Source organism: Sylvia atricapilla, chromosome 28 (genome assembly GCF_009819655.1).
Source record: "Sylvia atricapilla isolate bSylAtr1 chromosome 28, bSylAtr1.pri, whole genome shotgun sequence".
In the NCBI taxonomy this organism is placed as follows: Eukaryota; Metazoa; Chordata; class Aves; order Passeriformes; family Sylviidae; genus Sylvia; species Sylvia atricapilla.
This window is the reverse complement of record NC_089167.1, coordinates 963,960-1,097,947: the sequence shown is the minus strand read 5'-3', so window position 1 is coordinate 1,097,947 and position 133,988 is coordinate 963,960. Positions and strand designations below refer to the sequence as shown.

At 55.5% G+C, this 133,988-nt stretch overlaps 9 protein-coding genes and 2 long non-coding RNA genes across 13 annotated transcripts in view; 6 read left to right on the top strand and 5 right to left on the bottom strand.

The window, feature by feature from the left end:
- The window catches only part of SEMA4C (semaphorin 4C), a 10,152-nt gene extending 4,094 nt beyond the window's left edge, over positions 1-6,058 (top strand). Inside the window, exons 6-14 of the mRNA XM_066337034.1 lie at positions 54-170; positions 604-755; positions 1,407-1,582; positions 2,191-2,335; positions 3,186-3,408; positions 4,015-4,130; positions 4,208-4,365; positions 4,952-5,022; positions 5,120-6,058. Coding sequence (XP_066193131.1) covers positions 54-170; positions 604-755; positions 1,407-1,582; positions 2,191-2,335; positions 3,186-3,408; positions 4,015-4,130; positions 4,208-4,365; positions 4,952-5,022; positions 5,120-5,961 — 2,000 coding nt within the window. The 3' untranslated portion in view covers positions 5,962-6,058. The remainder of the gene's footprint in view (positions 1-53; positions 171-603; positions 756-1,406; positions 1,583-2,190; positions 2,336-3,185; positions 3,409-4,014; positions 4,131-4,207; positions 4,366-4,951; positions 5,023-5,119) is intronic.
- LOC136372449 (uncharacterized) lies at positions 5,956-6,982 on the bottom strand. The gene is made up of 3 exons (XR_010745490.1): positions 6,588-6,982; positions 6,139-6,517; positions 5,956-6,060 (listed from the first exon to the last, which is right to left on the bottom strand). It is a non-coding gene; the product is annotated as an uncharacterized lncRNA (long non-coding RNA).
- An 854-nt stretch (positions 6,983-7,836) lies between these two features.
- On the top strand, positions 7,837-9,897 carry ANKRD39 (ankyrin repeat domain 39). Of its 2 annotated transcripts, none has more exons than XM_066337097.1 (4): positions 7,837-8,214; positions 8,372-8,475; positions 8,740-8,943; positions 9,132-9,897. In XM_066337097.1, exons 1-4 carry the CDS (start codon positions 8,082-8,084, stop codon positions 9,267-9,269), a joined length of 579 nt encoding a protein of 192 aa, XP_066193194.1. In that variant the 5' UTR covers positions 7,837-8,081; the 3' UTR covers positions 9,270-9,897. The 2 variants fall into 2 exon arrangements, with proteins under 2 accessions (XP_066193194.1, XP_066193193.1); XM_066337096.1 differs by having other exon boundaries at positions 8,372-8,574.
- Positions 9,898-10,615: 718 nt separating this feature from the next.
- Positions 10,616-19,004, bottom strand: CNNM4 (cyclin and CBS domain divalent metal cation transport mediator 4). Its single transcript, XM_066337383.1, has 7 exons — positions 17,469-19,004; positions 14,155-14,298; positions 13,933-14,070; positions 13,136-13,305; positions 12,957-13,056; positions 11,999-12,168; positions 10,616-11,177 (listed from the first exon to the last, which is right to left on the bottom strand). The coding sequence occupies exons 1-7, from the start codon at positions 18,886-18,888 to the stop codon at positions 10,977-10,979; spliced, it is 2,343 nt and encodes a 780-aa protein (XP_066193480.1). The 5' UTR covers positions 18,889-19,004; the 3' UTR covers positions 10,616-10,976.
- Positions 19,005-19,564: 560 nt separating this feature from the next.
- Positions 19,565-27,292, top strand: LMAN2L (lectin, mannose binding 2 like). Of its 2 annotated transcripts, XM_066337023.1 has the most exons (9): positions 19,565-20,279; positions 20,366-20,484; positions 21,409-21,526; positions 22,202-22,284; positions 22,705-22,737; positions 23,722-23,883; positions 24,721-24,835; positions 25,447-25,566; positions 26,253-27,292. In XM_066337023.1, the coding sequence occupies exons 1-9, from the start codon at positions 20,150-20,152 to the stop codon at positions 26,393-26,395; spliced, it is 1,023 nt and encodes a 340-aa protein (XP_066193120.1). In that variant the 5' UTR covers positions 19,565-20,149; the 3' UTR covers positions 26,396-27,292. The 2 variants fall into 2 exon arrangements, with proteins under 2 accessions (XP_066193120.1, XP_066193122.1); XM_066337025.1 differs by lacking the exon at positions 22,705-22,737 and having other exon boundaries at positions 19,567-20,279.
- A 2,677-nt stretch (positions 27,293-29,969) lies between these two features.
- Positions 29,970-39,707, top strand: MTHFD2 (methylenetetrahydrofolate dehydrogenase (NADP+ dependent) 2, methenyltetrahydrofolate cyclohydrolase). Its single transcript, XM_066337297.1, has 8 exons — positions 29,970-30,129; positions 31,028-31,212; positions 31,870-31,992; positions 33,379-33,531; positions 34,541-34,648; positions 35,515-35,607; positions 37,366-37,491; positions 38,495-39,707. Exons 1-8 carry the CDS (start codon positions 30,044-30,046, stop codon positions 38,632-38,634), a joined length of 1,014 nt encoding a protein of 337 aa, XP_066193394.1. The 5' UTR covers positions 29,970-30,043; the 3' UTR covers positions 38,635-39,707.
- A 3,002-nt stretch (positions 39,708-42,709) lies between these two features.
- Positions 42,710-66,873, bottom strand: SLC4A5 (solute carrier family 4 member 5). Its single transcript, XM_066337029.1, has 23 exons — positions 66,806-66,873; positions 65,266-65,426; positions 64,081-64,236; positions 60,477-60,572; positions 59,747-59,802; positions 57,775-57,932; positions 57,601-57,688; positions 57,318-57,472; positions 55,943-56,083; positions 55,041-55,215; positions 54,717-54,850; positions 54,340-54,611; positions 51,835-51,896; positions 51,008-51,208; positions 50,321-50,434; positions 48,934-49,095; positions 48,221-48,399; positions 47,577-47,649; positions 47,366-47,434; positions 46,826-46,999; positions 46,025-46,186; positions 44,405-44,472; positions 42,710-42,878 (listed from the first exon to the last, which is right to left on the bottom strand). Exons 1-23 carry the CDS (start codon positions 66,856-66,858, stop codon positions 42,710-42,712), a joined length of 3,078 nt encoding a protein of 1,025 aa, XP_066193126.1. The 5' UTR covers positions 66,859-66,873.
- A 10,183-nt stretch (positions 66,874-77,056) lies between these two features.
- Positions 77,057-92,206, bottom strand: LOC136372657 (tetraspanin-15-like). The gene is made up of 8 exons (XM_066337382.1): positions 92,048-92,206; positions 90,076-90,261; positions 87,575-87,649; positions 85,784-85,879; positions 83,357-83,470; positions 81,337-81,390; positions 80,749-80,865; positions 77,057-77,263 (listed from the first exon to the last, which is right to left on the bottom strand). Exons 1-8 carry the CDS (start codon positions 92,126-92,128, stop codon positions 77,066-77,068), a joined length of 921 nt encoding a protein of 306 aa, XP_066193479.1. The 5' UTR covers positions 92,129-92,206; the 3' UTR covers positions 77,057-77,065.
- A 5,816-nt stretch (positions 92,207-98,022) lies between these two features.
- On the top strand, positions 98,023-108,722 carry TACR1 (tachykinin receptor 1). The gene is made up of 5 exons (XM_066337241.1): positions 98,023-98,437; positions 101,730-101,924; positions 105,708-105,858; positions 106,820-107,016; positions 108,428-108,722. Exons 1-5 carry the CDS (start codon positions 98,046-98,048, stop codon positions 108,720-108,722), a joined length of 1,230 nt encoding a protein of 409 aa, XP_066193338.1. The 5' UTR covers positions 98,023-98,045.
- A 7,168-nt stretch (positions 108,723-115,890) lies between these two features.
- On the bottom strand, positions 115,891-116,102 carry LOC136372612 (uncharacterized). The gene is made up of 3 exons (XR_010745518.1): positions 116,079-116,102; positions 115,984-116,046; positions 115,891-115,951 (listed from the first exon to the last, which is right to left on the bottom strand). It is a non-coding gene; the product is annotated as an uncharacterized lncRNA (long non-coding RNA).
- A 521-nt stretch (positions 116,103-116,623) lies between these two features.
- On the top strand, positions 116,624-130,366 carry NCAPH (non-SMC condensin I complex subunit H). Its single transcript, XM_066337240.1, has 17 exons — positions 116,624-116,822; positions 117,639-117,729; positions 118,468-118,560; positions 119,300-119,438; positions 119,893-120,011; positions 120,836-121,031; positions 121,938-122,029; positions 122,224-122,429; positions 122,582-122,721; positions 123,546-123,664; positions 123,837-123,959; positions 124,196-124,303; positions 125,006-125,161; positions 125,920-126,027; positions 126,633-126,715; positions 127,938-128,013; positions 129,922-130,366. The coding sequence occupies exons 1-17, from the start codon at positions 116,626-116,628 to the stop codon at positions 129,979-129,981; spliced, it is 2,106 nt and encodes a 701-aa protein (XP_066193337.1). The 5' UTR covers positions 116,624-116,625; the 3' UTR covers positions 129,982-130,366.
- Positions 130,367-133,988: the final 3,622 nt, after the last annotated feature.

The following is a 133,988-nucleotide window of genomic DNA, read 5'->3' as shown; positions in this document are numbered from 1 at the left end:
TCCTGGGGGGTGCCCCCCGTGCCCAGCACTGCCCCTAAACCCCTCCCTCACAGACGGGGAGCTCTACTCGGCCACCTTCAACAACTTCCTGGGCACGGAGCCCGTCATCCTGCGCAACCTGGGCCCGCACTACTCCATGAAGACTGAGTACCTCACCTCCTGGCTCAACGGTGGGGACAGACAGGGGACAGACAGGGGACAGGGGACAGCGAGGGGACAGGGGACAGCGAGGGGACAGGGAGCATGGGAAGGGGATGGGGCGTGGGAGGAGACGGGCATGGTGAGGGGACAGGGAGGGGATGGGGACATGGCAGGGGGCCTGGGAGGGGACAGGGGCCATGGCAGGGGACAGCGGTACAGTGAGGGGACAGGGGGCCTGGGGAGGGGACAAGGGACATTGCAGGGGACAGGGGTACGGTGAGGGGACAGGTGACGTGGGGAGAGGATAGGTGGCACAGCAGGGGACGGGCACAGTGAGGGGGCAGGGACACGGGAGGGGACGGGGGGCACAGGGAGGGCACAGGGGACACGGCAGGGGCCAGGGGACACTGCAGGGGACACGGTGAGGGGCCAGGGCACGGCAGTGACCCCGCGGTTTGGCAGAGCCCCACTTCGTGGCGTCGGCGTTCGTGCCGGAGAGCGCGGGCAGCGGCAGCGGCGACGACGACAAGGTTTACTTCTTCTTCAGCGAGCGCGCCGTCGAGTACGACTGCTACGCCGAGCAGGTGGTGGCACGTGTGGCACGGGTCTGCAAGGTACGGGGACACGCCTGGGGACACCTGGGGACACACCCTGAGCTCTCTCAGGGCTGGGAGGTGGGCATTGTGTGGGCAGTGCAGGCATGGCAGGGGATGTTTTTGTTGTTATTGTCATCGTTTCTGGTAATGTTTTCATTATTATCATCGTGGCATTAATGTAGTTCTAATATTTTCATTATTGTCACTGTGAAACTAATATATTTCTAATATTTTCATTATTATAATTTTCATGAAATTAATGCATTTCTATTAATCATTTCATTATTCTATTGATAATTATTTCATTAATTTGTTCTATTAATTATTCCATTATTCACGCTTATCATTAATTTTTTCATATGTAACACGTAACAATCATCATCACTAAACCAATGCATTTTTACTAATTCCCTTATAATAATGATGCCGTGGTGGCCCGGGTGACAGTGCTGTCCCTGTCACGGTGCCTGCGGTGCCCATGGTGGCTGTGCCCCGATGCCCAGGGTGCCCATGGTGGCCCGGGTGACAGCAGTGTCCCTGTCCTGCTGTCCTGGTATCCGTGGTGGCTGTGTCCCAGTGTCCAGGGTGGCCATGTCCTGCTGCCTGCAGTGCCCATGGCGGCTGTGCCGTGGTGGCCCGGGTGACAGCGCTGTCCCTGTCCCCGCACAGGGGGACGTGGGCGGCGCGCGGACGCTGCAGAAGAAGTGGACGTCGTTCCTGAAGGCACGCCTGGTGTGCTCTGCGCCCGAGCAGCAGCTGCACTTCAACCGCCTGCAGGCCGTGTTCACCCTGCCCGGGGCGCGCTGGCAGGACACCGCCTTCTTCGGCGTCTTCCAGGCCCGCTGGTCAGTGCCCGCCCCGCCCGTGCCCTCTGCGCTGCCCGCCCTGTGCCCGTGGTGGCCTTGTCCCTGTGCCCGTGGTGGCCTTGTCCCTGTGCACCTGCCGGCCCTGTCCTGGGCTGTGGTGGCCTTGTCCCTGTGCCCATGGTGGCCTTGTCCCTGTGCCCATGGAGATCATGGTGGCCTTGTCCCTGTGCACCTGCCCGCCCTGTCCTGAGGCTGTGGTGGCCTTGTCCTGGTGTCCATGGTGCCCATGGTGGCCTTGTCCCTGTGCCCATGGTGGCCTTGTCCCTGTGCCCATGGTGGTCTTGTCCCTGTGCACCTGCCCGCCCTGTCCTGGAACCCTGCTGGCTTTTTCCCTGTTCTCATGGTCATCATGGTCCCTGTGTCCCTGTGCACGTGGTGGCCCTGTCCTGATGCCTGTGGTGCCCATGGTGGCTATGTCCTGCTGCCCATAGTGGCCCTGTCCTGGTGTCCATAGTGCACATGGTCACCCTCTCCCTGTGCCCATGGTGGCTGTGTCCTGGTACCTATGGTGCCCCTGTCATGGTGCCCATGGTGCCCACGGTGGCCCTGTCCCTGTGCCCATGGTGTCCCTGTCCCGGTGCCCACAGGGGTGATGTGGACGTCTCTGCCATCTGCCGCTACCACATCCTGGAGGTGAAGAAGGCCTTTGAGGGGCCCTACAAGGAATACCGGGAGCAGGCGCAGAAATGGGGCCGCTACTCGGGAGAGGTGCCAAGCCCCCGGCCCGGCGCGGTGAGTGCGGCACAGCGGGGGCCTCTGGGGGGGCTGGGGTCTGTCTGTGGGGCTGGGGGTGTCCCCTGAGGGACTGGGGTCTGTCTGTGGGGCTGGGGGTGTCCCCTGAGGGGTCTGGGGTCTGTCTGTGGGGCTGGGGGTGTCCCCTGAGGGACTGGGGTCTGTCTGTGGGGCTGGGGGTGTCCCCTGAGGGGTTGGGGTGTGTCTGCTCCTGATGGTGCCCCCTGAGAGGTTGGGATCCATCTCTGTTATCCTGAGAGGGATTGGGGATCCCCTGTGCCGTCCTGAGCAGGATTTGGGTCCCCCTGTGCCCCCTGAGCAGGATTGGGGTCCCCCTGTGCCCCCTGAGCAGGATTGGGGTCCCCCGTGCCCCCTGAGCAGGATTGGGGTCCCCTGTGCCCCCTGAGCAGGATTGGGGTCCCCCGTGCCCCCTGAGCAGGATTTGGGTCCCCCTGTGCCCCCTGAGCAGGATTGGGGTCCCCTGTGCCCCCTGAGCAGGATTTGGGTCCCCCTGTGCCCCCTGAGCAGGATTTGGGTCCCCCTGTGCCCCCTGAGCAGGATTTGGGTCCCCCTGTGCCCTCCTGAGCAGGATTTGGGATCCCCCGGTGCCCCCCGAGCAGGATTGGGGTCCCCCTGTGCCCCCTGAGCAGGATTTGGGATCCCCTGTGCCCCCTGAGCAGGATTTGGGATCCCCTGTGCCCTCCTGAGCAGGATTTGGGATCCCCTGTGACCCCTGAGCGGGATTTGGGATCCCCTGTGCCCCCTGAGCAGGATTGGGGTCCCCCGTGCCCTGCTGAGGCCGCGGGTCCCTCCCCGGTGGCCGTGGCTGACGCTGGCCCGTGCCCCGCAGTGCATCACGGACTGGCACCGGCAGAACGGCTTCGGCAGCTCCCTGGAGCTGCCCGACAACACGCTCAACTTCGCCAAGAAGCACCCGCTGATGGACGAGGCCGTGCCCCCGCAGCGCGGCCGCCCGCTGCTGCTCAAGAGGGACGCCAACTTCACCCAGCTGGCCGTGCACCGCGTCACCGCGCTGGACGGGGCCACCTACGAGGTGCTCTTCATCGGCACAGGTGACAGCTGGGGACACGGGGGGCTATGGGGACAGGGCCCTGAGGGGACAGGGTGCCATGGGGACCGGGTACCGTGCACTGTGTCACTGGGCTGGACGGGGCCACCTACGAGGTGCTCTTCATCGGCACAGGTGACAGCTGGGGACACGGGGAACGTGGGGCTATGGGGACAGGGTGCCATGTACTGCATGGCCAGGCTGGATGGGGGCACCTGCGAGGTGCTCTTCATTGGCACAGGTGACACCAGAGGACACAGGGGCAGGGGGCACCGAGGACAGGACATTGAGGTGACAGGGCACAGAGAGGACAGGACACTGAGGGACAGGGCATTGAGGGGACAGGGGAAAAGGAGACAGGGCACCATGGGGACAGGGCACCATGGGGACAGGGCACCAAGGGACAGGGCACCAAGGGACAGGGCTCTGAGGGGACAGGGCCCTGAGGGGACAGGGCCCTGATGGGACAGGGCCCTGATGGGACAGGGCTCTGAGGGGACAGGGCCCTGAGGGGACAGGGCCCTGAGGGGACAGGGCTCTGAGGGGACAGGGCACCCTGGGGACAGCCCCCAGGGTTCCCATCGCTGAGTGCCCCCCGTGCTCACCGCAGGTGACGGGTGGGTGCACAAGGCGCTGGATTTGGGCTCCCGCATCCACCTGGTGGAGGAGCTGCAGGTGTTCGAGCCGGCCCAGCCCGTGGAGAGCCTGGTGCTGGCGGGCACCAAGGTGAGCGTGGTGTGGGGGTGGCAGTGTCACCACGGTGTCACCCGGGGCGTCACCTCACCTCTGTCCCCTCCCTGCAGAAGCTGCTGTTCGCCGGGTCCCGCTTGCAGGTGGCCCAGCTGCCGCTGGCAGACTGCGGGCGCTACCAGTCCTGCACCGACTGCGTGCTGGCACGGGACCCCTACTGCGCCTGGAGCCGCAACGGCAGCGCCTGCGTGCACACCGACGGCCACAACGGGTACGGGGACACCGGGGACACCGGGGACATGGGGACACCGGGACAGCCCCGGGGACACCGGGGACATGGGGACACTGGGACAGCACCGGGGACACCGGGATGGCACAGGGACATGGGGACACTGGGACACTGGGACAGCCCCGGGGACACCGGGATGGCACAGGGACATGGGGACACCGGGGACATGGGGACACTGGGACAGCACCAGGGACACCGGGGACATGGGGACACTGGGACAGCACCGGGGACACCGGGATGGCACAGGGACATGGGGACGGCACCAGGGATATGGTGATGGCACCCAGGGCAGGCTCAGGGTGGGTTTGGGGAAAGGTTCTTTCCCCAGAAGGTGCTGGGCACTGCCCAGGGAATGGGCACAGCCCCGAGGCTGCCAGAGCTCCAGGAGCCTTTGGACAGCACTGCCAGGGCCCAGGGTGGGATTTGGGGTGTCTGCAGGGCCCCAGGGTGGGATTTGGGGTGTGTGTGCAGGGACAGGGATGGGGTCAGTGATCCCTGGGGGTCTCTAGGGTGGGGACACCACAAGGACCCGCCCTCACGGTGCCCTCACTGTGCCCTCCTCCCCCAGGTCCCACCTGGTGCAGGACCTGCTGAGCTCCGACACTGGTGCCTGCTCCGTGCCTCAGGTGGCCAAGCAAGGTGAGACCCTGATTGTGCCACACAGCTGTCCCCATCCCACTGATCCCATCCCACCCCCGGATCCCCCCCGTCCCCGCTGACCGCCCTGTCCCCTCAGGGCCCCTCACTCCCAAGAACGTGACGGTGGTGGCGGGCACGGACCTGGTGCTGACGTGCCGCCTGGGCTCCAACCTGGCGCGGGCTCTGTGGACCTTCGAGGGCCGGGCGCTGGCGGCCGAGCAGGTGCTGGTGCTGGGGCAGGCGCGGCTGCGGGCGCTGGTGGTGCCGGGCGCGGGGGCGCAGCACAGCGGCATGTACCGCTGCCTGGCCGAGGAGCAGGGCGCCCGCCTGCCCGCCCAGGAGTACCGCGTGGCCGTGCTGGCCGGCCCCGGGGCGCCGCTGGAGACGCGGGCGCCGCCGGAGAGCCTGGGCGCGGTGTGGGTGCTGGCCGTGTGCCTGGGCGCGCTCTGCCTGCTGCTGCTGCTGGCCGTGCTGTCGCTGTGGCGCCGCCTGCGCCACGAGCTGGGCAAGGGCGCCAAGGCCATCGAGAGCACGCTGGTGTACCCCATCGAGCTGCCCAAGGAGCCGCCCAGCCCGCGCTTCGTCTCCAGCGCCGCCTCCGACTCGGACGAGAAGCTCTGGGACCCGTCCAGTTATTACTACTCGGACGGCTCGCTCAAGATCGTGCCCGGCCACGCCGGCACGGCCGGCGGCGGCTGCTGCCGCAACGGCGGCCCCGGGCCCGGCTCGCCGCCCGCCGCCATCCCCGGGCAGCCGCTGCACTCGCCCACCCGCATCCACCTGGGCCCGCTGCGCGGCTCGGCCTCCAACGGCTACATCCGCCTGGCGCTGGGCAGCGAGGAGCGCCCGGCCTGCGCCGACCTGGCCGAGGAGCTGCGGCGCAAGCTGCAGCAGCGCCAGCCCCTGCCCGACTCCAACCCCGAGGAGTCGTCCGTGTGAGCAGCCTACCTCAGCTCCGGCCGCCGGCACGGGCACCGCGGGGCGGGCACGGCGCTGCCGGCACCGGGACACGGCTGGGGACACTGCTGGCCTTGGCACCTGGAGCCGGACAGGCACCTGGCACTGGGACACGGCTGGGGACACTGCTGGCCTTGGCACCTGGAGCTGGATGGGCACCCGGCACCGGGACACGGCTGGGGACACTGCTGGCCTTGGCACCTGGAGCCAGACGGGCACCTGGCACCGGGACACGGCTGGAGATGGACACCTGGGAGCAGCACCCAGCTTGGGGACAGGATTGTCACACCGGTACCTGCCCCGGGCACAGCAGTGTCACCCCCCAGTACCCATCTTGGGGACAGCAGTGTCACCACAGCATCCGCCCTGAGGACAGGATTGTCACCCCAGCGCCAGTGTCCACTTTGGGGTCCGACATGCTGGCAGTGGTGCCCACCTTGGGGACAGGATGGTCACCCTAGCACCCACATTGGTGGCAGCAGTGTCACCCCAATAGGCACCCTGGAAACGGGAGTGTCACCCCAGTGCCAGTGTCCACCTTGGGGACAGCAGTGTCACCCCAGCCACTGCCCTGAGGATAGAATGGTCACCCCAGTGCCAGTGTCCACCTTGGGGACCGACACGCTGGCACTGGTGCCCGCCGTGGGGACAGCAGTGTCACCCTGACACCAGTATCTGCCTTGGGGTGGGGCTCCCACCCTGGCACCCACCCTTGGGTTCAGGATTGTCACTTTGGCACCCGCCCCGGGGACAGGGGTGTCACCCTGGCACCGTGGGGACACCGCTGTCCCCCAGCCGTGCCACCGTGTCACTCCGGGCTCCCGGTGCCCGCAGCTGCTCCCGGTCACCGCCCCGCCTTCGGTACCGTGTCCCCCTGGAGGGACAGACTTGGGGACACCCCCGGGCCCTGGGCCCGCCCGGGGCGGTGGCCGCGGGACGTTGTTTTTTTGGGCCGATTTCGGGTTTTTCTTCCTGACAATTTTTCTATCTCCACCCCCTTCCCTCCGTGTCCCCGTCCCAGGGCTCTGTCCCCACCCTGCCCTGGCTGTTTGTCCCCTCCTTTCCCCGCCTGTCGCCTCCCCTGCACGCCCCCCTCCCCTTTTGTATAACCCCCCACCCAGTGTAATTTATTTGTTACCGAAATATATTTATTTGCTGTAAATACGTGAGTATTTTTATATTAATAATAAAAGGACTTAAAAAAAAAAAAAAAAAAAAAACCAAAAAAAACCCCCCAAAAACAAATGGGGGATTTTTCTCTCTCTCTCTCTCCTTTGCAAAGCGCCGCCCGCGGGAGTTCCGGGGGGTTCTGGCCTCTCCCAGCCCCGGTGCTGAGCTCATGGAAAAAGCTGCAGCGGGGCTAAAAAAGGGCAAAGCGGAGCCGTTCCCAGGCGCGGGGCAGCGCCGGGCTCCCCCCGTCCGGTCCCCGGGGAGCCTCTGCTGGGAAAAGCCGCAGGAAACGGGCTCGGGGCCGTGGGAAACGGGCTCGGGGCAGCGGGGGGAACGGCAGCCCGGGCAGGGGGAGCCCAGGGACACCCCAGTACCGGGGTGGGGGGACCCCCACTGCTGCTGGGGGAGCCGCGGGACCCCCCATCTCTGAGCTTGGGGACCCCAGAGGTGTGTGGGGGTGATCCCTGGGAAGATGGGAGCCCTCCTCACGGGGACCCGGAGCCCCGTGACTGCCCTTGCTGATGGGGATGGGGCGTGGGGGCCCCGGAACTGGGCGGGTGGGGAGACACCAACCCCCGGTCCCCAAAAGGGGCTTTGTGCTGCCGCTGGCGCCCCCCGGCGGCGGCACCGGAGCTCTGCGGGGGCGGGATGTGGGGAGTGCGCATGCGCCGGAACCACCGCTCCTTCGGCTTCCTTCGGCTTCCTTCGGCATTTCCCGGCCCCTGTCATCCTCTTTCGGCCCTTTCCGTCCTCACTCGGCCTTTTCCGCCCACTTAGGCCCTTTCCGCCTCCCCTCGGCCCTTTCCGCCTCCCCTCGGCCCTTTCCGCCTCCCCTCGGCCCTTTCCGCCTCCCCTCGGCCCTTTCCGCCTCCCTTCGGCCCTTTCCGCCTCCCCTCGGCCCTCCCCGGCCCCGTCCCCTCAGTGTCGGCGCCATGGCCGGTGGTCGCCGCTCGCCGCCGGCCCCGTGCTGCCCCGGGCGGGGGGCGCTGCCCGCTCCGTGCTGCCCGGGCCGGGTGGCCGTGCCCAGCGTGCACCAGAGTCTGTCCGAGATGGACTTCGAGCGGGGTCCGGGGGGTCCGGGGGGCGGGCGGGAGGGCCGGGTTACCGGTACCGCCGGAGCTCGGGGGACTCCGGGTAGGGGTACCCGGTACCGGAGGGCCTCGGGCAGGGCCCGGGGGTCTCGGGGCTCGGTCCCTGTCTGAGCCCGGCCCGCTACCCGCAGGGATTTGGGCGGCGGCGCGGGACGGGGACGAGGCGCGAGTGCTGCAGCTGCTGGAGCGGCGCGGGGACCCCGCGGAGCCCGACCTGGCGGGGTACACGGCCCTGGTACGGGGGTCCCGGGGGTCCGGGGGTCCTCACCTGGCGGGGTACACGGCCCTGGTACGGGGGTCCGGGGGTCCTCACCTGGCGGGGTACACGGCCCTGGTACGGGGGTCCCGGGGGTCCTGACCTGGCGGCGTACACGGCCCTGGTACGGGGGTCCCGGGGGTCCTGACCTGGCGGGGTACACGGCCCCGGCACGGGGGTCTTTGGGGTCCCAGCCTGTCCCGGGGCTCCCGGGCAGCCTGACCCGCCTCCCGGTGCCCGCAGCACTACGCCAGCCGGAACGGGCACCTCGGGGTGTGCCGGCTGCTGCTGGAGCGGGGCGCTCCGTGCGACGCCCGCACCCCCGGCGGGGCCACCCCGCTGCACCGCGCCTGCTACTGCGGCCACCGCGCTGTCACCGAGCTGCTGCTGGCACACGGCGCCGACCCCGCGGCCACCGACAGCGACGGCAGGACCGGCCTGCACAAGGTGGGGACACGGGGAGACCCCGGTACCGGGTGGGGACACGGGGGAATCCCCGCTCGGGGTGGGAATGGCGGGCATGGAGGGACCCCCGGACAAGGTGGGGGGTACGGGGGGATCTCCCTGCCCGAATCGGGTGGGGCGCACGGGGGTCGCCGTGTCCCCCCGGGGGTGACATCGGTGCCCCCCCCCAGGCCGCTGAGCAGGGGCACCGCGAGCTCTGCGCCCTCCTCCTGCGCCACCGGCCGGCCCTGGCTGCCCTCCGCGATGCCCGGGGCCGCAGCCCGCGGGACGGGGCCCACCCGGCCGTGTGGGACCTGCTGGACACCTGAGGGGACACGGGAGAACCGAGCCCGGGCCCTGTCCCGGTACCGCCGCCTCACGCCGCTTCTATTTCCGTGTTCCGCCGCCCCGCCCACTGCCCTCCCTCCGGACCAATCACCGCCCGCCTTTCCCCCGTGGTCCCGCCCCGCCTCGGGCAGCGCAGCCAATCACCGCCCGCCTTTCCCCCGTGGTCCCGCCCCGCCTCTGGCAGCGCAGCCAATCACCGCCCGCACTGTCCCCCGGGGGCGGAGCCTCGCGGTGACCAATAACCCGGATGGGGGGGATTTAAAGTCCCCGCGTCCTTTAAAGCGCCCGCCGCCGGTAACGGGCACCGAGCACAGCCAGGTACAGATATAGAATTTTTATTAACCCATCTGGCAAAAAAACCCCTCAAAAAAACCCCATGAAATAAAAATTCCACGGTGGGTTTCACAGCCGGGGGAGGGGGGAGGGGAAGGGAGGGGGAGGGGCAGAACCGGGAGGGGGAGGCCCGGCCCCCCCCGCCCCTCCCCCCGGGGCCCGAGCTCCCCAAGAATACAAATCAAACCTGAACAATAAATAGGAATTCCCGAGGAGGGGAGGAAAAGGAGGAATTTGCATAGAGGAAGATTTAATAAAAAAGGTGGTTTTTTTGTTGTTCCTTTTTTTTTTTTTTTTTGCTTTTTTTTCCTGGCTTATTATTAATTATTAATTATTATTATTATTAATTATTATTATTATTTCTAAAATCTCCCCACGGAAGGACCTAGGAACTGATCGTCGAGATGTGATTAACAAAAATAATTAAACCTTCTCCCAATAACTTACAGGAGTTCACCCCAGGGGGAGGGAAACTTGTGCTTATTTTGTTTTTTGGGGTGGGGGGGGTCAGGGTCTCCCCCCTCAACCCGGGGGAGGTTTTGGGGGGACCCTCAGCCCCCTCCTGCCTGTACAACTTTGGTCACTAGCGCTGTGTCACCCCAAAATCCACACCCCAAAAAGTCCTGCCCCGAGACCCTGAGACGCCCCCCCGGGATTTGGGGTGTCCCCAGAAGTCTGGGACCCCCCCGGGGGTCCCCAAATTTGTCCCCACGGACCCCCCCCCCGGGCCAGCGGGGAAGGGGCTGGGCTTTCTCCTGGGGACCCCAAAACCACCCGAGAGGGGCCGGGATTCCCGTCCCAGGGGGATCCCCAAGCGGTGCAGGAGACCCCAAAGGGATGGAACTTCCATCCCACAATGATGTAGGAGCCCTGAGGGACCGGGATCCCCACCCCAGGGACCCCAACGGGACGGGGTGTCCACCCAGGAGTCCTGGCAGGGGTTGGGATGGACACCGCTGTCCTGGGTCCTGGCAGGGTCGGGGTGGACCCTGGAAGGATCAGGGTGTCCATCCCGGGGTTCCTGGCAGAATTGGGGTGTCCATCCCGGGGTTCCTGCAGGATTGGGGTGCCCATCCTGGGGGTCCTGAAAGGGTTTAGATGGACCCTGGAAGGATTGAGGTGTCCATCCCAGATCTCCTGGCAGGGTTGGGGTGCCCACCCCGGGGTCCCCAGGGTGGCAGACTGAGACCCGGAGCTCCCTGAGCCATCGGCGCCGCTCCGCGCCGCGTCCATCCGGCGATCCCACAGCGATCCCACAAGGAGCCAGCCCAGCAGAGCAGCGGCAGCTCCGTCCCAGCTCCTCCATCCCCAGCACGTGTCCTGGTGCGGCGCCGTTCCCACCGGCGCCGCCGGGGTCAGATGGAGTTCTCCAGCCCGCTGTGGTTGCTGCGCCGGCTCAGGCAGTTCCTCTCGTTCAGCAAACTCGTGGTCTCGTCGGCCGGCTCCGCCTTCTCCGGGAGGCCCGGCTCCGGTTTGGGGGCGTTGCTGTCGGGGGACTGGGGACAACTGTCCATGCGGGAGGCCAGCAGCCCGTTCTGGTACTCCTGCCGCGTGATCTGCGCCGGGACAGCAGCGGGGGGACGTCGGGGACAGCACAAAGTGCCCCGGACCCAGCCCAGAATGGTGGAGGAGAGCCCAAAGTGTCGGGATCTCCGTCTCAAAATGCTGTAGGAGCTCCCAAAGGGATGGGATTCCCAGCCCAGGATGGGTAGGAGAGCCCAAAGTGTCGGGATCTCCGTCCCAAAATGATGGAGGAGCTCTCAGAGTGTTGAAATTCCCATCCCAAAATGGTGACCCCAAAGGGATGGAATAGCCGTCCTAGGATGGGTAGGAGACCCCAAAGGAATGGAATTCCCATCCCAAAATGATGTAGGACTTCCCAAAGGGATGGGATCCCCACACCAGAATGCTGTAGGAGACCCCAAAGGGATGGAATTGCCATCCCAAAATGCTGTAGGAGCTCCCAAAGGGATGGGATTCCCAGCCCAGGATGGGTAGGAGAGCCCAAAGTGTCGGGATCTCCGTCCCAAAATGGTGCACGAGACCCCAGAGTGTTGGGATTTCCATCTCAGGACAGGTAGAATCCCCCAAAGGGATGGAATTCCCATCCCAAAATGGTGTAGGGGACCCCCAAAGGGATAGAATTCCCATTGCAGCACAGGTAGGATACCCCAAAGCGTGGGCATCCCCATCCCAAAACGCCGTAGGAGCTCCCAAAGTGATGGAATTCCCATCCCAAAACACCACAGGAGCTCCCAAAACCTCAGAATCCCCCCCTAGGACGGAGCAGGAGCCCCGAGTCACCAACCCCCCAAACCAGGAATCCCCGAGGGCTGGGTGACCCGCTCAGGACGGGTTTCCCCCCGGGAACACGGACCTTGACGAACTGCAGGTCGCTGAGGGCCCTGACGCTGAAGTCGGCCACGTACTGTGCGTTGAGCTGGTTGTTGCTGCCGCTGGCGGGCGACGAGCCCGACTCGGAGCGCTCGTGGTGGCTCAGCGACGCCGAGCGGTTCAGGCCGCTGACGTGCGACGGCGAGCGCGTCTCTGCGGGCCGTGGGGACGGGTTGGTGTGGTCCTCTGGGGCCGCCAGACCCTTCCCCAGCCGGGGTTTAGCCCCTCATGGGTCAGCCCTGAAGAGGCTGCCCAAAACTCCCCTGGAATTGTGCGGGTTCGGCCCGTTCTGAAGGTGGGAAGGGGGTTTTGGGATTGTCTCGTGGAGGGTTAGGGTTGGGTTTGGGTTTAGGGTGGGATTGTGAAATTTAAACTCTTCCTGACAGGCCAGGTTTAACAAGAATCCGTTTTTCCACCCCGTTCTAAGACCAGAAGGAATTCTGGAATTCCCTCGTGGAGGTTTAGGGTTAGGTTTAGGTTTAGGACTGCAAAATTGACTCTTCCTTACAAGGGAGGTTCCGCTCCATTCCAAAGCCAGAATGGATTTCTGGGATTGCCTTAGGTTTTTGGGATTATCTCAGGTTTCTGGGATTGCCTCATGGGAGATTTGGGTTTGGGTTTAGGGTGTGATTGTAAAATTTAAACTCTTCCTAACAGGGGAGGTTTAACAAGAACCCAAATAACCCCAAATCCTGAAACTGGCCACTTGGACACGGAGCTGCTGGTGCAGGGCACTGACAGGGCCCAGAACCGCTGGAATCTCCCATTTCTCATGGCAGCTGTGACCCAGGGACCCTGGAATTGTCCCCAAGGCCAAGCTGGAACCACCAGGAGCTAAGATCCATCCCACCCACCCCTGGGATGACTCTGGGGCTCAGAACCTCTGGAATGCCGCCGTTCCCAGGGCAGCTCCAGCCCGGGGGAGCCCTGGGGGTGCTCACCAGCTCCAGGAGGAGGGCTCAGCGCCATCACCCCGTAGTAGGAGAAGGCTCCCGCCTCGAACTTCATGCACTCCTTGCCAGCCTCCACCTCCACCTTGCCCTGCCGGGAGAAACACGGTGGGCCCGGGTCCAACGGCCACGCGGACGGGGATCCCGGGGGAATTCCCTGCTCCCAGCACCTGGAGGATGAGGATGAAGTAGTCGGCGGGTTTGTTCTTGCAGTACAGGAAGTGCCGTGGGGATTTCTTGTTCTCCTCGTCGAACTTCAGCTCCTGGATGACGTCCGAGTACTTGAGGAGCCGCAGCAGGATCTTCTCCGAGATGAAGTTGGGGGTGAAGAGGGTCACCTCTGGAGAGGGGGGGAAAGGGTCAGGCATAGTTTGGATCCCTCCAGGAAAAGGAATGTCCATCCTGGGATGGTCCAGCAGACCCTTGGGACTGGAATGTCCATTCTGGGATGGTCCAGGCGACCCCTGGGATGAGGATTCCCATCCTGGAATGGTCCAGGAGACCCCTGGGACTGGAATTCCCATCCTGGAATGGTCCAGGAGACCCCTGGGACTGGAATTCCCATCCTGGGATGGTCCAGGGGACCCCTGGGACTGGAATTCCCATCCTGGGATGGTCCAGGAGACCCCTGGGACTGGAATGTCCATTCTGGGATGGTCCAGGAGACCCCTGGGGCTGGAATTCCCACCCTGGGATGGTCCAGGAGACCCCTGGGACTGGAATGTCCACCCTGGAGGACTCCAAAGGGCTGGAATGTCCACCCTGCAGGTCCCCACAGCCCCAGCACGTCCATCCCAGCTGTCCCAAAGAAGCCATCCAGACCCAAGTGACCGTGACACCCATCCCCAGCCTCGTCCCCTCCCATCTCACATCAGGGGGACACAACGAAAAGCAGGACAGGAGTGACCTGGGGTGACCAGAGGGGGACACGGGGACCTGTGCAGGTGGCCCGAGGAGCCCAACTGACCGGTGGACAGGAAGCGGTGGGCGGCCAGCAGGAGCTGAGGGGACACCTTGACCTTCAGCTCGTTGTCGGGGTCCTTGAAGGCCGAGAAGTCCCTGCGGTTCTTCTGGTTGCAAACCCTCTTCCTGCTGCGGTTGTCGACTGTGGGGACAGCGGGGTCACCTCTGGGGACACCCCCAGGAGCCCCCCAGGTGGGGTTTGGGGCGGGGACAGCCCCCAACCTACTGTAGGTGTCGGACTCGTCCAGGATCTCCGACTTGATGATCTCCTCGATGACGTCCTCGAGTGTCACCAGCCCCAGCACCTCGTAGAAGGGGTCGCCCTCGCCCTCGTTGTTCACCTTCTGCACGATGGCCAGGTGGGATTTACCTGGGGGATGGATGGGGGGTTGGGCTGGGACATGCCCATGGCAGCCCTGGATGTCCCCAGGGTGTCCCAGCCCTCAGATGTCCCAGCCCTGGATGTCCCCAGAGTGTCCCAGCCATGGGATGTCCCCAGGGTGTCCCAGCTCTGGGATGTCCCCAGGGTGTCCCAGCTCTGGGATGTCCCAGCCCTGGATGTCCCCAGAGTGTCCCAGCCATGGGATGTCACCAGGGTGTCCCAGCCCTCAGATGTCCCAGCCCTGGATGTCCCCAGGGTGTCCCAGCCATGGGATGTCACCAGGGTGTCCCAGCCCTCAGATGTCCCAGCCCTGGATGTCCCCAGAGTGTCCCAGCCACGGGATGTCCCCAGGGTGTCCCAGCCCTGGATGTCCCCAGGGTGTCCCAGCCATGGGATGTCACCAGGGTGTCCCAGCCCTCAGATGTCCCAGCCCTGGATGTCCCCAGAGTGTCCCAGCCATGGGATGTCACCAGGGTGTCTCCCACCCCACGATGTCCCCTGCCCTGGATTTCCTCAGGGTGTCTCAGCCATGGGATGTCCCCAGACTGTCCCCTAGATGTCCCCAGTCCTGGGATGTCCCAGCCCATCCCGTCCCTCCCTGGAGCAATAAACTCATTAAAAGCCAAGGAGCCCTTGGGCTCACTCCCAGGGAAACGACACTAATTAACTGCCAGGGAAATGACACTCATTAGGCCCATTAGGGCCGGGCAGAGGCGCCAGGGAGGCTGAAGGCACCTTGGGGCTGTGGCATGGGCCTGGCACTCCCTGGGTGTCCCCGGGGGCTGTGCTGGGGACACCAGCAGCCATCGGGACTGTCCCACACGCCCTGTCCCTGAGCCAGGCTGATCCTGTCCCTGAGGGGACACTTGGGGACACCCGGGGCCAGGGCAGGGGGGGCAGGAGAACCTCCCAGCTCTGGATTCCTCTTCCCTCAAAATAAAACTCGTGGGATGAGGAGTTTTGCTCCAGGGAGTGGAGGCAGGTGGAAAAGGATACCCTTAGCCTGGGGGAAACTGAGGCACAAACCTGCCCTCACCCCAAAATAAACCCACTCTCCCTCCAGGAGGCTTTGACCCGAGGAAAGCTCCAGCCCAGAGCTGCCCTCCCTGACCCTCTGCACTCTTTAATTCCAGAGCCAGCAGCCAGGGACTCCTGGTCACTCGGGGAAAAGCTGATTTTGGGGACAGGCACCTCCCAGATGTCCCTTTTTCCTCCTCCCTCGGCCACAGCGCCGGCGCCTGAGGGGTGAAAAACTCGGGTTTTTTATCCCGGGGGTTGTTGTCAGGGCCACTCAGCCCCTTTGTGGGCGCCTGGGTGGGGTGTCTGGGGACAGGTGAGGCAGCCCAGGTGAGTCAGGAGCAGGATGAGCAGCACAGGGAGTGGCCGTGGCAGAGCAAACACGGCCCAAAGGGCACCCCAAAGGCTGCTCTGGGGTCACTGAGGGGGGAAAAACACCCCTGGGCCCCAAAGTGGGGACGGGGAGCAACACCCAGAGGGACAGGGAGGAACCCAGGAGGTGTTGGGAGGGATCTTAGGGCTCATCCTGGGGCAGGGACACCCCAGGGACAGGAGATTCCAGAGGTTGTCCTGGGGGACACCAGAGCTCCCCACAGAATCCTGGAGTGCTGGGGAAGGACCTCAGGGCTCATCCCACTCCCTAAAACCTGCCCCTGGCCCAGGTGGCTCCAGCCTGCCCTTGGGGACACTGCCAGGGACCCAGGGACAGCAAATCTGGGAATCCCATCCCAGTCCCTCACCACTCTCCCAGCCAGGAATTCCTTCCTAAAATCTATTTTAAACCCTCCCTTTTTCCATTTGAAGCCGTTCCGTGTGTCCTGTCCCTCCAGCCCTTGTCCCCAGTCCCCTTCTGCAGTTCTCCTGGAGCCCCTTCAGGGCTCTGAGCTCTCCCTGGAGCTCTCCCCTCTCCAGGTGAACATTCCCAGCTCTCCCAGCCCGGCTCCAGAGGGAAATTCCCTCACTCAAAGGCTCCTGCTGGGCACAGCCCAAACGGGAAAAGTCGGCAAGAGGCCGGATGTGGGAATTGTCACCCCCAAGGGCAGCACCTGTGACATCCCCGTGGCCCTGAACCCCGCAATTAGCACAGCCACTTAATGATTCCCTCTGCATGTATCTCCTGCTCCAGGTCCTGAAATCCGGGAGGGTTTTTGTGAGGCTCCAAAATCCAGCCCCAATTCCTGGCTCCTGAGCCGCTGGTGGAAAAATAACAGCGCCGAGGCTTTGTGCCCGGAAGGAAGGAGGGAGCTTAAATCCCTTAATCGGGCTCTGGGCAGGGAAAGCTGCTGCCAGCAGCCGGGAGAACTCCAGTCCTGGGCTTTGGGAACGCTCCCAAACCTTTCCCTGCACAGTTCCCGAGGCAGGACGGGCTTTGGGCATCCCGGAATGTCCCTGGGAATGTCCCTCCGAGCTCTGTGTGAGCCCTCCCGGGGGAGATTTCCCTCACCCCGGGGAAAGAAAACCTTCCCCCCGGAGAAAGAAAACTCCCGAGGCTGGAAAAGCTCGGGGAAAAAACAACAAATCCCACCTCGGAGCTTCCCCACAGCTCCTTGCTCCTGGTTTTTTGTTTTGGAGGGAAGCAGAGCGAGGATGGAGCCGGCTCTGAGCAGCTGCTCCCAGCTCCGGGGAAAAGCCCCGAGGAGGAGGGAGCCAAAGCCAACACCGAAACTTTCTCCAAAAAAACCTCCGAGGCTAAGAATTAAACACAAGGAGCCAGGAAACATTCCTGGCACGGGGAAAAGCTCCAAATCCAAGAAATCTGGGTTGGGACTAAAATTTGGTGACCCTCCTTGACTGTGGCACTCATTTCTTGGGGATCGTGGCCGCTCTGGGGACCCCCGGCACAGGCAGCTCCAGCTCTGGAGAGCAAAACTGGCTGGAATTTCTGATTCCAGCCGGGAATAAGCAGCACCTTCAGGAACCCTCCTCACCCTTCACTCCGGAGCTCCAGCTCTGGAGAGCAAAACCGGCTGGAATTTCTGATTCCAGCCAGGAATAAGCAGCACCTCCTCACCCTTCACTCTGCAGACCCCCAGCACAGGCAGCCCCAGCTCTGGAGAGCAAATCCCTCCTTTTTCCCAGCTGGAATTTTCGCTCCCAGCCAGAGAAGCCAGCAAGCAGCAGCTCCAGGAGCCCCTGCTCACCCTTTTTGAACTCCTCCAGCATGGCGTCCAGCTTGGTGTCGTGGAAGACGACGTGCACGGGGTGGTTGTAGAACTTGGTGATGGTCTTGAGGGGCGTGCAGTCGTCGGGGTCCACGAAGGCCAGGTCCTTGACGTAGAGGATGTCCATGATGTTGGACCTCTCGTCCTCGTAGACCGGGATGCGCGTGTAGCCGCTCTCCATGATCTCGGACATGGTGTTGAAGTCCAGGATGGCGTCGCTGTTGATCATGAAGCAGTTCTGCAGCGGGGTCATCACGTCCTCCACCGTCTTGGTGCGCAGCTCCAGCGCTCCCTGGATCATGTTGAGCTCCTCCCTCACCAGGTCGTTGTAGGGCTCCGTCACCTTCAGCATCTCCACCAGCTTCTCGCGGTTGTAGACGGTGCCGATCTCCTGGCCCAGCACGCAGTCCAGCAGCTTGCTGATGGGGTAGGACAGCGGGAAGGTCACCAGCATGAAGAACTTGGTGACCACGATGGTGTTGGCGCCCACGGCCAGCCCGTGCCGGGAGCAGAGCGCCTGCGGCACGATCTCCCCGAAGATGACGATGCCGATGGTGGAGGCCACCACGGCGCCGATGCCGGAGCCCGTCAGGTCGTCCAGCAGGATGGTGAGGGTGGTGTTCACCAGCACGTTGCCCAGCAGCAGCGAGCACAGCAGGTAGTTGCCTTTCCTGCGGATGGGCTCGATCCTGCGGGCGTAGCGCTTCTCCTTGTCGGTGCCGCAGTTCTGCACGATGCGCAGCTCCATGGGGTCCAGCGCCATCAGGCCCAGGTTGAGCCCGCTGAACATCCCCGACAGCACCAGCAGCCCGGCGATCAGGATCACCTGCAGCCACAGCGGCAGCAGCGACTTCTTCTCCTCCAGCACCACCACGTGCCCGTCGGGCCCTTGGTGCGGCAGCCAGGGCTGGCCGGGCCGCCGCTGCGAGCACAGCACGTAGGTCTTGGCCCGCTCGTCCTTGCGCAGCGGCTGCACCTCCACCCGCAGCAGCGCCGAGGTGTCGCGGGGCTCGGCGGGGCCCGGCCGCACCACCAGGTCCTGCGAGCGCTCGTGGCACGTGGCGTTGCCGCTCGAGGCGTTGCCGCCCGGCCGCAGCTCGGCGAAGGCCACCCGCTCGGCGGCCCGCGGGCCCAGCCCCAGCCCGTAGAGCCGCAGCAGGGCCTCGCTGCCCTCCGTCAGGCGGATGGGCCCGCGGGCCGCCCCCGCCGCCGCCGCCGCCGCGGGCTTCGTGCTCTCCTCCAGGCGCAGCCCCAGCACCACGGTGTCGGCCGCGGGCACGGCGCCGCCGGGCAGCGCCAGCAGCAGCAGCAGCGGCGGCAGGAAGGGGCCCGGCGAGAGCGGGGCGCCCCCGCAGCCCACAGCGGCGCTCCCGCCGCCGCCGCCGCCGCCGGCCGCCATGTTGGGCACTGGCGGGAGCGTCACGCACGGCGGACGCGCCCACGCGGTGACGTCACGGCCGTGGGGCACGCCCCCCGCACACGGCGGTCTCGCCCCCCCAGAGGCACGCGCTGGGCCACGCCCCCGGCGGTGACGTTACGTGGGCACGCCCTGGAGGGGGCAGTGCGGTCACGCCCACAGAACAACGCCACGCCCCAGAAGTGACAGGCCACGCCCTCCCAGGTGACGGCGCACGTCCCCACCCCGCGGGCCGAAGTAACCGTGACTCTTATAGGACCGCGCCCGATTTGTGACGTCACACACAGGACCACGCCCCGAGGTCTCTCCTCTGGCCGCACCCCCGCGGTTACAGCTTTGGGGTGACGTCACAGCGCCTGGGCTCCGCCTCGCAGCAGGGGGAAGCGATCTTGGGGACAACCCTGCTGTGACGTCACCCGGCAGACCACGCCCACGCCGAGAGAGTCACATGGCCGGCCACGCTCCCCCGCGGGGGGCACAGGCAGGGACACGCCCCCTGTGCCGTCACACGTATGGCCACGCCCCTTATTCTATTGCAGCTCCGCTCTCCGGGGGCGTCACCCCTTGGCCCCGCCCCCAGAACGCGCCTTAAAGGGGCGAATGGTGGCCTGGCCTTGGGCAGTGTCCCCTGGGGAACGGGACCCGGAGGGGACAGGAGGCGCTGGGGCCTGGTGGGGGGATGCGCAATCAGGGCAGAGGATCTGTGGGAACACCGGATCCACGGGCAGTCAGGGCCTGGGCGCCGGGAATGGGACACTGGGGTGCACGAGGAATTTGGAGTGGCGGGTACCAGGACCTGGGGTGGCACCAGAACCTGGGAGGGCCTCAGGGTCCTGAGGAGCACCAGGACCTGAGGAACATCAGGAGCTTGAGCAGCACCGGGACCTGAGGGATATCAGGATTTTGAGGAACACCAGGACTTGGGCGTGCACCAGGGAAGGGCATTAAGGCCAGCACTAGGATCCGGCGGAGCGGAGAATTGGACGCGGAGTGGCACTAGGACCTCAGATGGCACCAGGCTCTCGGGGGGTGGCACTAGGACCCGGGAGAAGGAGGTCACCCAGCTCAATGGCGGCTGCCATCACCTCGCACGGGAACTTCCTTACCCATCACCCCCCGCGCGCCCGCAGTTGACAGACAGCCTTGGTGACCAACCATCATTGGTCCCTCCGCCGGTGGGCGGGAACAGCGGTGAGGAGCAGCCAATGGGCGCGCGGGGCGGGCCGCGGGGCGGCGGGGGAAGATGGCGGCGGCGGGCCGGTGGCGGGCCGGTCTGGCCCTGCTGGCCGTGGCGCTGGGGCTCGGCGGGACGGGGGCCGAGCAGACCGAGGAGCACCTCAAACGAGAGCACTCGCTGTCCAAGCCGTACCAGGGTGAGCGGGGAGGGCGGGCGGTGGCGGCGGACGGCGCCCGGTGCCCGGTGTCGGTACCCGGTGCCGACGGTGCGTGTGGGCCGCAGGTGTGGGCTCGGCCAGCTCGGGGCTGTGGGACCTGCTGGGCAACGCCATGGTCATGACCCAGTTCATCCGCCTCACCCCCGACGTGCAGAGCAAGCAGGGAGCCGTGTGGAACCGAGTGGTGAGCGGGGGGAACCGGGCAGAGAGGGGCGGGAGCGGGGCGAACCGGGACGGGCCGGGAGAGAGCGTCGGGATGGGGACGGGAGCGGGGGGACACTGGGACGGGGACCATAGCATCCATGGGATGGGATGGGGGTCAAGGTCAGGATCAGGGCAAGAGGGAACGGGAAGTGAGGAGGGCACTGGGATGGGATCAATGGGAACGATGGGGACAATGGGATCGGTGGGAACATTGGGATCAGTGGGGTGGGATGGGATCAGTGGGAACGATGGGGACAATGGGATCGGTGAGGTGGGATGAGATCAATGGGGACAATGGGATGGGTGGGATGGGATCAATGGGAATGATGGGGATGATGGGATGGGTGGGATGGGATCAATGGGATGGGAATCGATGGAGTGGGATGAGCTGCAGAACAAGGTCAGGATTGGGACAAGAGGAAACTGGAGATGAGGAAGGCACTGGGATGGGATCAATGGGAATGCTGGGGACAGTGGGATCAGTGGGGTGGCATCAGTGGGATCACTGGGGTGGGATGAGATGGCTTTAGTGGGATCAGTGGGATAGCGTCAGGATGGGTTTGGGGGAGCTGGAGAAGGGGGTTGGGATTGGGAGCAGAAGTTTGGGATCAGAGTGGGAGAAGAGGGGATCAGGATCAGGAAAGGCCCCAGGATAAGGGGGTGGGGACCAGAGTGGGGCACATGACGGCAGGGGCTGAGCTGGGGGGTTTGGGGATGGTTGGGCTGGGGCACCATGAGGAGCTTCCAGCACTTCACCCCACAGCTGAGCCCCCGGGAATCTGGGGGGCCCTGAACTGGGTTTTTTTGGGGGGGGATTAATTAGCTGTCGTTCAGGATGGATGTGGATGAGGGAACAGGGAAATGAGGGGTTCTGGAATGTTCCTCTTGTCCTCCTCTGCCCCAGCCCTGTTACCTGCGGGACTGGGAGATGCAGGTGCACTTCAAAATCCACGGGCAAGGCAAGAAGAACCTGAACGGGGATGGGTTTGCCATCTGGTACACCAAGGACAGGATGCAGCCAGGTGGGTGCCTCGGGAGAGGGGCCTGGGGACACCGGGGACAGGGATGGGACATCTTAGACACCTGGGATGGGCCTGGGGACACCTGGGACAGGGCTGGGGAAACCTGGGACAGGGCTTGGGGACACTGGGGACACCTGGGACAGGGCTGGGGAAACCTGGGACAGGGCTTGGGGACACTGGGGACACCTGGGACAGGGATGGAGACACCTGGGACAGGGCTTGGGGACACCTTTAACAGAGCTGGGGACACCTGAGACACCTGGGACAGACCCTGGGGACACCTGGGACAGGGATGGGGACACCTGGGACAGAGCCTGGGGACACCTTTAACAGAGCTGGGGACACCTGAGACACCTGGGACAGACCCTGGGGACACCTGGGACAGGGCTGGAGACACTGGGGACACCTGGGACAGGCCAGGGGACACCTGGGACAGGGATGGAGACACCTGAGACAGGGCTTGGGGACACCTGGGACAGAGCCTGGGGACGCCTTTAACAGGGCCTGGGGACACCTGGGACAGAGCCTGGGGACACCTGGGACAGGGCCTGGGGCCACTGGACTCAGGGAAAATTCCCCCCTGGGTGGCCGTGGCTGCTCCTTGGGACATTGTCCCCTCTCCCGAAGGGTGACAAACGTCCCTCCTGTCCCTGCCCACCTCCTTTGCCCTGCCAGGACCCGTCTTTGGGAGCAAGGACAACTTCCTGGGGCTGGGCGTGTTCGTGGACACCTACCCCAACGAGGAGAAGCAGCAGGAGGTGAGACCCACGGGCTGGGTGACACTGCTGTCACCTCCCTGAGATGGGGGGGTCAGTGGTGTCATTTCTGTGGAAAACATCCAAAAATTGTCACTTTAGGGATTTGGATGGGGGGGGTTAGTGGTGCCAAGAGCTTTAAAAAAGACCAAAAAGGAGGAAAAAGCTCCAAAAAGGAGATTTGTGGCATTAACCCTTCACTGCCCTCGCTTCTCCTGGACTGCTCCAGGGGAAAATTCCCGGGATTTGGGGTCTGGAGACTCCAGGAGGAAAATTCCCAGGACTTTTGGCGTTAACCCCTCCCTCCCCGTGCCCTGGAGTGCTCCAGGGGGGAAATCCCCGGGAGTTTTGGCCCCGGGGCCCCGTGACCCTGTTGCTGTGTGTGCTCTGTCTCTCTTGCTTTGTGCTACCCGTGGAGCTCAGGCTCAGAAGAGGAGGTACAGCCCTGGGAACCAGGTACTGCCTCCTGCCCACCCTCCTCTTCCTCAGGAACTCCTGGATCCACGGCAGGCTGCGTGGGATGGGGGGCTGGGAGCCGGTTTTTGGGAGATGGAGGAATTTGGGGTCAGGGCTGGAGCCAGGGTCAGTCTGTGGGGGTTTGCCAGCAGATTTTTTAGGAGTTTGGGGATGGAACGGGATCGTCCCAGTGGGTTTTCTGGATTTTTGAGGTATGGGATCCACAGGGATGCAGCAGGTGTCTTGTGGAGATTTTGGAGTTAAAGGACTTTGGGGATCATTCCAGAATTGTTTTGAGCAGATCCCTGTGGGGTTAAAGGGCTTTGAGATCATTGCAGGTTTGTTTTAAGCAGATCTCTGTGGGGTTAAAGGATTTCAGGATCACTCCAGGACTGATTTGAGCAGATCCTCGTGGAGTTAGAAGATTTCAGGGTCACTCCAGGGTTGGTTTAAGCAGATCTCTGTGGGGTTAAAGGATTTCAGGATCACTCCAGGGTTGTTTTAAGGCAATCCCTGTGGGGTTAGAGGATCTCTCCAGGGTTGTTTTAAGCCAGTCCCTGTGGGGTTAAGGATTTCAGGATCACTGCAGGGTTGTGTTGAGCAGATCCCTGTGGGGTTAGAGTATCTCAGGATCTCTCCAGGGTTGTTTTAAGCCGATCCCTGTGGGGTTAGACTATCTCAGGATCACTCCAGGGTTGTGTTGAGCCGATCCCTGTGGGGTTGAAGGATCTCTCCAGGGTTGTTTTAAGACAGTCCCTGTGGGGTTAGAGTATCTCAGGATCACTTCAGGGTTGTGTTGAGCCGATCCCTGTGGGGTTAAGGATTTCAGGGTCACTCCAGGGTTGTTTTAAGCTGAGCCCTGTGGGGTTGAAGGATCTCTCCAGGGTTGTGTTGAGCCGATCCCTGTGGGGCTAAGGGGTCACTGCAGGGCTGTTTCACTGGGTCACACCCAGCTCCCCCTGACACCCTGCGTGGCCCCGGCAGCGCGTGTTCCCCTACATCTCTGCCATGGTGAACAACGGCTCCCTGAGCTACGACCACGAGCGCGACGGGCGGCCCACGGAGCTGGGCGGCTGCAGCGCCATGCTGCGCAACCTGCCGCACGACACCTTCCTGGTCATCCGCTACGTCAAGAGGAGGCTGACGGTGGGTGCCGGGGCTGGGGCTGGGAGGGGGCTGCTGGGGCACGGGGCAGGGCCACTGCAGATCCCTGGCAGATCCCTCAGACCCACGGTGGCACGGCTGGAGCAAGGGGCAGGGCCCTCAGACCCACAGCAGATCCCTCAGACCCACAGTGGGGCAGCTGGAGCACGGGGCAGGGCCACAGCAGATCCCTCAGACCCACAGCAGATCCCTCAGACCCACAGCAGATCCCTCAGATCCGTGGCAGATCCCTCAGACCCACAGTGGGGCAGCTGGAGCACGGGGCAGGGCCCTCAGATCCAGATCAGGTCCCTCAGATCCACAGCAGATCACGTAATTTATATTATATTGTATTGTATTGTATTATATTATATTAATAATATAATGTAATGTGGTATGGTATCACATAATATAGTATAGTATAATATAATACAATACAGACAATATAGTATAATGTATATATGTATGTATATATATGTATATATGTATATATATGTATTTATATGTATATATATAATGTAATGTTATGTATATTATGTATAATATATGTTTATTCATAATATCGTAATATAATATTCATTCATAATATAATGTTTCTAATCTATAACCTGTATATGTGATATATATATCTTTATTTCTAAAATTATAATATAATGTTTGTTTATTAATAAGAGAAATAATAATGTGGAGGGAGAGGGCTTTACATTCTCCATTCCAAGGGACACTCACCTTTTCCCTCTTCTCCCCTCCCCAGACCACAGCACATTCACTTTAATATCCCCCCAATTTTGCCTTTACATTGTAATTAAGTGGAGTAATTAATTCCCCGTGCCCGGGCAGGTGCTGATTGACATCGACGGCAAACATGAGTGGAGGGAGTGCATCGACGTGCCCGGGGTGCGCCTGCCCCGGGGCTACTACTTTGGGACCTCCTCTGTCACTGGGGACCTCTCAGGTACAGCCTGGGGGCTCCAGGGGGGTTTGGGGGCTGCAGGAGGGGTTTGGGGGGCTCCAGGAGGAATTCCCAGGAGGAATTTGGGGGCTCCAGGGGGGTTTGGGGGGCTGCAGGAGGGATTCTGGGGCTCCAGGTGGGATTCCTGAGTGGATTTGGGAGCTCTAGGAGGGATTTGGGGGCTCCAAGTTGGATTTCCTGCTGGATTTGCAGGCTTCAGTGGGATTTGAGGGCTCCAAGTGGGATTCCTTGGAATAAATAAATACATCAAACCACGATGAGCCTGGAATTAAACCTTGGGATGGGCATGGAATAAACAGGGATGGACATGGAATAAACATGTCCATCCTGGCCCCATTCCAGTTCTGCTCCCACAAAAAACTCATCCCTGGCCTCCAACAAAAGCTCCTTTTCCCCCTCCCACATCCCAGAGCCACGGGAGGCTGCTGGCAGCACATTCCCAGCACTTGGAACTCCAATAATCTCCCGAGTTTTGGCTTTTTGAGGCAGCTTGAAAGATTCCTGCTGGCCTTGGAGCCTCTCAGGAACCTTCCCAGGGCTGAGATCCCGCAGAATTCCCACCCCCAGGAGTCATTTTTGGTGCCTTTTCCCAGACAACCACGACATCATCTCTCTGAAGCTGTACCAGCTGACGGTGGAGAGGACACCAGAGGAGGAGAAGAGGGACAGGGAAGTGTTCCTGCCCGTGGTGGACAACCTGAAACTGCCAGGCAGTGAGTGGGAGATGGGCAGGGGGGGACCTGCAGGGATTTGCAGGAATAACAAACCTCGATTTGTGGGATTGTTTTGCACCGTGTGACTGCCAGGATCAAATGGGTGGGATTGGGGCTGTGGGAGGGAGGTGGATCATGTGGCATTCCCAAATCCCAAAGTGCCAGCCCAAAATCCCGCACTCCCAAAATCCCAGACTTCTATCCCAAAATCCTACACTCCCATACCAGAATTCCATGCTCCAAAAATCTCACACTCCAGTCCCAAAACCCCAACCTCCAAAATCCCAAACTCCAAAATTTCACACCCCATACTCCAAAATCCCAAACTCTAAAATTTCACGCGCAAAATCTCACACTCCAATCCCAAAATCCCACGCTCCCGTCCCAAAACACCAACCTCCAAAGTCTCACACCCCCATCCCAAACTCCTACCCCAAAATCCCACACTCCCATCCTAAACTCTCGTCCCAAACTCCCGTCCCAGAATCCCACATTCCCATCCCAAAATCCCAAAGTCCCACACTCCCACCCCAAAATCCCACACTCCCACCCCAAAATCCCACACTCCCACCCCAAAATCCCACGATCCCATCCCAAAATCCCCCACCCCGAGCCCTGAGCCCCGTCCTGCCCGTGGCTGCTCCATCCCCGGGCTCAGGGCTCTTTCCCCGGGCTCTGCCCCGCAGTGGAGGCGCCGCTGGAGCCCATGAGTGGCCTCGCCCTCTTCCTCATCGTCTTCTTCTCGCTGGTGGCCATCGTCTTTGCCATCGTCATCGGCATCATCGTCTACAACAAGTGGCAGGAGCAGAGCCGCAAACATTTCTACTGACTGGGGGACCCCCGGCTCGTGCCGGGCCTTTGCCGGACACATCCCGCCTGTCCCCCGGGCGGGGACCCCCCAAACCCCGGCGGGGACCCCCCAAACCCCAGCGGGGACACTCATACTGGGACTGCGGAGCCGGGTGACACTGGGAACGGGGCCGGGGTGTGCCAGGCACAGGGACAGTGCCAGCCCGGCTGAGGGGTCCCCTCGGGGAGGGGTCTCTGGGGGTCCCAGCCCCGTTCTTTGGGTGCCCAGGATCACAGGGAGGGGTCTCTGGGGGTCCCAGCCCCAGTTTTGGGGCTCCCGGCCCCACTTTGGGGTTGCTGTCCTTCCTCCTGTGACCGAGCCGGGCGCTGATGGTTCTCCCCAAAGACAGACGAGTTTTCCCGGCTAGATGAGCTGCACGAACCGCCCGTGGCTGCTGCCCCCTCCTCACTTTGAGGGTTCCCCATTCCCCCCCAGCATGTGGCTGCCCCTCCTGCATGCCGTGTCCTGGCTCCGGCCAGCGCTGTCCCCTCGGAGCCGCCGGGGACACCGCGGGGACAGCGCGGGGACGTGGCCGAGCCTCTGCCCGGAGCCGGGGCCATTCCTACCTCAGGGACTGCTGGGCACGGGGATGTCCCGGCCGCTCCTTCCCCCCTGGGGCTGTCCCCGTGTCCCCAGAGGGGACAGATATTCCCACCCAGGGTGTTCCCACTCCGCTGGGCCAGGGGAGGTTTTTCCGTGGGGTGCTGGGAGCCGTTTCCAAGTGCCCAAAGCGGGGCTTGTGGCACCCAAAGCAGAGTTGTGGGTTTTTTTTCCCGGTGTTCTGGCTCTTTTCTCGGCCTGATCCGCAGGATCCGAGGGCTCGTGCCTCTCCCCGGAGCTGTAAGCCGGTGTTTGGAATAAACACTGCGGGCCGTGCGTGGTGTGACCGCTCTGCTCCTTGTCACTCGGGCCCTTCCCCAATCCTGCTCCGTTCCCTGGAGCCGGTGGCCGTGTCCTGGTGGGGCGGGGATCCCCAGGATGGAAAGAATTTAAAGTCCATGCAGTGCCACCGGTGCTGTGCCACGGACACCTCCCGCTGTCCCGGGGTGCTCCAAGCCCCGTCCAGCCGCGGGGTCCCCCGGGGAGGGCTCTCTGGGGTTCCCGGTGCCGCTCTCTGGGTGCCCGGGCGCACCGGGAGCGGTCTCTGGAGGTCTCGGTGCCGTTCTCTGGGTGCCCGGGCGCACCGGGAGCGGTCTCTGGGGTCCCGGTGCCGTTCTCTGGGTGCCCGGGCGCACCGGGAGCGGTCTCTGGGGTCCCGGTGCCGTTCTCTGGGTGCCCGGGCGCACCGGGAGCGGTCTCTGGGGTCCCGGTGCCGCTCTCTGGGTGCCCGGGCGCACCGGGAGCGGTCTCTGGGGTCCCGGTGCCGTTCTCTGGCGCTCCCCGCGCTCTCTCCTCGGGCCGCCCCCACGTGGGTGTGGTCATCGCTCCAAGGCGGGGCCACGCCCCCTCACCTGGATTGCACCGCCCCGTTCACGGAGCTCTCGCGAGATTTGGCGGCCCCCTGGCCCGAGCTCCGCCGCTTTCCGAACGCTCCGCCTCTGGCCAATCAGATCGCTCGGGCACGTTCTGGGCACGCCCCCTCCGTGAGGTCACAATGTGGAACGTGCCTTGCTCCGCCCCTCCGGCTGATTCTCGACGCCCATTGGCTGTCGCCAAGGGCAGCGGGGCGGGGCCAGGGGCTGAAGCGGCCGTGAGCGGCGGCGGCGGAACGGAGCGGGCGGAGAGCCACGGAGCTGCGAGCGGCTGGGCCGGGCTCCTCCGGCTGCGCCTGCCCCTGCCTCTGCTCATCTCCGCAATGCCCCTCCCCTCTACTCCCCCGTCCTGAGGGGAGGAGGGTGGCCGTGGCCTGACCCGTGTCCCCTTGTCCCCACAGGAGCCTTGATCCTAGCCGAAGAGCTGCAGCCAAGGGTGCGGAGGCCCCAGCAGGGAAACTCCGCTCCACACCGTCCACCCTTCCCCTAGCCCAAGGTGAGCGGGGGCAGAACCCACCGGCCCCATCGCTGTGCGGGAGGAGGATGGACACGAGCCGATCCCCTCATTCCCACAGGAAAACGTGTTCCCGGGCGAGGAGCAGCAGCGAGGGCTGCGGAGAGCCCAGCGCAGCCTCGGCTCCACAGAGCCCAGCCTCAGCCCGCGGTGAGGTGTCAGTGCCCTGGGGCAATAACGTGTCTCCTTAGCGCAGCGTCTTATCAAAGAGCTCCCTGCATTGGAAATAAAGCTGCTGCTTTCTGCTGCCTCCTGCCTGGAGTCGAGCGTCTTTATTCCGTGTGCTCTTGTGACATCCCCCAGCGGTCCCGGGCTGAGGAGCGGGGCCGGCCCGGGGTTGTTTTCAATTGTTCAATTGTTCCATGGGTTGCGTCGCGACTGACTCGTTGGGCAAGCAAAGATCAGACCCAGCACTCGATGTGATTTTTATTTTTTTTTATTTTATTTTGTACTTACCTATTATACTTACCTGTTATACTTACCTTGCCTCGGTGGACGACCGGCTCCATCCTCCTCACCCGGGGGGGGATCCTGCATTGCGTCCACCGTCATCAGCGCCCGATCCCGGCACCGCCATCCTCGCCCCGGGGATGCCTCTCTCGGTGTCCGTCGTCGTCGCCCCGGGTGAAATCTCCGTCGTCGTTGCCCCCGGGGTGTCTCCGCCATCCTCGCCCCGGGGATGCCTCTCTCGATGTCCGTCGTCGTCGCCCCGGGTGAAATCTCCGTCGTCGTTGCCCCCGGGGTGTCTCCGCCATCCTCGCCCCGGGGATGCCTCTCTCGGTGTCCGTCGTCGTCGCCCCGGGGGATGCTCCGCCGGCGGCTGTCCACCCCTCCCGTCTCACATCTCGGGATGGGATCGGGCGCACAGGGGCGCTCCCTCCTCCCGCTCGCCGCCGGGCCGCTGCCATCGCGGTGCCGCCCGTCCCCGGAGCTCCGGCCGCCGCCGCCCCCGCAGGATCCCGCAGTGAGCGCTGAGGGCGGCCGCGCCCCTTTTATACCCCCCCAAAGCCCCGCCCTCTCACCGCCAGCCAATGGGAGCTTAGGAGGTACCCGAGCGCATCATCTCCGCCTTTATGGTGTCACAATGAGGGGGCGGAGCCAAGAGCACAGAGCGATGTGATTGGTCAGTGAGGGGCTCCAGTTCCTCTGGCCCCGCCCCGGCAGCTCCCCATGCTGCAGGTGGGCTCCCAGCTCCGCAGGTGGGGTCTCACCTGAGCGGGGCCCGGGGCCAGAATCCCCCCGGAGCTGCTGCCCACGCTGGGGATCAGCCCAGGGCCCCTTTGGCCTCATGTCCAGCCTCTCACCCACCCACACTGCCCGTTCCCAGAGCACCTCACTGTGGAGGTGACATCAATTATACCAAAATAACCAACCTTACAGTGTTTGCGTTATTTTTCACCCCGTTCGGAGCTGCCGCGGTCGCTGCCGGGTCAGAGAAAGGCCGATTTCAGCCCGGGACCAGCGGCCCTTCCGCCGCCGGCGGAGCCGCGCAGGTGCCGCCAAGGTAAAACTCGAGCGGATGCTTTTGGGCGCGGAAGCCCATTGGTTGCCGCGAGGGGCGGGGCTTCCCGGCGCTATATAAGGGCGGGGAGCGGCGTTCCCCTCAGAGCCGTTCCCGCCGTTTGTGAGGGGGATCTCGCCATGGCCGCCGCGCTCCGCTCCCTCCGCGCCCTCAGCCGCGCCGCGCTGGAGCCCCGCGCCCGCCGCCTGCACCTCAGCGCCGCCCGGTACGGCCCGGGACACCGGGAGGATGCGGGGATGGTGGGGAGCTGGCCCCTGGTGTTCTGGGGTGAGCGGGCGGGCCCCCAGCGGCCGCGCCGGGCGCTGCAGGCTGATGAAATCGCGTGTCCGCCTTGCGTGGGAGTGTGGGGCTGCCACGGGCACGGCGGGAGCCAGAGCGGCCCACGGCGGGACTGCCCCGGGGTCAGGGGACCGGGACACCGCGGGCTGAGGGGGATGGAGACAGCCCCGGTCATCCCCCGGAACGAGAGAGACACCGAGCGCTGTGGGGAGAGGGATGGAGCCCCCCTGAGCGAGAGGGAAGGAGACCATCCCCTCCTCTTGACTATTCCTTGGCGTGAGGGGGACAGGGCCCCCAGAGCGTTCCGTGGTGTGACAGGGGCAGAGGCCGCCCTGAGCTCTCCCTGGGCACTGGGGTGACAAGGGACAGAGACCCCTGAGCATCCCACCCTGCTCCAGACCCTTCTGAGCTCACTCCTGGCCCCGAGAGCCTCTGGTGTTTGTGTCCCTGGAGCCCAGCGCGGTCTCGGGGAAGTTTTGGAGCAGTCCCAAGGGACGGGCACAGCCCCGAGGCTGCCGGAGCTCAGGGAATGTTCTGACAGCGCTCCCAGGGCCGGATTTTGGGGTTTAGTGCCAGCATCAATGATCCCAGTGAGTCCCAGCTCGGGATATTGCGATTCTGCCTTGTTTTTTCCCGGTATTGATATAACCGAGCCCTCAAACACGCTGCTGGATGTGACAGAGCACAAAGATGCCAAAATCCCCGACAGAGCGCGAAGGATGGAGCCTTTTCCCCCGCTGGTTTTCCTGCTCCATCCAGCCCGGGGCTGGCAGCTGGTGGCCCCGGGGGCTGTGGTGACACTGTCCCCGCTGCTGGTGTCGCAGGGAGGACGCCGTGGTGATCTCGGGGAGGAAGCTGGCCCGGCAGATCCAGCAGGAAGCACGACACGAGGTGCAGCAGTGGGTGGCTGCGGGGAACAGGACGCCGCATCTGAGCGTGGTGCTGGTGGGGGAAAACCCGGCCAGCCACTCCTACGTCCTCAACAAAACCAAAGCGGCGGCTGATGTGGGTGAGTGGGAGGTTTCCTTCTTCCCCCTCCCCCAAAAAATGCCTTTTTTTTTTTTTTCGGGATGCACCCACCTGTTGGCTTCTCATTGTCACCTGGAATTTGGGTTCTTGTGCTGGGGTGGGATTCAGTGTGACCCGTGGGACTCTGTGTGCTTGGGGTTTTTCAGCTTTCCCAGAGCCATAAAAAGCACTGGAGAGGATGTGGGGTTTTTTTGCCTCCTTTTTCCGTCTGCCTGGGTCACACACAGCCCCTGTTCAGCAGCTTTGCTGCCCTCTGAGAACTTCTCATCCTGCAACCCGAGGTCCTGCCTGGGGTCAGGGGCTGTAAATGGTCTCGTTTAACCTGGGTCCTAAACAGCTGAAGCTGCTTTTGGAGATGGAGATTTTTAGGCAAACATCCCTTTTTTACTGTGTCCAGAGGCCTCTCGGGCTATTTGCTTGGGTTTCTCCCTGCTCTGGGAGGGTCCCAAACACCCTTTTCCCACCTAATCATCCTCAACAACAAATCCCAAGCCTTGTGCAGGTCTCTCCAGCCTGGAACTGCACAAACCCTCCCAGATTTAGCCAGGCAGCAAAACGGGGGGAGGAGAAAAAAAAAAAAATCTGGGAAAACAGGTGTTTTGTGCCTCACTGACACCGTGGGTTTGGCAATCCCCAGGGATCAGCAGCGAGACCATCTTGAGGCCGGCCTCCATCACCGAGGAGGAGCTGCTGGAGCTGATCAGCAAACTCAACAATGACACAGCCGTGGACGGGGTGCTGGTGCAGCTTCCCCTGCCTGGTGAGCAGCTCACTTCCCTGCCCTGCATTCCCAGGAGGCTCCCGAGGGTTGGAGGATGGGGCAGCACAGGGGGAAATCCCGCCCTGCTGCTCTCTCTCAGCACCAGCTGCCTGCAGAGAGTCAGGATCTATTCCTGTGGGGGAGTATCAGCTTCCCAAGCTGGGATTTTGGGCTGGGTGTGGCCTTGGGGCTGCCTGAAAATACCCTGAGTGTCAGCAGGGCTGGGATTGTAGAGTGCTTCCAGTGCCCTGTGCTGGAACTGGGAGTGCTGGGGAACTTTGCACCCCAAACTCTGAAAAGGCTTCAGGATCAGAATGGCACCCCGGGGTCAGAGCTCCAGTTTGGGGTTACAGTTCCAGCTTGGAGTTCAGGGTTCAAAGTCAGCTCCAGTTTGGGGTTACAGTTCCAGCTCAAGACTCAGGGTCAGAGCTCACGGGTCATGATTCCAGGTCATGGGTCATGATTCCAGCTCAGGGTTGCAATTGCAGCTCAGGGTTCAAGGTCAGAGCTCCAGCTTGGGGTCACAATTCCAGCTCAGGGCTTGGGGTCAATTTGGGCTCAGGGTCACAGTTCCAACTCAAGGCTTGGGATCAGAGTTCCAGTTTGGGGTCACAATTCCAGCTCAAGGCTCGGGGTCAGAGCTCCAGTTTGGGGTCAGAGCTCCAGTTTTGGGGTCACAATTCCAGCTCAAGGCTTGGGGTCAGAGTTCCAGTTTGGGGTCACAATTCCAGCTCCAGTGTGGGGTCAGAGTTCCAGTTTGGGGTCACAATTCCAGCTCAAGGCTTGGGGTCAGAGTTCCAGTTTGGGGTCACAATTCCAGCTCCAGTTTGGGGTCAGAGTTCCAGTTTGGGATCAGAGTTCCAGCTCAAGGCTCGGGGTCAGAGCTCCAGTTTGGGGTCAGAGCTCCAGTTTGGGGTCAGAGTTCCAGTTTGGGGTCAGAGTTCCAGTTTGGGGTCAGAGTTCCAGTTTGGGGTCAGAGTTCCAGTTTGGGGTCAGAGCTCCAGTTTGGGGTCACAGTTCCAGCTCAGGGCTCAGGGTCAGAGCTCCAGTTTTGGGGTCCCAATTCCAGCTCAAGGCTCGGGGTCAGAGCTCCAGTGTGGGGTCAGAGCTCCAGTGTGGGGTCACAATTCCGACTCAGGGCTCAGGGTCAGAGCTCCAGTTTGGGATCAGAGTTCCAGTTTGGGGTCACAATTCCAGCTCCAGTTTGGGGTCAGAGCTCCAGTTTGGGGTCAGAGCTCCAGTTTGGGGTCACAGTTCCAGCTCAGGGCTCAGGGTCAGAGCTCCAGTGTGGGTCAGAGCTGCAGCCTGGCCCTCGGGGTGCCCGCAGAGCTGCGGACCCGGGCTGGCAGCCGCGGGCTGGTCCCTGGGAGCTGCTGCCCTCTGCAGAGCACATCGACGAGCGCCGCGTCTGCAACGCCGTGAGCCCGCACAAGGACGTGGACGGCTTCCACGTGCTCAACGTGGGCCGCATGTGCCTGGACCAGGACTCCATGCTGCCTGCCACGCCCTGGGGCGTCTGGGAGATCATCCAGAGGACAGGTGAGAGCTGCTGCTGCTGCTGCTGCAGCCTTGGGCTGGTTCCTGGGCAATCCTGCCCGCCTTGGAGGATTCTCAGCTCGTGGGTCGGGCATGATGGGTGACAGGGGTGACATCAGGCTGGGGACAGAGCAGTGCTGGCTTCTCCATCCTGGGCTCCTCAGCATCCCCTGGGCTCCTCAGCATCCCCTGGGCTCAGGGCTGGGAGGAGCAGTAGCTGTGCTGGTGGCACTGAGCTGGGAGCAGCTGTCACTCCCTGCAGGGAGGGACAGTCCCCAAACTGGTGGGGTTTAACCAGGGAAGGGCTGGATTCTGCTGGGTGGGTGGGCTGCAAAGGAGAGGCTGGAGAGCAGCTGGGAAGGGCTGGGAGTGCTGGACCAGGGCCACTTAGAGCCCAGCCAGCTGTGCCCGGGGACATCCCTGTCCTGAGGACAGCAGGGACAGTGTGACCAGGGAGGGATTGTCCTGTCCTAGGGACAGTGTGACCAGGGAGGGATTGTCCTGTCCTGGGGACAGCAGGGACAGTGTGACCAGGGAGGGATTGTCCTGCTCTGCTCTGGGCTGGGGTGGCCTCAGCTCAAAACTCACCCAGTTTTGGGTGACACAATATAAAAAAAAAAAAGACAATAAATTATTGGAGAGAGCCCAAAGGAAGGCCACGAGGGTGGGGAGAGGTCTGGGAGGGCCACACGAGGAGTGGCTGAGGGCACTTGGGGGGTTCAGCTGGAGGGGCTGAGGGAGACTGATCCCAGTTCCAGCTTCCTTGGGAGGGGGAGAGGAGGGACAGACCCTGAGCTCCCTGTGACAGGAGCCGGGGAAGGGCTGGAGCTGTGCCAGGGCAGGCTCAGGCTGGGGTTGGCCAAAGTTTCTTTCCCCAGAGGGCGAAGAGCACGGCCCTGAGCTCCAGGAGTGTTCAGATTTTGGGATGCAGTGCCCAGGCTTGGCTCAGCCATCCCCGTGGGTCTCTCCCAGCTGAGAGAAGTCAGTGCCCGGTGTGATGTGTCCCCTGCAGGAATCCCAACGCTGGGCAGGAACGTGGTGGTGGCGGGCAGGTCCAAGAACGTGGGGATGCCCATCGCCATGCTGCTGCACACCGACGGACGCCACGAGCGCCCCGGAGGTACCACAGGGGTGGTCTCGGGGGGAGGACCCTCTCAAACAGCCCTCCAGCCTCCTGCCAGTGCAGGAACACAGAATCAGAGGGGTTATATGCTGCCTGGAGCTCTGGGAGTCAGGATACAGACCCAAACCCAGCTCCTACAAGGATACACTTTATACCCCCTTCGTTATATGACTCCGTGTTCATTATTTAGTTGTTTTGGGACTCCCAGGTCTGTGTTCTGTTGGTTACAGCCAAGCATGAATTTTTGGTGACTATCTTTCCTTGTGATTCTCCTGATTCTGGTTTAAGATAATAATCACATTCAGCTACCAACAACTGTTACGGGTGAACGTCACCATCGATCACAAGACTCCTCCCAGAGGAGAAATATGTCACCAACACACAGTTTACATGAGGTTTCGTGGGACTCTCCACTACAAAAATGCCAGCCCTCAAAATGCAGGAAAACTTAGGGTGACATCTCTGAGGTCATTAAATCCAGGCATCACTCAGCCCACGGCCTCCAGTGCCTCATCCACACGTGCTTTGAGCAGTTGTGGATGCCTGAGGAGCTCCCCCCTTCCCCTGGGCAGCCTCTTCCAATATTTTACAACCTTCCCATGATGAATTTTTCCCCCTTTACCCACCCTAAACCTGCCCTGGCACAACCTGAGGCCGTTTTGTCTCATCCTGTTCCCTGGCTGTCCCCTTTTGGAATCATGCAGAGCCACGAGTTCCCCCCTGAGCTTCCTTCAGCACCTCCTTGGCCCCAAACCCCGTGGGCTGGTGTTCACCAGCAGCCCCTGAGGTGCTCCTGAGGGACGCAGGGGGTGGCCTTGAGGGTGCAGAGCTGGGTGTGAGCTCCTGTCCCCCTGTCCTCGCAGGTGATGCCACGGTGACAATCTCGCACCGCCACACGCCCAAGGAGCAGCTGAAGCAGCACACGATCCGTGCAGACATCGTGGTGGCAGCTGCAGGTGAGGGGCCTCCTCTTTCCTTCTGCTAAAACCAGGATCTGAGGCTGGAGACTCAGGTGTTTGTGAGTTCTTGTCTGTGTTTTGCAGGCTCACGAGCTGTGAGCTCTAGGTAACAAAGGTGAAAAATGGCTCTGTCTGTGTCTGTTAAACACAGACTGTCCAGTTATGAAATGACACCTGAATTATTTTTACTTTTAACACAATGACCAACCACCCGTGGCCTGCCGTGCAGATTTTTCTCTCCAATTACAAAACACCACCCAGATCCGTGAAGTAGAAGGTGAAAAAGAAGAATTTAGCCCACACCCTAAATCCTCCATCTTGTTTTATATATATATTACTATATTCTAAACCCTTAAACTCTTTAAGTTTTGCACCCTGTGGTATCACACACTTCCATTCAAACCTCACACCCACAATTTCAGTTTTATCACTCAGTTTTGGGAGCCTTTTCCACGGCCTCAGGCCAAATGCAGTTTTCTGCAATTTCTGCACATTTCAGATTTATTTTCTCGGGAGGTCAGAGCCTGTCAGCACAGAAAGGCTGAAATCCTCAGTGCCCGGGGTTCCAACAGGCTGGGGGTGTTCCTGCTGGGAATCCTGGGCATGGAATGTCCTGGAGGGTCTCAGGGCTGAGGGTGGGGGGCTCTTGGAGTTGGGATCTCCTGTGGTTGAGCCGAAAAGCCGCAGTTTTGGTGTTCCCAGTTTGGGGTTGTGCCTTTGGAATGGGGAACAGCACCTGGTCACACCTGGACAGCCAGGGAGAGTCATGGAGGGGGTTTGGCTGGGAGGGAGTGCACCAGGATCATGGATCCAGCCCCTGGATCTGCACAGACACCCCAAATCCCCACCCTGGAGCCCCATAGACACCCCAAATCCCCACCCTGGAGCCCTGGGGTGAAGAACCTTTCCTCTGGGGCAAAAACCTTTCCCCAAACCCAGCCTGAGCCTGCCCTGGCACAGCTGGAAATGGGGTCTGGAGGGAAAGTTCTGGAAAGCTGAGGACAGAGTTGGGGTGGGAGTGGCCGTGGGAACTGTGAGCAGAGCAGGGTGACACTCCAGTGAGGGAGATAAAGCCGGGCTGGGAGTGGATCCCCTGATATCTGGCAGAAGCAGACAGGCTGGGTTAGCCCCGGGAAGTTTCTCCCAGTCCTTCCTGGCACGGCCAGAGCTGTGCCCAGCTGGGTTTGGGCCCTGCCCCAGCTCCTCCTGCCTCGGTGCAGGTGGAAAACGTGCAGCAAAGAGCTGCAGAGCTGAAATGTCTGAAGGTTCCCCCTTGCAGAGGGGGTGTGGTGCTGCCTGCTGTGCCAAAACTCCCTGGGGAGGATTCCTGGTCTGTGCTCAGAGATTATCAGGGAACACGGAGTCACGGAATTCAGGCTGCGAGGACCTTAAAGATCATCCTGTTCCAAACCCCTGGATGCTTTCCACCAGATCAGGTTGTCCCACACCCTGTCCAGCCTGGTTTTGGACACTTCCAGGGATGGGGCAGCCCTCCCACCCTGCCAGAGAGAGAGAGATTCTTTCCATAAATCCAGAATTTTCCCTCTTCCAGTTAAAATACCCGAGCTGAACACCAGCAGCTGGTTGTACCGCCCTGGGGGAGATTCACATTTCTTAGGGCGGGTTCAAGTTGGGGAAAAAAAACAAACCAACCTTGAGATTCTTGAAGCTGATTATTTTGAGAGGCAGGAAAGGCCCAGGTTGGGTTGGGAGCACCAGAGGAGCCACCCTGAGGGTGTGGTTGTGTTTTTCCAGGCATCCCCAACCTGATCACGGCCGACATGATCAAGGAGGGAGCGGCGGTGATCGACGTGGGCATCACCAGGGTGCAGGATCCTGTCACAGCCAAGCCCAGGCTGGTCGGGGACGTGGATTTTGAAGGTGAGGAAAAGCTCTGGATCAGCTTTTTTGGGCACTGAGGAGCCTGGTTTGTGTCACTGAGCTCGGGGTGTGTCCCGGGATATTCCGTGGGGATGCTCCAGAGGAGCCTCAGCAGCTGAGTCTCTACCTCTGCTCCAACTCTGCTCTTGGCTCGGACATTTCTGTGCTAGAAATCAGCTTTTAGGCCTGGCTTTTAGTGCTTTTAAGCCTTGGTGCTTTCTGGCCCAGCTTTTTGCTGCTTTTGGGGGTTATTTTTGGCGCTTGCACGTATTTGTACTTCTAGACCTGGCTTGGCATTTCTGGGCCTGGCTTTTTGGGACTCCAAGGTCTGGCTTTTTGCACTTTTAGACCTCACAACTTTGTGCTTTTAGGCCCAGCTTTTTGGTCCTTTATGCTCCAGCTTTTTTGCTGCTTTGGACCCTTGTGCTTCCAGGCTTTGCTTAGTGCTTTAAGACCTGGCTTGGTGCTTTTGTGGACCTGGCTTTTTGGTGCTTAAATATATCATTGTATATTCAGATACAAACCCACAGACTCTGCACAGCCAATGAGAACTGCTCTAAAGGCTACTTTTCTTTTAGAACTGCTCTATTGCCATATCATTCTGTATTCCAAACTCTAAAGGCTGCTTTTCTTATCTCCCTTTTCCCTGATACCTTTGGGGGCCACTCCCTGGAGCCCCTTTATTTGCTGTCACCCAACCCATCCCCAGCCACGCCTACATCTCAAAACCAGCTTTCATTTCTATTTAACTCACAGAGTTTATATTTTTATAGGATCTCTTAACCAATCCTATCTGTAAGCTTTTCCTGTCTCACCTTGGCAGTTCAGCTCCTTTCACACCCAGGCTGGACGCACCTGGCCGTGCCCCACCTTGGCTAAAACCACCTGGGCCCTGCTCCTAAAGCCTTAATCCTGACTGAACCTGGTGGCTTGAGGCTGGGAAGCCTCTCCTGGCCCTTAAGCTGAGCTTTTCTAGCCCTTAAGCCGAGCTTTTCCCCCTCAGGGGTGAGGAAGAAGGCGAGTTACATCACCCCCGTGCCCGGCGGCGTGGGGCCCATGACTGTGGCCATGCTGATGAAGAACACCATCATCGCTGCCAAGAAGCTGCTGAAACCCAAAGAGCTCGAGGCTCTGCCTGCCTAACCTGGGCTCCCTTTGGAGCTGGGCCTCTCCAGCCCACGACATTCCAGACTGACTCCCAAACAGGCCGATAGAAAATGCAATATTTTTTTTTTTTTTTAATTTATTGACTCGCACGTAGGGGGCTTTTTTTCCCCCCCTCCACTCAGAAGTCATAGGTATTTATTGGAAGCGTGGCTGAGCTGGGAATATCCACGCTCCTCCCTGGTATTTGAGTTGGGAATATCCACACTCCTCCTTGGTGTTTGAGTTGGGATTATCCACACTCCTCCCTGGTGTTTGAGTTGGGAATATCCACACTCCTCGCTGTTTGAGTTGGGATTATCCACACTCCTCGCTGTGTTTGAGTTGGGATTATCCACACTCCTCCCTGGTGTTTGAGCTGGGAATATCCACACTCCTCCCTGGTGTTTGAGTTGGGATTATCCACTCTCCTCCCTGTGTTTGAGTTGGGATTATCCACACTCCTCCTTGGTGTTTGAGTTGGGATTATCCACACTCCTCCCTGTGTTTGAGTTGGGATTATCCACACTCCTCCCTGGTGTTTGAGTTGGGATTATCCACACTCCTCCCTGGTGTTTGAGCTGGGATTATCCACACTCCTCCCTGGTGTTTGAGCTGGGAATATCCACGCTCCTGAGCCAGCCCTGCTGCTCCTGCAGGAGCTGTTTGGCAATTCCCATGGGATGCACACCTCCATGGCTCTGTTCTCCAAGTTCTCCAATCTCCATTCCAGGTTTACTCCTCAGTGCTGGAGGTTATAGTTTAAACTCTTCTGTAGAGGAATTACTTGAAAAAAATTAAAATTAAAGCCATATTTTGTGTCCTGGGCCTGTGCAGGCCCTGGGCTGGTGTAGCATGTTCTAGAGTGCAGCTAGGCTGGGCTTTTTTGCTCTTTGGATGGTGAATTTTTTAAAAGCCTTTTTTTTTTTTTTTTTTTTTTGTATGTAACCAAAGAACACCTTTGGGCTGGGGGGAAGGCTTCCTGGCGCTGTGTTGTAAAGTGTGAGTGCTCAGTGAGTAGTGCTGGCTGGCTAAATAAAGTGTGAGAAGACCAAAAAAAAAAAAACCAAAAACTTCCTCTTTGTGCCCTGGAATTATTACAGAGCAATTATTCCACTTCTGGAAAGGAGCACGGGGTGGTTTTTAAAAGTCTTTGTGAGCTCTCAACAGGGTTGAAAAGTGGGAAAAATCCCATTCTTTCCTGCCTGGACAAATCCTGTCCAGCTTCCTGAGTGTTCCCTGACTAAATCCACAGTGGATGATGAAGGGATTTGTTTGCAGGCTCTGATTTTCTCTATGAACCTTGGGAGAAGCTTCCTTGCAGGATTATCCAGGTGGATCTTGGGCTCTCCTCCTCCTGGAGCGGCTGGAGCGTTCTCAGAGCAGGAAAGGTTTGTTGTGATGCCAGACTCGATGATCTCGGAGGTTTTATTCTGATTTTTTTAGGGTTCTGACAGGCTGGAGGTGCTGCTGGTGCTGCAACCCCAGTGCTGACCCCCCTCCTGCCAAAACCCCTGGGGAGGGAAATTTGGGATCCCTGGATGTGCCCCAGAAACACACAGAGAGCTGGGAACTCGTGGAAACGAGGTTTTTATTAGGTTTTATCACCGAGAAATACAAAATGGTTCAAGTGGTGCCGTGCTGGAGGCGGCCGAGCTGAGACTGCTGCGCTTTGTACAAAACCCCCCCCCCCCAAAAAAACCCTCATGGGAAAACCTCGCCAAAAACGGGACAAACTGAGCCCAAAGCAGCCTGGGGTGGCTTCAGCTCTGCCCTACGGCCCAGCTCCCAGAGCCCACAAAGCCTGGGAAGCAGAGGAAGCGGATTAAACCTGCTCAATTAAAGCCTTAAAGCCTACCTGGAGCACGCTGCAGCTACCACTGGGTGGGGACAAAAAGCTACAAAAGGAGCCCTCGAGTTCTGGGTGTTCCTGGCAAAGGTTTAAACGCTGCCAGGGCGAGGCTGGGGCAGTGTCCCCAGGAGCTGCACCTGAACCAGAACGAGAAACTGCCATAAATAGGAAATATTTAGTTCAAGTCTTTGTCGCATTTGAGTATTTACAGGGATCATGCCGAGGGTCGGACCAGTTTGTAGTGTTTTAAGTGGTGTCCCAGTCTGCAGTGTTTAACTGGTGTCCCAGTTGCCTTGTGTCACTGGTGTCCCAGTTACAGTGTTTAACTGGTCTCCCAGCTGCCTTGTGTCACTGGTGTCCCAGTCTGCAGTATGTCACTGGTCTCCTAGTTTGCAGTGTGTCACTGGTGTCCTACTGCAGTGTTTACTGGTCTCCCAGTTGCCTTGTGTCACTGGTGTCCCAGTTTACAATGTGTTACTGGTCTCCCAGTTTGCAGTGTTTAACTGGTGTCCCAGTTACAGTGTGTCACTGGTGTCCCAGAAGAACCCCAGTGCTGCTGGTGTGAGTGTCAGGTCGGTTCTGCTCGCCAGAAGGGCCTGGGAGCTCTGGGAGGGAAAAAGAACTGAAGGATTCATCCGGGAAAAATAATGGAAAAAATCAGTTCCAGGGTTCGGCCCAGTGTTCCTAAACCACGGCTGGGCCTGGGCCGTGGGTGGAAAAAAATCCTTTAAAGCCTTGGCACTGCTGGAAAAAAAGGTGGAGGGATCCTGGCAGAGCCAGCACCAGCTCAGAGCCTGCCCAGACCCCGAGCTGCTCCCTTCCTGGGTGGGAAAGAGCCCCCTGGAGACCCCGAAATGCTGCTGGGAGGAGCTGCTGGGTGGAACTGGGAGCACTGGGGGTCGGGGGCTGCTCTCCCCTCCTGCTCCCAGTGCTGGGGATGGCTGGGGGTGAGGGGCTGGAGTGGGAGCGGAGCCTCTGGGCAGGGGAACCACAGGGAATCCTCGGAATCCTCCAGCCAGGGGATTCCTCCAGGGAGAATCCTCTGAATCCCCCAGACAGGGGATTCCTTCAGGGAGAATCCTCGGATTCCAGGGGTTCCTCCAGAGAGAGAAGGGCTGGAGGAGAGGTGAGGATGTTCCCAGGCCTGGGAGAGGTGATGGGTGAGGATGTGGAGTGGGCGACCAAACGGGTTCAGTGCAGCCCCTGTTCCCATTTCCCTGTGGAAACCAGCCTGGATTCCACCAGGAACCATTCCTGATTCCCTCAGGAACCATTCCTGACTCTCTGCACAAACCATTCCCAATTCCTTCAGGAACCATTCCTGATTCCCTTAGGAACCATTCCAAACTCCCTCAGGAACCATTCCTGACTCCCTGCAGGAGCCAGGGCCCTGTTCCTGGCCCCGTTGTCGCCCTTCTTTGCTCTCAAGTGGTAAAAACCTTCACCCTGAACTGCTCCTCCTCCTCCTTCCCTCCCTGGCACCGGCTTCTCTCTATCCTGCCAAAATCACCAATCCCACCTTTTTAGGGCTAAAAATCGCCAGTTCCACCTTTCTGGATCCAAAATCACCAATTCCACCTTTCTGGAGCTAAAATTTGGCTGAATTTCCCAAGCCAAGATTTGGCTTCTTATTTCTGGAGCCAAAATCACCGATTCCACCTTTCCAGGGCTAAAATCACCAATCCCACCTTTTTAGGGCTAAAAATCACCAATTCCACCTTTTTAGGGCTAAAAATCACCAATTCCACCTTTCTGGTGCTGAAATCACTGATTCCTCCTTTCTGGATCCAAAATCACCATTCCCACCTTTCCGGGGCCAAAATCACCGATCCCACCTTTTTTAGGCCTAAAAATCACCAATCCCCCCCACTTCTCCTAGATCAAAAAAATCAGGGATTCCACCCTTTTTCGGGCTAAAACAACAACAACAACAACAAAAAAAATCACCACTCCCCCACCTTTCCTGGGGCCAAAATCTCATATTCCTCCTTTTCCGTCCCCGTTCCGCCGCCCGCGGCGTTGCCTTGGCCCCGATGGGAAGGAGAAGGGAATTCCACAACCCTAAAAAAAAAAAAAAAATCTACCGGAGCTCGGGACCGCCGGGGCCTCCTGCGTCTCCAGCAGAGAGAAATCAACCCAATTTTCCTTTTTTGTATCTATCTATCTGTGAAAGCGGCGATGCGGATGTTATCTATATAAATTAACCGGTGGCTGAGGCGGGGGCTATAGCGTGGTCTCGCTGCCCATGTCCCGGGGAGCCTTTTCCGTGTCGGTGTCCTCATAGTCCGACTCCATCTCGATCTTCACCTGGGGCACGGCACAGATGGGGTTTCGGGAGGAGTAGTTAAAGGCGGGAGACGACGGGCACGAGATCTTCAGGTGAAGGGTGATACTGAGAGGTGGGAGGGGAAAAAAAGGGGGTGAGCAGCCAAGGTTGCTGCCCCCCACCCCAAACCCGCCCCGGGGGAGGGATGATGGTGCTTGAGGCATTTGTGCTTTTTAAGGGTTTTTTTTTTCTTATCATTGCTGTAGATTTTTTTCTCATGTTTTTAATCTATATTTTCCTCTTTTTTTTTTTTTAATCTATATTTTCCACATGCTTTTTAATTTTTTAATCTATATTTCCCCTCTTTTTTGTATTTTTTATCTATATTTTCCTTTGTTGTTGTTGTTTTTTAACCTATATTTCCCCCTTTTTTGTATTTTTTATCTATATTTTCCATATATTTTTTGGGGTTTTTTTTAATCTATATTTCCCCCTTTTTTGGTATTTTTTATCTATATTTTCCATATAATTTTTTGGGTTTTTTTTAATCTATATTTCCCCATTTTTTGGTATTTTTTATCTATATTTTCCATTTTTTTCCATTTTTTAATCTATATTTTCTAATATAGAATTGTATTTTTTAATTTATATTTTTTAATTTATATTTTCCTTTTTTGTTGTTGTTTTTTAATCTATATTTCCCCCTTTTTTTGTATTTTTTATCTATATTTTCCAATATTTTTTTTTTGTTTTTAATCTATATTTTCCCCTTTTTTGTATCTTTTAATCTATATTTTCCATATATTTTTTCATTTTTAATCTATATTTTCCCTTTTTTTGTATTTTTATCTATATTTTCCATGTATTTTCCATATATTTTTAATATATTTTTTTCATACATTCACATATTATTCCTATGTTTTTTTTATTTTCTTATATATTCCATATATTTCCCATATATTTTCCATATATTTTCTGTATATTTTCCATATATTTTCTGTATATTTTCCATATATTTTCTGTATATTTTCCATATATTTTTAATGTATCTTTTCCATATATTTTTCGTATATTTTTCGTATATTTTCATATATTATTCATATATGGTTGTATTTTTGGCCTTTTTTCCTACCCTTTCTCCCAGATTTTGAAATAATAAACGAACCCTTCTAATGCATGTTGGAATTCTGTTTAAGGAGAAGAAGAAGCTGGATGAGGATATTTTATTTTCTACCAGAACTCAAAATGCAAAGAGGCCCCAGCGGGGCTTCACCAGCTGCTCTTCTAATTGGACAATATTTGTTAGATTTATTATTTATAGATTTAAAGTTATTAATCGACCTCGTAAAAACGGTAGAAATTCTGTGCCCCTGAAAGCTTTCCTTTGAAGACTTTATTTTATGTCATCAGTTTAATGTTTGGAGAAGTTTTGCGGTTTATTCCAGGCCACCGCTGAGAAATTAATGACAATCTGACATTTTCCCGTCAATCCGCAGAATTTGCGGATTCAGAAATTCCGGGATTCAGAACCTGAACCAAAACCACCCCGAATCCCGAATGCGGAAAATCGGATTAGTTGGGAATTGCTCCGGGATGGTGGAGCCAGGAGGATCCCCAAATTTCCCCACCCAAGGGATGGGGATCCCGGTTACCTGCGATCCATGTCCGAGCCGTTCGGGGAGGAGTCAGAACGCAAAGCTCCAGGTGGAGGCCCTCTTTCCTGGGGGGACACGGAGCTGAAACACCCCCGGGTGACCCCCCCAAAAAACCCCACTCCCTGCTGCATCCTGGGGCAAAATTCCACCTTTCTGTGGAGCCAAAATCACCAATTCCATCTTTCCGGGGCCAAAATCACTAATTCCATCTTTCTGGATCCAAAATCACCAATTCCGTCTTTCCAGGGCCAAAATCACCAATTCCGTCTTTCCAGGGCCAAAATCACCAATTCCACCTTTTTGGGGCCAAAATCACCAATTCCATCTTTCTGGGGCCAAAATCATCAGTTCCATCTTTCTGGATCCAAAATCACCAGTTCCACCTTTTTGGGACTAAAATCACCAATTCCACCTTTTTGGGGCCAAAATCACCAATTCCACCTTTTTGGGACTAAAATCACCAATTCCACCTTTTTGGGGCCAAAATCACCAATTCCATCTTTCCTTGAGCTAAAATCACTCCTTCCATCTTTCTGGGGCCAAACTCACCGTTCCCACCTTTCTGTGGAGCCAAAATCACCAATTCCCCCTTTCCAGGGCTAAAGTCACCAATCCCATTTTTCTGGGACTGCAATCATCAATCCTTTTTTTTTTTTTTTTTTTTTTTTTTCCCCCAAATCACTGATCCCACTTTTCAGCCGTGCCAGCAGCAGTTCAGGAGTTGAAAACCGAGCTCAAACCCACTGGGATTGTGGGATGAACCCCCTCCCAAAATTTATCCCGAGGATTTTTGGTGAAGGCAGAGCCGAATCTGCCCTTTCCCAGCTGGAAATCTCCAACACTTTGCTTTGGGAGAGGCTCCAAACACCGATATTTTGACAAACCCCCATCAGCAGCAGCTCGAGCGGGCCACAAAACCCAGGCTATTCCCAGATTTTTTCTTTTTTTGAAGGGAGTTTTTGGAGATTTAAGGGAATCTCGGTGATCCCCAGGCCTCGGGATGAGCGGTGCTGTGGATTTCCGCTGATCCTGGTGATCCAGGAGGGATCCAGGAGCGTGTCCAGCGGGGTTAGTGCCGAGCGGAGGCCACGGGAGGGGTTAGGAGGGGCTCCTGGGCTCGGTACTTACGGCTGAGGCAATGGGGACCCCCGTTTCGGGGCCGCGCGGGCAGGGGCTCCATGGGGATCTTAATGACTGAGGGAGGTGGGAACTGGGGAAGAAACGGGGAAATTCCTGGTGAAGGCAGCGCCTGGTGGGGCTCTGAGACCGCCTGGAGCTCCCAAAAGGACCCAAAACCTCCAGAGGAGGAGGAGGAGGAGGAGGCTTTGCCTTCCTCTTCCCAAATCCCGGGGCTTTGAGCGATGTGTGCCGTGCCCTGAACCGAGGGGTTTGGGCTCTTCTCTCTGAGGATTTCCTTTTCTTTGCCGTGATTTTCCAGCTTTTTGGGACGTTCCCTGGAGCCTCCTGCCAGCCCCTGAGCCCCTCACTCAGGCAGAATCCCGGCGTTTGATCCCAGAGTTTCACCCCAAACCCGGAGGGTTCCAGCGGGAATTCTCCCTCCCCAGCTGTGGGATGTCCCCACCGCCCTCGGGAGCCCCCCGGTGACCCCGCGCCCACCTCCTCGTCGCTGCTGCTGTCGCCTTTGTTGCCTTTTTTCTTCTTCTTCTTGTCGTCCTCCTTCTTCTTCTCCTTCTCGGGGATGATGTTGTCGATCCAGGCCAGGTCGTGTTGGGAGAAGACGAAATCCAGGAGCCTCCTCACCAGGATCAGGGCCAAGATCTGGCAGGGGAGAGGTCCGAGAGCATCTCCACCATCAAGCCAAAAATCCCTTAAATCCCAAAAAGCCCTTGGGAGCCAGGATGGGATTAGCCCGTGGTGCAGAAGATGATGGCAGCCATGGTGGAACCATGCCAGAAATTCCATTAAATCCCCAAAAACCCCCTTTGGATCAAGGATGGGATTACCATGACAGGGAAGATGATGGTGGCCGCGGTAGGACCGTGCCAAAATCTCCTTAAATCGCAAAAAAACTCCAAAAAGGGGTGAGGTTGAATTTCCACGTCAGGGATGATGATGGTGGCCATGGTGGGACCACAACCCAGATTTCCTTTAATCCAAAAAAAAAACCCCTTTGGAGAGAGGATGGGATTACTGTGACAGGGAAGGTGATGGTGGCCATGGTGAGACCACGCCAAAAATCCCAAAAAAACCCCTTCCAAGTTGGATGGCATCACCATGACAAGGAAGATGACGGTGCCCATGGTGGGACGACACCAAAAATTCCATTAAATCCCAAAAAATCCCCTTTGTATCGAGGATGGGGTTACCATGACAGGGAAGATGACGGTGCCTGTGCTGGACAACACCAAAAATTCCATTAAATCCCAAAAAACCCCTTTGTATCGAGGATGGGGTTACCATGACAGGGAAGATGATGGCGGCCACGGTGGATTTGAGGATCCAGAGCACGGCCAGGCAGACGATCTGCACCAGGGTGAAGAGGTGGATGCGGCGCAGGGGGACGTGCCGCAGGAACACGTAATCGGGCTGGTGCTTGGCCGGCATCAGGAAGAGCTTACAGCGATCCCAAAACTGCCCGGGGAGGAAGGCTCCAGTTAATCCTCAGCCCCAAACCCACAGAAAAAAACTCCGTCTTTTAGTCCCCCCGAATGGAGGAAGAGTTTGGTGATCCCAGAACCACCAGGGAAGGAAAGCTTGGGGTTAATCCTCAGCCCCCACCCCACAGATTGCCCAGGAAAAACCTCTCTTGTTCTCCCCCAAATGGGGAATTGGTGTGGGGTTTGGTGTTTCTCGGAGGGTTTGGGGTATCTGTTGCGCCATGCATGGAAATTTTGGAGTGAAAATCCTTCTTTTGGAGCCAGTGGGGGACAGTCTGTGGCCAGGGAGGAGGAGGAGAGGAGGATGAGGAGGACAAAGATGAGGAAGAAGAACTCTCACCTGGATGCCATTCAGCGACGCCACGCCCATGTAGAGGAAGACCCCGTAGAGCACCGGCATGGGAATGTACTGGGAACAGGGAAAAACCACAGCCCTGACCCCAGGGAAGGCAGCAGCTCCTGCCCAGGGACACGAGGATGGGGCAGGATGCGGCTTCTTCATCCCCACGTCCCCAGATCTGTGCAGGGAGCGGGGAACGGGAATGTTTTACCTTCAGGATGGGGGCCAGGAACACTGAAATCCCCGTCAGCACGAAGACGATGATGCCGGTCACCCTCTGCTCCCTGGAGCGGGGACAGGAGCAGGATCAGCCCGTGCTGGGCTCCCCTCCAACCCCGAGGAACCACAGAATCAGGAGTGGGATGGGATTGAGCCGCGGGGATCATGGATCCAACCCCAGACACCCCAAAAATATCCCTGGGAGTGGTGTCCAAACCTGGGAACCCCAAACGTGGAGCTCCGTGCCCATTCCCTGGGCAGTGCCTGGCACCTTCTGGGGGAAGAACTTTTCCCAAAATCCAGCCTGGCCCTGCCCTGGGTGCTGTCCCTGTCACAGGGAGCAGGGATCAGAGCTGTCCCTCGGGAGGAGGTTGAAAACCTTCATGAGCCTCCCTCAGCCCTGCAGCTGAACACCCCAAGTGCGGCTCCCCCTGACCCTTCTCCACCCTCGCGCCCTTCCTTTGGGCTCCGATAACCCCACGTCCTCCTCACGCCGCGTCACCCAAAAACCGCTCACGACGTTTGAACCGAGGTCGCTGCAGAGCAGAGCGGGGCAGTCCCTCCCTGGCGTGTCCCCCCCAAGGACAGGGATGTCCCCCCAGCTCCAGGACACTGCTCAGACCCCCCCGGACCCACCTGACCCCCAGGAACTGGGGCTGCTCCCCCGGGGCGCTGGTCTCGGTCTCCATCTTGAGGCTGTCGATGTGGGCGATGGAGATGACGGTGGCGGCCACGTACCAGGGCAGCCCCATGAAGGAGCACACGGCCATCAGGATGCCCACCCAGAAGAGGTCCAGGTGGTACCCGGCTGCCTTCTGCAACACAGCACGGGGGGGCTCTGCATTGTGGGGTCCCCTCCCAGCCCTGCACCCCGAGGTGCCCCCCAGCCACGCCCCGAGGGCTCCAGCAGGGCCTCGGTGTGCCCTGAACAGCCTTGGGGCACCCTGTGTCACCCCTCTGTGCCCCACAGGGACATGGGGGCACCCTGTGTCATCCCACATCATCCTGTGCCACCCCACTGCACCCCAGATGGGGATGGGGCACCCTGTGTCACCCCAAAACACCGGCTGTCACCCTGATGTCCCCACAGGGACATGGGGCACCCTGTGTCACCCCGTATTTCCACACATCACCCCACATCCCCCTGTGTCACCCCGCTGCACCCCATTACCCACAGAACTTCACCCCACAGGCCCTGCAGCACCCCAAACCCACAGCTGGCCAAGGCCAGGGGCAGCCCCAGTTGGAGCCATCCCCATCCCAAACCTGGGTGCTGTGAGGGATCCGTGGGTGCCCTGGGTGTTATGGGGGGACCTCTGGGTGTTATGGGGGATCCCCAGGGGTCTCACCCTTAGCTTGTGCTCCTTCCTGTTGACGATGACAGCCGTGATCTGCTGGTCCATGAAGATGAGGATGGTGACGAGCAGGGCGGGCAGGGCGCTGGCCAGGTACACCCACCACGGGTTCTTCCCGAAGGGGAACACGAACCAGCCCCGGTCCACGCGGGTGGGCTGGGGAGGACAACGGGGTCAGAACCTCGGGAACGGGGCACGGATTGGGAAAACCCAAGGGCTGGCAGCTGAGGACAAGCCCATTGCCCCGTCCCGGATCCATCCTAAATCCTGTGCCCCAAACCGCCCCCAAATCCTCATTGGGATCCTCATTGGGATCTCCGTTGGGTTCTCCATTGGGATTCTCCATTGGGATCCCCATTGAATTCTCTGTTGGGGTCCTCATTGGGATCCCCTTTGGGATCCACTTTGGGGTCCTCATTGGGATTCTCCATTGGGATCCCATTGAATTCTCTGTTGGGGTCCTCATTGGGATCCCCTTTGGGATCCACTTTGGGGTCCTCATTGGGATCTCTATTGGGACCCCCATTGAGATCCCCATTGGGTTCTCCATTGGGATCCTCATCGGGATCCCCATCGGGATCGCCACGTCACCCCCTGGATAGGGGAGGAGAAATCCTTCCAGAACAGAATTTTTTCAGAGTTTTGGGTTTTTTTACCTTGAAATCGGTAGGCACTTGGAGCTTTGGGGTGTTGAGTCCGAAAAGCACATCCAGCCCCACAAACATTAATATGGACATAAAGATAGAGAAATCGCTAATGAGCTTACGGAGCTGCCGGGAGAGAGAGAGAGAGAACAGAGGGAAGGGAAACAGCAAAACAGGGAGGAAAAAGGGAAAAAAAGGGAGGAAAAAAAAAAAAAACCAACAAAAAAAAGGATGGAAAACAAAACAAAAACAAAAAAAAAAAAGGAGGGAAAAAAAAGGAAGAAAAAAGGGAGGAAAACAAATTTTAAAAAATTAAAAGCAAGAGAAAAATAGAGGGGATAAAAGGAGCAAAAGCAGTAGATAAAGGAGGAAATAAAAATAAAAAAGGCGAGGAAAACCAACAAAATAAAAGGAGGAGGAGAAAAAAAATGCGAGGGTAAACAAGAAAAAGGGAGGAAAATTACAAAAAAAGGGAGAACAAAGAACAAGATAGAGAGGGAAAACAACCAAAAAATGGAGGGGGGAAAAGGGAAGGAAAAACAACAACAAAAAGAAAAAAGGAGGAAAAACAACAAAAAGAGAGAGGAAAGAAAGTTAGAATATTAGAATATAGTTAGAAAAGGCAAAGTAGCTTTTCAGAAGGTGCCTGGAGCTGTGATATTCCCAAAAAAAACACCAAAAAACCTGGAGAGGAGCTGGAAAAAGAGCAGGAGAGAGGAGAGGAGAGGAGGCCGAACCTTGATGATACTGGGGATGTGGAGTTTGGGCGTGTCCAGTCCAAAACAGGCGTCCACTCCACAGAAGATCAGGATGGAGAAGACATTGGAAAAATCAGCAATGAAAGCCCTGACCTGGAGGCAAGACAGGGAAACCGGGTTGGAAGGGGCAATTAATGGGGTTGGAAAGGGGCAATTAATGGGGTTGGAAAGGGGGTAATTAGCAGGGTGGGAATTAATGGGGTGGGAAAGGGATTAATGGGTGAGAAGGGAATTATTGGGGTGGGAAGGGAAATTAACAGACTGTGAAGGGAATTAATGGGATGGGAAGCGGAATGGGGATGGAGAGGTTTGCTCCTGCTTTGGGATCTTTCCAGCTCCGCTCGGCCACAGATAACCTGGGAATAACCCCCAAAATCCACCCATCCCTCCTCCGTCATCCCACCGATTCGTATCCGTTAATTGCCCACTCTTTAATTGTCCGCACATTAACTCAGCTCCAGTTCCAAGAGTGATGGATGTCATCAAAAGCCTCACAGACTTCCAAAAATCAGGGCCTAAAACCTCGGGGAGGATCCTAAAACCTCCTAAAAACAGGGATTTATTTTCCTGGAGTTCTTTGCCTCCACCCCAAAACCCCCGTTTTCCCTCATTTTTGGGAAAGGGGCTGGCAGAACCTGGTTGGTTTTTTTTTTTTTTTTTCCTTACCTTGGTGGGGAAATAGCGGCTGAATTTGAATTTTTTCAGGGTCAGGGTCATGGAGTAGGTGCCGAAGAAGAGGATGAAGGACATGAGGGCCAGGTCGGGCACGAATTTGCAGGATTTCCCCACTAAGCTGCCGCCGTATTTGAGACATTCCTTCTTACTCAGCTGCGTCCAGTCCAGAGCTGTGAGGTTGATAGCATTGGACTGGCGAGAGACCCCCCCCAAAAAAGGCAAAATTAGCAACATTTGAAATTGTTGGGGTGTGCAGAGAAAGGGGAAGTTTCAGCCCAAACCGAGCAGAATTGGCATTTGTGAGGCGCAGCTTAGAAAGAAAGGGAAATTTCCTGTCCAAACCCCCAAATCCGTGCTTTAAGGGATTGCATTGTGCAAGAAAATGGAAATTTCCTGTCCAAACCCCCAAATTTTGTACTCTAAGGGATTACATTGTGTAAGAAAAGTGGAATCTCAAAGCAAAATCAGCGGTTTTAGCAACTGCAGCTTGCAAAAAAAAAAAAAAAAAGGGAAATTTCCTTGTCAACCCCCAAAAAGAGAAGTTTGAGCCTTTTCAGCATGCAGGAAAAGGCAAATTTCCAGAACTGCTGCCACTGGGGCACCCAAAGCCACAGGAAAACCGCAGAGCTGATATCAATTTTGGGGAGGAAAGCGTGGAATTGGTGCTGCTGATCCCCACCGGGAACACAAACCAGCCGAAATTTGAGTTTCCCTCTCTCCGAGCTGCCCCATCCCAACCCCCTGGGTGCTGAAATCCCTCAGATCTGCCCTCCCCGACCCCAAATTTCCCTCTGGGAAGAGCAGATCCCGTTCCTTACCAGAGAAACGTTAGTGGTGTTCGGTGCCACTGGAGCTGAAGCATCGAACAAGGTCGCGTTGGCTGCGGGAAAGGAGTCGGTTATTGAGGTTTTTTGGGGCTAAAAACCGAGATTTTGGCCGCTCACGACCGGCTGGACTTCACCTGCTGAGCCTGGCAGGGATCCGCAGCCCCCAAAATTTTGGGGGGAAATCCCCCTTTTCTAACCAGGATTAATCCCGTGTGCCGGGGAGGACGCGGCGGCTCCCGCGGCGGGGGCCAGGGCCAGAGGGGATTTTTTAGGACCTTCTCAATCCCTAAAATTTCCAGGAGCTTCTCAGGGAAGCCTCCAGGAATGGGGTGGACTTTTAAAACCTCAAGGGTGGAAGGCTGGGAAAGCAGCCTGGGGGTTTTTTGGGTGTTTTTGGGGTTTTTTTTTTTTGGAGAGGCGGCACCCAAATCACCCCCAATTTGCCTTTGTAAAAATGATTAATAATTTTTTTTGTTTGTGTTTTTGGTTTTTTTTAAATCGTTTTGGTGTCATCAGTGCGAAATTCCATCTTTTCGGGCCCCTGGCACCTTCTCCTCCTTCTTCTCCTCTTCAGGTGACGCGGCTCCGCAGCTCCGGGAGCGCCCCCGGAATTCTCTCGGGGTGCCCCTAAAAGAGGGAATTTCGGGAATTCCGGGGCCGCTTTGCCGCCCCCCTCTTCCATCCTCTTCGCCAAGCGGGAATTTCAGCCGCCGCCTCCATCCCCAGGGATTAATGAAGGAGAAGTTGGGTTAGGACAAAGACCCCGGAGCTGCCGGGACCCAACTCTGGGGGATAAACCCGGCCCTAAAAATAACAGTTTTGTTCTTTTTTTTTTTTTTTTTTTTTTTTCTCCTCCACAACCTTTTATTTTTTTTTTTCCACAAACCCTGTTTTAGGATTTCTACGCCTTTAAAGGGCAGCACGGCACCAGTGGGATTAGAGAGGAGCCCTAAGGGCTCTACGGAAACCTTTTCAGAGAGAGAGAAAAGTCAAATACATGGGGAAAAAAAAACCCAAACAAAAAACCTGGACCCCCCCGTGGGGGGGAGAGTATCAAATATTAAAATAATTTTAATATTTAGAAGGCGATACTCACTTGAGATTGAAATCAGCCCCAATTGATGTGTGCAGCAGAGACAAATACGGGACAAATCAGTTATAATAATCAAAAATCAGCATGGGTGGAAAAAAAAGGGAATTTAAAAAAAAAAAATAGGGGTGGAGGGGGGAATAAACACCATTTCTAGAGGGGTTTTAAATCCAGCGTGCTCGGGGTTTGCTCGGGATGGGGGCTTGGAGAAGGGGAGACCTCCCTGGAGGCTGAAGGCTCCTCCCGTGGGAGCTGCCGGGCGGATCCTGCGGGTGCTCGTGGTTCCATTCGGGAATTCCAGCCCTGGAGGTCCCGCGGGTCGGGTTTGGGGGGCTCGGCTTGGGAAGAATTGGGTCGGTTCCGGGTGCTGCTCTGGGATCCCAGCGGGATCGGGGCGCTCACGGCGGGGTGGATGAGCAGGAGTTGGGGGGAAAAGAAAAATTAAACCCGATGGCTGCAATTCCCGTGGGGTGAGAGCTCTCCTTGGAATGGCAGGTGGGTTGGGAATGCGCTGGGTGGAGGGTCTGGGATGCTTTTCTTGAAGGGAGGAGATGGGAGAACTTCACTATGACCTTCATCCACCATGACCTTCATCCATCATCATCTTCATCCACCATCATCTTCATCTGCCATCACCTTCATCCATTATCATCTTCATCCACCATGATCTTTATCCATCACCTTCATCCACCATGATCTTCATCCATCATCATCTTCATCCACTGTCACCTTCATCCACCATCATCTTCATCCACTGCTCAGTCTCCTCTGGCTGCAGCTGATGCTTCCCAAAATGTAAATTTTTGGCATAAATTCAGCTCCTGGGAGAGCAGGCGGTCACTGCCGGGAGCCCAAAGCCGTCTCCACTTCCTTCCAGGAGTGTCCGGGCTTCAGTCAGGATCTGGGATGATCCAGGGATCTATCCAAGAGCAAAACCATGGAAGGACCATCTCCTCAGAGCCTGATGGCCTCTTCTTTTGGGAGAGGAGTGGGAAAAAGAGGAGTAGAAGCAGTCCCTGGAGGTTTTCACATCCCAGACACCGGAGAGCACGAAACAACCACTCCTGGTGTTTTCTGGAGATTCCATTTCCATCGGCAGCAGGCTGGGACGACCTGAAATGTCCTTTTATTCCTTCTGTATTTCCTTCTAATCCATCCAGGTCCGGCTGCTCCAGGCTGAGATCCCGACTCTCCGTCCGCTGCGTCCCGGGAAGCACCGAGTCATTCATCCAAGGGGGGGACCAAGGCTCTTCCTCCATCTTCAAAACCCCCTCGGAGGAGGACAGTTGAGGGCGAGGTGTCTCCAGCCTCCTCCCACATCCTGGGCCAGCGATCCCGTGGGATTCATCCACGCCAGGACCCTCCCACCCCCGGCTGCTGCCCGGGCGGCCCCGGGGTGAACTCACCTGGGTCTGGGGCCACGCACTCGCACTTGTACATGGTCACGTAGTCGGGCTTGAAGTCGGAGTTGATGGGGTAGTACTTGAAGGCCCCGATCATCTTCTTGATGGCGTCGTAGATGAAGATGAAGCTGATGAGGGTGGAGAAGCCCTCCTCGGTGAAGCGCGTGATGTACTTTATAATGAAGCTGGCGTCGGTGGCCACCAGGATAAGGCACTGCAGGGCCGAGTGCAGCCCGATCCACAGGCGGAATTCCATGTAGTCGATCCCGTTGCCTCTGGAAGAGGGGACGCGCGGCCCCTGTGAGAGCGGCCAGGGGATGGGGGGTCCCACCAGCGCAGGGACAGGCCCTGGGCGTCCCCTGGGGTGGCCCAGCACTCACTTGCTGAAGTCGAAGAGCAGCTTCTCGAAGATGAGGATGGGCCCGGTGCTGCTGAGGATGATGAGGGGCTGCCCGGCGAAGAGGCAGAACATGGAGCCGGCCATGGCCGTGCCCAGGAAGCTCTCCATGACCCCCTGGGGACGGAGCAGAGCGTTACGGGGCTGCCGGGCCACTCCCTGTCCCCACAGACCCCCTGATGGAGCTGGGGGTGAGGGACCTCGGGTTGGACCCGCTGGAGACAGTTGGGACCATGTCCCGTTGCTCCTGGATCCCATCCCATCCCAGCCCTGCCTGACCCCGAGCCGGTGACACCCCGGGCCACACCTGGTAGTTGTCGGTGGCGTCCCCCAGCAGCCCCCCGAAGGTGATGGCGTTGGTGATGCAGCCCAGGTAGATGAAGAGGATGGCAGAGATGGACTGGATATGGAAACCTTCGTAGAAGTCGCTCGGGAACCAGGGCAGCTTCCTCTTGATATCCAGGTAGAGGCCACCACAAAACCTGCAGGGACACCACCCAGAGCCTGGTGACTCCCACCAAAACAGAGCCGTGGGTTCCTGGAGGAGTTTGGGTCGGGAGGGACCTTAAATCCCATCCCACCCCTGCCCATCCCTCCCGCTGTCCCAGGGTGCTCCAGCCAGGCCTTGGGCGCTCCCAGGGATTCCCTTCTCTGGGAATTCCGTCCCAGCCTTCCCCACCCTCACAGCCAGGAATTCCTTCCCAATCTCCCGTCCATCTCTGCCCTCCGGCAGTGGGAAGCCATTCCCTGTGTCCTGTTCCTCCATCCCTTGTCCCCAGTCCCCCTCTGCAGTTCTCCTGGAGTCCCTTCAGGGCTCTGAGCTCTCCCTGGAGCTCTCTCCTCTCCAGGTGAACATTCCCAGCTCTCCCAGCCCGGCTCCCGAGCAAAGAGGCTCAAGCATCCCAGAATCCTGGGATGGTTTGGGTTGGAAGGAGCCCTAAAGACCCCTCAGTCCCACCCAGGGACGTCTCTCCCTATCCCAGGCTGCTCCAAGCCCCATCCAACCCGGCCTTGGACCCTTCCAGGGATCCAGGAGGGGCAGCCACAGCTCCTCTGGCCAGCTGGGAGATGTATAAACACGGACAAACACAGAAATAGATCTGGTGCTGACAAAAACCCCTTCCCACCAGGATTTCCGTGCCCCAGGACACCCCAGGAGGAGCCCGCAGGAGACGGATTTGGGGTTTTTGGAGGTGGCTCCTCGCTCACCTGCCGGTCCAGGCCAGCTCCTCCCCGATCTCGTGGACTTCGGGCATCTCCCCATCGTCGCTGCTGCCGCCGCCCCCCGCGCCCGCCCCGCCAGCAGCGCCGTTCATCTGCCCCACCTCGTTCAGCGAGAACACCGACTTCCTGCGGGACAGCAAACGGGATGGCAGCTGTGCCGGCACCACTGGATCGGCACCGGATCAGCACCGCCGGGTCGGCACCAGATCAGCACCACCAGAGTGGCACTGCTGGATCAGCACCACCAGATCACTGAATTCACAGAATTCACAGAATTTACAGAATTCACAGAATTTTCAGAATTTACAGAATCCACAGAATCCACAGAATCCACAGAATTTTCAGAATTCACAGAATCCACAGAATTCACAGAATTTACAGAATTTAGAGAATCCACAGAATCCACAGAATTCACAGAATCCACAGAATTTTCAGAATTCACAGAATCCACAGAATTCACAGAATTTACAGAATTTAGAGAATCCACAGAATCCACAGAATTCACAGAATCCACAGAATTTTCAGAATTCACAGAATCCACAGAATTCACAGAATTCACAGAATCCACGCAATCACCAGGTTGGAAGTGACCTCCAAGGTTCATCAAGTCCAACCCAGCCCCAAACACCTCAACTAAACCCTGGCCCCAGTGCCACATCCAGTCTGTCCTTAAACACATCCAGGGGTGGTGACTCCACCTCCTCCCTGGGCAGGACATTCCAGTATTTAATCACTTTTTCCAAAGAAACGTCTTCCTGAAATCCAGCCTGAATTCCCCTTGGCACAGCTCGAGGCCGTGTCCTCTGTTCTGTCAGTGCTGCCTGGAGAAAGGGACCAGCCACAAACCCCTGAGACCCCTGGACCCTGAATCTCCTCCTTCAGGGGCTGTGGGGAGTGACAGGGTCACCTCTGAGAGTGACAGGGTCACCTCTGAGAGTGACAAGGCCACCCCTGAGTCTCCTTTTCGGTGCTGCTGAGCCTCTCATGGTGTGAGGACCACGGCCAAGGCCACGGTGCAGCTCTGAGCCTGCACTGAGCATTTTGGGGTGAATTTGGACACATCCAGAGCTGGGTTTGCTCAAGTCATGGAGCAATGGGTTGGGTTGGGAGGAACCTCAAGGATCACCCAGTTCAACTCCTGCCCTGGGCGGGGTCACCTCCCACTAAAAGCTGTTCCAGGAGAGTGGAAATGGCTCTGAGCCAAGCTGGGGACAAACCCTGCTGCAAACCCTCCAGCATTCCTGGAGAATCCAGAGGGGTTATTTCCAGGGATGAAGCCAAAGAAAGGCTCTTTCCCCCCAGAACTGGGCACACGGGAGCGGCCACAGGGTCGGGTCCAGCCCCACGACCCTCCACCCACCTCTTCTCAGCCGAGGGCACCTTCTTGGGGGGCTCGATGCGAATGTTGGGGTCCCACTCTCCGGGCGGGAGGACGATGACCTCGTCCAGGAACTCGTCGATGCCGGCGATCAGATCCTCCCTGTCCCGGGCTTTGTAGGCGACGTCGCTGAAGAGCTGGGGGTGGACACAGGACAGGGGTCAGTCCTCCTGAGGGGGGTTTAAATCTCAAGTTTTGGGGTGAGAAGGTGGAAACTGAGTGGTTTTTTTTGGCTCGGTTCTGAGCCGGGGGATCCCCAACTCACATCATCCACCATCAGAGTGGCGATGGCCCTGCCGATCTCGTTGTAGGACTTGGCTTTTCCCGCCGGGCCCAGGAGGATGAAGAGGAACCTGGGGAGGGGACAGCACCCGTGTTGGCCACCTCGGCACTCCGGTGGGCCACCAGGACTGCTCAGCCCCCAGGGGACAGCACCCACCTGGTGGGGACGGGCACCTCGGTGACCCCGCCCAGCATGGTGGCCTGGAGCAGCCTCACGAAGGCCACGAAGGGCTTCTCCAGGAACTCCACCTCCCCCACCAGCACGTTGGAGGCCTCGGCGTCCTTGGGGATCTTCTTGATGAACTTGTTCTTCAGCTGTTGGGGGAAGGAGAGACGGAGGAAAGGAGCGGCGGCCAAAATTTGGCTTCTCCCCTCTTTTTTTTTTTCTTTCCCCCACCAAAGTTGAAGTCTCAGGCTCCAAGATTTCACCTCTGGTCGTCCCAGGACTTCCAGAGGAGCCACAGCCAGGAATCAGCCAGGGAAAAATTCCCAAAGCCAAACTGCTTCAGAAACATGGCTGAGAAAGCTGAGGCTGGCTTTAAAGCCCTCCCAGGGCTCTGCAACCCGACCAGCAGCGTTTGGTTTTGCCTCTCCTGGGTTCTCCGCAGGGAAAACTCCCTGAAATCCCCGCTGTGGAAAATCCCCGGGGATGCAGGAGCGAGATAGGAACGTTTCTGGAGTTTATTTGCAGCCCCAAGGCCCTGCAGGGCACAGGAGCACCCTTCAAACCCTGCACGGGGGAGGTTTTTGTGCCTTGTTCCTCCCCAGCTCCATCCCCGGAGCTGGAACAAATAACGGGAACAGGAAAACCTCATTCATGGATTTGTTCCCCAGGTCTCTTCTCCCCCGCAGCTCTTTTCATTACAAGCCTAAAAAGGGTTCAATACCAATCCGGGCAGGGAGTTATGATAATCTATATGGCAGCATGAGGGGAGGCATGTGAGCTGGGCAGCCGCCTCTCCCCGTCCTAATCTTTTAAATCCAAATGGAAAAAAAAAATTTAAAAAAAAAAATCATAATAATAAAGCAACTCCTCCAGTGCTGCTCACAATAAGAGCAGGAGTTACCAGTGGCCACTAAGCTTCATGTAACACTTAAAAAGTCCCTTTGTAGTGGGCCTATTAGGGCGATTAAACCTAAATGCTTTGCATATTTTGGGATTAACCCTCCGAACCCCATTGCTGGAGGGGATGGTTGGGGTTCCTGAGTGGGCACCAGGGTGGATTCATTTCGGGAGGTGTCCCTGTCCCGTGGCTCCCAGCAGTGCGTGGATTTCCAGCCGTGAAATCCAAGGAAATAAAATGTTATTTGTTGTATTTGGGCTTGCCCTAAATTGCATCACCCCAGGTTAGCCCAGCGAGGACATCCCAGGGGAAAAGCAAGTCATTATCCCATTCCCTAAAAAACCAGGGCAAGTTGTTATTCCATCCCATTCCCTAAAATCCCAAAGCGAGTTGTTACCCCATCCCATTCCCCAAAAACCCATGGAGTCCGTGGTTCTGCCTTTGGTTTGGGGTGAAATCCCAAACAGAAGCAAAGCAAAGCTCACACAACCATTCCCAGGAAAAGAGTCTGGGATGGGAACGGGACAAAATCCCATGGATCCATCCCATCCCTGAGACAGGACCTCCCGGAGCTGGAGCTGCTTCCCAGCTCCCTCCTAAAAGCCACCCATGACCTCTCAGCTCAGCTTTGCCTGGAGAAACCTCGGGAAAAACAGATCCCACCCCAAATCCCAGCCCCTCATCTCCGGAGCTGAATCCCCGTGGGCAAACCCAAGAGCTCGGGTGGGATTTACGCCTCTCTCCCAGCCAATCCTTGAGGATTCCTACACTTCCAAGCACCTTTCCTGTCCTCCCTGAAGATCTGGAGGGAATTTTTGCCCCTCCCTGGTGGATCTGAGCAGCGCCAGCCTCCTGGCTCGTCCCTAATTCCATGTAGGTGTCACCTCTGGGGCAGCCTCCCTGCGGATCCACCGGGATCAATGCGGCCATTAACTCCCCTAATTAGGAATTTGCCCTGATGTCGGCCAAGCCAAGGCTCTCGTGGACCAGAACAACCCCAGAGCCCAGCAGGGATGGTGCCAGGACACCCCTCCCAGTGGGATTTTGGGATTTTGGGATGGGTACCTGGTCAGTGCTCGGTGTGTCCGAGATGTCGTTCATGCTCCGGCTCTGGGCGTGACCTGGCCGAGGGAAGGAAGGGAAATGGGAAAGGTGAGGAGAAGCCAGCCCTGGAGCCAGGAGAAAACCGGGTGGGGAGGATTTATGCGAAGGAGTAAAATGTTGTTTATGGTATTGGGGCTTGCAAAGCAGCAGCAGGGCCGTGAAACTCCAGGAATTACGAAAAATTCCTGCTCTAAGAGGAGGGAAAGGCTGGCACAGGGCAGTGATGGAGTCCCCGTCCCTGGAAGGGACCAGAAGCTGTCTGGATGTGGCACTTGGGGACATCGTGGTGGTGCTGGTGATCTCAGAGGGCTTTTCCAACCCTGATGATCCCAAAACCCCAAATAAACGGGAGAATTTTTCCACAATTCTCTGCACAACCCCAGCTCCCAGGCTCGGGTGGGATTTCCCACCTGCCCTCTCCCCGCCAAACAATCTTCGAGATTCCCTCCCTCTTCCAAGCCCCGTTCCTTCCCTCCCCTAAAGATTTCAAGGAATTTTTTCCCCCAGGATCCAGAGCGCCCTCACTCATCCCAAATTCCGTGCCGCGCTTCTGGGAACGGCGGCTGTGGTGGGACCTCATCCCAACCTCCCGCTCCGCCCCGGGGACTGGGAATGTTTTGGCTGGGAATTCGGGTGTCCCAGGGGGTGTCCCAGGGGATGTTTCGGGGTGTCCCGGGGTGTCCCCACTCACGCAGCCGGCCGTAGCTGGCGCTCTGCCGCATCCGCAGGTCCTCGGTGGAGCGATGGAAGGCGGCGCCAGCGGCCGGGCCCCGCACGGGGCTGCGGGCTGGGGACGGAGAGAGGGACCATGAGGGCAGGATCCCACCGGGAATGGGACAGGATCCATTGGGAATGGGGCAGGATCCCATTGGGAATGGGGCAGGATCCCACCGGGAATGGGGCAGGATTCCATTTGGAATGGGGCAGGATCCCGGTGGGAATGGGGGACAGGAGAGAGGGACTGTGAGGGCAGGATCCCGGTGGGAATGGGGCAGGGTCCCACCGGGAATGGGGCAGGATCCATTGGGAATGGGGCAGGATCCATTGGGAATGGGTGGAGCAGGGTCCTGTAGGGAACATCCTGTCGGGAACATTGGGAGCAGGATCCCATTGGGAACGTTGGGAGCAGGATCCCATTGGGAACGTTGGGAGCAGGATCCAATTGGGAATGTGGAGACAGGATCCCATTGGGAATGTGGGGAGCAGGATCCCATGGGGAACATCGGGGACAGATGGGAAAATCCATCTGCCCAGCACGGGAGACACCAGAAATTCGCTTTTCCCTCCCGTGCTCTTATTCCACCCCTGGGAATATTCCCGATGAAAAAGTCCCACCCCAAATCCATCCAGATGTTGATGCTGAATTACTTTGCTCTAAACATTTCCTTTTCCCTCCCCTATTTTCTGTCCTAAGCCCAACGTTTCCTCGGGAAACCTCCTAAATTCCCAAAATTCCTTTTGGAAAAACCCTGCGGACCACTTTTGCCGGGCAAGGCCCCAGCTGCCACCACTGGGAGTGTCTTCCAGTGTTGTTTTTTTTATCATTAAACCAAATCAAACCAGCGACAGAATTCCTGCCGGAATTATCCCAGAAAGCCGCCGCCGACATCACGAGAAAGGGAAGGGAACTTTCTCCACCATTCCCTCTTCGGAATGTCCCTCTCCGGGATCTTGGAGGAATCCAATCCCCTCCGTGCCATTTTTAGGGATTGAACCCAACGTTCCCGAGCCGGGTTTGCTCCCGGTGGATTCCGGGAACGGGAATGTGGGTCAGCGGTGGTCACTCCCAGGAGCCGCTGACCCCGTGAGCGGCCGGAGCCCGGCAAATCCCGGCCTCCACCGAGTGACCTCGCGCTGACCCGGGTGGATAATCGGGAAGAGAACCAAATCCCCTTTTGTAAGGGCTGGGAAAGGCGGGATCAGCCGCGGGCAGACGGGATTTGTCTGTGGTGGCCGCGCCAGGAAACCCCCGCGCCAAGCCGCGGTCCCCACACTGCGCCATTGTCCCCGTGTGACGTCATTGCACTGCGCCATTGTCCTCATGTGATGTCATCGTACTGCGCCATTGTCCTCGTGTGACGTCATCGTACTGCGCCATTGTCCTCGTGTGATGTCATCACACGGCACGATTGTTCTTGTGTGATGTCATCACATGGTGACATTGACCTCACACTGCACCATTGTCCCCACTGTGATGTCATCACACGGTGACATTGTCCTCATGTGATGTCATCACACAGTGACATTGACCCCACACGGTGACATTGTCCGCCTTGTGATGTCATGACACGGTGACATTGTCATCACACTGCGCCATTGTCCCCACTGTGATGTCATCACACAGTGACATTGTCCCCCCTGTGATGTCATCACATGGTGACACTGACCCCCACACAGTGACGCTGTGCCATCACACGGCGCCATTGTCCTCGCATGATGTCATCACACGGTGACATTGTCATCACACAATGACACTGTCCCCACAGTGACATCATCACACAGTGACATCATCATGATACATTGATGTGTGATAGTCCCCACTGTGATGTCATCACTCAGTGACATTGACCCTCACCATGATGTCATCGCAAAGTGACATCCTCACGTGGTGCCAGCGATCCAGGGTGACGTCATTGCACATTGCCACTGTCATCACACTGAGCCACTGAGCACAGTGATGTCATCACACTGTGACACTGTCCTCGTCACAAAGTGATGATGTCACTGCACAGTGACATTGTCCTCAGACAGCGCCATTATCGCCACAGTGACATCATCACCCAGCGCCATTGCACAGTGCCACTGTCCCCACAGTGATGCCGTCGCACAGTGATGTCATCACACGGTGCCACTCTCCCCATTATGACATCATCACACCGTGCCCGTGTCATCACACGGTGATGTCATCACACCGCCATTGTCCTCACACAGTGACATTGTCCCTGTGGTGACATCATCACACAATGACCGTGTCCTCACACAGCGCTGTTGTCCCCACTGTGATGTCATCACAGCGCCCCTGTCCCCTGATGTCATAACAGAATGGCATTGTCACCACAGTGTTGTCGTCACCGCACTATGACGTCACCACACAGTGCCATTGTCCTCACACGATGATGTCATCACACAATGATGTCATCACACAGTTATGTCATTAAGCAATTGTGTGCGTGATGTCACATGATGATGTCATAACGCAATTAGATTCTGCCTTGCACAATGATGTCATCACACAATGATGTCATCACACAATGATGTCATCACACAACGATGTCACCACACAGTGACCTTGTCATCACACCGCGGTCTTGTCCCTCACACAAAGATGTCATCACGCAATGACGTCACCAGATGGTGACCTTGTCCCTCCCACACCCCCTCACACACCATTGTCTCTGTCACACACCAGTGTCCTTGTCACTGTCACACACCAGTGTCCCTGTCACACAGCACTGCCCTGTCACTGTCCCTGTCCCACACCACTGTCCCTGTCCCTATCACACAGCACTGTCACACAGCGCTGTCCCTGTCCCTGTCACTGTCCCTGTCCCTGTCCCACACCGCTGTCCCTGTCCCTGTCACACAGCACTGTCCCTGTCCCTGTCCCTGTCCCTGTCCCTGTCACACACCTCTGTCCCTGTCCCTGTCACTGTCCCTGTCCCTGTCACACAGCACTGTCCCTGTCCCTGTCACACACTGCTGCCCCTGTCCCTATCACACAGCACTGTCACACAGCGCTGTCCCTGTCCCTGTCCCTGTCACATAGCACTGTCCCTGTCCCTGTCACACAACAGTGTCCCTGTCACACAGCACTGTCCCTGTCCCTGTCACTGTCACACAGTGCTGTCCCTGTCCCTGTCACACACCGCTGTCCCTGTCCCTGTCCCTGTCACACAACAGTGTCCCTGTCACTGTCCCTATCCCTGTCCCACAGCACTGTCCTGTCCCTGTCCCTGTCACATAGCACTGTCCCTGTCACTGTCCCTATCCCTGTCACACACCGCTGTCCCTGTCCCTGTCACACACCACTGCCCCTGTCCCTATCACACACCGCTGTCCCTGTCCCTGTCACACACCGCTGTCCCTGTCCCTGTCCCTGTCACACACCGCTGTCCCTGTCCCTGTCACACACCCCTGTCCCTGTCCCAAGCTGTCCCCCAGCTCCTGGTGACCCCTAAACCCCCCAGGGCAGAATTCCGAGTCCTTCCCAACGCCGAACGCGCCGCTGTCCCACCCCCTCGGGCTGCTCCTGTCCCCACCAGCGCCCGGGGTGCCACCAGGGCCCGGGGACTCACCGGTGTTGGAGGACACGGATTTGCCGATGTCAGCCAGGGATCGGTGGATGGGTTTCTTGGTCTGGTGCCGGTGTTTGCGCAGGAGCACGTAGCTGAGCTTCTCCCGCAGCTCCGGCTTCAGCAGCCCGTCCTCGATCTGCTTCTCGATGACATCGTCTGCGACACACGGCCGGGGTGAACCCCGGAACCCCCCAAATCTGCTCCTTCAGCAGCGACCCCTAAAGTCCCCCAAATCTGCTCCTTGAGCAGCCCGTCCTCGATCTCCTCCTCAATGACATCGTCTGCGACACGTGGCCGTGGGGACCCCGGGGTGAACCCCAAAATCTCCCCCAAATCTGCTCCTTGAGCAGCCTGTCCTCAATCTCCTCCTCAATATGGCTGTGGTGACCCTGGGTGAACCCCAAAATCTCCCCAAAATCTGCTCCTTTAGCACTGAACCCCAGAACCCCCAAAATCTGCTGCCTCAGCACTGACCCCTCAAGTCCCCAAAATCTGATCCTTGAGCAACCCATCCTCGATCTGTTTCTCGATGACACGTGGCCATGGGGACCCCGGGGTGAACCCCAAAATCCCCCCCAAATCTGCTCCTTGAGCAGCCTGTCCTCAATCTCCTCCTCAGCATGGTCATGGTGACCCAGGGGTGAACCCCAGAACCCCCCAAAAGCTGCTCCTTGAGCAGTGACTCCTAAAATCCCCAAATTGTGTGAGGGACAATTAATAAACATCAGTTTGGAGTCCAAACAGGACACACCGTTCTGGCTCGTTTAGTCCCGACTCTGGCCAAAAAAAATAAACAAGATGAACCCCCCCAAAAAACCCCAAAACCAATAACAGCCCCCCCAAACCAACCAAACAAAAAAACCCCCGAAAAAATCCAAACTAAAAAAAAAAAACTAAAAAACAACAAAAAAAAACAAACAAAAAAACAAACTCCCCAAAAACCAAACAAACAAACAAAAAACCACCAAAAAAACCAAAACCAAAAAAACACCAAAAAAAAAAAAAAAAGCCAAGTAGGGGAAAAAAAAGTGGCCCTTACCGATGATCAAAAACCTCCCAAAAAAGCCCAAACCAAAACAAAAATACCCCCCCAAAAAAACCCACAAAACAAAACAAAACCAAACCAAAACCAAAAAAAAAAACACCAAAAAAACCCAAATTAGAGGAAACAGAGGCGGCTCCCACCGATGATCTGGGGCAGGGAGTACCCGTCCAGGTCCAGGAGCACTGTCCCCGTCTGGAGACACGTCCTCAGCTCGAAGAGGCTGTGCAGGGACAGCGTGGACACGTGGGGCTTGCTCCACCTCTCACCACCTTCCTCCACCTTCTCCTCGAACTTGATCCACCTGGAACCAGAGCGGGATGAGGGTGGGTGGGAATGGCTTTTCCTGGTCCTTTTTTAACACCGTTATAAATATCTCTCATCCCCTGATTGCCCCTGTTCAAACCCTCCCCAAATCCCGTTTTTTTTTTTTTCCAGTGTTTCGTCCCGTGAAGTTCTCCCTCATTACCCCCGGGGTGGGAAGGGAGAATCTGCTGGAGTCGTTCCCAAAAGTGCTGCTTCCAGGGTGGTAGAGGGGAGGGAAAACTCCAGATCCCACCAGGAAACCCAGATCTATGGATTTCCTTGTCCTCAAATTGCTGCTGAGAGGTTTGGGAATTGTGGAGTGGAGGAAAAACTCCTAATCCCACCAGGAAACCCAAATCCATGGATTTCCCCATCCTCAAATCGCTCCTGTGGGATTTGGGAACTGTGGAGTGCAGGAAAACTTCCTAATCCTACTGGAAAACCCAAATCCATGGATTTCCCCATCCTCAAGTCACTCCTGTGGGATTTGGGAGCTTTTCCCATGGAGGTGACCTGGCGTGAGCGGCCTGTGGGAGAGCAGATCCCAGGGAATTCCCAGTGCCCCAATCCCTTAGGAATGCTCCGACCCCACCACGGGAGACGGGAGGATCCACAAAATCCTGGGAATTCAGCCCTTCCCTCCCTTGATTTTACAATGGAAACTCCAGAGAAACTTCCAGAATGGATTCTTCCCGAATTCCTTGGGAGCAGGGTTTGGGTGACTCCTGGAAGAGCAGCTCTTGGGTTTTGTTTTGTTTGGGTTTTTTTTTGAAAAAAAAGCTGCTTTTCTTCCATGGATTTTCCTTCCTGGACCCGTCTGAGTGGGCATCATTGGGATCCTGCCCCAGGTTGGGAGGACAGAGGAGGAGAAGGGATTTTGGGGACAGCTGGTGGCCCTGGAATCCCTGGAGAAGGGATTTTGGGGACAGCTGGTGGCCCTGGAATGCCGAGGAGGAACGACGAGGGAAATGATCCCGTCAGGGTGGGATCGGCTGCCGCAAAGGGAAAACTTCAGGTGCCTCCACTTAAATAAAAAACCCACCCCAAAATATCGATCCAGGAATGCTCCGACAGAACCCCAACGCTCGTCCCGCAGCTCCCTTGCCCCGATTCCTCTGGAGAATCCCTTTCTCCCGCCCTGGCATGGGAGGGATGGAATTCCACCTTCCCGCCGCTCTCCCCAAACTCCTCCTCTCCTTTTCTGCCCCGTTTCCTGGAGAATTTGTGTTATTAGGGAGCTCCTAATTAGGGTAATTATCCCTCTGTGCGGGACTCGAGGCACAATTCCTTTTGGCCGAGGTTCCAGCCAGTTCCAACCTGTTCCAGCATCCCGAATTCCCGGTATTTTCCCGCTCTCCTGGCGCGTTCCCGGCTCACCTGGCGGATTCCTTCCACTCCATCTCGTCGCCGTCGTGCTGCAGCGTGTCCATCTCCGTGAACAGCGTGGGGTTGGGGGGCTCATCGTCCTCCCCCAGGATGTACCGGAGCCGCTCGGCGGCCGGGGACACTGCCGGGGGGAAAAAGGGCTTTTGGTCCGTGGGGAAACAGGGAAAAATCCATGGAAAAACAAGGAAATTTCCATAGGAAAACCCCCAGGAAAATTTCATGGGGGAAAAAAAAACCCCAGGAAAATTTCATGGGGGAAAAAAAAACCCCAGGAAAATTCCATGGGAAACCAGGAAAATTCTATGTGGAAAAAAAACCCCAGAAAATTCCATGGAAAACCCAGGAAAATTCCATGGGAAGAAACCAAGAAAATTCTGTAGAAAAAACCCAGGAAAACTCAGTGAAAAAAACCCAGGAAAATTCCATGGCAAAAAACCAGAAATAATTCCATGGGAAAACAGGAAAATTCCATGGAAAACCAGAAAAAATCCACAGGAAAAAAACAGGAAAATTCCATGGAAAAAACCCAGGAAAATTCTATGGGGAAAAAACAGGAAAATCCCATAAAAAACCCAGAAAATTCCAAGAAAAACCAGGAAAATCCCATGCTCCCGCTCCATTCCCGCCGGGAAAAGCCCCTGGGGCTGCTTTGGGAATGGCAGAAAAGGGATTAAAAATGGACGGAAATTGGAGCAAAAAATCTTTGAGGGAACATCAAATGATCCCAGCCCGAATTCCCCGGGGGATGCTGAGGAATAAAGGGATAAAATCCAGGAAATTCCCACCAAATTCCCTTTTTCCAGGAGCTTCCTGGGTCATTTCCCACATTTTCCCCTCGCATGGATCCCGTTTTTCCCGGCTCCATCCGAAACGAACCTTTGGGATTTCCCACTTTTCAGGGTTTTGTGGTTTTTTTTTCCAGCCAAACTTCCCAGTTTTTGGTGGATTTGAGGAGGAATCCCAGCCCTGGGTGTGGCAGGGATGGGGATGGAAGAGGTGAAAAATCCACCTGGAATCCATGGAAATGGGATGTCTGGGATTAAATCCTGCATTTCCTAAGGATCCAGGCCTGGAAAATGCGATTTTTTAAATAAAAAAATCCTATTTTTCTCCAAGCTAGGAATAACAAAATTGGGAAATGCAGCTCCACAAAAATTAAGGAATTAAATTGCCATGGATAAATGGAAGGAAAAACGGGAATTTTGCACTTATCCATGGAAATGGTACATTTGAAATAAAATCCTGCACCTCCCAACAGGATTGATCCAGGCTTGGAAAATGTGATATGGTGGTTTTTTTTTGAAAAATCCTATTTTTCTCCAAGGCGGGTATAACAAAATCGGGAAATGCAGCTCTAGAGAAAATCAGGGAATTAAATTGCCATGGATAAATGGATGGAAAAATGGGAATTTTGCCTCTTTTCCTGCACACTCAGACGAGTCCAGGCCCAAGAGCAGAGGATGTCCCTTTAGGCTGAACCTGCTTAAACCACTTAAGCCCCTCTAAGCCGAGCCCAAAGCCTCAGGGTCCGGCCCTGCTGCCATTCCCATAAATCCCTTATTATGATTATTAATATTCCCGGGAATTTCGGTGCCTGGAGGGTTTCAGGCTCCCTTAAACCCGGGGTGGTTGTTCTCGGAAAAGGGATGAAATTCTGGTCAAGCCCCGAAATTCCAAACTAAAAAAAAAAAAAAATAAAATTGATGAGCTAAATTAAAAAGAAAGAGAATTAAAATGGGGATTTTGCTGGGCCGTCCCTGTCCTGGGTGGGATTTCTGGTGGAAAAAAAAAAAAAAAAAAAAGGAGGATTTGGAATTCTCGCTGCCCAAATTCCCTTTTTTGAGGGTTTAAAAATGGATCCCACCCTCCCCCAGGGCCTCGTTTTGGGGTCTCGGGGCTGTGTCACCCCTGAAAACCCCCAAACCCCAAAAGCTTCTGTTCCTTCTCCTCCCGGATTTTTGGGAATAAATCCAATTCCCAGCTCCTGATTTGTGGAGGTGTTGGACCAACCCCGCCGGGGCTGGGCCAGGCAGCCAAAATTCCCGGGATTTGTTCACAGGGAGAACATTTCCCAGCCCCAGCTCTCCCTCCTTTGGGGTTTTTTGGGGTTTTTTTTTTCATTCCTGGGAAATGAAAATCCCGGGAAGTGGCAGGAGTTTGTTGAGGAGTTTGTTGGAAAACCACCCCAAAAATCAGCCCTCGCTCCTTGAAAGGGAGGGATCCAGATCTCCCCGAACCGGATTTTCCAATGGGAAAACTCCGGGATTTCAGCCCCTGCGGGTTCCCAGGGAATATTTTTGGGATCATTTCCATGGGGAAAGAGGACAGGAAGGATTTTAAATCTCCTTTTCCTTCGAGGTGCGGCCCAGCACCAAAACCTCACCTCGGGATCCTTTTCCAAACCCACATTCCCGCTCTGGGTTTTGGGGGCAGAGGGAATAAAATGGGATTAAAAAAAAAAAATGGGATAAAACCGAGGGATGAGGGAACACGGCCGGGACTAAGCCTGGTTTAAGGTCCAGCATTTTCCAGGGGTTGTCGTGGATTCTGCTCGGCTTTTCCCTGGATTTTCCTGCCTCAGACCGCTCCTCACCTCCCCAAAATCCAGGAGACCGGGATGCACATCCCACAGGATCAAAAAACCCCCAGGTTTGGGTTATTTCTGACCCTTTAAAAAAAAAAAAATAAATCAACTTTTCCGCCGAGGAGCAGCGGGGAGCCGGGGGGTTCCCCTGATTATTTTGGGGGTGAGTTTGGGGTCTCCGTGCCCGGGGTTTATCTGGAGGCTTTTTCCGAGGGAAAAATGGGGGAAAAACCCAAAAACCAAAAAAAACCCACCAAAAACCAGGGGAAAAAACCCGCCAAAAAACCAAAACAACGGGGGGAAAGCCCCCCCAAAACAGGGGAAAAAATAGAAAAAACCCAGGGGAACCCCCCCCCCCAAAAAAAAAAGCAGGGGGGGAAACCCCAAAAAAGCCAGGGGAAAAAAACCCAAAAACAAAACAAAACAAAACAAAACAAAACAAAACAAAAAAAAAACAAAAAAAAAAAAAAAAAGGAGGGGGGGAAAAAACCTCCAAAAAACAAAAAAAAAAGGGGGAAAAACCACAAAACCCCCAAAAAACAGGAGAAAAAACCCAAACTCCCTCAAAAAAAAACGGGGAAAAAAACCCCCAAAAAAACCATAGGAAAAAACCTGTAAAAAAATACAGGGGGGAAAAAAAAACCCCAAAAAGCCAAACAAACAAAAAAAAAATGGAGCTTTTCCTCCTCCCACCGCGGCCGCCCTGGGGGGAATAAATCATCCCAAAACCCGAAACCACCCCAAATCTTACCTGGAGTCGTTTCCATTTCTTCCCCCATTTCTTAACCCCAAACCTTCTCCGCACGATCCCAAAAAAAAAAAACCCTCCAAAGGGCCGGAGTTCCTTTATCCTTTATCCTTTATCCACTGCGGCTCGCTAAACTCCCGCGGCTTAGGGAGCAGATTATCGGGAATAAAATAAAACCTTCCCTCTCCTTTGCCTCCCATGACGGGAAGTTACCAAACCGCCGGGAAGCGCCAAAAAAATTCCCAAATTTTGAGGTGGGGTCATTCCTTGTGGGATTTTCCTTTTCCCGCCGGCAGCGGGATGGGGAGAAAAAAAAACCCTAAAAGAATCGAGGCGTTATTTATAAAAACTCCACTGGAATGAGGGAGATTTCCTGGGATTTTTTTTTTGGTGGGGTTGAGGGGAGTTTGGGGTGGGTTGTTTTTGGGTTTTATTGGGTTTTTTTTTTTTCCCTCTCCAATAAATGGATTTTTCTGTCCCCAATTTTTTTTTCCTGAAGCAGCGCGGAATTGTCTGCGAGTGCCTGTGGGAAGGAGGGAAAAGGAGGGAAAAGGAGGAAAAAGGAGGGAAAAGGAGGGAAAAGGAAGGAAAAAGAGGAAGAAAGAGGAAAAAAGAGGAAAAAAGAGGAAAAAAGAGGAAAAAAGAGGAAAAAAGGAGGGAGAGGGAGGGAAAAAGAGGAGAAAAGAGGAGGGAAAAAGGGGAGAAGAAGGGGAAAAGAGGGAAAAGGAGGGGAAAAGAGGGAAAAGGAGGGGAAAGAGGGGAAAAGGAGGGGACACGCTCCCGCTCCCGCCTCCACCGAGGGCACCAAGGAGCCGCCAGCGAATAAAAAACCTCTTCTAGTTCAAAAAAAACCCCCCAAAAAAACCCTGGAAAACTTCAGCTCCCGAAGGGAAAAGCGGAGCCGAGCCCTTCCCCTCTGGGCCTGAACCCGAATGCAAATTTTCCAGCGGGGAGGGGAGCTGGAAAACTCCCAGCCCATGGAAGGGCTCGGCAGCGCCGTGCGAAATGTTAATCTGCCCTAAGGAGATTTCCCCGGAGCCGCAAAACCCGTCGGGAACAAGGTGTGATTCCCCAAAGTTGTCTGGATGCGGAATGCCGGCGGGAAAACTCCTCCAAACCCGCCCCCAAATCCCATTTCAAGGGGAAGAAATCTGTTGGGAACAAGGTGTGATGTCCAAAGGTGGTGTGGAACCCCAATTCCAGTAGGAAAACCCATCCAAATCCTCCCCAATCCCATTTCAATGGGGAAAAACTCATCAGAAACCAGGTGAGATTCCCAGAAGTTTTCTGGAACCTCAATTGCAGTAGGAAAACCCCACCCAAATCCCATTTCAATGGAAAAACCCATCAGGAACAAGGTGTGATTCCCAGAAGTTTTCTGGAACCCCAACCCCAGCAGGAAAAACCCATCCAAATCCCATTTCAATGGAAAAAACCCATCAGGAACAAGGTGTGATTCCCAGAGCTTGTCTGAAACCCCAATTCCAGCCAGGAAAACCCATCCACATCCCACTTCATTGGGAAAACCCGTCAGGAACCAGGTGAGATTCCCGGAACTTTTCTGGAACCCCAATCCCAGCAGGAAAAAACCCATTTCAATGGGAAAAACCCATCCCAGGAACACCACCAGAACCACGAACCCTCCTTAGTTTCAACCCCACACCAACCCCGCACCTCCTCAGCCCCTTTTTCCCCTTTTCTCAGGGACTCACTGGTCCTGCTGGCGTTGTCGTTGGCGCTCTCGGGCCAGCCCTGGCCGTCGTCGGTGTCCGAGGGCGGCCCGCGGTGGCCGAAGTGCCGCTCGCTCTGGTCGCGGCTGGAGCCCGGCGAGCGCCGGCGGCGCCGTTTGCGGCGGAACCCGCGGGGCACCGGCACCCCGATGTAGATGGAGTGGTAATCTGGGGACAACGGGGAGGTGGGTGGGGGGAAAAGGGTGGTCTGGAGGTCGGCGGAGAGGTTTGGGGGTGGTTCGGAGAGGTTGGGGTTTGTCCAGGGGTTTGGGGTCTGTCTGAAGGGTTTGGGGTCTGTCCAAAGGTTTGGGGTCTGTCCAAAGGTTTGGGGTCTGTCTGAAGGGTTTGGGGTCTGTCTGAAGGGTTTGGGGTCTGTCCAGGGGGTTTGGGGTCTGTCCTGTGGGTTTGGGGTTTGTTCGAGTGGTTTGGGGTTTGTCCAAAGGGTTTGGGGGTTTGTTTGAAGGGTTTGGGGTCTGTCTGAAGGGTTTGGGGTCTGACCAAAGGGTCTGGGGTCTGTCCTGTGGGTTTGGGGTTTGTCTAAATGGTTTGGGGTTTGTTCAAGTGGTTTGGGGTTTGTCTGCAGGGTTTGGGGTTTGTTTGAAGGGTTTGGGGTCTGTCTGAAGGGTTTGGGGTCTGACCAAAGGGTCTGGGGTCTGTCCTGTGGGTTTGGGGTTTGTCTAAATGGTTTGGGGTTTGTTCGAAGGATTTGGGGTTTGTCCAAAGGGTTTGGGGTTTTTCCAGGGGGTTTGGGGTCTGTCTAAAGAGTTTGGGGTTTTCAGCCCAGCCTCCACCTCTCCCCTTTCCTCATCCCCGAATTCCCACTCCGGGACACCCCCGGGCCTTCGCTCACCTTCCTCATCCTCGAACCTCCTGCGGGAGCCGCCGAGGCCGCGCTCGCTCATCCCGTCCTCGTCCTCCAGCATGGTCCGGCCGCTCGGGGGCTGGGGGGATTGGGGACCTGAGCGGGATTTTGGGGTTTTTGGGGGGTTTGGGGTTTTTATGGGATGCGGGAGGGGAGGAGCTCTCGGGACACCCGCGGGAGTTCCCCGACACGGGGGAATATTCCCGAGGGATTCCCGGCGGGAGATTCCCTGGGGAATATCCGGGATTGCCTGGGTCAGCCCTGTCCGTCCTGTGTCACCCCTGCCCTGTGTCACCCCTGTCCTGTCCTGTGTCATCCCTGTTCTCCTCTCCCCATATTTCCCGAATTCCAGCCGCATTCCCGCAGGATTCCCTCCCCGGCCTCCAGCTCCTGCTGCCCAGAGGCTCCGTGAGGTCCGGGAGAACATTCCAGAGATTTCCAGACACGAAAAAACGCCGGGAATTCCAGAGCCCGGCACAATTCCCGGACACGGACCTCCCAGAATTCCAGAGCCCGACACAAATTTCCAGGAATTCCAGAGCCCCGCGTTATTCCAGGGGTGACCCTGCACATCCCAAAGGAATTTTCCTTTTCCCATCCTTGATCCCACATTTCCCTGGAATTTCCCGGAATTCCAGAGCCCCGCGTTATTCCAGGGGTTACCCCACACATCCCAAAGGGATTTCCCCAGCACAAATTTTTCCTTTTCCCGCTTCCCTGATCCCACATTTCCCTTTCCACTTTTCCAGCCGTTCCCTCGTTTGATTCCGGTGGGATTTTTTTTTTTTTCCCTCTCTGGCGTTTTGCCATGGGCGTGTTGATTATTAATTAATTAACAACTGCCTAATTAGCTGACCTCCAGTGATTGCCTTTCACACTCGGCTGCCCGGGCGCGGCTGTTTCTATTCCCGGCCGCCCGATCGATTCCTCCCAAAGTCACTTGGAGGGCGATCCCGAGCGGCATTCCCGCATTTTCCATCATCTCGGGCAGAAAATTCCCTTTTTCCCTGGGGAATATTCCACTTTATCCCAGTCCAATTTATCCCGGTCCAGCTCAAATCCAGTTTATCCCAGTCCAGTTTATCCCAGTTCAGCTCAAATCCAGTTTATCCCAGTCCAATTTATCCCAGTCCAATTTATCCCAGTCCAATCCAAATCCAGTTTATCCCAGTCCACTCTATCCTAGCTCAGCTCAAATCCAGTTTATCCCAGTCCACTTTATCCCAGTCCAGCTCAAACCCAATTTATCCCAGTCCAATTTATCCCAGTCCAAGTCCAGTTTATCCCAGTTCAACTCCAGCCCCATCCCTGACTGAGATTTAAATTCAGTTTCCAAGGTTTGGGATTTTTTTTTCCCCATCAATCCAACGCTCTTGGCAGAAATCCATTTCATCCGGGTAGAACAAATTTAGGGATTTTCCTCTGGAGCGAAAACCCTAAAACTGGGGAGTTTTAAGGGAAACGTCATCCACAAGCCTCCGCTTCCCAAAAAGATTCCGGAGTGAATCCTGAGGGTTTTTAGGAAGCTGGAAAAGCAGAAAAAAGCAGGAAAACAACCCCCCCCCCTCCCCCAGCCTCAGGCAGGAATATTTTTACTCTAAAGATGAGCTTTTAAAAGATGAAAGGTCACAACTCCCAGGAAATTCCAGAGGGTCGGGGTTCCCGGGTGATGGGAGACAAACCCTTCCAGCTGGAATAATACAGGGGAAAAAAACGGGATTTTTTTGGGAATCTGGACAAGGTGGGAAGCAGAAAGTGACCCCTCTGGGGTAAAGCCAGGCTTTGTTAGGCACGAGAGCTCCCAATCCAACCTGGGCTCAGAAAATCCAGGATTTTCCCCCCCTAAATCCCTACAAATCAACCCAGAGCAAAAACCGCTGGAAAAAAACAAAAATCCCACGGAAATCCCATTAAACCCTCACTCCCCTCCACCAAAACCAAAAAATAATAAATTGGGTTTTTTTCCCCTTTTCCAAACTCACCTGGAGCTCCCCCAGATAAATAAAAAATGATTCGGGAAAAGGTTCAGGGCGAGCCGGGATTGCCTGGAGTCAGAGCTGCTCTTCCCAACATCCCAAATGCCGGCGGCTCCGGCTGCCGATGGATTTTGGATGTTGGGTTTCGGGCTTTGGGCAGCGCCGATCGACGGCGCGGAGGATGACGGGGAGAGAGGGGAGGGAATGGCCATGGATAGGGATGGGTTTTCCATGTGGGAGCACCGGGAGGTGGGAAATCCAGCAGGATTTGGGGTGATGGGGGATTTTTATTTTTATTTATTTTTATTTTTATTTTTCCTCCCAGGGATTTTGGTGTGGGATTTGATTTTTGAGGGATTCGGGAAGGGACCTGCTCTGATTTCTGGGGCCTGGGGCTTAGGGAATGGTGGGAATTTCTAGCAGAGGGATGATCCCAAATTCCTTCAGTGGGATGATCCCAAATCCCCTCAGTGGGATGATCCCAAACCCTCTCAGTGGGATGATCCCGAATTTCCTCAGTGGGATGATCCCAAACCCTCTCAGTGGGATGATCCTGAATTTCCTCAGTGGGATGATCCCAAATCCCTTCAGTGGGATGATCCCAAACCCTCTCAGTGGGATGATCCCAAATCCCCTCAGAGCCGGGATCAGCCCCTGGCAGCTCCCCCAGCCTGGGCGGGTTTAGGGTCAGGATTTCCCCTGGAATTCTTCCCAATTCCCCATTTTCCTTTCCACATCCCTGAATTCGGGGTCGGGAATCTCGGCCGTGGCTCCGCTGCCGTTTCCGCCCGGATTCCTGCAGCCTTTTATGGGGAACATCAATAAATCCCCATCCAACCGTGCCCGGCCCTCATCCCAGAGAAAACCGGGATCGGGAAATGGGATCGGGAGCTTTGGACTCATCCCAGATCGAGGCTGTTCCCTCAGGAATGATCCCAAATCCTCAGCACTGGGACGATCCCAAATCCTCTCCCTGGGATGATCCCAAACTCCCTTCTGGAATAAAAACCCCACATTTTTTGGGATAAAACCTCAAATATTTGGGCACAACCCCTCACATTTTTGGGGGTAAAACCCCACATTTTCTGGAATAAACCCCCACTTTTTTTGGAATAAAACCCCACTTTTTTTGGAATAAAACCTCACTTTTTTGGGGGATAACCCCCCCCACATTCTTTGGATAAATTTCCTATTCTTGCAATTCCTCTCCACCCCAGGGTCTCAGCTTTTTAATTCCCAGATCCCAAGAGACCTGGGAAGGGAAATTCCCACCTAAAAATATAAAACATTGGGAAAGGCAAACTCCCGCCAAAAAACCCCAAAAAACTTCAGGAGCTGCAAGGAAAAAATCCCATTTTTTCCACAGTTTTCTCAAAGAAAGGAAAAACTCTTTTTTTTTTTTTTTTTTTTTTTTTTTTAAAGTTTTCCCAAAGAAACTTGGGGAGCTGAGAGGAAAAATCCCATTTTTTCCCCCCACAGTTTTCCCAAATAATTCGTGTTTAATGTGATATATCTGGTGTAAAGTTATTCCTGCTTAAGAATTTTGACTATAAAAAAATATTATGTGACATTAAGTGAGGAATGGGGTGGACAATAAAAATTAATTCCAACAAGAAGAAAATGAGATCTAGAAAATCTGTATAAAAATAAATTCAAACAACAAGAAAATGAGTACTAGAAAACCTGGATAAAATAAAATGTGAACTAGAAAATCTGGATAAAACCGGAACTAAATTCAAAGAAAAAGAAAGAGAACTAGAAAACCTGGATAAAATAAAATGGGAACTAGAAAATCTGGATAAAACCGGAACTAAATTCAAAGAAAAAGAAAGAGAACTAGAAAATCTGGATAAAATAAAATGGGAACTAGAAAATCTGTATAAAATAAAATTAGAACTAGAAAATCTGTATAAAAGTGGACCTAAATTCAAAGGATAAAACGAGAATTAGAAAATCTATGTAAAAATAAATTCAAACAACAATAAAATGAGAACTAAAAAATCTGCATAAAATAAAATTAGAACTAGAAAATCTGTATAAAAGTGGACCTAAATTCAAAGGATAAAACGGGAACTAGAAAATCTATATAAAAATAAATTCAAACAACAATAAAATGAGAACTAAAAAATCTGTATAAAATAAAATTAGAACTATAAAGTCTGCATAAACGTGGACCCTGCAAAAACACAAATTATGACTGGAGGGCGGTTCAGTGCCATAGAAACCAAACCCAAAATTCCCAAAATTCCCAAAATTCCCAAAATTCCCAAAAAATTCACCCTCGGCGCCGATCTTTGTTTGGACTTCCCCATTCCGACGGTCTCAATGAATGCCTTCGTTAATTAAAGGAATTAATCGTTTATTTCGGCGGGGCTGACCGGGATGTAGCCGCCCTCCCGGGGCAGGCACCAGCACCAACCGGCACCGCGCAGATCCAGCGGCACCGCGCCGGGATCCCGACGGTCCCGAGGGAAATCCACGGAATCCAGGCGGGAATGGAGCTCGTCCAGCTGCTTCCAGTGCAGCCAGGCCATGGCCAGGCCCAGCACCTGCAGGGGGAAAAATAATAATAATAAAGTAGGAAAAAATTATGGCGTTTTGTAAACTTAATGTAGAAATGGATAAATGTGTAGAAATGGATATATAGAAAAAGATAGACATTTGTAATTATAATATATATAATTATAATATATATAATTATAATATATATAATTATAATATATATATTATAATCATATATAGCAGAAAATCCTTGGGAATTGAGGTTTTCCAATCCCATTTCCACGGCTGTCCAGCTGCAGCCTCGTTCCCTTTATTCAGCATTATTGAATTAATTAACTGTTATTAACCTGTCACTGTTCCCGATTCCAATCCCGCTCCTCATCCGGGAAAAGCCGGGGGAAAAAAAAACCACCTTTGAAATGAGGGAGTTTGGGGCAAAATTGTCTTTTTTTTTTCTCCCCCTCCCGGGAAAGATTTGTGTTTGCATTCCACGGAAACAGGAACAGGTCTGGGACAGTGATCCCTCCTGCGGAGGAATCCCAGAGAAAATGGGGAATTTGGGAATTCTGGATGGGAATAAAACCATCCAAGGCTCAGTCAGGATCCCAAATCCCAGAGAAAATGGGGAATTCTGGATGGGAATGCAATATCCAAAGGCTCAGTCAGGATCCCCAGTCCCAGAGAAAATGGGGAATTCTGGATGGGAATGCAATATCCAAAGGCTCAGTCAGGATCCCCAGTCCCAGAGAAAATGGAGAATTCAAGGAATTCCAAAAGGGAATAAAACCATCCCAAGGCCTCAGTCAGGACCCCAAATCCCAGAGAAAATGGGGAATTTGGGAATTCTGGATAGGAATAAAACCCTCCAAGGCTCAGTCAGGATCCCCAGTCCCGGAGCCGTCTCCGCTGGCTGAGTTACGATCCCGTTCCCGTCCCAGCCCAGCCCTAAATCCCATCTCCCGTCTCCCGAGCGGAGCGGGAGCTGTCAGGAATTATGGATGCATCCAATATCCGAGGGCTCGGCGGATCCCTGGATTTTACGGCACCTTGGAGCTCGGAAGGAGCCGCTGCGGGGGGAGAACGGGAACAAAACGTGGCTGGAGAAAGGAAAATGTGGAATTATTTTTTTTTTTTTGTTTCTGGGATGATCCGGGAGAATTGTTGCCGTTGAGAAATTAGGGAACTGCCTGTTCTTCCTGGCTGGAATTTGAGTCTTCCCAGGATTTTTAGCTGTGGGGTTTGAGTGTCCAGGGGGTGGAAATCCATGGAAAAGCTGCTCCTCTTCCTCCTCCAGGGGGGTAAATAAATCCCGGGAGCAACGAGGGAATCCATAAAAGTTCCCGGGAATCGCGGGAATTCCAAACCTGAGGAATTCCATGATTCCCCTCAAGGCAATTCCTGTTCCCCAGTGTGAAAGTCCAAGGCTCAGCTCCATCCCAAAGCCCAGCTCTGCTCGTGGTGTCTCCCTTGGTTCCTCTGGATCAGTTTTGCACCGGGAATTGGGGCTGGAATCACCCCAAATCCTGGAAGGGGCGGATGGATCCTCTCTCTCCCTCCTCTGGAAAACGGGCTTGGGGATTTCAGGAAGCAACGGAGGAAAAAAGGTTCAAATTTCCATTTTCGCCTCATTTTCCAATGGAAAAAAAAGGGCCTGGAAGTCCACGGATGTTTTCCCTTCGGGGTGGGCTGTGCCTGACTCCAGCAAGGAAAATTCCCAGATATTTCTCTTTTTTCCATGGAAATGTGGGAACATTCCCTAGTCCTGGCCTAGGATCCTGCTCACCCCAAATTCCAAACCATTCCAACCTTTCCCAGACTTAACAAATCCCAAAGTTGGGGGGGATTTTCCCTTCGGTTTTGGTTTTTTTTTCCATCCCTAAACTGGGATTTATGGAGAGGTCAGATGGGAAAAATCCCGTTTATTCCTGGGAACCCCCCGGAGCCGTGGGGGAGACCGGAGAGCAAAACCAATCCCGAATCAATCTTCCAAGGAAACAGGGAAGATTTTCCATCCCTGTCGCTGGGAGATGAAGATGCTGCCCTGGAAAAACGCCCGGGCTCGAGGAAAAATTCCGTGTTTTTTTTATGGAATGGAGCCGTCCATCTCCAGGATTGATGGAAGGGCCGCCCCCACGGAGAGGATGTGGGAGACGGATGGGCCAGAGGGAAAAATGATTCCTCGGGATGGATGGGAGCTCTGGGGGTTTGGATGCAGCACTTTCTGCTTCCTCGGGATGGGAAAGGAAAAAAATCCCGGATTTTAAGAGGAAACCCAAGGATTGTGGAGGTTTTCCTGCTCCTGTTTTATCGCAGAGGCTGAGAGGAGCGGGGAATGATCCCAGAGATGGAGCTGGGCTGGGAGAGCTGGGAATGTTCACTGGGAGAAGGGATGGATCCAGGGAGAGCTTCCAGAACATTCCAGGGCCTGGAGGGGCTCCAGGAGAGGGACTGGGGAACAAGGGAATGGCTTCAAACTGGGAAAATGGAGATTGAAATGGGATTTGGGATGGAATGAGGGTGAGGAGGGGCTGGGCTGGAATTCCCAGATTTGCCGTGGCTGCCCCTGGATCCCTGGGAATGTCCCCGAGGCCGGGCTGGAGCCACCTGGGACAAGTGGGAATTGTCCCTGCCCATGGCAGGGGTGGGATGAGATCCTGATCCCAGCCCAAACCATTCCAAGATTCTCTGGAATAACACCAGGGAAAACAAACAAACAAAAAACCCAAAAAAATTCCCTGGAAAGAACAAGCTGGAGCCGCGATTCCCTAAAAACCTCTGGAAGAACAACGCCAGAGATTTTTGTGCCTCATCTGCAGCCCCAGCACGTCCCCAGGATCCTGCTGGAGGCAGGGAAAGGATGGATGAGCTGGAAAAACCGGAGCTGCTCCGTGATTAAACACGGCCAGCCCGGGGGTTTGGGATTGAAAATGTTCTTGGGAATGACAGGGAAGGAATGGGATGGAGGGCACGGAGCTGGGCTGGGAACACGGGCACTGCGGGGGGCAGGACAGGGAGCAGAATTCCAGGACAGGGACCAGAATCCCAGGATAGGGACCAGAATTCCAGGACAGGGAGCAGAATTCCAGGACAGCGATCAGGATTCCAGGATAGAGATCAGAACTCCAGGACAGGGCTCAGGATCCATGTAAATGAATCCGTGGAAATGGGCCCGTCATTCCTGGGGATTTCTCCCCAGAATTCCCAATTAACGGCCTCACTCCGGATCCATCAGGGCTCGGATTTCTCCCCAGAATTCCCAATTAGCCGCCGGCTGTTAATGGCCGTGGTAAATGCACATTTTACATTCGGCTTTTGGCAATTATCAACGCGACCGCTGGATGTCTAATTACGCCCTGTTTCTATTAATAAGAGTTTAGGAGGGCGATAAATGCACATTTTCTGGATTTTCTGATTACACCAGGGGTTATAATAATACACCGAAAACCCCAAAACTCGTCCTTGGGGTGGGATTTCTCCCAGCTGGGAATTCCAGGACTCCGGGAGAGAATTCCCGGGGGGATTCTGCCCGTACCTGAGGCAGCAGCAGGGAGCAGACGATGGCCAGAGTGGCCTGGAAGTTGTCCTTGAGCCAGAGCCCCACGGCGTGGATGCAGCCCCGGACGTGGATGGTGCCGAGCAGCTCCAGGCGCTGGGAGAGCCGGGAGAGGAGCCAAAATTCCCGACAGGATTCCCAGGAATTGGCGGCTTTCCCGGGAGTTTTTGTCGGGAACTTTGGTCTGGGGGAGTTCTTGGTCCCAAAATCAGCGCCCCGGGGGTGGGGGAGACGGTTTTGGTACTTCCAAAGGAAGATTCCGGAATGTTGTTGGGATTAAATCCCGAATTTTGGGACCTGGGGCCTCTCCGTGGTGGGAATTCCCACATTTCTGCACTTGGGGGATCCCTGAAGCCTCGATCTCCACCCTTCTCCCTCTGGGAATGTTTCGGGGAATTCCCAGGTGAGAATCCCTGCGCTGGGATTCCCGAAAGGGCCCCAAAAATTCCAGGGAAAAGCCTCAAAGCTGAATTGGGAGCAGCTGTATCCCAGCCTTGCTTGGGAACGGGGATTCCTGGGGATCTGGGGAAGAAGGAGCAGCAAATTCCCAAAAATTCCCAACGTCACCTCCTTGTCCAGGGCGCGGTACCCGCACAGGGTGTTCACCACTCCTCCGGGAGCCTGCGGGGAACGGGAAAGGGTTTATCCTGGGAAAACCAATGGATTTATCCCGGGGGGAAAAAAAAAATGGATTTATCCCGGGAAAAAAAAAAAAATTTATCCCGGGAAAAATGAACGGGTTTATCCTGGGAAGAATGAACAGATTTATCCTGGGAGAAATGAACGGGTTTATCCCGGGAAAACCGAATGGATTTATCCTGGGAAAAATACCAAAGTGATTTATCCCGGGAAAAAGGAACGGATTTATCCCAGGAAAACCAAATGGATTTATCCCAGGAAAAAAAACAAATGGCTTTATCCCGGGAAAAATGAACAGATTTATCCCGGGAAAAATGAACGGATTTATCCTGGGGTTTTTTGGTTTGGTTTTGTTTTTTCTTTTTTTTTTTTTTTCTTTTCCAAATTGTCATCCCCCCTCAAAAAAACCCACAGGAGTGTAAAAATACCCAAAAAATCTCCCTGCAGCCCCATCCTCGCCCCAGGAATTCCTAACTCCATCTCCAGGAGCCTCGGGGTTCGTTAATCAAGGCCCTGATTGGAGAGGATCTCAAATTTGCATCTCATTTGCATACCAGCCCCGCGCTGCTGATTAAACCTCTTCACTTTTCCCTCTTTTCCCATTAAAAACCCCGGGAACGACGTGGGATTGATGAGGAATTTTCCTCGTGCTGGGCAGCGGCCGGGGCTCGGATCCGGCGCCGACATTCCCGAAGTTCCAGAGCTTTTGGGATTGGGCCAGGCCGAGCCTTTTCCTGGATTTTTCCTGGGATATTGGGAGGTTTTTTATTCCTGGATCCTGAGGTTTGCTCCTGGGATGGATTCCATGGAGGAGGAGCAGGGATGGGTTTAACAATCCAGGTAAAAAAAAAAAAATCCCGGCTTGGTTTGGGATTCCCAAAAGTGGGAATTCCGCTCCCTTCCAAAGCCCAGCTCCACGTTGGAATTCCAGCTTTTCCCCATCCCGAGGATCCAGAGGGAACCTTGGGCAAAGCCGTGCTGGCAGCAAATTCCCCAAAAAATCCCCTGGGTGGGAGCCCCGGACCAGGAACGGGATCCCAAAAACTTCCAAATTCCTCACGGGAATTGGGGGAGGATCCAGGCTGGGATGGATCTCAAAATCCTGGATGGGTTTGGCTTGGGAAGGACCTTAAATCCCACCCAGGGACAATTCCCACTTGTCCCACGTGGCTCCAACCCGGCCTTGGACATTCCCAGGGATCCAGGGGCAGCCCCAGCAAATCTGGGAATTCCATCCCAAATCCCGTTTGGATCTCCATTTTTCCATTTGTGTCCTGTCCCTCCATCCCTTGTTCCCCAATCCCTCTCCTGGAGCTCCTTTAGGCCCCAAAATTTCCCTGGAATTTCCCTTCTCCAAGGGAACATTCCCAAGTCTTTCCAAGCTGCTGCCATGGTTTTGTTTTTTTTTTTTTTTCTCCCCCCTCAAATAATCCATTTCCAAACCTTTTATATCCCCAACAATTCCTGCCTGATCCCAGAAAATTCCAGACTGATCCATAAATAAACGTTCCCATCCCAGCTCCTTCACCCTCCCCCACACCAAAATTCCCTCCAACCTTTTTTTCCAAGTGGGAATGACATTAAACAGAAACTGCTTGGAGTGGGAAAAGCAGGAATTTCCCTGAAAATTCTAGAACTTCCCATAAATAAACCTTCTTATTCCAGCTCCTTCATCTTCTCACACCGAAATTCCCTCAATCCTTTTCCCAGGTGGGAATGACGTTAAACAGAAACCCTTTGGAGTGGGAAAACCCATGGGGAAAAAGGGAATTTCCCTAGAAATTTTGGCTTTTTCCATAAATACATATCCCCATTCCATCCCCTTCATCCTCTCCCACCAAAAATTCCCTCAAACCTTTTTCCAGGTGGGAATGACATTAACCAGAAACCCTCTGGAGCGGGAAAACCCATGGGACAAAAGGGAATTTCCCGGGATTTTGGGGCTCACCCCGCGGATGCAGCAGGAATGGGGCACCCCACAGGCCAAGGCCCCGCTGCCGTTGCACCAGTGGTACCTGTTCACTTCCCAATCCCGGAATTCGTCCCCTCCACAGCAGGAAAACTGCAGGAAAATAACACAAAAAACCAAAAAACAAACCCACGGGGAGAGGGGTGAGGAGGGGGAGCTGGAAAAGGCTGGAATTCCAGGAGATTTTTTTTGGGAAAAACATCCCCCTCAGCCTCCCGAGGGATTTTTGGGATTCCCCAGCCCTGGAAACTCCTTCAAAATCCTGGGAAAAGGGGTTTGGAATCGGGCCCTTGGATAACAGGGAATGGATTCCCACGGCCACAGGGATGATGGGAGGTAATTAATTGGGATAATGGGAAGGAATTCCTCCCTGTGAGGGTTTGGGAAGGGCTGGGATGGAATTCCCAGAGAAACTGGATCCTTTGGAAGTGTCCAAGGCCAGGCTGGAACAATCTGGGACAGGGCAAAGGGAAAAAGAGGAATTTTAATCCGTCCAACCCAACCCAGTAATTCCAATCCAATTCCCGATTTTTCCCTGCTCTCAGGGAAGTCAAAGGGTAAAAAAAAAAAAAAAAAAAAAAAAAAAAAAAAAAAGGGAATTTTTCTCCGTTTTCCCCCCATTTTGGAGGGATTTGGGCGTGGCTCTCCCAGGGCCTTGGATCAATCCATGGGCTCAGCCTCATCCATGGTTTAATTCCAGGTGACAAATCCAGCTTTTCCTGAGGCAGGGATGGCTCCGGGATGGATTTGGAAGCTCTCATCCATCCCTAAAATCCCCATCAGGACCCGCTGGGATTTCTCTTCCCGTCAGGATTAATTGGGATCAAATCCTGCAGCTACAAAGGGAAAGGATAAAAAAAAAAATCTCCTTTTTTTTCCCTCCTTTTCCCGCAGCGAAGATAAAAAAAAAAAAAAAAATTCCAATCAAAGTCACTCCGTGTGTCCTCCACGGAATAAAAATGAGCCTGTTCCCAACCAGCTCGTCCCTGCTCACGGAAAACAACTGGAATTTGGGATTTTTTTCCCATGGAATAGCCAGGAAAGGTTGGAGTGCTTGGAAAGGAGGGGGAGGGAAAAAAGGGATTTTTCCCATTTTTTTTAAGCACTAAACTCATCCAGGAGCAGATTTGGGGAGAGGTTTTCCCTCTCTGCTCCCTCTTTTCCCAGGGAAAGCAAGGAAAAAAAAATATTCTTGGGATTGTTGTGCTCTGCTCCATGCCAGGGGCAGGTTCACAATTCCTGGATTCCCACCCGGAATTCCTGGATTTCTCTTGGTGCCAGGGAGGGCGACCAGCTCCCAAAAATGGTGGAAAAAAGCCATGGAATGGTCTACAAGGAGCCTGATCCAAGACTTTTTGGAGATGCAAGAATTCCCAGAAATAAATCTGCTTTTCTGCTCGTCCTGGGGAAGTTGGAGCAAAACTTGGGAGAAAAAATTCCAATCTTTCCCGAAATCTGAGGCTCCAGAGGGATCCCGGCCTGTTTTGAGCTTGGCTCAGCAAAATCCCAAAGCCAAGGAGGAGCTCTGGAATTAAAACTTGAAATTCCCGAGGGAAGGAGCTTCCCAGGCTCCTTCGCTCCAAACCCAGGGATAAAATCTGCGGATTTGGGATGCTTCGAGATGAACGGAGGGAATTTGGGGCCGAGGTGGGAAAATCCCAAATTCTTTGGGAGCAGCTTGGCCTCAAAGCCGGGCTCTGCTCCCCAAATCCCACCTGGGACATTCCCAGAATCTCCTCCTCAAGTTTTGGGATTTTCCATGGGGTTTTTTTGGTGGTTTTTTTTTCCCGTTTAGGAATTCTCAGAGCTGAGAAATTCCAGCCGGAAACATCCACACTGAGAATTGAGGAGCAATCCTGGAATTCCCACTCCTGGGGAACAGTCGGGTTTGATCTCAGAGGGCTTTTCCAACCTCAGCCATTCCATGGAAAGATTGGAATTTTCTCTCCTCCCGGTCGCCACAAATCCGGGATTTTCCCATAGGAATCAGGGCCTGTCCTGCTGCTGGGGGCTCCAGGGAAAAAGGGATTTTTTTTCCAAAGGTTTTTGTATCCCTGGGGAAAGATTTCAAATTGATTTATTTCCCTCTCCGGGCAGACTGGGAAGAGATTAAAAAAATTCCAGGCCGAGATTTCCCACCAAAAATGTGGGAATGGAAATATCCATCCAGCCGAGGCTCCTCCCAGGCCACACGAATTCCAGGAGAATTCCCAAAAAAAAAAAAAAAATCCCCCTGGGCTGAGCTCGGGGAGCCAAAACCAGACAAAAAATCCCGGGGAAAACCCAACCAGGTGAAGATATCCAAGAAAAACACTCCAGGGATGGGAATGACTCCGAAAATCCAGGGAAAATGGGGCGTGGGATCAACCGTTCCTTGGAAAAGTTCCCCCTCCTTCCCATCCAAACCTTTTCCTGCACGAAATCCAGGATATTTTTGAAGTCCAGGTCGTCGTAGTAGTGCCGGATTCCCTCCTGGATGTTGGAGTGGAAAACCTCGTTCATCTGGGACAGAGAAACCCAAAATGTGGGAAAAGTCAGCACCAAAAAATTCCAAGTTTTTCACGGCTGGCACCGAAGGAGGAATTTTACCCCGTCCTAAGGGGATTCCCTGGGATAAAATTCCATCATTTTGGAGCTGTCTGGATCCGTTCCCGGCACATCCGAGGATATCACGGAATCTTTTTCCACCTGAATTTTCCCTGAATGATCCCAAAGCTCCTCCGAACTCCTCAATCCCAGGGAAAAAAAAAATCGGGATTTTAACCCCTGGCCGAGTGTTCTGCTGCCTCGGAGAGGGGAATTATCCATGGAAAAATTATCCAGAGCCCTCCCCGAGCTCTGGATCCTTCCTGATCCTGAGCAATCCCTCGGGTTTCCAGCAGGGAACGGCGTGCGTGGGCTGGGGCTGCTACTTCAGGGAATTAATTAAGCACTAATTGGATGGAAAAGGCATTTTTAGGGATGTTCCTGAGGAGGCTCCAAGTGTCCAGGGCAGATCCAGAGTGGATTCTCCGCTCGAATCCCAAAAACCCACCGGGCGGGAATGTTAATTCCCAAAAAAACCCACCAGGTGGGAATGTTAACGGAGAGGGAAAAGGGAAATTTTTTTTCCCCTGAGGTTGGAGCAGGTGGGAAAAGGGAGGGAAGAGGAAAATTAAAAATTCAAACATGCCCATGACAGGAAAATTAAAGGTTGGGAAGAGCAGGAGCAGGGAGAGAACTCGGGAAGGAGGGAAAACGTGCCGGGGATGATTCCTGGGAATCTCAAATTGCTCGGGGGGAGCTTCGGGAATATTTTCATTCCTGGTTTTCACCAAACCAACACGTTCCTGGTTTTGACCGTTTCCCGCCGGTTTGTCCCAATCCCGTGTTGGGGAATGACAATTCTGGGTTTTGGGAATTCAATTTTCGGGAATCCCCGTCTGGAATTAAATCCCGGTTTTCCAGGTGGGTTCTGCTCCCTTTCCACCCTTCCCTCCCCAGGATCCCAACCCCGTTAATCCCCGCGGCCTCATTTGCATATCAACGAAGCTGATTTGCATATGGAGCAGGCTCCCTGGCTGATTTCATCTGAAATCCAATTAATTCTGGGATTTGGGAGCTTGATGAACATCCATTGTCCCGGGGGTGGATTTGTGCTTCCCACATTTCCAGGTCGGATTTGTCCCTGCCTCATTGTTTGGGGTTTAATTAAACTTTTGATATCATCCCATTAAATTGAAATTAATTTTACATCAAGTGAAGCTTAAAACTCCTGCCGCATCCCGGAGTTCCACCCCGAGGAATCGCAATTCCAGTTTTGGGGAATGACGATTCCATGGTCAGGAGTAACCATCGGATTTTGGAGGATAACCATTCGACTTTTGGGAATAACCATCCGATTTTGGGGGATAACCATTCCATTTTTGGGAATGGCCATTCCATTTTTGGGAATAACCATTCCATTTTTGGGAATGGCCATTCCATTTTTGGGGAATAACCATTCCATTTTTGGGGAATAACCATTCCATTTTTGGGAATAACCATCCCAGTTTTGGGAACAATCATCCCAGGGTTTTTTGGGAATAACCACCCTGTTTCTTGGGAATAACCACCCCGTTTTTTTGGAACAACCACCCCGTTTTTTGGGAATAACCAACCCCGTTTTTTGGGAACGACAACTGGATTTCCGGGAATTCCGGCTGTCCCCGCTCCCACCTTGTTCTCAAAGATGATCTCCATGAGGATCAGCAGCAGCTCCGTCAGGAAGATCAGCAGGAGCACCCAGAAGAACTGGAAGGAGGAAAGGACGGATTATCCCAGATCCGTGTCCGACTCCAACATGGCCACCCGGGGAAGTGACGACTTCATCGTCGGAATTCCTGGTTTTTTCTGGAATTTTGGCTGAAATGTGCCTTGGTGGGCGTGTCCCCACCGGTCACCCTCCATCCTGGAGAGGGGGAGCGGGAAGGGATTTGGGAAAGGGAATTGGGAAAAGGGCTTTGGGAAAAGGGATTTGGGAAAAGGGATTTTGGGAAAAGGGATTTTGGGAAAAGGGATCTGGGAAAAGGGATCAGGAAGGAGCTCGAGGGTCTCCCCCGGCACAAAGCTCCGGACAAGGTCCGGATTTCACGGAGAAACTTCCTAAGGAAATCTTTCTCCGGCTCTGGATGCTGAGTCAGGAAGAGCTGCTCAATTCCGATTCAATTAACGCACCCACTAACGAGCTCATCAATCCCAATTCCCAATAAGTGACTCTAATTCCCACAGAAACCTTGGGAATTGACAAATCCCATCCCGGGAGCCGCTCCTTCCCTCCCTTCATGCTCTCCAAGGGTTTTGCTCCTCGTTAATTATTCCCGAACCGGGATATTCCAATCCCAGGATACAGAATTTGGGCGGTTTATTTCACTCCTCTCCCTGCGGACCACAAATCCTGCGGGGTTGGAGTTTCCAGGACATCGATCCCGAGGATTTGGGGACGTCAGGAGCTGTCTGTTCCCGCTGGATAAATGGGAAGGGAGGCGCTGCGGGGGCGGGAGATGGATGGAGCTTTCAGCCGCCCTGAGAGGGCACAAATCATCCCGAATTCCAGCGGGAATTCCACGGCCCCGGGGAGGAACGAGCCTGGATCCTTTGGAACACAAACCCGGGGTTAAACACGAATCCCGGATCCTTTTAAACAGGATTCCCAATCCTTTAAAACACAAATCTGGGTTTAAACATGGATCCTTTTAAACACAAATCCAGATCCTTTTAAACGTGATCCCAAATCCTTGTAAACGTTAATCCGGATCCTTTAAAACGCAGTCCCAGACCCTTTTAGACACAAACCCTGGATCCTTTTAAACACAAATCCAGGTTTAAACACAACCCTGGGTGCTTTCGGACAGAAATCCTGGATCCTTTTAGACACAGATCCAGATCCTTTTGAACAAGATTCCCAATCGTTTAAAACACAAATCCTGGATCCTTTTAGGCACAAACCCTGGATCCTTTTAAACACAATTTCCCTGTTTTTCCATGGAAACCCCGAAGAGCCGCAGCTGCCGGGCCCAGCTCAGCTCCAAGAGCTCCTCCAGAGCCTCTTTCCCTGATTGCTTTTGTTCCCGGGATTTATCCCGGAAAGGACAATTCCCAACCCCAACAAGGGCTCTGATTGCCCTTCCCTGCTCCTCCCTGTGCTCAGCAATTCCCGGTTTTCCACCTCCTCGTTCCCACAAAACCCGGGCTGGGCATGGAGCAGGAGCTGCTTTTCCTCGGGAATTCGCTTTTCCTTGGGAACTCGCACCCCGGGACGGAGCTCGGGAGGGAAAATATGGTGGGGACCCTGAATCCATGGAATTCCCTCCTTAAGACCCTCCAGATGTGCTGGAGACTCTGGAATTCTCCATGGAATTCCTTCCTGGAGATTCCCCCAGCCATGGTTTTGGCTGGGAATCCCTGGAATTCCACCCTGGAGACTCCCAAACCACAGAAGTGACTCCAAATCCATAAAATTCCACCCTGGAGACCCCAAACCATGGAGGTGACTCTGAATCCACAAAATTCCCTCCCGGAGACCTCCCAGGCAGAGTTTTGACTGGGAATCCCTGGAATTCCTTCCCTGAGATCTCCAAACCACGGGAATGACTCCGGATCCATGGAATTCTTCCTGGAGACCCCAAACCATGGAAGTGACTCTGGATCCACAAAATTCCCTCCTGGAGACTCCAAACCATGGAGGTGACTCCAAATCCATGGAATTCCACCCTGGAGATCCCAAACCATGGAGGTGACTCCAAATCCATGGAATTCCACCCTGGAGATCCCAAACCATGGAGGTGACTCCAAATCCATGGAATTCCACCCTGGAGATCCCAAACCATGGAAGTGACTCCAAATCCATGGAATTCCACCCTGGAGATCCCAAACCATGGAGGTGACTCCAAACCCATGGAATTCCACCCTGGAGATCCCAAACCATGGAGGTGACTCCAAATCCATGGAATTCCACCCTGGAGATCCCAAACCATGGAAGTGACTCCAAATCCATGGAATTCCACCCTGGAGATCCCAAACCATGGAGGTGACTCCAAATCCATGGAATTCCACCCTGGAGATCCCAAACCATGGAAGTGACTCCAAACCCACAAAATTCCTCTCCCGGAGACCTCCCAGGCACGGTTCCCACTGGAAATCCCTGGAATCGCCCTCCCGGAATTCCCAGCCATCCTCACCGTCCGGAGCAGGGCGCGGTTGTCGCGGAGGCTGCCCAACATTCCCACGAAGGACACCAGGAACACGGAGATTCCCAGCAGGAGCAGCAGCACGGCCGGCGCCAGGAAAATCCCCTCCAGGGTTTTGTGCCGCTGCCGCTCCACCTCGGCGTAGATCCCGACGCTCAGGATCAGCAGCCCCAGGATCTGCGGAGGGATTTGGGAGGGTTTTGGGGGGTTTTTTGGTGGTTTTTTTGGGTTTTTTTTTTTTGAGGGGTTTGGGGGGATTTTTGAGCAATTTTTGAGGGATTTTTGGGGCGATTTTGGGGAATTTTTGAGGGTGTTTTGTGGGATTTTTGAGGTTTTTTGGGTGGGGATTTTTGAGGGGTTTGGGGTTTCCAGGGTTTTGGGGATTTGGGGGATTTTTGGGGTTTTCAGGGTTTTGGGGATTGGGAACTGGGAATTTGGAATTGAGAACTGGGAATTCAGGATTGGGAACTGGGAATTGGGAACAGGTTTTATTGGGGAAAAAAAAAAAAAAATCCCAGGAACAACCCCCGGCCCGTCCATGGGGTTAACGAAGTTCTCGGACTTAATTGGGCTGCGATTATGCAAATGAGGGAGGAATTAGGTCAGGCTGAAAGGCTCCCGGGAGCTGCACAATTCCCGTGGATTCCCTGGGCAGAATTCCCGCCTGGGAACATCCTGGGGATGGAGAAACATCCAAAGTGGGGGTTTTGGGGGGTTTTTGGGTTGTTTTCCCTTTTTTTGGACCAACTCGCCGCTGGATTCTCCATGGAGCTCGTCCAAAATTCCACCCCTAAAAATCTGGGAATTGTCCCAGGGTTCATCCACAATTCCCAAAGTGGAGTAGGGAGGAAAAATCCCATAGCTCCAAAAATCCTTTTGGGGAGCCCCGAAGTAAGTGGGATCAGCTCCTTGGGAACCCAAATCCCAGATTTCTTTGGAATATCTCACAAGGCACACCCAAAACTCCAACCTGAGACAGAAATGGGGGAGAAATCTGGAATTTTGAGGGTTTTTTCTGGGAATGTCACAGAGGTCTGGCCCTCGGGAGCTTTCCCACCCCACAGAGCCCAGGAAATCCGGGAGATATTCCCAAAAAAAGCACCAGATTTTGGCGATTTTTGGGGTTGGCCTCAGGCAGCAGGGCTGGGCCCAGCTCATTTTTATGGGTCAAAAAAAAAAAAAACCAAAAAAATCGAAATTAAAATAATTTCCATGCTCACACTTGGAAAATCAACCTTCCCCCGGGAAAATTTTGAAAATAATTTAGGAAAGATTTTGGAAATAAAAGTCAGAATTAGGCAAAAAATCAACTCCCAAAAAGAGACTCCCGAAAAACGGGCGGGATTCCCGGTTTTCTCCTCCTTTTTTCCTGCAGGTGTTTGCACCTCGCAGGTGCGGGCAAATCCCGCCCCGAGCAGAGGTCACGGGTTCAGAACCTCCTTAAAAAAATCACTTTCGTTTGAAATTTTTTTCCCCAATATTAATTTTAAAAAAAATTCTCCTGGGTCAAACTCCCTCCATATCCGCAGGGGGGAAACTGGGGGGGTAAAAACAAAACAAAACAAATTAAAATAAATTGAATTTTCTGCGCAAAGGAATCACAGGGAAAGGGGAAAGAGCTTCGAAAATCTCCAAAACCTGCGGTTCACCCCAAAATTGCCCAGTTTGGAGCCCAAAATCACCCCAAAATCGCCCAAAATCGCCCAAAATTGCCCAAAATCACCCAAAGTCGCCGGCCCCGGGCGCTCGGCGGCACCGCAGGTTTTCCTCAAGGATTTTGGGGGCTTCGGGAAAATTTGGGGGGGATTTGAGACCCAGAAAAGCGAAAAGGGGCTGGAAAACCCAAACCCGGCCCGCGGGGATGGGGAAAAACCAAAAACAAGGGTGGAAAAACATGGAAAAAACACGGGGGAAATGGGGAAAAATTGGGGAAAAATCAGGGGGAAATGGGAAAAGAACGTACCGAGAAGAGCGTGGCGTAGGCGGAGAGCGCGAATTTGATGCCGTAGTAATAAAATTGGGAATCGCGGCAGGTCCGGGCCATTCCCGGCGGCTTTTCCCGGCTCGTTCCCGGCTGGAATCGATGCGGGGAATTTGAACTTGGCCGGTTTCCGCCTCGGCAGGAGCCGCAGCCTTTAATTAACCCTTTCCAGGCTCCCGCGGCTGGGAAAAGAGATTATTATTATTATTATCATTATTATCATTATTATTTATATTTATATTATTATTATTACTATTATTTTTATATTTTCTATTTTTTAATTTTTATTTTATTATTTTTATTTTTAGCCCCTGGGATTTTTTTTTTTCTTTAACTCCCACTCGGATTTTTTTTTTTTTTTTTTTTTTTTTTGATCCTCTCAGATTTTGATCTTTTTCAGCCCCTTGGATTTTTTTTTTTTTTTTTTTTATTTTATTTGCCTCGAGTTTTGTTTTTTTCAGATCCCACTCCGGTTTTGATCTTTTGGATCCCTTCAGATTTTGATTTATTTTCTTAATTCCCATTCGAATTTCTTTTATCATTTTGTCACTGTCACTTCGAACAACCCGGAGCCAAAACTTCGCCTCGAGCGAGGAAAGTTCTTTCCTAAAGGGCTGAATTTGGCTGAACTGAGGAGACCCCAAAAAATGGAGACCCCAAAAAATGGAGACCCCAAAAAAGGGAGAGCCCAAAAAAGGGAGATCCTGGTCAAAGAGAGACCCCAGTGAAAGGGGGACTCTGGCCATGGGGAGACCCCAAACCAGGAGAAACCCCAAAAAAGGGAAACCCCAAAAAAGGGAAACCCCAAACTGGGGAAGACCCCAATTATGGGAAGACCCTGGTCAAGGGGAGACCCCAAACCAGGGAAACCCCAAACCAGGGAAAATCCAACTATGGGGAGACCCCAAACCAAAGGGAAACCCCAAAGAAAGAGGGACCCCAATCCCAGAAGAGACTCCAACCAAAGGAGACCCCAACCCAGGGAAGACCCAGGCCAAAAGGAACCTCTGGTCAAGGGGAGACCCCAACCCAAAGAAACCCCAAAGAAGGGGAACCCCAAACCGAGGAAACCCCAAACTGGGGAAACTCCAAAAAATGGAAACTCCAACTCAGGGAAGATCCCAACTGTGGGGAGACCCCGGGCAAAGAGGGGACCCTGGTCAAGGGGAGACCCCAACCCAGGAGAGACCCCGAAGAGTGACACCAATCACAGAGAGACCCCAAACCAGGGAGACCCCAACCCAGGGAAATCCCAAGCCAAGGAAACCCCAAGAAAGGGAAACCTCATCCAGTGGAAATCCCAAACTGGGGAGACCCTGAACCAGGGAAATCCCATAAAAGGGAAAACCCCAAACCAGGGAAACCCAAAAAAAGGGAAAACCCAAACCAGGGAAACCCCAAAAAAGGGAAACCCCATAAAAGGGACTCACCAGCCCAGGGCTGTCCCCCTCATCCAAACACGGGGCCTTGTCCAGGATGTGACTCCCCACCTGGAATTCTGGGATTTTCCGGGAATTTCGGCCTCTCTGCCCTTCTTCCCTGACTCCCAGCAAACCCCAAACCTCCTTTGGGATAACTGGGAACATCCCCCAGGGATGGACACCCCACATCCCCCACGGGGCTCATTCCCAAAAAACCCAATTGGGGCTGCAGGGACGGGAAATTTCTCCTTTTTGGGGCTGTGTGGATAAAAGGCCAAAATAAACTCTCAAAAATTAGGAATTTTGTCCTCACGGGGTTGAATTTCCCATCCCTCAGCCCTGGGGAATTCCCACGTGGAAATCAGGAATGGCCACGACGATTTTATTCCCCTTAATAATAATAATAATAATACCTCCTTAATTTGAATTGGGTTTGAATTGTTTTGTTTCAATAATTGCCCATCAATTGATGCTGAACCTCCCTCCCAACCCAGCAGTAAAATTCCCAAATTCCCTTCACCGGGAACTCCTTAAATTCTTTGTTGGTTTTTTGGGGTTTTTTTTGGGTTGGTTTTTTTTTTCCCTTTTTTAATAATTTTTTTTTTTTTTTTTTTTTTTTTTTTTTTTTTTTTTTTTTTTTTGCCCCCCAAGGAATTAAAATCGAATTCCCTTTGCTTCCCCTCCCGGAGAGGGAGACGCCGTTCCGGCAGCGGAAATTCTCCCCTCTCCACCCCCAGGGACTGAAAAAACAGAAACCACCAATGAATTTATTTCATTTATTCCGTTTAATGGGCAGGGCCTGCTGGAAAAAAAAAATAAAAATTAAAAAAGCGACAGGATTGATCCCAAAATCTCGATTTGAGCAGGAATTTCCATCGGGGCAGGGAGGTGGGAGCAGCCCGGGGTTTATTCCTGGGGTGGTTTTGGGGTTTTTTTCCTGGCGGGAGCTGCGGGATTGATGGGATTTAATCATTAACGGGGCATCGATCCCGGGAATGAATCATTGACCGTGGGCGGGGGAAAAGGAGGGAAAAAAATGAGGGGAAAGGGGGAAAAAAGGGGAAAAAAGGAGGGAAAAGGGGGAAAAAGGGGGAGGAAAAGGAAAAGGGAAAATCCGGGAAATTCCAGCAGCTCCCGAGTGCGGGCTGGGATTAAATTCAAGGCTTTCAAATCCCATTCCCAGGGATCAGCACAGGGATCCCTTGGGAATCTGAGCTGCGTCGGGTTTGGCTGAGGCAGAAAATCCCTTGGGAATCCACCCCCAGATCGATTGATTGATCGATTGATTGATTAATTTCCTTTCAGTTCAACCCTTTCCAAAAGAAAGAAAACCCCCGAAATTCCCTCCAAATTCCCAAATTCCCACACCAACGTCCCCGTGACCCTTCCAGGCCCTGCTCCCGTGGGGAGATCCCCCGGAATTCCAATTCCTTGGGGAAAAATCCGCATTTTTTTCCTCCGGGAGCTGCCACAACTTTTCCCTTTTCCCAGCGGGAAACTGAGGCAGGAGGGAGGGAAGAGCTCCGGGGAGGGAAGGGACAGGATTTCCTGGGAATGGCTCCGAGCCTTTGGCATTCCCGTCCCGGGCTTGGGGTTTGGCCTCGCCCGGATTTGAGGCTGAGCCCCAAATTCCCGGGGTGGGGCCTGGGGAGGTTTGGGAATCTCATTCCCGGATTCCCAGTCCTCATTCCCACATTCCCAACTCCCATTCCCAGTCCTCATTCCTCCATTCCCAGTTCCCATTCCTCCATTCCCAACTCCCATTTCCCCATTCCCAATCTTCATTCCCCTATTCCCAGTCCTCATTCCCCCATTCCCAGCTGTCCCTCCCTTTCCCAGGTTTTTAGGGAATGCTGCCATCGAGCGGCCCGGGAGCCTCGGGCTGAATCCCTCTGGATCCCCCCTGGAATAAACCTCGGGATCCGTCCGGTTTCAACAGCCGGGAGCGAAGAATTCCAGCGGCTCCGGCCCCACGCGCGGCTCCCACCCGGAATTCCTGCGGGATTTACCTGGGAGCGGCTCCTCTCCGCCCGGATCCGGGCTTTGGGAATTTGGGAATCCCGGGCGATCCCCGCAGGAAAAGCGGCGCGTCCCGAGGGAGCAGAATTCCCGAGGGGAAAGCGGCGCTCCGGGCGGAATTCCCGGCAGAATTCCCGGCAGAATTCCCGGCAGAATTCCCGGCTGGAGCAGCAGGGCCGGGATGGTTTTGGCGGCAGCGGCGGCGGTAATAAAAATCCCTGGATCCGACCTCCCGGGCTGCGGGATGGGAAAATTCCCTGCTCCCGGTTTAATTAAATTCCAGCCGCTGGGAGAAGAGGGAATATCGTGGAGAAGGATTTTTGTGGAGGTGGAATTTCGTGGGGAGGGAATTTCATGGAGAGGGAATTTCATGGAGAGGGATTTTCCAGCCTTTTTTTTTTTTTTCCGGGAAGAGCCCCGGGATGGATGAGGGAAGGAGGCAGGGAGAGGGGGGCCGGGGTGGGAAGAGGTTTTCCATGGGAAAATCATTCCAAGGTTTGCTTTGTTCTCTGGGGGATGCGAAGAGCTCCGGGAGAGAGCCCGCGGCTGCTGGGCTGGAAAGGCTGGGGATAAATAAAGATAAAAGATCAATCATCGATAAATCATCGATTAAATCATCGATAAAACAATCGATGAAATCCCGGAGCTCTGCCGTTATAGGGATCTGAAAATTCCTGCCGATTTTGGACAGGGGGGATAGAGGGGACAGGGGAGGGACAGAGATGACAGAGGTGACAGAGGGGACAGGGGAGGGACAGAGGGGACAGAGGTGACAGAGGGGACAGGGGGACAGGGGGACAGGGGAGGGGACAGAGGGGACAGGGGAAGGACAGAGGTGACAGAGGGGACAGGGACAGAGGGGACAGGGACAGAGGGGACAGGGACAGAGGGGACAGCAGGATCGGGGGACAGGGGACCGAGGCACCGGGGATGGGGACAGAGGGGGACCGCAGGGCGGGGGGGATCGGTGTGGGGACAAGGGGAGGGGACAGCGGGGACCGGGGGAAGGACTGGGAGGATCGGGGCACCGGGGACAGAGGGATCAGGGTGGGGACAAGGGGAGGGGACCGAGGGGACAGCGGGGACAGGGCGAGGGCTGTCCCCGGGCCGGCTCTGCCCGCCCCGCTCCGGCGCCGCCCATAAAAGCGCCGCTCGTCCCTCGCCCGCCGCACTCGGGTCCGCGGCACCGGCTGCGCCCCGAGCCGGAACCGGCCGCGTCCGGAACCGAGCGCGGATCCGCATCCTGAACCCGGGAATCTGCATCCGGAACCGCCCGGACCGGGGAACCTGCTGCCGGAACCGAGCGCGGATCCGCAGCCCGAACCGGCTGCAGCAGGAACGGGGCAGTCTGCATTCCGAACCGCCCGCATCCCGAACCGCCCGCATCCCGAACCGCCCGCATCCCGAACCGAGGAATCCGCATCCCGAACCGGCTGCGGCAGGTACCGAGAGGAGCCGCATCCCGAACCGGCTGAATCCCGAACCGGGAGAGAACCGCACCTGGTGCCGAACCGAGCAGGAGCCGCATCCCGAACCGGGAGGAATCCGAACCCTGGGGAAGCCGCAGCCGAGCCCGGCGGAACCCGCACACCCCGGGCCAGCCGTGCCCGAACCGGGAGGAACCCGCACCCCGGGCCAGCCGTGCCAGAACCGGGAGAGATCCGCACCCCGGGCCAGCCGTGCCAGAACCGGGAGGAACCCGCACACACCGAGCCAGCCGTGCCAGAACCGGGAGAGATCCGCACACACCGAGCCAGCCGTGCCAGAACCGGGACAGATCCGCACCCCGGGCCAGCCGTGCCAGAACCGGGAGAGATCCGCACCCCGGGCCAGCCGTGCCAGAACCGGGAGAGATCCGCACCCCGGGCCAGCCGTGCCAGAACCGGGACAGATCTGCACCCCGGGCCAGCCGTGCCAGAACCGGGACAGATCCACACCCCGGGCCAGCCGTGCCATGGCCGCGCTCCCGGCTCCGTCTGCACCCGGACCCCGGAGGGAGCAGAACCCCAAACCTGCTGCGCCCTGACCCAGACAGGTCCCGCACCCCAAACCTGCTGTCCCCACACTGGGAGGTGCCCGTGCCCTGAAGGAGCCACGCACCCCAAAACTGGCCGAGTCAGCAGGGCCCTGCACCCCAAAACTGGCTGTGCCCTGATCCTGCTGCTCCCTAAACCAGCAGGGCCCTGCACCCCAAAACTGGCTGCGTGCCTGAAACTGGCTGAGCACTGACCCTGCTGCACCCTAAACCAGGAGGGGTCTGCACCCCAAAACTGCTGAACCAAGAGAGCCCCTCACCCTAAAACTGCTGACCTGGGAAGGATCTGCACCCCAAATTAGTGGGCCCAGGAGGACCCCACATCTCAAAACTGCTGAACTGGGAGAGCACCCCACCCCAAATCAGCTGACCCAGGAGAGCCCCACACCCCAAATCAGTGGATCCAGGAGAGCCCCACACCCCAAAACTGCTGACCCAGGAGGTCCCCTCACCCCAAATCAGCAGACCCAGGGGCACAGCTCCCCCAGCCCGCGGTGCCGGGGCCATGGACGACTCCCCGGCGCTGGCGGCGGAGCTGGAGCACCTCAACTCCTCCCTGAACGAGTCCTGGGCCAACCCCTTCGTGCAGCCGGGCTGGCAGGTGGCCCTGTGGGCCGTGGCCTACGCGCTGATCGTGGTGGTGGCCGTGGTGGGCAACGTGGTGGTCATGTGGATCATCCTGGCGCACAGGAGGATGCGCACGGTCACCAACTACTTCCTGGTGAACCTGGCCTTCGCCGAGGCCTCCATGGCCGCGCTCAACACCGTGGTCAACTTCAGCTACGCCGTGCACAACGAGTGGTACTACGGCTCGGCCTACTGCCGCTTCCACAACTTCTTCCCCATCGCCGCCGTCTTCGCCAGCATCTACTCCATGACGGCCATCGCGCTGGACAGGTCAGTGAGAGGCCACCGGGTCACTGCCGGCCGGAGCCCGGGGCGTGGGGATGGTCACTGGGGTCACGGGGTCACTGCTGACCCCAGCCCAGGGACAGTGACGGGGTCACTGCTGACCCCAGCCCAGGGACAGTGACGGGGTCACTCCTGACCCCAGCCCAGGTCCCAGCCCTGGGGCTCGCCTCAGATCCGTCTCTTCCGCCACAATTAATGCAAATCTCGTTCAGGTCCTAAAAATAAACCCAGCCCTGGCTGCAGGTGGCTTTGGGAATCCTTTGGGAGCTCGGGAAAGGCTCCGGGATTGGTGCAGGGTGCTGGAGGAGACTTCGGAGCAGCCTCTGCCTTCCCAGCTCCTCTTCCCTTCCCTTCCCTTCCCTTCCCTTCCCTTCCCTTCCCACGTTCAGGAATTCAGGCACAAAATGGCCTCACCTCTCAAGCCCCGTGCCCAGCCCGGCCCCGCCGTGCCCGGAGCCATTCCATGGATTTGGGCTGCCTTGGGAATGCCTGAGGAGCAGCTCAGGCTGGGAGAAGCTTCTTCCTGCCTTGAGGGGCGTCCCCAGGGAAACCCACCCGGGTTCCAGGGGTGGATCCAGTGGGAGAGGCTGGAGCCTGGGATTCCGGGATTCCAGGATTCTGGGATTCCTCCATTGGGCTGCCAGAGTTGGGTTTTCCCTGCCCAGTTCCTGCCGGATCCCAGATCCCACCGGGGCCGTGATCCAAAGCTCAGGATCCCAGATCCCAGCGGGAGTGGGGGACACCGAAGCCCTGGAACCCCCCGGATGTCCCTTCCCTGCTGTCCCTCCCTGTCCCGGGAATTTGGGCTCTGGAGCAGCCTCACTGCCTTTTGGATTTTTCCAAGGCCACATTCCCGGAGCCAGCTGGGCTCTGCCACCTCTCCCAGGGAATAAAGGGAATTCTGGCAGGGATCCGAGGCAGGAGGACGCTTTTCCTGCCGTTTTTGGGCGCCCTTGGAGCCGCTGGCTCCGAGATTCCCTTTGGGAAGCAGAGCTGGGGCTGGATGAGGCTCCCTGGGCATTAAAACCAGCCCCAGGTTGGTTTAGTCACAAACTCCTCTCCCTGAAATCCGCGGGGATTGAGGCAATAATCAGTAAAACTCGGGATATTCCCAGTTTCTCTCCCATGGTGCTGTTCCAGGAGGATCTTTGGGATCAGCTGGAAAAGCCCCTTTGGGGCTGGGATGAGTTCCAGGGATTATTTTTTTTTAGGGGTGAATAATTTAATTTACAACCTTTGATCCACCCCCCCCCAAAAAAAAAAAAAACCAGGAAAGCAAATCCAGGGAAGCAGCAGCAAAACAGGAAGGTCTGGAAGGCTGGGACTGAAATTTTTTGAGGATTAGCATTCCCAAAACATCTTCCTGCACCTGCAAACCCTGGAGAGAGGTTCGGTTTTCCCAAAAAAAAACCTGGGCTCCCATCTGGAAGCTGCAGCCTCCGTGTGCTTCGCTGCATCCCAAATTCCAGCCAGGAACTAGGGAGAGAACAAATCCCATCCTCAGCCCCTCCAGGCATCTCCAAACCTCGGAAAATCCCTCTTTTCCTCTGTCTGGGGCATGACAATGGAGCTGAAAGGCAGGAAAAGCAGGGATTTGTTCCAGGAGCCTGGAAGGGAGGCAGCAGAAGGATCCGTGGGAATGGGGAGAGCTGGGAATGGGGTTGGGAATGGGGAGTGATGGGATTGGGAATGGGGAGTGATGGGATTTGGATTGGGGAGAGCCGGGATCAGGAGCAGCAGGGCCGGGTTGGGGTCCCAGGGATGGGGCTGGAATTCCCGATTTCCACCAAAAATCAGGGAAGTGGCGTGGAATGAGCCCCGCGTTCCCAAAGGGATCTGGAGCGAGGCCTGGCAGAATTCTCCCCAGTTCCTCTCCCTCCCCGCAGGCAATTCCCAGGGTACGGAATGGAAAAACTTGGAAAAGCCACCCTGGAGCAAGTGGGGGTGGTGGTTTGATCCATGGAATCTGGGAATCCTGGAACAGGGATAGGGAAGGACCTCAAATCCTATTCCAGGCCGCTCCAAACCCTGTCCCACTTCCCGGGATCCAGGGGAATCCAGGGCTCCTCTGGGAATCTCCCAATGGGATTTTTTACGGGATCCCTCGTGGCTTTGTGGGAGATTTGTGCTGGAAGTTCCTCCATCCCCTCCTTTCCCTGGAGCTGCTCCAGCCCTGGGCACGAAAGAAAAACATCCGGAACGCTCGGGACAATGGCAGGAAATTCGGGATCGGGGCTGGCACCGAGGCTCCTCAGGAAAATCCCAGAGAACTCAGGGCCCGGCAGTTCCCGAATTCCTGCCCCGTCCTTTGTTTTCCCAAAGGGAACACTGGGACTTTCCAGCTCTGATTCCCGCTTTTCTCAGAGCTGGAACACTGGGATTTTCCCGCCCCAATTCCCACTTTTCCCGCCCCAATTCCCATTTTTCCCAGAGCCGTAACTCCGGGATTTTCCAACCCCAAATCCCAGTTTTCCGAAAGCTGGAACCCCAGGATTTTCCAGCCTTAATTCCCGCTTTTCCCAGACCGTAACTCCAGGATTTTCCCGCCCCAATTTCCACTTTTCCCACCTCAATTCCCATTTTTCCCAGAGGCCTAACTCTAGAATCTTCCCAACCCAATTCCCACTGTTCCCAGAGCCGTAACCCCGAGATTTTCCAACCCCAATTCCCGATTTTCCCAGAGCCGTAAGTCCAGGATTTTCCCACCCCAAATCCCACTTTTCCAAAAGCCATAACCCCGGGATTTTCCCACCCCAATTCCCACTTTTCCAAAAGCTGTAACCCCGGGATTTTCCCACCCCAATTCCCACTTTTCCAAAAGCCATAACCCCGGGATTTTCCCACCCCAATTCCCACTTTTCCAAAAGCTGTAACCCCGGGATTTTCCCACCCCAATTCCCGCTGTCCCCAGAGCCGTAACTCCAGGATTTTCCCACCCCAAATCCCACTTTTCCCGCCCCAATCCCCGCTGTCCCCAGAGCCGTAACCCCAGGATTTTCCCACCCCAATTCCCGCTGTCCCCAGAGCTGTAACCCCGGGATTTTCCCACCCCAATTCCCACTTTTCCAAAAGCTGTAGCCCCGGGATTTTCCCGCCCCAATCCCCGCTGTCCCCAGAGCCGTAACCCAGGGATTTTCCCACCCCAATTCCCACTTTTCCAAAAGCCGTAACTCCAGGATTTTCCCACCCCAAATCCCACTTTTCCCACCCCAATTCCCACTTTTCCAAAAGCTGTAGCCCCGGGATTTTCCCGCCCCAACTCCCGCTGTCCCCACAGGTACGTGGCCATCATCCACCCGCTCCGGCCGCGTCTCTCGGCCGCGGCCACCAAGGCGCTGATGGGGCTGATCTGGCTCCTGGCGCTCCTGCTGGCCTTTCCCCAGGGATATTTCTCCGTCACCGCCGAGCTCCCGGGACGCGTCGTCTGCTTGGTGGAGTGGCCGGAGCCCGGGGGAGCCACGTCCGGGAAAACGTGAGTGGGAACGGGGAAAATCCGCGGGGAAACGGGAAAAGAGGGAGAGGAGGAAAAGAGAAAGGAAGGGGGAAAGGAAATGAGGAGGGGAAGGGGGGAAAAAGGATGAAAAGGAAGGGGAAAAGGGGAGGAAAGGGGAAAAAGAAAGGGGGAAAGGGAAAGCGAGAGGAGGAAAACGGAGGAGGAAAAAGGAAGTGAGGAGGGAAAGGGAAAGGGAAAGGGAAAGGGAAAGGGAAAGGGAAAGGGAAAGGGAAAGGGAAAGGGAAAGGGAAAGGGAAAGGGAAAGGGAAAAGGAGAGGAGGAAAAGAGAAAGGAGGAGGGAAAGGAAATGAGGAAGGGAAGGGGGAAAGGGGGAAAAAAAGAGGAAAAGAAAGGGGAAAAGAGGAGGAAAGCAGGAAAAAGGGGAAAAAGAAAGGGGGAAAGGGAAAGTGAGAGGAGGAAAAAGGAGGAGGAAAAAGGAAGTGAGGAGGGAAAGGGGGGAAAAAGGAGGAAAAGAAAGGGGAAAAGAAAAAGGGAGAGGAGGAAATTAAAAAAGAGGAAGGAAAAGGAAAGAGAAAGGGGAAAAGGGAAGGGAAAAAGGAGAAAAAGGGGAAAGGGGGAAAGGAAAAGGAGGAGGGAAAGGGAAGGGAAAGGAGAGAAGAGGGAAAAAATGGAAAAGGGAAAAAAGGGGGAAAGGAAGATGGAAAGGGAAAGGAGGAAAATAAAAAGGAGGCGAAAAAAGGAAAGGAGGAGGAAAAGGGGAAGGAGGTCCCGGAATTCCCAAAGGGTCTGGGTATGGTTGGCCAAGGGGAGCCGAATGTCAGGCGTTGAAGAAAAAAAAGGGGGAGAAGGAATAAAATAGGGAATAGAAAAGGGAATGAAGAAAAAAAATTCATAAAGCGAGAATAAAGATGGGAATAAAAAAGGGGAATAAAATCGGGAATAAAGAAACCAATAAAATAGGGAATAAAGAAACCAATAAAATAGGGAATAATAAAAAAAAAAAAGGGAATAAAGAAGTGAATAGAAAAAGGAAATAAAAAGGGAATTAAAAATGGAATTTTAAAAGGGAATGCAGCAGGGAATAAAGAAGGGACGGAAAAATGAGTTTGTGATCTCCAGCCCTGAGGAGGGAGAAATTGGAGCTGTGGAATTGAGGCTGTGGAATTCCATGGTGGAATTCCGGGCAGGTGTCCAGATCCGAGAGTGGCCAGTGCCAACCCCCCCTGGTGTCCTTTGTCACCTCATTCCCAGAGTGGCACAGATGGAGCTGGGGCCGGAGCTTCAGGGAGGATTTCCAACCTCATTCCATCCTTGGGGATCCCTCCCAGCCCGGAATATTCCGAGATTCCCAGCCTGGAATGAGGCAGCCGCTGATTGGGACAGCTCATTCCAGTGGCATTTCCAAAGGCTGATCCCAAAGGAAAATGTTAAATGCAGCAGGGATCCATGCCCCGGGGCAGGGAAAACTGGGAAAACTGGGAAAACTGGGAAAGGAGATCCCCAGCAGCTTCGGGATGGGTAAATCCCAAAGAATTTGGGAGTTGTGAAGAACTCGAGGCTCGGCGGCGTCTCCAATCCTCGGGAATTCCCTGAGTGAATCCCGAGATGAGATTTTCCTGCCCTAAATAACTGGGGACAGGTGTTTGGGTCATTCCAGAGGCGTCATTCCAGCCCTTTCCCCACGCCATGGCCTTGGAGTGGTTATTCCGGGAACGCTCCGGTGGCAGCTGCTCCATTTGCAGCTCCAGGAGGGGAAAAAATTCCGTCCATTTTCCCACTTCCCTGGGCAAACAGGAGGGAAAAAAACACAGGGAAAAACAGGAGAATTCCAACGCTTTTGGGAGGGAATTCCTTTGGAAAACCTGTGGGGAGCTCAGAGGTTCCCAGAGCTGGTTTTCCCCTGGAAAATATCCCTGTTTTTGGCCGGAGCTGAGAATTCTGCGGGATTCGATCTGGCCTTTGACCCCGGCTTCCCAAAGGGATCAGGAATTCCATCAGCGGCTGTTCGGGGTTCTGAGGGAAGGGAGAAGCTGCCCCTGGATCCTCTGGGAATTCCGATTCCCCGGGGACATCCCTGTCATGCCAACATTCCCGGGGTTTGCCAGGGAAAAGGAGGCGGTGCTCCGTCCTCCCGCAATTCCCTCCATCCCACACCAGATCCTAAACCCCTCCCAGCTGTGAATTTTCCCGATTTTCCCCGATCCCAGGAATCCTGCGGGCGGAATGATTCCGCTGCTCTCCCAGGGCTGGCATCCCGACAGAATTCCCGGCGCTGTCTGGAATGACTCTTGTAGCCCAGACCCCTCTGGAGCTGAGGCTCTGCGCCGCTGACGTTATCCCGACAGCTCCTGCAGACATTCCTGCAGCGCTCGGAGGATCTGGAATTCCATGGGAACCACAACAAAATCCTCCTCCGGAGCCGCCGAGACGCCTCTGGAAGGAGCCAAACGCAATCCAGCCCCGCAAAGCCCATCCCAAATGGAATTAGGGCCGGGGAAATCAGATTGAGGCACCGAGCAGCAGCGGGGCCAGGCCCAGCCCCGTTCCCTGTGGGGGAATTCCCAGAGCTCTTCCACACCCTCCGGAGCTGGGATTTGATCCAAGCTCCCGGGAAGAGGAGCGGGAGCAGGACTGGATTGGAGGCTGGAGTCGGAATCCTTGGGAAGACGCAGGAGATGGGATTGCGGCCCAAAAACCCACCCAGGGGCCACCAAACCTCGGGAATAAAATTCCCACTAAGCAGCCAGGACCTGGGAAGTTTTCCAAGCTGCCGCCGGCCACGGTTGTGGATTTAGTTTTTAAGGAAGAGAGGAATTTTCCGGGATTTTCTGCGAGGTTGGAGCCTCCGTCCCCTCCTGTGGTTAAACACAGAATTATTGGATTTCCTTTTAAACCAGCTCCTCTTCCAGAGAGGTCCTCACTGATCCACGGCGTTCCCAGTGCTCCCATGGCATTCCCAGAGTTCCCACAGCATTCCCAATTCTCCCACGACATTCCCAGTGCTCCCATTCCTGGTCTTTGCTCCGCAGGAAAATCCTTTATCTCTTCTCAGTATTCCTGTCAGCTCCTATTCCAAAATCCCACTTTTCCAGCAGGAATTCCAGCCGAAAGGTGGGAGCAGAGACCGCATCCATCCCTGGGATAATGTGGGAAGGAATGAGGAGTGAGAGGGAAAACTCAGCTCCAGACATTTCCCAGAGGGAATTCCCAGGATCCCAGGAGATGCCACGGGGAAAATCCCCCCTGGAGGGGCTCGATCCGGGTGGAAAACACCCCCAGGGGGTAAAATGATCCAAGAGGGGGGAAATCCACTTTTCCCTAGAGCAGGAGGAGCCTCCAGAGGTTTTATTCCCAAGGGGCAGGGGAGGGATCCATAATGGAAAAAGGGAGAAGACTGGGGGAAAACAGGGAATTCTTCCCAGCTCTGCAGGAATTCCAGAATTGTGCAGGAATTGTGCCAAGTCCTCTCTTTCCGAGTGCAGCTCTTTCCCTCCGAGCTCTGCTTGGGACAGGCACCAGATCCTCAGGGATTATCCGTTTTTTTTTCCAGGTACCACCTTTCCATAACCTTCCTGCCAGATCCTCAGGGATTATCCCGGGTTTTTCTTCCATGATTATCCTTTCTGGATGCTCAGGGATTATCCCGGGTGTTTTTTTTTCCAGGTACCACTTTTCCATGACCATCTCTGCCGGATCCTCAGGGATTATCCTGGTTTGTTTTTTTTTTTCCAGGTACCACTTTTCCATGACCATCTCTGCCGGATCCTCAGGGATTATCCTGGTTTGTTTTTTTTTTTCCAGGTACCACTTTTCCATGACGGTCCTGCTGTACCTGCTGCCGCTGCTGGTGATTGGCTGTGCCTACGGCGCCGTGGGCCGCACGCTCTGGGCCAGCGCCATCCCCGGAGACTCCTCCGACCGCTACCACGAGCAGGTGTCGGCCAAGAGGAAGGTGAGGAGCTCCGGGAGGGGCTGGATCCAGAATTCCTGGCTGTTCTCCACAAGGTGAGGAATTCTGGGAGGGGCTGGATCCAGAATTCCTGGCCAGTCTCCCCAGGGTAAGGAATTCTGAGCGTGGATGGATCCAGAATTCCTGGCTGTTCTCCACAAGGTGAGGAATTCCAGGCAGGTCTGGATCCAGAATTCCTGGCCAATCTCCACAAGGTGAGGAATTCTGGGAGGGGCTGGATCCAGAATTCCTGGCTGTTCTCCACAAGGTGAGGAATTCCAGGCAAGTCTGGATCCAGAATTCCTGGCCAGTCCCAGCCAGTCCCAGCCCCAAACCCTCCATGAGGGAAGGTCCTCGCCGGGAGCAGGGCAGGATTTGGTGGCTGAAGATGGAGCAGAGTCCTCTGGACACCTCCTCCCCAGCTGTGGGTCAAGCAAGACGTTGACCACCTGCTCCTGGTTGGAAAGGCCATTCCAGAGGGCGGGATGACCGATGGATGGGTTTAGGCCACCTCCTCCTCAGGTATGGGTCAACCAAGACGTTGACCACGCATTCCCAGATGGAAACGCCATTCCAGAGGGTGGGATGACTGATGGATTGGGTTTAGGACACCTCTTCCACAAGTGTGGTTTAATTGAGATGTTGTTCCCAGTCGGAAAGGTCTCCAAGGCCAGAAAGGTTGGAATGACTGATGGATGGGTTGGAGATGGAGCAGAGTCCTGTGGACATCTCCTCCACAAACGTGGTTTAACGGAGACACTGACCACAGCTTCCCAGTTGGAAAGGCCATTCCAGAGGGTGGGATGACCAACGGGTTGGGTTTAAGACACCTTCTCCACAAAAGCGGTTTAACCAAGACGCTGACCGCGCATTCCCAGTTGGAAAGGCCATTCCCAGTTGGAAAGGCCATTCCCAAGGCTGGAAAGGCCATTCCCAAGGCTGGAATGGCTCTCCCCCGTGGCAGGTGGTGAAGATGATGATCATCGTGGTGTGCACCTTCGCGCTCTGCTGGCTGCCCTACCACGTGTACTTCACGCTGCAGTACCTGCGGCCGGAGTGGTACCTGCAGAGATCCATCCAGCAGCTCTACCTGGCCGTCATGTGGCTGGCCATGAGCTCCACCATGTACAACCCCATCATCTACTGCTGCCTCAACGACAGGTGGGAGCGGGAATGCGCCGGGGGGAGACGCGGGGCGGGGTCCCGGAGGAGAGGGCGGATGGGGGGGTTTTGGGATGGTTCTGCGGAGGTGGGAGGAGGCACAGTTCTCACTGGAGTCTTTCCTAATCCCCATGGATTCTGAGGGCAAACATCAGCTGAAACAATCTGGGGTTTAGAGTGGCTTTTCCATTTCTCAGGGGGTTTTCCATTTCTCGGTGGGTTTTCCATTTCTTGGTGGGTTTCCATTTCTCAGTGGGTTTTCCATTTCTCAGGGGTTTTTCCATTTCTCAGGGGTTTTTCCATTTCTCAGTGGGTTTTCCATTTCTCAATGGGTTTTCCATTTGTCAGGAGTTTTTCCATTTCTCAGGGGTTTTTCCATTTCTCAGTGGGTTTTCCATTTCTCAGTGGGTTTTCCATTTCTCAGTGGGTTTTCCATTTCTCAATGGGTTTTTCCATTTCTCGGTGGGCTTTTCGTTTCTCAAGGGTTTTCTGTTTCTCCGGGGGTTTTTCCATTTCTCAGCAGGTTTTTTGTTTCTTGGCGGGTTTCTCGTTTCTCCAAGGGTTTTTCCTCCCCTCAGTGAAAGATCACGATTCTGTCATGTTCAGAAAAGCTCAGCTTTATCTTCCCATCCCTTTGGCCATCTCCATCCCATTCCTTTGGCCATCTCCATCCCGCTCCTTTGGCCATCTCCATCCCGTTCCTTTGTCCATCTCCATCCTGTTCTTCTGGCCATGTCCATCCCATTCTTCTGGCCATGTCCATCCCATTCCTTTGGCCATGTCCATCCCGTTCCTTTCTCCATCTCCATCCCATTCCTTTGTCCATCTCCTTCCTGTTCTTCTGGCCATTTCCATCCCATTCCTTTGGCCATCTCCATCCCATTCCTTTGGCCATCTCCATCCCATTCCTTTGGCCATCTCCATCCTGTTCTTCTGGCCATGTCCATCCCATTCCTTTGGCCATTTCCATCCCATTCCTTTGTCCATCTCCATCCCATCCCTTTGGCCATTTCCATCCCAATTCCTTTGGCCATCTCCATCCTGCTCCTTTGGCCGTCTCCATCCCGTTCCTTTGGCCATCTCCATCCCGTTCCTTTGGCCATCTCCATCCCGTTCCTTTGGCCATCTCCATCCCGTTCCTTTGGCCATCTCCATCCCATTCCTTTGGCCATCTCCATCCCATTCCTTTGGCCATCTCCATCCCATTCCTTTGGCCATCTCCATCCCATTCCTTTGGCCATCTCCATCCCAATTGCTTTGGCCGTGTCCATCCCAATTCCTTTGTCCATCTCCATCCCATTCCTTTGGCCATCCCCATCCCTTTGTCCACCTCCACGTCTCTCCCCGCCCACACCCGTGTCTTTCCCAACTCCCATGTCCCATTCCCTGTCCCTGCCGTTCTCATGGCCAGGTTCCGGGTGGGATTCAAGCACGCCTTCCGGTGGTGCCCGTGCGTCAGCGCCGGCGACTACGAGGGCCTGGAGCTGCGCTCGGCACGGTTCCTGCACACGCACAGCTCCGTGTCCAAGCTGAGCCGCATGGACACCACCACCGTGGCCTCGGTGCTGGGCGCGGCCGACGAGGAGCCGGACGAGCCCGGCGGGGCCGAGCGCCTGTCGCTGGACGTGGCCTCCAACGGATCCTCCCGCAGCGACTCCAAGACGGTGTCCGAGAGCTTCAGCTTCTACTCCAACACGCTGACCTAAGGCTGTGCCGGCCCTTCGGTGTCTCCCGCGCTGGTTTCCCGCCTCTCTCCCTTGGGATGAGCTCCGTGTGTTCCGTGGGAATGCTGTCGCTGCCCGGCTGGAGGTGGAGGGCGTGCAGGAATGGCACAGAGCAGGGTTTTTCTCCGGAATTCCGGGCTCTCTGTGAGGAAGGAGGGATCTCTCGGTGCATCTCATCCCATGGAAAACGACCCTGTCCTGCACTTCCCTCCTCCCATCCTCAATGTCATTCTCCCTGTTGGATATCCAGGGCGATCTTGAATCCCAAAACCCCAGGAAGGCTTTTTGCAGCTCCATGGGGAATCATTGGCCCGAGCACAGATCCAGGACTTCCTTGGATCATCTCCGGCATCAACATCCCACTGCTCCGTGGTGTGCTCCAAACCTGCTCATCAGAGTGGAAATTCCCAAAGGTTTTTCCAAAGGCTCTCCCAAAGGATCTCCTGAAGGGTCTCCAAAGGATCTCTGAGCTGAGCTGGGCTTTAGCTGCTGTTCCTCAACCACCACAAGGAATTCCTGTGATTCCCTAGAAATCCAAGGTGATGCCTCTTGGATGGACTCTGGAATGCCATGGAGCTCTGGAAAAGGAGCCACCACCCTGAAGTGATTCCCACCCCCTGGAAATGGATCCCATCCCAAAAACGGATTGGAGGGAGAGCAGGAATTCTCCGGAGCTGGTTTCACCCCCAGGGTTCTGAGGATTCCCTTCCACCTCCTGGATTTTGTTTTAATCAGGGATTTTTTTTTTTCCTTTTCAAAAACCCTGAGGTTTGTGATGTGTGTATGGATTTACGGAACATTTCCCTTCCGATGGATAATTTTCCCTGGACTCCTCCAGTGGATGAACTCACACCCAGAGTGAGGAGCAAAGGAAATGAAATCCCAAGTGGATAAACGGGGCCTGTTGGGAACAAAGCCACAAATCTGGGGACAGTTTGGGGGGAATTCACTCCCAGCTGCTGCTCCAAATTCTCTTTTGGGGTGTGGAAATCCTGAATGGACTCACTGGAAGGGCTGGAGAAATGAGGGATGAACTCCGGAGAAATGTCGCGGTCCCAGCTCCATTCCCATCTCCTGCATGGCTGAATCCAGAGGCTTTTCCAGGCTTTTTAGGCAGATCTCAAATCAGAGATTCAGACTCCAAGCATGGGGAACTCCTTTGCCTCTTCCCCAGCACCTGGAAGGAAAATCAGATTTTTTTTTTCTGGGGGTGGGAATGCTCCAGAGCGCTGCTCCCACCCTTTGGAAGCACCTGGAAAACTTCCCCCATCCCAAATCCCAGCCTGGAGCCACCTCCCTACTCCCAAACCTTTGGTTTCCAACTCAGCTTTGTGTCCTGAAATGCAGAAATCCCCATTCCCACTGAACAGGAGCAGCAAATCCCAAATCCCTCCTCACCCACCCCTAAGGATCTGCTCCAAAATCCTCCCCTAAATCCACCCTTCGCCCCCTATTCCATGTGGGACCGCCCCTTCCCCCAGCACCAACCCCTGGATCTGGGGATTTTGTTGGATTTGGGGAATTTTGCTGGATTTGGGGATTCAAAACAGGCCTGTCCCTGGGTTGGTTGTGTTTGGCAGAAAAACGCCGGCGCTTTTGGAAGTCACAGCCAAGGATCCGGCGGTGCCTTTGGAAGCCGAAGCCAAGGATCCATCCGGGAGCAATTCCCATTGTTCCCAGCGTTTTTTTTTCTGGGATTGCTGTGGATACAAGGCCCGCCCCGCCCATCCTTGTCTTTATTGTTGGTTTTATTTTCTGTCCCTCGAGGGCTCCTCATGGCCGAGCGTTCCAGGATGGAAGCGCAGGATCCGCTGTTTACGGAGCGTTCCCGCAGGGAATGATGGGATTTGGGTTTTTTGGGATTTCCGTGTCCTTGCTGGAGTCCCGGTGTGAGGTCACAGAGCCCGGCCCGGGAGCTCCTGGCGTTAATTATCCATTAAAATCATCATGATCAAAAAAATTTTCCAATTTTCAGCCCACCGTGGGCTCTTCCAGCCTTCCCCATTCCAGGATTCTGGGATTTTGGAATTTATTCTTCTCCCAAATGCCTCACCCTGCCCCAAAATCCCATGTCCAGCTGGAAAATGGACACAATCATTACAATGCAAAATTTAGCATGAGAATCCCCCTTTTCCTTGGAATATCCACCCCAAATTCCATTCGTACAGAATATTCACCCCAAATCCCGTTCCTGTGGAAAATCCACCCTAAATCCCATTCCTGTGGAATATTCACCTCAAATCCTGTCCCTGTGGAATATTCACCCCAAATCCCATCCCTGCAAAAAATATCCACTCCAAGTCCCATTCCTGCAGAATATCCACCCCAAAACCAGTTCCTCTGGGATATCCACCCCAAATCCAGTCCTGTGACTCTGACATCTCTGGGGAATTTGGGATTTGGGGTGGAAGGAGCTTTCTGGGAAGTTCTTCTCATGGGAGCATCCCGAGAGAGGGGGAACCCAACTGTCCTTCCCAAAGTGTCTCGGGATTGTCCCGGTGTGGATTTTCATGGATAAATATTCCTTTGATGTGGAGAATGGTTTGTTATCCCTTAACGAGGGGAGGAGGGGTGGGAGCGGGAAGAGGTGGAAAAGCTGAAATTCCATAAAAAAAGACGGATGATGGGGTTTGGGGCACCCTCGGTGGGAGGGGTTTGCCCCGTAACGTCCCCAAAACAGGAAAAGGGACAATTCCCAAAATTCCTCCTCAAATTCAGGTCTGGGAGCACGGCACTGATCCCCAAATCATGGAAAAGGCTCCAATCCCTCCTGGAGCGTGGGCAGGGCTCAGGGCTGCTCCGTTCTCCGGGCGATTCCCGGTGTTTTCCAGTGTCCCTGATGGATTCTGCCTCCTCTTCCCAAGCTGGGCTTCCCAAATCCCGCTGCTCCAACGCAATCCGTGCCGCTCCAAGCCGTCCGTGGGCTGAGGGTGGAACATTCCAGGTGGGAATTGCAGGAGCATCCGGCCCCTGCTGGCGGTTCCGGCCGGCTGGAATTCTGGAGTTTAATTAAAGCGGCGTTCCCGGGCTCAGCTCCGTCCCACGGGCCCGGTAAATTCCGGCTGTTGGTTTTCCATCAGTGATTTTATCCGGGAAAAAGGAGGGAAGAGATGAATATCCACACACTCCCAGCTGAGCTTCCCGTGGATGCTGGGCTGGATCCTCCTTCCCAGCGGGATTCAGATCCCAACAGATCCATCGGGATCATCCCTTCATCACCTTTCCCAATGGGATTCAGATTCCCACAGAGCTGTTTGGGATCATCCCTTCCCAGTGAGATCCAGATCCCGGCGGATCCATTGGGATCGTCCCATCCCCTTTCCAGGGCTGTTCCTAATGGGGAATTTCTCTCCCGCCCCATAAAATGAGGTAAAGCCTTTACTGGGTACAAAATTCCCCCTCAGTCACACAAGGAAAGGGAATTCCACATTCCCTCTATCTCCAAGTCCATGGGAAACCCCCCCGAAATCGGGGTGACCCCAAAAACCCCCAATTTTTGTCATTTTTGGTGCTTTCTGAGCGGGATCTGCAGCTTGGAGCGAGCCCATCCCGCTGAATTCCCGCTCTGCTTCAGCCTCATTACCATGGATGCGTTCCAGCGTTTTTGCATAAATGTTTGCTTAATGCAGAGTCCAAAATATCCCTGAAAATAAATTTAAAAATAAAAAAGAAAGGAGAAGGGAATCAAAGGCAGCTCCTGGCTCGCAGGGCGGATCCCGTGGTTTCCATGGCACCCAGGGGGGGCTCTGGGATGCTTCCCAAAAAATCGGAGCTCAGGAAGGAACAATTTTGGGTTCGAGACATCGGGATTGGAAGGGAATCCGTGTCCTTCAGGAATCGCCAGTTTCGTTTTGGGGCAGATTCGGGGTTCCTGGAGGGTGGAGAATTCCAGCTCGTTCCCAGCAGTGATTAGCGTTAATTACCCCGGTAATTACTGAGCTCCGAGCAGGAGCTGCTGGGAGATTTCAGAGACTGAGAACCAACCCACACCGGGTGGGAATTTGGGGTGGGAAAGGAGGAATTCGGTCAGATTTGGTGTTTCCAGGGCTGAGGAACCTCCCAGGCATCAGGAATTCCAAAGGGAAGGAAGGGAAAAGGGGAGAGAGGGAATCGTTTCCACAAGATGGCTTAATTAGAAATTAATTATTCATTGGAGCAGCCAGATGGGCAAGGAGGGGTTGCAGGAGGATTTAAAGAATCCATGCTCTAGCCAGAATTTTTTTTAGGAAGAAATTCCTCCCTGAGGGGCTGGGATGGAATTCCCAGAGGAGCTGTGGCTGCCCCTGGAATCCTGGGAGTGTCCAAGGCCGGGCTGGACAGGACACCAAAAATCTGGGAAATTCTGGGATTTGTGACACAAGAACTGGGGATAAAACACAGGGAATGAGGGCACCAAAGGTCACATACTGTTCGTTGGGAATGAGGGGCCATTCCCAGGGAATGAGGGGTGGGAGAAGGGATTGGGGCCATCCCCAGGAGCAGGAGAAGGGATTGGGGCCATCCCAAGGTCTGTCACACTGCGCCCTTTTCCAGAGCATTCCCACTAAAGGGAAAAGAATCCATCCCAGCTGGATACGAGCGCTGTGTGTGGCAGCCAGGCAGAACAGAGCTTCCCAAGAAAAATCTTGGAAAGATCCAACCCATTTCCCTCTCCCTGAGCTTTCCCTGAGCCTCCAGCTCCGACTGCAGCACTGGAGCCGCAGCCAGAGGGGATGGACACGGCCCTGGAAGGGGAAAGCAGGGGGAGAAGCACTGAAATCCCCAATCCAAGGCCTTTTCCAGGCTTCCATTCAGGGAATGGCAGGGAATGACCCATGGATGGCCAGGAATGACCCATGGATGGCCAGGAATGACCCATGGATGGCCACGGAATGACCCATGGATGGCCAGGAATGACCCATGGATGGCCAGGAATGACCCATGGATGGCCACGGAATGACCCATGGATGGCCAGGAATGACCCATGGATGGCCAGGAATGACCCATGGATGGCCAGGGAATGACCCATGGATGGCCAGGAATGACCTATGGATGGCCACGGAATGACCCATGGATGGCCAGGGAATGACCCATGGATGGCCAGGAATGACACATGGATGGCCAGATCCAGGGAATGGTCAGTCAGTCCCAGGGGTGGGATTCCCTGCCCATTCCCTGCCCATTCCAAGCTTTCCAATCCCCGTTTCCTCCCCTCTTCCCAAGTTTCCCACCCCCTGCCCGCAGCTCGGGGACATCCCGGTGTCCCAAATCCTGGAAAAGCCCTGGCACCTCCCGCCCCCAATTCCTCCTTCCCAGCTCCAAGGAATCCTCTCCTGCATCCAGGAGCATCCCCACACCCTTCCCGGGTTTTTTTTGGGAGTGCAGACCCCTCTGGAATGCGGGGAGCTGGGAATGGAATCCTGGCAGGGATTTATGGAGCAGGGAAGGGACGGGAGCCGTTTGTACCACTGCTGTCAGAGTGATCTATCCCTTCAATTCCCGCTTCATTCCACCCGGGAATGTTCCTGCCCTCTCCCAGCACTGCTGAATGCCGGGGAAAAAAAAAAATAAAAAAATAAAAAATCCAATGGCGCCGTTGCCAGGGCGGGAATGATTTATCTGGGCATAAAACCCGTCAGAGTTCCTGGGAGTCTCCTCCGAGGGATGGGTTTGGCTGGCAGAGATGGATTTGTTTACTGCAGCCACTCCACAGCGGGGGCTGCTCCCGAGAAAACGCATCCCAGACCGAGCCGGGGATTTTCCAGCCTCTCCCGGTTTTCCTGGAGCAGCCGAGGGAAGGGACTGACCCCATGGCTCAGCCCCTTAAATTATTGGGGGGACTTAAAAAAAAACCCAAAGTGGTTCAGATCCTCGATGTTTGGGAATTATCCGGGGCCTCTCCGGGCGCTTGGAATTTTCCAAGCTGATTCCAGGCTCCAAGCATCGATTCCTTTGCCATTTTTGGGGTTGGATGGAGGCAGAGCTGAGATCCCCTCCGGCTCCCTCCCGGATTTGGAGGGACAGATGGAGCCAAAATAAAAGTGGGATTTGGGGGCTTAACAACCACCTCTAAATCCACATATCCCTTAGGAAAAACAGGGTCTTTTTTCCCTTTTGGTTGTGTGTGGAATGGGTTCTGTAAAAATCCAGGAGTTAATCCAGCTCGGCTCCAGCTAGAGCCAAAATAAAAGTGGGATTTGGGCATTAAGGACTGCCTCTGAATCCACATATCCCTCAGGAAAAACGGGATTTTTCCCTTTTGGTCGCCGGATGGCTGTGTTTGGAAGGGGCTCTATAAAAATCCCACAGTATCCCGTTGGCCAGGGCTGGGCACTCCCAGGGATTGGCGTTCCTTTGGATCCTTCTTGGGAGCCTGGAATATTCCGGATGGGAGAACCCTCCTTTCCCCAAATCCGGAATTTCCTCCCGGCAGATCCCGAGCTGGAGCTGGAAATTAAGGATCCCAACGGTGTTCTCCAACCTCAACAATTCCACGGTCCTGTGAATCCCTTGGCTGCTCCAGGCGGGGAGGGGAAATCCTGGGAATCATTCCCGACCTCCTAAGGTGATCAATCCTTTTCCTCCTGCTCCATCCAGCGGCTCAGCCGAGAAAAAACACCTGCAGCATCCCCAAATCCAAGGGATTCAGCCTGGGAATGCTGGAAAAGCTCCTGCTCCGGGTCCATTCGAGCCCCTCTTCCCAAACTTTGCAATGCAGTGGGATTCCCAAGCTTTTGGGGATGGATCTGACACATCCAGGCCATTCCAGATTTTTTTTTTTTCCTAGAGGGGAAAAGGGATGCTCCAGAAGGAAAAGTCATGGGTTTCCCTCTCGGTGGAGCTTTGCCTCAGGCACAGAGCTCAGGGCTCTCCCAGGAATGTCCCCTCTGCCCGGGATCCGGGACCTGGGGACAGGTGAGGGTCCCGGGGAATGTGGGAATTACACCTGGAGTGTCACAGGGAATGTGGGAACACACCTGGAGGGTCACGGGGAATGTGGGAATTACACCTGGAGTGTCACAGGGAATAGTGGGAACACACCTGGAGTGTCACAGGGAATAGTGGGAACACACCTGGGGAGTCACAGGGAATGTGGGAACACACCTGGAGGGTCACGGGGAATAATGGGAACTACACCTGGAGTGTCCCGGGGAATGTGGGAATTACACCTGGAGGGTCACAGGGAATGTGGGAACACACCTGGGGAGTCACGGGGAATGTGGGAATTACACCTGGAGTGTCACAGGGAATAATGGGAACACACCTGGAGGGTCACGGGGAATGTGGGAATTACACCTGGAAAGCCACGGGGAATGTGGGAACACACCTGGAGTGTCACAGGGAATAATGGGAACACACCTGGAAAGCCACGGGGAATGTGGGAACACACCTGGAGTGTCCCGGGGAACGTGGGAACACACCTGGGGAGTCCCGGGGAATGCGGGAACACATCTGGAGGGTCCCGGGAAAGGCCTGGAGGCTGCCCTCAGTGACAAGGTGGGGACCGGGCCCAACCTGGACTCTTTGATCCCAAAGAATTCCAACCTCCGCGATTCCGGGACTCCGGCATTCCGGGATAAGCGGCGCTGCTCCGGCGGCTCCTCCTCCTTCCGTGGGGGTTCCGGGGCAGCACCGGAGGCTGCTCAGGGCCGGAATTTGGGCGGATTTGGGGCAATGCCGGGGCCGGCCCGTGCCGCGCTGCCTCCCCTCAGAGCGCCTCCCTCAGAGCGCGGCCCCGCCCCCGGCACGAGCGTTACCGAGCGCGCGCCGCCGTTCAAACCCGCCACGCGCGGCGGGAGCGCCGTGCGCTGATTGGCTGCCGGGCGGGCATCCCTCGCGCTGATTGGCCGGAAGGCGTGGCGGGGGCGTGGCCTCGGGGAAAGGCGGGCCCGCCGCCTCAGGAGCAATGGCCGCCCGCACTCCCCGCGCCGCCGCCGCCGCCGCCGCCTCCATCCTCTCCCCGACCCCGCGGGCCCTCGGCAGCACCGGCACCCCCGTGCTCGCCGAGTGCCCCGGCAACGACGATGAGCGCGAGAGGCGCCAGCGCCGCCGCTCCAGGGCCGTGGACTCGTCGCTGCAGGGCCTCGGCTCCCCATCGCTCAGGTAAGGGTCGGTGTGCAGGGCCCGGGCTGAGGGGGGACACCGACCCCGCTGGGTTTGGGGTAAAGGGGAACCGGGACACCGATCCCGCTGGGTTTGGGGGTGAAGGGAGAACCGGGACACCGACCCCGCTGGGTTTGGGGTGAAGGGAGAACCGGGACACCGATCCCGCTGGGTTTGGGGGTGAAGGGAGAACCGGGACACCGATCCCGCTGGGTTTGGGGGTGAAGGGAGAACCGGGACACCGACCCGCTGGGTTTGGGGGTGAAGGGGAACCTGGACACCGATCCCGCTGGGTTTGGGGTGAAGGGGAATCGGGACACCGATCCCGCTGGGTTTGGGGTGAAGGGAGAACCGGGACATTGATCCCGCTGGGTTTGGGGTAAAGGGAGAACCGGGACACTGATCCCGCTGGGTTTGGGGGTGAAGGGGAATCGGGACACCGACCCCGCTGGGTTTAGGGTAAAGGGGAACCGGGACACCGACCCCGCTGGGTTTGGGCTGAGGGGGAACCGGGACACCGATCCCGCTGGGTTTGGGGGTGAAGGGGAATCGGGACACCGACCCCGCTGGGTTTAGGGTAAAGGGGAACCGGGACACCGACCCCGCTGGGTTTGGGCTGAGGGGGAACCGGGACACCGATCCCGCTGGGTTTGGGGGTGAAGGGAGAACCGGGACACCGATCCCGCTGGGTTTGGGGTGAGGGAGAACCGGGACACCGATCCCGCTGGGTTTGGGGGTGAAGGGGAACCGGGACACCGACCCCGCTGGGTTTGGGGTAAAGGGGAACCGGGACACCGATCCCGCTGTGTCCCGCAGGCCCGAGGGCTTGCAGCGGGCGCTGCCCCAGTGGAGCGACACGCAGATCTCGGAGCACTACAGCACCTGCATCAAGCTCTCCACCGAGAATGTGAGTCGGGGCAGCCGCCTTCGGCCGCGGCGGGGTTTAAAATCGCTCAGCAGCGGGGTGTGGGATGCTTGGGGCTTTGGCAGCGGGGTGGGACAGGTTAAGGGACCGTAAAGGGGTGTCTGGTCCCAGCGGGGCCGTCCCACAGCACGTGGGTTCTGTCCACACGGTTCTGGAATATCTCTGGGCAGTCCCAGGAAAAAGTTCTGTGGGATTTCTCAGACAGTTCCTGCCCGTGCCTCTTGTCCCATGGCTGGGCTCCGTGGAGCAGAGCCTGGATCCATCCTCCCTCGTTCCCCCTTGGATATTTAGGGCTGAGATCCCCTCTCAGCCTTTGATCTTCAGGGGGATGTTCCAGACCCCTGATCTTCGTCACCCTCCTGTCCTGGCGATCCCAGAGCTGGACACAGCACTCCAGAGTGCCTCCTAGGGCTGGATCCCTCCCTGGCCTGCTGGGAATGCTCCTCCTGGTGTATCCCACTGGTGTCCTTGTCCCCAGGACACTCTGGTGGCACTTTGTTGTCCCTCCTCAGCTGCAGGACCTGCCTGAATTTCAATTTCAAACAATTCCCTGTCGAATTGCACACAGTTCTCTGCCCATCTCTCCAACCTCTTCCCAGAGGAAGCCGTGGCCACATCCAGGGCGGGTGTTGCCCTCTCCTGGTGCCACCCAGGCTGTCCCCTCTGTCCCCAGGCTGTCCCTGGCCAGGGGAAGGGTCCCCAGCTGTGCTTTTGTTGCAGAAAATCACCACCAAAAACGCCTTTGTGCTGCACCTGATCGATTACATGACCGACATCCTGAAGGAGAAGAACTCCGAGCTCACCAACTTCCAGGTCAGAGGAGTCCCTGCTGCTGTGTGTTCCCACGTGCAATTAACCCCGGGCTTAATTAATGTGAAACCCCCAACACTGCTCGGGGGGCTGCCACCAAATCCCAGAAACTGGAGAAATTGGGGCCGTTAAAGGCTGAATCCTGCCTGCTGTGGTGTTCAAGGCAGGGCTCAAAGTGGGGTTTGGGAGGCCTCTGAGCTAAAAACGAGGCTGGGGAAGGAAAGGAGGTGGTGCTGTGCTGGTTCTGATCCTTTTGCCAGGGAAAAACCTCCTGGGAGTTGTGGGGAGGGAGAGGAGGATCCCTGGGTGGATGAACAGGGGCAGGAGCTCCTGAGTGAGGGGTGGGAAAAAGGGCTCTGGGTTTCACTGTTCTCGGCCTTCCTGCTGGGATCTGGACACTCGGGATTTCACCCCCTTCACCTCCTCATGCCTTGGGAGAGCGGGATGATCCCAAGGGATGATCCCTGAGGAAGGAGAGGACACCAAACCCACCCCTTTCCCTTTGCTCTCCACCAAACCCAACCCTCTCCCCATTGCTGACCTCAACACCCCAAAAGGATTTTTCGCTGCGATGCCCCCTAAAAAACCAAACCATGGGGTAAAAAAAAACCCCACAAAACCCAAAAAAACGCTTTAACTTTCACAATAAACCCTTTTCCCTGTTCCCCCACGATTTTCCACTGGGGCAGTCACCTCTGGGATCCTCCAGGGTGGGAATTTTTATCCCCTGCTCCCGCTGCAGGTGGCCGCGGGGACGCTGGACGCCAGCGCCAAGATCTACGCCGTGCGCGTGGATTCCGTCCACGCCGACGCCTTCAAGGTCCTGAGCCACCTGGGCAAGGAGCCAGCCCCTGCCAGGGACCCCGACAGCCCCCAGGAAGGTGGGAATTCCCTCTTTTTCCCCTCCCCCAAAAAAACCACCCCAGGAGATGCCCTCATCTCCCAGCCGGGGACGGGAGGGGCCTCGCGGAGTTCCGAAGAGATTTGGGGTTGATTTGAGTTCCCCGAGGGTTGGGAGGTTCCAGATTGGTTCTCCCGGGATGCTGGAGCAGGGAGGGGTGGGAGGAGGAGCTGCATCTGTCACTCAGTGATTTCAGGTTTCAGTTTGGGGTCAGACAGGGTCAGTTTGGGGTCGGACAGGGTCAGTTTGGGGTCGGACAGGGTCAGTTTGGGGTCAGACAGAATCCATAAAAAGCCAACATTGCTCATCCCAGCAGATCCTGAGCGAGGCATTTCGATGCCTGCTGCAGTTTGTTGTACAAATCCCAGGTTTTTCCCCTCCTTTGGGCTGTTCCAGCCGTCCTGAGGTGGGATCTGTCCCTTTTCTCACACCAGGCTCCAGCCCAAGCCCTGAGGCTGCCAAGAAAGCTCAGCCCAGGAAGAAACAAAACTTCAAAACCATCGAGCAGAACCTGAGCAACATCAACGTGTCCGAGGCCGGGCGCAGGGCCGAGGTGGGCTGGGACCCCTCCTCATCCTCCCCATCCTCATTCCTGGATTCCCAGGTTCCCATTCCCGGATTCCTGGGTTCCCCGTTCCCATTTCCCAGTCCCCCATTTCCATGTCCCCATTCCCATCCCCTTTCCCCATCCCCATGTCCCTCTGTCCCCATGTCCTCAAACCCCATTCCCATGTCCCCATGCCCATGTCCCCCCATCCCCATCCCCGTTCTTTGTCCCCATTCCCATGTCCCAATCCCCGCTCCCATCCCCATCCTCATGTCTCTGTGTCTCCATCCCCGTTCCCTGACCCCATTCCCATGTCCCCAAACCCCAATCACCATTCCCATTCCCATCCCCAATATCCATTCCCATCCCCCTGTCCCCGTTCCCAATCCCCATTCCCATGTCCCCCATTCCCTGACCCGGTGTCCCTGTCCCCGTTCCCTGACCCCATTCCCATGTCCCCTTGTCCCCTCATCCCTGTGTCCCCATCCCCATTCCCTGACCCCATCCCCATCCCCATGTCCCCATCCCCGTTCCCTAACCCCATTCCCATGTCCCCATATCCCCTCATCCCCCTGTCCCCATGTCCCCATCCCCATTCCCTGACCCCATCCCCATCCCCATGTCCCCATTCTCATTCCCCATCCCCATGTCCCCATCCCCATGTCCCCATCCCTGTCCCAATGTCCCCATCCCCGTGTCCCCCTATCCCCATCCCCGTGTCCCCATTCTCATTCCCCATTCCCATGTCCCCATCCCTGTCCCAATGTCCCCATCCCCGTGTCCCCATTCCCATTCCCTGTCCCCATCCCCTGACCCGTTGCCGTTCCCAGGTGGATCCCATGTTCCAGCGGGCGGCCGCCTCCTTTGACGAGTGCAGCAGCGCTGGGATTTTCCTCTCGGGGCTGCGCTCCCAGGGCAGCGGCAGCCGCCTGCTCTTCCCGTCGGGGCTGGTGCCGCTGCCGTCCTCATCCTCGGGGAGCCCTGCCCCACCCAGCGCCCAGCCTGCCGCCCTGCCGGGCCTCCGCGGTCAGTCACGCCCCTCTGCCTGCCCTTTCCCTGCTTTCCTGCCCTTTTCCTGCTCTCCTGACCTTTCCCTCCTTTCCTGGCCTTTTCCTGTCCTTTTCCTGTGCTTTCCTGACCTTTTCCTGCTTCTTCTTGTGCTTTCCTGGCCTTTTCCTGCTCTCCTGCCCTTTTCCTGCCCTTTTCCTGCTTTTCCTGTGCTTTCCTGCCCTTTTCCTGCTTTTCCTGTGCTTTCCTGACCTTTTCCTGCTTTTCCTGTGCTTTCCTGGCCTTTTCCTGCTTCTTCTTGTGCTTTCCTGACCTTTTCCTGCCCTTTTCCTGATTCTTCCTGTGCTTTCCTGACCTTTTCCTGCTCTCCTGGCCTTTTCCTGTCCTTTTCCTGCTTTACTGACCTTTTCCTGACCTTTCCCTGCTCTCCTGACCTTTCCTGCCCTTTCCCTGCTTTACTGCTCTTTTCCTGCCCTTTCCCTGCTTTCCTGGCCTTTTCCTGTCCTTTTCCTGCTTTACTGACATTTTCTTGCCTTTTCCTGCTTCTTCCTGTGCTTTCCTGACCTTTCCCTGCTTTCCTGGCCTTTTCCTGCTCTCCTGCCCTTTTCCTGCCCTCTCCCTGCTTTCCTGACCTTTTCCTGCCCTTTCCCTGCCCTTTCCCTGCTTTCCTGACCTTTTAGTGCTTTTCCCTGTGCTTTACTGCCCTTTCCCTGCTTTCCTGACCTTTTCCTGCTTTTTCCTGCCCTAATCCAGCTCCTTTCCCAGCCTTTTCCCAGCTCCTTTTCCCCCATGCCTTCTGTTCACTGCTCCAATCCCCTGCTGGAAAACTGGGAATTTTGGAGCTTTGAGGTCCTGAGCCAGAGTCAGGGATTCCAGATCTGGGTGGGAATCCCAGGAATTCCCTTGTATCCCACCTCTCCACAGCCCTGCTGGCCCCGTGCCTGGAAAAACGCCGGATCTGCTCCTCGCTGGCCGGATTCCAGTTCACCAAGTGGGATGAGGAGTCCCACGACGAGGTGGGTGGGAATTCCAGAGCCAGGTGGGAATTCCAGAGCCAAGTGGGAATTCCTGAGCCAGGTGGGGATTCCAGAGCCAGGTGGGAATTCCTGAGCCAGGTGGGAATTCCAGAGCCAGGTGGGGATTCCCAATCCAGGTGGGAATTCCCAATGCAGGTGGGGATTCCCACTCCAGGTGGGTTCCTGTGTTGCAGTCGGTGTCGGCGCTCCTGGAGAAGTTCCGGAAGAGTGAGCAGGTGTTTGATCCCAACCTGGATCCTGACAGTGAGGACGGGGAGGGCTGGGAACCTGGGAATCCTTCCCAGGCGGAATTCCAGCCGGGATCTCCGGCCGGAGACGGGATCCAGGAATTCCAGGAGAATGGCAGCGACTCCTGCGGGACACAGAGCCAGAGCAAGAGGTGGGGATGGGGATCCAGAAGGAATTCCCAATCCCTGTGAGGAGCTCGTTTCCTGAGGGAATTCTGAGCAGGGATGACAAATCCTGAGGGAATTCTGGGCGGGGATAACGAATCCCTCTGGAATTCTGAGCAGCTCCCGTTCCTTTTTCCAGGAGTCCCTTTACAGAGGGGGACATCGGCACGCTGAGCCTGCACGTGTCCCTGAATCCCGGGGAATATTCCTACTTCAGCCCCCGCACGCTCTCCATGTGGGCTGGGCCCCAGCACTGGCGCTTCCGGCCCCGCCAGCCCCGTGAGTCCGCAGGGATCCGGGAATTCCGGGCTGGGGAGGGCTCGGATCTGGGAATTCCGGGTTGGGAAGGGCTCAAATCCCAGGATTCTGGGCTGGGAAGGGCTCAGATCCCAGGATTCTGGGCTGGGAAGGGCTCAGATCTGGGAATTCCGGGTTGGGAAGGGCTCAGATCTGGGAATTCCGGGTTGGGAAGGGCTCAGATCCCAGGATTCTGGGCTGGGAAGGGCTCAGATCCTGGGATTCCAGGTTGGGAAGGGCTCAGATCTGGGAATTCCAGGTTGGGAAGGGCTCAAATCCGGGAATTCCGGGTTGGGAATAGCTCAGATCCTGAAATTCCGGGCTGGGAAGAGCTTGGAGCCCATCCATGGGCAGGGACTCCTCCTGTTATCCTGGAATTCTCCGGCTTGGCCTTGGACACTCCCAGGGATGCAGCTGCAGATCCTCTGGGAATTCCATCCAGCCCCTCACTGCCCTCCCAAATTCTGGGAATTCCTTCCCAAAATCCCGCTGAGCTCCTTCCTCTGCAGACCTTCATCAGCTTCTGCTCCCACAAAAAGCCACAAATTCCTTTGAACCTGGAAAGGAGGAAAATCCCTGGGGGTGACCTTGGCCTGGAAGGGATATTCCAGTTGGGAATGAGCTGGGCCCAGGCAGTGACAGCTCCTCCCTTTCCCTTTTTTCCTTCTCTCCTTTTCCTCCTCCCCTTTTTTCCTCCTATTTTTTTCCTCCCCTTTTTTATTCCCCTTTTCCTTCTCCCCTTTTTCTCCCCTGTTTTTCCTTCTCCCCTTTTCCTCCTCCCCGTTTTCCTCCCCCCTGTCCCTCAGCAGCCCCAGGCACCTCTCAGGGTGCAGAGAAGGATTCCCGGCGCAGGGTTCCCAGGAAGGTTTTTGAGTTGGATTTCCAGGAGGACATCGACTTCCAGGCCCATTTCCGTAAGACCAAGGTGCCCACGGAGCCCCTTTTCCCCTGGAATTCCCGGGGTTTGGGCAGCTCCTGCCTGAGTCTGGGAGGCGCCTCAGCCCTGCCCCTTCCCAGACAAAACATTCCCAGTTTTCTCCATGGAAAGCTGCTGGAGCTTCCCGTTTTTCCATGGAGCTGTCTGATCCCATTCCCAGGTGCCCATAACTTTGGCCAAATCCATCCTGGAAAGCCAAAGCGTCCGGAGCACCACGCTGCCTGCAGACTTCAACTACAACCCCCAGAACATGGTGCAGCTCTTCCTCAAGCCCCTGCTCAAGGTGGGAGGCTTCCCGAGGGAATTCCGGGGATCGTTCCCAGGGGATCGTCCCAGGGAATCATCATTCCCAGGGGATCATTCCCATCCCAAAATCTCTCCTCACCAAACGCTGGGAACGTTCTGGGATGTTCCTCAAGGCTGATGTCACCACAGCCTCCCCTGGAAGGGCCCCAAGGGGACAATGAGGGGACAAGGCCCAGGCTTTTCCCAGGAATCCTTTGGGATATTTCCCCACAGCTCAGCAGGAGCCCGGATCCAGTGGAAACCTTGGATAACGAGGCCGGGATTGAGGATTACGACTACGACAACCCCAACGACACCTCCAACTTCTGCCCTGCCCCACAGGTACAGCCCAGGTCCATGGCCAGGGAATTCCAGAGGGCAGGAATTGGGGCCTGCAGGGCCCTCCAAGGAATTCCATCCCAGCTTTTTCCATACCCGAGGAGGAGGAGGGAATTCCAGCCTTCCCCTCAGAGCTGCTGGAGCTTCCCTTCCTGCCAGGCCCCTCCAGGGATGGCTGGGATTGGGATTGGGGTTCTTGCTGTCCCTGCTTGTCCCTGGATCCCAGAATCCCAGTTTTTGGGATGGAAGGGACCCTCAATCCCATCTCATCCCACCCTTCCCATGGGCAGGGACAGCTCCCACTGCCCCAGGCTGGGACATTCCCAGGGATGGAAAGATTTGGGATTTCTGCTCCCTGGACCTGCCTTGGCTTCAGCCTTGGCCCAATTCCATGGGGATTGACCCCAGTTCCATGGATCAACCCCAGTTCCATGGGGATCAACCCCAGTTCCATGGGATCAACCCCAATTCCATGGGGATTGACCCCAGTTCCATGGATCAACCCCAATTCCATGGGATCAACCCCAATTCCATGGGATCAACCCCAATTCCATGGATAAACCCCAGTTCCATGGATCAACCCCAGTTCCATGGGGATCACCCCAATCCCATGGGGAATCCAGGCAGGAATTCCCACCCTCTGGAGCAGCTCCTGCTGCCTCCAGGTGACTCTGGTGTCCCCCCTGTCCCCTCCCTCCCCGGCAGGTCCCCGACAGCGACGACGATCCCGATCCTGATCCCGATCCCTCGGAATTCCCGGGCCCAGACGGGCACTTCCAGCTCTCAGCACATCCCGAGTCTCCAGAGCTGCCGGGAATGGACGGGAACGGGGAGCTGGAGCTCATAGCCGAGCCCCAGAAGGTCACTGGGAGCACTGGGAGGGACTGGGAGGGACTGGGAGAGGTGGAATTGGGAGCACTGGGAGGGACTGGAATGCCTGGGACTGACTGGGAGGGACTGGGAGCACTGGGACCTCTCAGCGCCTCCAGGGTTAAAAATCCCGGTGGTGAAGGATTCCATGGATTTGCCCAGGATTGTCATTCCCAGAGGAACAATTCCTGAATTGTCATTCCCAGAGGAACAATTCCCAGATTAAACACCGGGATTGTCATTCCCAGAGGAACAATTCCCAGATTAAACACCGGGATTGTCATTCCCAGAGGAACAATTCCTGAATTGTCATTCCCAGAGGAACAATTCCTGAATTAAACACCAGGATTGTCATTCCCAGAGGAACAATTCCTGAATTAAACACCAAGATTGTCATTCCCAGAGGAACAATTCCTGAATTAAACCCTGGGATTGTCATTCCCAGAGGAACAATTCCTGAATTGTCATTCCCAGAGGAACAATTCCTGAATTAAACCCTGGGATTGTCATTCCCAGAGGAACAATTCCTGAATTGTCATTCCCAGAGGAACAATTCCTGAATTAAACACCAGGATTGTCATTCCCAGAGGAACAATTCCTGAATTGTCATTCCCAGAGGAACAATTCCCAGACTGAACACAGGAGGGGGTTGGCAGTGAGGCTGCACTCGCCGTTATTCCGACAGAAAATCGGGAATGACGGTGACTGCGGCCGTGATCCTGATGCTGATCCCGGATTCCCTCCCGCAGATCCATAAAATCCCCATCCAGTACGCCAGGACAGCCAAGAAGATGGACATGAGGAGGCTGAAGAGGAGCATGTGGGAGCTGCTGACGGGGCAGGGAGCGGCGGGAGAGGTCAGGGAGGGAAATTCCTGCTGGGAATTCTGCAGCAGTTCCACCCCGGTTCCGTGGGGGAAAACCCTGATCCAATGGGGATAAACCCCAATTCCATGGATAAACCCCAATTCTGTGGGGATAAACCCCAATTCTGTGGGGATAAACCCCAGTTCCATGGATAAACCCCAATTCTGTGGGGATAAACCCCAATTCCGTGGGGATAAACCCTAATTCCATGGATAAACCCCAATTCCATGGGGATAAACCCCAATTCCATGGGGATAAACCCTAATTCTGTGGGGATAAACCCAAATTCTATGGATAAACCCCAATTCTGTGGGGATAAACCCTAATTCCATGGATAAACCCCAATTCCATGGGGATAAAACCCCAATTCCGTAGATAAACCCCAATTCCATGGGGATAAACCCCAATTCTGTGGGGATAAACCCCAATTCTGTGGGGATAAACCCAATTCCATGGGGATAAAACCCCAATTCCATAGATAAACCCCAATTCCATAGGGAAACCCCCCAAGTCCTCCATTGGCAAGGATGGGCTGAGGCTTCCGGGGTTTTTCCTTGGAATTTCGGGGCTCTGCAGCTCCTGGATTTTCCCGGCAGGGGGAGGACGCCGGGGAAGGGACGGACACGGAGGTGGCCGGAGAGAAGGTCCTGAGTGACCTCACCAAAGATCTGCTCCACAGGTGGGGATGGAGAATCCCAAACGGGAATGGGGAAATCCCAAATGGGAATGGGAAAATCCCAAATGGGAATGGGAGAATCCCAAATGGGAATGGGAGAATCCCAAATGGGAATGGGAGAATCCCAAATGGGAGTGGGAGAATCCCAAATGGGAGTGGGAGAATCCCAAATGGGAGTGGGAGAGGGAATGGGAGAATCCTGAATGGGAACGGGAAAATCCCAAATGGGAATGGGAGAATCCCTCTGGGGAATGGGAAAATGGAAATGGGAAAATCCCAAATGGGAATGGGAGAATCCCTCTGGGGAATGGGAAAATGGGAATGGGAAAATCCTGAATGGGAATGGGAGAATCCCTCATGGGAAGGGGAATGGGAAAATCCCAAATGGGAATGGGAGAATCCTGAATGGGAATGGGAGAATCCCAAATGGGAATGGGAGAATCCCAAATGGGAATGGGAATGGGAAAATCCTGAATGGGAAAATCCTGAATGGGAATGGGAATGGGAAAATCCTGAATGGGAATGGGAAAATCCCAAATGGGAATGGGAAAATGGGAATGGGAAAATCCCAAATGGGAATGGGAATGGGAAAATCCCAGATGGGAATGGGAATGGGAGAATGAATGGGAGAATCCCTCATGGGAAGGGGAATGGGAAAATCCCAGATGGGAATGGGAAAATGGGAATGGGAAAATGGGAATGAGAATGGGAAAATCCCAAATGGGAATGGGAAAATCCCAAATGGGAGAGGGAATGGGAGAATCCTGAATGGGAATGGGAGAATCCCAAATGGGAGTGGGAGAATCCCAAATGGGAGTGGGAGAATCCCAAATGGGAATGGGAGAATCCCTCTGGGGAATGGGAAAATGGGAATGGGAAAATCCTGAATGGGAATGGGAGAGGGAATGGGAGAATCCCTCATGGGAAGGGGAATGGGAAAATCCCGAATGGGAATGGGAATGGGAAAATCCCTCTGGGTAATGGGAATGGGAGAGGGAAAATACCTCATGGAAATGGGAAAATCCCTCTGGATGTTGGGATGGGAATGGGAAAATCTCATGGGAATGGGACTGGGAAAATCCCTCTGGATGCTGGGATGGGACTGGGAGAGGGAAATCCCTTCCCTGCAGGAGGAAAGCCGATCCCAGGGGAGGAGCTTTTCCCACTCCCTGCTCCACCCCGGCTGCTCTGGGATTCCCGGGGCTCTGATCCCGTTTTCCCACAGGCTCCCTTCTGCCATGGCCACCAACCTGTCCGTGCCCTTGGCCTTCGTGTGCCTCCTGCACCTGGCCAACGAGAAGGTGAGAATCCCAACAATCCTGGGGATTCCACGGAATGCAGCTCATCCCATTAATCCTGATAATTCCATGGAATGCAGCTCATCCCATTAATCCTGATAATTCCATGGAATGCAGCTCATTCCCATCAATCCTGATAATTCCATGGAATACAGCTCATCCCGTTAATCCTGGGGATTCCATGGAATACAGCTCATCCCATTAATCCTGATAATTCCACGGAATGCAGCTCATCCCATTAATCCTGGGGATTCCATGGAATGCAGCTCATCCCATTAATCCTGATAATTCCATGGAATACAGCTCATTCCATCAATCCTGGGGATTCCATGGAATACAGCTCCAGGGAACATTCCCACTCTCAGCCTGTGCAGGGTTTGTCCCCTGGAGCATTCCAGCCTCTGGATGAGGGACCAGAATCCCAGAATTCCTGAGGCTGGAATTCCTTCCACATCCAGGAAATTCCTTGGAATTCCTCCAACAATGAGTTTCACCCTTTCTTTAAAAAAAAAAAAAAAAAAAAAAGAAAGAGTTTAATTAAAAAAAAAAAAATTAGGAAAATGATAATTAGGGGCTGGGCCCAAGGTCTGTCCTTTTTTAGGATTTCTCTCTTTAAGGAGAGCTGTGGTGGATAATCAATAGATTAATTAATCCAAAATTCCTCTTTTTGATCAGTTTTTGATTCCAAATCTTATCTAATCCATTTATTTTGTGGCTGGCTCCACTCAGGCTGAATTTTCCTCTGAGGTTTTCTGGGTGGTTTTTTTTTTTCATTTGCATGAAAAAACAGAAATTTAACAGTTTTTTTTTTTTTTTAGGAAGGGTCACAAGGTGACCCCTCACCCCATAACTTTGGCTTTGATGGTTTTGATGTTACAAACAGATTAAAAAACCCAAAAAAACCCCCCCAAAACCCCAGTTTTAACCCTCTGATTTAATCAGAAAATACACATTCATTACCCTTTAAACTCTAATTAATAAAATGCAATCCAGTGTAATTCCACATAGAATAATGTTAATATTTTTAAAAACAAACTGTACAATGTGCATTTTAACATTATTAATAAAATATAATAGTGGAATTCCACATAGAGAAATGTTAATATTTTTGAAAAACCAACTATATAATATAATTTAAAATATTATTAATAAAATATAATCCAGTGTAATTCCACATAGAATAATGTTAAAATTTTTGAAAAACAAACTATATAATTTTAAATATTATTAATAAAATGCAATCCAGTGTAATTCCACATAGAATAATGTTAATATTTTTAAAAACAAACTGTAGAATGTGCATTTTAACATTATTAATAAAATATAGTAGTGGAATTCCACATAGAGAAATGTTAATATTTTTGAAAAACCAACTATATAATATAATTTAAAATATTATTAATAAAATACAATCCAGTGTAATTCCACATAGAATAATGTTAAAATTTTTGAAAAACAAACTATATCATTTTAAATATTATTAATAAAATGCAATCCAGTGTAATTCCACATAGAGAAATGTTAATATTTTTGAAAAACCAACTATATAATATAATTTAAAATATTATTAATAAAACATAATCCAGTGTAATTCCACGTAGAGTAATGTTAATATTTTTGAAAAACCAACTATATAATTTTAAATACTATTAATAAAATACAATCCAGTGTAATTCCACATAGAATAATGTTAATATTTTTAAAAACAAACTGTAGAATGTGCATTTTAACATTATTAATAAAATATAATAGTGGAATTTCACATAGAGAAATGTTAATATTTTTGAAAAACAAACTATATAATATAATTTTAAATATTATTAATAAAATACAATCCAGTGTGATTCCACATAGAATAATGTTAATATTTTTTAAAAAACCAACTGTTTACTGTGCATTTCTGACCCCCAGAACCTGAGGCTGGAGAGCACCGAGGACCTGTCAGACATCCTGGTCAGACAGGATCACTGAGGCAGCCCTGGATCCTGCAGGGAACTCTGCAATCCCACAAATCCCCCAGGGAAAGGTTGGAATTCCGGGATTTGGGGAAAAAGGTTGGAATTCTGGGATGTCCTGGCTGGGCACGGCTCAGCCCTGCCTCTGCTTCCAGCTGGGATCCAGCAGCTTTTCCCTGGGATTGGGAATTCTGCACTTCACTGTGAACCCCCAGAGCCTGCTCTGTGTCCCAAAATTCCTCTTTGTATCCCAAAATTCCTGTGTCCTGAAATTCCTCTTTGTAGCCCAAAATTCCTCTCTGTGTCCTGAAATTCCTGTGTCCCAAAATTCCTCTGTCTGTATCCCAAAATTTTCACTGTCTGTATCCCAAAATTTCTGTCAGTGTCCCAAAATTCCTCTGTCTGTGGCCAAAATTCCTCTCTGTGTCCTGAAATGCCTGTGTCCCAAAATTCCTCTGTCTGTATCCCAAAATTTCCTGTGTCCCAAAATTTCCTCTGTGTCCCAAAATTCCTGTCTGCATCCCAAACTTTCCTCTCTCTGTCACTCCCAGTGTATTATTCCCAGATTTTTGGGACTGACTGTTCTTTCCATTCCATGGAATTATTCCCTTTTTTTTTTTGTTTGGTTGTTTTTTTTACCTGTTCAAGGATAATAAACTGTACACACTTTGGAGCTGGAAAAGATTCCCTGGAATAATCCCGAAGCGAGGTGGGACAGCAAAATGAGGACAAATCTCTAAAATAAAATAATAAAAAAAAAAAAAGGGAATTTAGGGATCAGAAGCTGGAGCCGGGAATGAGCTCCAGGAGCTGAATTCCGGGATCGGGAGGGAGATCCCGGCACCTGGATTTTTCCTCCTCACTCACAGCTCTGGAATTCTCCCGGGATTCCTGGGATAAGGATCCCCCGGGGCTGGAGCTCCCTCGGGAACATCCGCAAATTCCCGACTCCACCGGATTCTTTTTCCCCAGGATTTCTCCTCTTCCCCAAGGAGAATTCCTCGGAATCGCCGCCCGGGGGCAGCTCCGGGATCCCGGGGCTGTCGGGGGAATTCTGCTGCTCCGGGGACTGAAATTCCAGGGATTGAAATTCCAGAGGCTGCTGCTGCTCCAGGGATTGGTGCTCCAGCGGCTGATGTTCCTTCCAGGGGCTGATATCCAGGGATCCAGGCTCCGGGGGCTGATTTTCCAGGGATTGTTGTTCCAGGAGCTGATTTTCCAGGGATTGATGTCCCAGGGGCTGATTTTCCAGGGATGGATGTCCCAGGAGCTGATTTTCCAGGGATGGATGTCCCAGGGGCTCATTTTCCAGGGATGGTTGTTCCAGAGGCTGATTTTCCAGGGATTGATGTCCCAGGGGCTGATTTTCCAGGGATGGATGTCCCAGGGGCTGATTTTCCAGGGATGGATGTCCCAGAGGCTGATTTTCCAGGGATGGATGTCCCAGGGATGGATGTTCAGGGACAGACATTCCCGGGGCTGTTATTCCAGGCGATCCCGGCGCCCGGAGGGTCCCGAGCTGCGGCAGCTCCGGGAAGGGCCGGAGAGACCCCGAACTCGGCGGCTGCCGCTCACACACCAAAGGCGCCGGACCTTCCTCATCATCTTCCTCATCATCTTCCTCATCACCTTCCTCGTCACCTTCCTCCTCCTCGGGGCGGCACCGGGACGGGTCCCGGCACCAGGGGAGGGCTCCCGGCTCTGAGGAGGGGCCCCAAAATCGGGGAGGGGTCTCAGAACAGGGGAAAGGACCCAGCACCAAGGAGAGGTCCCGGCTTTGGGGAGGGGTCCCGGTAATGAGGAGAGGTCCCGTTAATGGAGAGGGGTCCCGGTAATGAGGGATCCCGGTAATGAGGAGGGGTCCCGGTAATGAGGAGGGGTCCCGTTAATGAGGAGCGGTCCCGGTAATGAGGAGGGGTCCCGGTAATGAGGAGCGGTCCCGGTAATGAGGAGGGGTCCCGGTAATGAGGAGCGGTCCCGGTAATGAGGAGGGGTCCCGGTAATGAGGAGGGGTCCCGTTAATGAGGAGCGGTCCCGGTAATGAGGAGGGGTCCCGGTAATGAGGAGCGGTCCCGGTAATGAGGAGGGGTCCCGGTAATGAGGAGCGGTCCCGGTAATGAGGAGGGGTCCCGGTAATGAGGAGGGGTCCCGGTAATGAGGAGCGGTCCCGGTAATGAGGAGCGGTCCCGGTAATGAGGAGGGGTCCCGGTAATGAGGAGCGGTCCCGGTAATGAGGAGCGGTCCCGGTAATGAGGAGCGGTCCCGGTAATGAGGAGGGATCCCGGTAATGAGGAGCGGTCCCGGTAATGAGGAGCGGTCCCGGTAATGAGGAGGGATCCCGGTAATGAGGAGGGGTCCCGGTAACCCCGCAGCTCCGCACAGCCGAGGCCGGCTGAAAACCGGCACTAAAATCCCCGGCGGGGCTTTTTGCTGTGCATTTCCCGCTGCCGGCAGGAGCCTTCCTGGAAAGGGGCGGTTCGGCAGCAGCCGGCTCCTTCGGCCCCTTCCTGCCCCGGGGGGAGACCGGAGCCCCCGAATTCCCCCGCTTCTGCTTTCTCGGGGTTTGGGCCCAAAATGAGTCACCGGGGGATTTTTTTTTTTTTCTCTCTCTCATTTTTCAGCGCTCTTTCAAGAGTCGAATCCGTGGTGGGGGGATTCTCGGGGGGCTGAACCCCGGTTGTGTGGGAGCGGCTGCGGCCCCGCGGTGATCCCGGGATGGGCAGCGGCACCCCGAGCCCGGAGCATCCCGCCGTGTCCCCACCCTCGGGGCGGCCCCGCCGCGGGCACCGGGGCTCCGGGGGCTGGAAAATCCGGCCCAGTCATTCGGGGGAGCGGGGGGAGAACCCCGAAAAGCGCGTTCGTTCCGGTAAGGAAAGAGTCAATGGCAGCGGCTCGCCCCGCTCCGGCTCGCACACGCCACTTCCCCGAGCGGGGCTGACTCATCCCGGGCTCGGTCCCGCTCCGCGACACCCGCCCCGAGCCTCCGCCGGTGAGTCCCGGGGGTCTGGGGGGTCCCGGGGGGTCCCTCTGCCCGCCCCCAGCCGCGCGTCCCCCGCGTTCGCTCCGTCCCCGGCGGGGACCCCAAAACCCCGACCGCTCCGGGCACCCCAAAACCCCGACCCCACTCCGGGCACCCCAAAACCCCGACCGCTCCGGGGACCCCAAAATCCCGACCGCTCCGGGAGCCCCAAAACCCCGACCCCTCCGGGAGCCCCAAAACCCCGACCCCTCCGGGAACCCCAAAACCCCGACCCCGGCTGGGAACCCCAAAACCCCGACCGCTCCGGGAGCCCCAAAACCCCGACCGCTCCGGGAACCCCAAAACCCCGACCCCGGCTGGGAACCCCAAAACCCCGACCGCTCCGGGGACCCCAAAACCGCGACCGCTCCGGGGACCCCAAAACCGCGACCGCTCCGGGAGCCCCAAAACCCCGACCCCGGCTGGGAACCCCAAAACCCCGACCGCTCCGGGAACCCCAAAACCCCGACCCCACTCCGGGAAGCGGGGCGAGCCCCGAGCCCGCGGGGGGCTCCCGGAGCTGTCGCAGCCCCCCGGGCTGGGGGTTACCGGGGTGGGGGATCGGGGAAGGGATGACTTCAGCCCCGTTCCTCAGCCGCCGTCACGCCTTGGCAGCGCTCCCGCGCTGTTCCGGGCCGTGACGCTCCGGCCCCGCAGATTTGGGCCTAAAGCGGCCGGAATCGGGCAGAGCGCGGGGATCGGGGCGAGGAGGAGGAGGAGGAGGAGGAGGAGCCCCGGACACGGCGCGGGGTTGGGATTTGGGATGAGTTTGAACCCGCGCCGGGAAAGCGCCGTCGCCGAAGCGCCCGTGATTATTGTTATTATAATGATTGTTATTATCTCATTAAGCGGGTAATTAGAGCTCGGGTGCCGCCCCCAGACCCGGTGCCGGAGAGGACGGGGCTCGTTGGCGGCGCAGGGGTTTGTTCAGCCCCAGTTTGGGGTTGTTCAGCCCCAAATCCGCCGCGTTTGGCCCCAAAAGCCCCGGTCCCGCCCCGAGTCCC

What these genes read in the sequence shown, in the direction of transcription:
- ANKRD39 (XM_066337096.1), top strand. Translation starts at nt 8,082, where the DNA reads ATGGCCGGTGGTCGCCGCTCGCCGCCGGCCCCGTGCTGCCCCGGGCGG. An exon ending in TGGCGGGGTACACGGCCCTG is followed by an intron (nt 8,575 to 8,739) that starts GTACGGGGGTCC and finishes CGGTGCCCGCAG; the next exon opens with CACTACGCCAGCCGGAACGG. An exon ending in GCAGGACCGGCCTGCACAAG is followed by an intron (nt 8,944 to 9,131) that starts GTGGGGACACGG and finishes GCCCCCCCCCAG; the next exon opens with GCCGCTGAGCAGGGGCACCG.
- CNNM4 (XM_066337383.1), bottom strand. Translation starts at nt 18,888, where the DNA reads ATGGCGGCCGGCGGCGGCGGCGGCGGCGGGAGCGCCGCTGTGGGCTGC. An exon ending in GCTGGAGGAGTTCAAAAAGG is followed by an intron (nt 14,299 to 17,468) that starts GTGAGCAGGGGC and finishes TCCATCCCCCAG; the next exon opens with GTAAATCCCACCTGGCCATC. An exon ending in CCACCGCTTCCTGTCCACCG is followed by an intron (nt 13,306 to 13,932) that starts GTCAGTTGGGCT and finishes CCCCCTCTCCAG; the next exon opens with AGGTGACCCTCTTCACCCCC.
- LMAN2L (XM_066337023.1), top strand. Translation starts at nt 20,150, where the DNA reads ATGGCGGCGGCGGGCCGGTGGCGGGCCGGTCTGGCCCTGCTGGCCGTG. An exon ending in GCTGTCCAAGCCGTACCAGG is followed by an intron (nt 20,280 to 20,365) that starts GTGAGCGGGGAG and finishes TGTGGGCCGCAG; the next exon opens with GTGTGGGCTCGGCCAGCTCG. An exon ending in ACGAGGAGAAGCAGCAGGAG is followed by an intron (nt 22,285 to 22,704) that starts GTGAGACCCACG and finishes CGTGGAGCTCAG; the next exon opens with GCTCAGAAGAGGAGGTACAG.
- MTHFD2 (XM_066337297.1), top strand. Translation starts at nt 30,044, where the DNA reads ATGGCCGCCGCGCTCCGCTCCCTCCGCGCCCTCAGCCGCGCCGCGCTG. An exon ending in GGAGATCATCCAGAGGACAG is followed by an intron (nt 33,532 to 34,540) that starts GTGAGAGCTGCT and finishes TGTCCCCTGCAG; the next exon opens with GAATCCCAACGCTGGGCAGG. An exon ending in CGGGGACGTGGATTTTGAAG is followed by an intron (nt 37,492 to 38,494) that starts GTGAGGAAAAGC and finishes TTTCCCCCTCAG; the next exon opens with GGGTGAGGAAGAAGGCGAGT.
- SLC4A5 (XM_066337029.1), bottom strand. Translation starts at nt 66,858, where the DNA reads ATGGACACGCTGCAGCACGACGGCGACGAGATGGAGTGGAAGGAATCC. An exon ending in GAGTGGAAGGAATCCGCCAG is followed by an intron (nt 65,427 to 66,805) that starts GTGAGCCGGGAA and finishes CTCTGGTTCCAG; the next exon opens with GTGGATCAAGTTCGAGGAGA. An exon ending in CGTCGCTGAATGGCATCCAG is followed by an intron (nt 47,000 to 47,365) that starts GTGAGAGTTCTT and finishes CTCCCCGGGCAG; the next exon opens with TTTTGGGATCGCTGTAAGCT.
- LOC136372657 (XM_066337382.1), bottom strand. Translation starts at nt 92,128, where the DNA reads ATGGCCCGGACCTGCCGCGATTCCCAATTTTATTACTACGGCATCAAA. An exon ending in CCTACGCCACGCTCTTCTCG is followed by an intron (nt 90,262 to 92,047) that starts GTACGTTCTTTT and finishes ATCCCTCCGCAG; the next exon opens with ATCCTGGGGCTGCTGATCCT. An exon ending in ATTCCTGCTGCATCCGCGGG is followed by an intron (nt 81,391 to 83,356) that starts GTGAGCCCCAAA and finishes CGTTCCCCGCAG; the next exon opens with GCTCCCGGAGGAGTGGTGAA.
- TACR1 (XM_066337241.1), top strand. Translation starts at nt 98,046, where the DNA reads ATGGACGACTCCCCGGCGCTGGCGGCGGAGCTGGAGCACCTCAACTCC. An exon ending in ACGGCCATCGCGCTGGACAG is followed by an intron (nt 98,438 to 101,729) that starts GTCAGTGAGAGG and finishes CTGTCCCCACAG; the next exon opens with GTACGTGGCCATCATCCACC. An exon ending in GGAGCCACGTCCGGGAAAAC is followed by an intron (nt 101,925 to 105,707) that starts GTGAGTGGGAAC and finishes TTTTTTTTCCAG; the next exon opens with GTACCACTTTTCCATGACGG.
- NCAPH (XM_066337240.1), top strand. Translation starts at nt 116,626, where the DNA reads ATGGCCGCCCGCACTCCCCGCGCCGCCGCCGCCGCCGCCGCCTCCATC. An exon ending in CTTCCGGCCCCGCCAGCCCC is followed by an intron (nt 122,722 to 123,545) that starts GTGAGTCCGCAG and finishes CCTGTCCCTCAG; the next exon opens with CAGCCCCAGGCACCTCTCAG. An exon ending in ACTTCTGCCCTGCCCCACAG is followed by an intron (nt 124,304 to 125,005) that starts GTACAGCCCAGG and finishes CCTCCCCGGCAG; the next exon opens with GTCCCCGACAGCGACGACGA.